This window comes from Rhipicephalus microplus, chromosome 4 (genome assembly GCF_043290135.1).
Source record: "Rhipicephalus microplus isolate Deutch F79 chromosome 4, USDA_Rmic, whole genome shotgun sequence".
Classification (NCBI taxonomy): Eukaryota; Metazoa; Arthropoda; class Arachnida; order Ixodida; family Ixodidae; genus Rhipicephalus; species Rhipicephalus microplus.
Window position 1 is genome coordinate 151,150,637 of NC_134703.1, and position 144,179 is coordinate 151,294,815.

The 144,179-nt window shown below is 44.2% G+C and overlaps 4 protein-coding genes and 1 pseudogene across 10 annotated transcripts in view; 3 read left to right on the plus strand and 2 right to left on the minus strand.

Annotated features, from left to right (window-relative positions):
* Positions 1-1,937: 1,937 nt before the first annotated feature.
* LOC119172409 (hormone-sensitive lipase) lies at positions 1,938-35,623 on the minus strand. Of its 2 annotated transcripts, XM_037423491.2 has the most exons (8): positions 34,823-35,617; positions 32,538-32,774; positions 31,507-31,692; positions 29,615-29,731; positions 24,160-24,304; positions 18,724-18,942; positions 17,852-18,411; positions 1,938-12,868 (listed from the first exon to the last, which is right to left on the minus strand). In XM_037423491.2, exons 1-8 carry the CDS (start codon positions 35,426-35,428, stop codon positions 12,656-12,658), a joined length of 2,283 nt encoding a protein of 760 aa, XP_037279388.2. In that variant the 5' UTR covers positions 35,429-35,617; the 3' UTR covers positions 1,938-12,655. The 2 variants fall into 2 exon arrangements, with proteins under 2 accessions (XP_037279388.2, XP_075749864.1); XM_075893749.1 differs by lacking the exon at positions 32,538-32,774 and having other exon boundaries at positions 34,823-35,623.
* Positions 35,624-39,475: 3,852 nt separating this feature from the next.
* Hsl (hormone-sensitive lipase) lies at positions 39,476-70,593 on the minus strand. 2 transcript variants are annotated; one of them, XM_037423492.2, is made up of 8 exons: positions 69,823-70,593; positions 69,061-69,297; positions 62,059-62,241; positions 61,511-61,621; positions 55,668-55,812; positions 45,795-46,013; positions 43,346-44,016; positions 39,476-40,329 (listed from the first exon to the last, which is right to left on the minus strand). In XM_037423492.2, the coding sequence occupies exons 1-8, from the start codon at positions 70,327-70,329 to the stop codon at positions 40,126-40,128; spliced, it is 2,277 nt and encodes a 758-aa protein (XP_037279389.2). In that variant the 5' UTR covers positions 70,330-70,593; the 3' UTR covers positions 39,476-40,125. The 2 variants fall into 2 exon arrangements, with proteins under 2 accessions (XP_037279389.2, XP_075749865.1); XM_075893750.1 differs by having other exon boundaries at positions 69,769-70,593.
* Positions 70,594-71,986: 1,393 nt separating this feature from the next.
* LOC119172411 (DDB1- and CUL4-associated factor 8) lies at positions 71,987-120,557 on the plus strand. Of its 4 annotated transcripts, none has more exons than XM_037423494.2 (14): positions 71,987-72,123; positions 73,440-73,790; positions 75,912-76,138; positions 78,456-78,809; positions 87,790-87,930; positions 92,702-92,796; positions 99,781-99,888; positions 100,034-100,100; positions 101,747-101,804; positions 102,831-102,938; positions 109,170-109,300; positions 110,711-110,830; positions 116,843-116,962; positions 119,863-120,557. In XM_037423494.2, the coding sequence occupies exons 2-14, from the start codon at positions 73,484-73,486 to the stop codon at positions 119,968-119,970; spliced, it is 1,944 nt and encodes a 647-aa protein (XP_037279391.2). In that variant the 5' UTR covers positions 71,987-72,123; positions 73,440-73,483; the 3' UTR covers positions 119,971-120,557. The 4 variants fall into 4 exon arrangements, with proteins under 4 accessions (XP_037279391.2, XP_075749866.1, XP_037279390.2 ...); XM_075893751.1 differs by having other exon boundaries at positions 119,831-120,104; XM_037423493.2 differs by having other exon boundaries at positions 72,083-72,221.
* A 4,955-nt stretch (positions 120,558-125,512) lies between these two features.
* On the plus strand, positions 125,513-127,852 carry LOC142814434 (uncharacterized; annotated as a pseudogene).
* A 715-nt stretch (positions 127,853-128,567) lies between these two features.
* The window catches only part of LOC119172412 (BOS complex subunit TMEM147), a 19,492-nt gene continuing 3,880 nt past the window's right edge, over positions 128,568-144,179 (plus strand). The window contains exons 1-5 of one of the 2 annotated variants that reach the window (XM_075893752.1): positions 128,568-128,812; positions 129,755-129,893; positions 132,065-132,085; positions 136,418-136,639; positions 139,133-139,254. In XM_075893752.1, coding sequence (XP_075749867.1) covers positions 128,736-128,812; positions 129,755-129,893; positions 132,065-132,085; positions 136,418-136,639; positions 139,133-139,254 — 581 coding nt within the window. In that variant the 5' untranslated portion in view covers positions 128,568-128,735. The remainder of the gene's footprint in view (positions 128,813-129,754; positions 129,894-132,064; positions 132,086-136,417; positions 136,640-139,132; positions 139,255-144,179) is intronic. The other variant, XM_037423497.2, reaches the window with a different exon arrangement.

A 144,179-nucleotide genomic window follows, 5' to 3' on the forward strand; every position in this document is an offset into this window, starting at 1 on the left:
TTGCCGACGGGCACGGGAGTGGTTGCAGCTCTCCCCTTGGAGGTGATGAGGTGATGTCGGAATCTTTTGGCGTTGACAGAGGTTGCGGGAAGCAATGTACCTTGATATGCTGGTGGATAGACCAAGCCAGTACAAGCGACCGTACATTTTTTTTGAAAACCAAAGTCACCAGCAGTTATGTCGTTGTGATAGGCCTTAAGAATATCAGCTCAAAAGGAACGAGGCAATAATCGTTGATTGTCTGGGAGATCGGTGTGACGGTAAAGAAAAAAAATGTGGTTATTGAGCTTGAACTGCATCAACTTTCGAACGCGGGCATTAGACTGCCGGGAACGTTCTTGAATGCAGTCTACACGTTCACAGTAAGAGTACGCGAGTTGATGTGTTATGATGGAGCCATCGTTGTCAGAAATCTGGTCAATCTGTCAAATCTGTCAGAAATATGGTTAAGGGTCACACAGATAAGGAAGGACCATCCCAGCGTTCATTGCTGAAGTTAGAAGCGAGACCAGATGACAGCGCTAAAGGAAGACATCAGACAAACAAGCCAGTATGTCAATGACAGGGCACGTGCTGTCACTCATATGAAACCATCAGCTAAAGGTCACAGGTGATAAGCACATGCACCTTCCGGTGCACTGCACAGAGTGCAAATGTGTGCCTCTGTTGTCTGAAATGAAAGCACTGGCCCGTAGCAGAAATGCCATGGCACGCGAGCTTTCAAAGGCTTTTTACATAAAACAGAAAACCAATTGGGTTAGCTAAACATCGGTGTCACTGCTCTAAGATGCACAGAGCTCACGGACTTCACTGTGAGATCAAAATCTTTAGTTGTAACTCGTACTAGTGTTGGACCCTTTTCACAATCTGCAGATCCACTTGCCTATACTGTATGTTCACCCAACTAATGATGGCACCTGCCTTGCTTCAAGCAGAGAAGAGGTCATAGCTTCGCGTGTTGATGCTTGTCATGACAAGAAAGCAGTATACATTGTCAGCATCACAGTGCAATAAAACTGCACTTGAACACACTGGGTGCGTTAAGTTAAGGAGCCAGAGTGCGCTTTAGCCAGTGGAGTGCACTCTTAACAGTTACAAAGGAACTTCCAATGCGTGAATACGAAGTGTGCTCTACGCACTCCAATCCTGCGATGGTGTATCCAACTCTCTTATCTGATGAAGTGCATTCTCGTTCCCCCCTCGCTCCTATTGTGGAAACAATGCAACACTCGCTCTGTGGCACTTCCATGCCCATGAAAGCAGTTGGCAGAAATCGAAGTTACACTAAGCTCCAAATGACGTTGCACTCAAGCGCATTTGAGCGTATTCCTTCGGAGTATGGACCACGCTAATTTAACGCAGCCACTGTTTACAGATGCGGCTACTTGACATTAGTTGGGCTAAATGCCTCACAGGAAAGCTAGCTTTAGAATTATGGAAAAGGTCTATTACTTGAGATAACTGCATCATATCGCGACGAATGTGGGCACTTAAGGTAATGTTGGCTCTCATGAAAATGCTCCAGTCATAATAATGCTAATGTACTATGAACTGTAGACAGGGCAGACGAAAGTGAAATGTGCGCCACCCAGCCTTGAATTGTTCAGCCCATAAGCACAATGCAATTAGCATGCGAAAGACAAGAGAAGAAGAGCTCCCCTTTTGTCAAAGTCGCGCCAAATTGTAAAAGCCCACTGCAACAAATCACTGCCTTGGTGCCCAAACCAATACAGCTGCAAAGTTTCCCTTTACAAAATGAGCAGTTTGTCTTAATTGTTGCAGCCCCTGCCTCTGCTTCTGACAGTGATGATGTGCTCTTTTTCCAGCATTCTGCGAGGCTCTCTCCTAAGGAATGGCAATGGATTGTGCATACGAAGAAATAAAGTTCTCTTAGAAGTGAATACTGAAACACATCACACAAGAAAAGCACATATGCCTAGGTTTGTGTGAACGGTTTATACACGTCATAAAGTACAAAATGTCTTTGGACACACAAGTATTCTATGCAGTACACCTTGTTCAGAACATGATGATGTCATTGCAGCTTTGCGTAATTACATTAACAACAACCACCAACGATGTGCATACATAAAGAAGGCAGCCTGTAGTGCTTAAAAGTGCGTTGTATTCTTTGAGCACAATTTTGAGCAAAACATAATACTGACTGTTCATTGCTCATTTAAGTAGGACCAACACAAAAGTATAAGCTTACCCACTACAGCATATAGTGACCAGCATGGATGCTATAACAAAAAAATGCACAAGAAAGGAAAAGATAACAAACAGTTTAGGAACTAGTCAATATTCATAGTAGTACAAATGTCACCACACATTATGCAACATTTAATGTAAGCGTTCCGAGGCACAGCAGAAATAATCTGAAACAGATCACAACACTAACAATAATATGTCGCAACTTGTGTGCTCCAATTTTTTTTTTTCTGCGTGAACGTCAGTTTTTGGTACCAAAAGCGAATCAGAGCCCATGATACAATAGGAACGAAACAAGGTTCGACAACCTAAAATGTGAAATTCGTTGAGTAAGCTACAGCTGCACAGTGTGCAGAGATGATAATCATTGTTAGCAATATTACGTGCCCTGTGGCAAGAAGAGTGTTTAACATATAAACTTTTTTTCAAGAAAAGACACACCCACCTCAATAACAATATTTTTTTTTTTAAATCACCGATGTTTCATATTAGTTGAAATGTCTTGTTTTGAAAGTACTTTCATTGTGGTCAGTGTTTCTTCTCCTTTTGTAAGGCCTCCTCCTGACCAGACGAGATTCCGCCAAACACCGGATTTCAAAGACAACTTTTTATACCATGAGTGTTGTGCCATCTTTAAAAGTGTTTTAGCTTTCCCTATAGCAAGTAAGCATTTCACCTTGACTTGGGCTCCCTGCTCTGCAATGCAGCTGCATGCCATTAAAATCATGCATGTAAGTAGGCCACAGAAAATAGCAAAGATTCATAATTGGCAGCGCTGATGTAATATTGCCTGCTGCAAATTTTTTCCAGAATATTTACAGAAGGCCTTGGACACTGGTGAGAAGGTGACACAGTCAGGTAGTCTCAAAAGTATACTCTGTTTCAGTAGTTCCATGCAGCACTGTAGAACCTGCAGTCCTTCTTGACTACTCAAGAGGGCAAGCACGTCTAAACGTATTGTTTGGTGCCCAGTCCACTGAATGTGGCAAGCACTGTTAGCATTGAGCTTGCCCACCGTCGTACTTTCTTTCCTTGAACAGAAATTGTGTGGGACTCTGTGCAAGACACCAAGATGAAAGTCATCCAGCAACTTTTCTCAATCATGGCCCCTACCACCGTGAAATGGCACCATGGGTGACAACTACGTCGGCGAACCGCATCGTCTACATCTGCTGCGGGACGCTTCGAGCTGCTTGCTTCTTGTTTCACATTTTTCCCGCCAGAAGTGCGGATGTCATCCGTGTCGTTGCCAGGCACGATTCCAGCAGTTAACACAGCGACCTAGTCTGCCCGGTATTCAATAAAGCGCAGCGTAAAAACAAATGACGTGCTGGTGGCTAAACAAGTGGCATCAGCAATCCAAGATTAGAAAAAGACTAAGACACGTATTGCATGCCTTCAGAGATTTGGGAGGCGCTTATTGATAAATTGTTTCAGTGTGGCTGTCAAAAACAGAGCCGCAACGCATGAAAACTGCGTTGTCGAAGCTTGAGGACATGAATATAAAGCAAACGGAAGCATCAGTTCACAGCTTACAAGCTACACAGCCCATGGCACCGGACGGAACACTTCCCAATACTGGATCCTCTGCGGCGCTGCTCTGGCTGTGCCAATACACACAAAACTTCAGGCAATGTTAAACCAATTGTTTGTACTTTAGAGATGAAAACTTAATTCGTAAGAGCCCCAGTGGCATTATTTCTTTTGACATTTGCAGGTTATAAACAAGTGAGAACTATACCTGTTGCATCACAGAGCCTCAAAAAATGTTTTATATAAAAAATAGGATAGAATTCCCTGCAAATCACAGTTTCAAAACACAGAGAAACATTCATGTGGAGATATTCCGATCAGATAGCTTGTAAAGGTGATGGGGACACGCAACAGATTCCAAACAGGGGCACTACATCGCACTTCAAAAGACTCTGTGCTAAAAAATCACATAGCCTTCGCTCTTCTGCACAGAATGCATGAAACAGAATGTAGGAAATGACATTGGTGTCGCAAATCGTAGCATGACAAACAAGTGACAAATAAAAGCATGGAAACGAGGTTAACATGCCCTGCCTTAACATTACCACAAAAAGTAAAAGTGCAGTGGGAAGGGCATGGGAAGACATTTTAATTTACTCAACATAACACATATCTCTGACAAAAGCAGCATAGCAGAACGAAAGTTTATTTTACTTTGACTCGTAGGCAAGACTTCCTGACCGAAGTACCAGCCAATAAATCTTCTAAAGTACGGTATGCATCACGTAACGGGAGAATGCCATGTATGTACAAAACGGCTATGCTGACTATTCAGAGAATAAAAATTAATATCGCTAAGAGGAACCAGAAAAAAATATCAATGGTGCCTTCATTTCTAAATGCAACGACACGGCACACACGCAGCATAGACTGAAAACCAAGCACATCAACATGGGTCTCCGGTCAAGAAAGCTTGTGCCATTTGAATGCCTTCACCATTTACACGTATCTGACTCTAGCAAACGGCCGCGACATGACTGCAGTGAATGCCCTGCGCAACGTGAAGTAACGCAACGGTGTCAATGCATATGCAAACAATGAGACAAGCTTCCATAATTTCTGCGAGGGCGTCACAATGAGACGAGGAAGAAGTCAGAGTGAAAACTGCACATGGAGACAAAAACACATTGCCGTTTCACGGCTGATCAGAAAAGCCGGCCTGAATGCACTAGCATGCTTGCACAAGGAGGTTCACCACTCCTTCTCAACCCTCGAACCAGACGGGCGCACGAATACACTCAAAGTTCATTATAACCAAGTCACACTTGCCACAAAGATACTTTGTTATATCCGAAAATTCATTATAAATGTGTTACACTTAAGCCTAGGTATACCGAACTCAGCTACAAATAATTAAATAAAAAATAGTGTTGCAATAGATATAGTGTTACCAATATACCTTTATGACGAATTTTCAGATACAATAAACTTAAAGGAGCCATGGAACACTTTTAAAGTAACCATGGAATGTATTTAATAAAAAAGGTAATTTCCAAACGAATTTAACGGCACAAAAATTTTAACAATTCGTCCAGTGCGAGTGCAGTTACAAAGAATAGTCGCACGCTGCAATCACATTCTCTCTTCTCTCGTCCCAGCGAAAGCACCGGAGGCTAAGCAGAGGGATGGCAGGGGCAAAGAAAATACGTCACACATGCCTCGTGACCTTGAGCACTTTTTTTTTCTTCATATACGCGACTTTTTCCGTGTGATCGTGCGTGTACACGTGGACAGTTCGCGGCCTCCCGCGGTGATCCCTGTAATGACCGAGCGCGCCAACGCTGACTTAGCCAACTGCTGATAGATGGCCTTCTCCTCACGATTTTTGGGCATCTTCCATCATTTCTTGAGAAAAGAGAAAGCAATATTAAGCTGGCTTTGATCATTTATTGTGAGTTACAGGCCGCGTGCTACATTATAATATTTGGCTCATGAGTTCTCGGGAGCTTCTACTACCGATCGGCAGCGTTTTTCTCACCATGCTCAAAAATTGTTGCAGGGCCCCTTTAATTCAATAATTATAAGATTTGAGTTTAGTAGCACTGCAGCTGTGACAAAACGGTTCTTCATTTTCTTCATTAGAAATGATAGGTTGTTATATTAAGGTTTAAGTGTACTTAATAAAAGTGACAACAAAATTATCAAGGCACACTGAAAAACCTACCTTTGGAAGTAACTATACCAGCACTGGTTATTTTCAAAAGTATGCGGACGTTTTGTACCCGTAATTTTTTCAATATGAGCACGCTCTTTGAAAATTCAGAAGCTATTCTCTAATTGTAAAAAAGGGGGCGATCAAAGCTCGGCATGGGCAAGCCTGAGCGACTGCTTTTGTTTTTTCTTTCAATCGCATTGAGTATGGCTCCCTCCTAACTTGAGTGTTTCGTTTTTTTATAGGTAACGGCCGTCCCTGGAACACAGTTCTCAGGCTGAATCGGCCAGGTATTTTTTATATCCTTTCGAGCGTTCATCAGCTCGTAGAATAGCCTCAAGAAAGGACCATCCCACAATCATAAGGGTCAGGAATGCAACTTTCTCGAAGCTAAACTTTTTCTGAAATGTGCAATTCCTAATATGAACTTAACATGTCGTTCAGGAGATAACTTTCAGCCTGCCAACGCTAAATACTCTTTCAATGAAGCACTGATAGCAAGTATACTGCCTCCCAATTGTTCTTTGCAGTGCCAGTGCAATAAATTCATCCACTTTAGATCAGTTCACATTGGGCAAGTATAGACAAGTGGCTGAAGGGTCGGCACGCTAGCTTTCAGACCAGGGGGACCCAGGTTCGAACCCCAGCCTTGGGAAGCAAGGTTATTTAGTTTTATTTAATTTCCTTGGTTCATACCAGCTGTAGGCGAGGAAAGTTTATTTTTTTTTAACATCGCCAGCTTCGAAAGTCAGTCAATACAACACTGATAAATGCGAGTGACGCTGAAAGTCCACCTCACAAGCTGAAAAACCTGAGTGACTGATGTCTTTCAAAAGAGTGAATAAAATTTTCATTTACCATCTGCATTTCTAACATCTGAACTGCTTTTGATAATAAAAAATATTTCAGTTCAATAACTGTACAGACCATTCTTACATTGATATCGCCATGTCTCTTTGGATGCTGATGCTTAAAGGAAGGTGTCTATGACGGGTTTGTGGCTTCTAAAATACTTGCATCAACTTCAGTTAGAAAGACCTAGTTTCTGCTAACCAGAGAGAACTTTCACAGGGGTGAGTACTTCGACAGAACCAAACACATGCTAATGCCCTGCTTACGCCTATATCATGGCTTGCCATTACTATCCTTATTCTTCCAATAGACAAGCTAAGCAAACTCAGATATAAAGAAACTGCATCTTTGCATCATCATCACAATGGGGGCAGCACATGACAGTTTTCACCACATTGCACTAAGACAGAACCAATCACTTTTCAACTTAAAACAAAGGTTTAGCTGCACATTGTAGGTGATGCAAAAAGTTATAACAGAAAAGTTTATATCTTTATACAGTTGAAGCCCTTTATAAGAAATGTGGATCGGGGAGCAATTCTTGTGTTTTGTATGAGGTGCTTTATAAGCAGGGTGCCACGCGTGCATTTTCTTATTGACACTTAATTCAATGTAAACACACTACCATCTCTTATAATCCCCCCGCCGTGGTGATCTAGTGATTAAGCTACGCTGCTGCTGACCTGCAGGTCCCGGGATCAAATCCTCGTTACTCAGAGGCCCGTGGGCTCAGATTTAGGTGCAGGTTAAAAGACCCCAGGTGGTCGAGATTTCCGGAGCCCTCCACTGTGCCGTCCCTCATAATTGTATGGTGGTTTTCCGACGTTAAGCCCACATATCAATCGATCAACAATCTCTTATAATCAATGTCTCTCATAAAGGGATTCGCGTGGAGCATTAAACAAAAGTCCAACAGACACATACATAAATGGAAGGCCATGTGATCAGGTATGCTACAATTGTTTAGTCTTTTGCAGCATCAGGCACTGCATGCCATATTTTACAACTTTTCGTGAAGAAACAAAGTATAGGTTTTCCCTTATTAGGGAAAACATTGCTCTTCTTGGACACTACAAAACACATTTTTCCATAGGCGAGGCTCTTTCGGCTGATACCACCAGCAAGTGTCTGTCCTATTAAGTAGATCTTACAATGGGAATCCAGCTGATCAGAAGACTTATGTAAATGCCAATACAACAACACATTTTGGTCGAATAATTTTGAATCGAATTCGAATAGTTTATTGTGAGCGCGACAACAAATGACTCTTTATTCTCTTTGATATCATCATCACCTGCTCATCTTCTTCATCTGTAGACATCATCACCAGCGTGATTTAGCTCGAGCCTGGCTCAATAAACCGGTTCCTCACAAGTGATGGACTGTGCTTTTCGTTCCCTCAAGTCCTCTCGCCCGTTCTCGCTGGAGCTCCGCTCGGGTCGTCGCATACAACCCCCTGCCATGGCGGCCCAAGAAAACCCTGGCCCATCCAACGTCGCCGTCCTACTGCAGCCACCGCCACCCGCTCCGCCCAACAGCATTCGCCTGCGTGATCCACCTGTGTTTTCCAGTCTCCGAGGCGATGATGTCAAAGACTGGATCAAAAACTACGACCTCGTCAGCGATTTCAACAGGTGGGACAATCCACAGAAGTTGCGCAGCGTCCCATTTTATTTGTCCGATGTTGCGAAAACTTGGTTCTGGAACCACCACCCGGATCTTCCCGACTGGGACACTTTCGAGCAGCAAATTCGTCAGATATTTGGTGCCCCTGCAGTTCGCACTGAGGCAGCAAAGAAGAAACTCGCTGAACGCACGCAGCTGCCGGGTGAATCTTACACCTCTTATATCGGGGATGTACTTGCACTGTGCAAGCGCATTAACACCGGCATGTCTCAGAACGGCCAAATACGCCACATTATTAAAGGCATTAACACTGTCGCCTTTAAGGCCCTCGCCACGCAAAATCCTGCCACCACCCAGGACGTGATAACCATCTGTCAGCGACTTGACAAGCTTCAGCCTCTTCACCTTTGCTACGATTCCACCGACTTTCGTTTGCCTGCACCCCTCGACTTGCGTGCGCTTATTCGGGACATCGTTCGTGAAGAGCTGCATGGGCGCTGCTCTTCCTGTGCTGCGGAAGTTACTTTCCCTTCTGAAAAAGATAGCTTACGAGACCTGATTAAACAAGAGATCGCCTGCGCATCGGGTCCGACGTGTTCCAACAGTCCCTGCGTGCGCCAGACGCGCACGTACGCCGAAGTTGCCGCGCTCTCTGCCGCACCCACCGTTTCTGTGCCTACAACAGCACACCATACGCCTGTGGCTTTGTTATCACCGCCAGCGCGTGAACCACCTTACTACGCACCTCAGCGCCCCCCTCGACCAATCTGTTACTACTGCGGCTATCGAGGACATATCGCTCGGCTTTGTCGAAGGCGCCAACAAGACGAGCAACGCGGCTACGCTCCCAAAGAACATCGAAGCTTCCGTCCGACCATGAACTACCTACGACCACCCTCCCGATCGTCCTATTACCGTTCACCGTCTCTTACTTACCATACGGACATGCCTGGGAATTCCCGTACGTCTCGCCGCAGGTTGCCGTTCAGTGTCGCTTCTGCGGCCCGCCTCCAATTCCACGAACGCCCACGCGGAAAACTCCCCAATGCAGTTTTAGGAGGGGAAACAGCATCCACCGGACAGCTAACAATTCCTCCAGAGCGGCCATCGAATTTGATAGTAGTGTTTGTAGAAGGTGTACGCGTTGAGGCTCTTGTAGACACTGGCGCTGCCGTTTCGATTATTCGTGCCGATTTTTGTCCCCGCCTTCGAAAAGTCACCACACCTTATGGCGGCCCAACTCTACGTGCGGCGACCAACGCTCTCATTCGTCCACTTGTGAGGAACCGGTTTATTGAGCCAGGCTCGAGCTAAATCACGCTGGTGATGATATCTACAGATGAAGAAGATGAGCAGGTGAGGATGATATCAAAGAGAATAAAGAGTCATTCGCTTGTCGCGCTCACAATATATACAACATACAAAGAACAATAGGCATATTTATCATAACCTAACCAACCTGCACAATATGTTTATATTTAAATAAAGCCTCTATGCAAATTTTTTTTTTGTTGTTCAGAGGAAGTTGAAACAACTTTGACTAGTAGCAGAATCTGACCTTTGGTAGGATGCAAGTGACAACCTGTAAAATATGTAACATGCCAAAATTTATTATACTTGGAGCATATAAGTCATCATAACAAGCTTTTAAGCTTTAAAAAAAATGATGAATTGATTTTAGGGTAATGTGTTCATTTAAGCAAGCCCTGCAACACTTTTTCAGGTAGCAATGGAATGGACTCACTTCAGAAGCTTGTTGCCTCACAAATTCACTGCTGCAAACATCTTTAGAATTCGCCCAGTATGAGCGAAGTTGATGAGATTTGTTGCACGCTGCAATTTCATTTTCTTCTCTCGTTTCCACGAAAGCACTAGAAGCTAAGCAGGGAGAGATAGCATGAGGAAAGGAAATATGTCTCGCATAACTCGTAACACTTGGGAACTGTTCCTCTCTTTTTTTTCCCTCGAATACGCAGCTTGTCAGTGGCATCGCGCACGTTTGTGTGGACAAAAGGTGGCCTCCCGCCGTGGCCCCAGTAACGACCGAAGGCACCATGCTCAAATCAGGTAATGGCTGATATAACGGCTGTGACGAATAATTTTTGAGTTGGTGGCGTCATTTGCCCAGAGAAAAAAGCAATTTTTATCTCACAATGAGAATTTATTGTGAATTGCAGGCCACGTGCTGCGTGACAATCTTTCGCTCATGTGTTCTCGATAATCTCGACCATCGATTGCCAGCGTTTTCTGACCACACTTTTGGAATTCAAAAAGTGTTGCAGGGCCCCTTTAAAGGAATACTGACACAAAAGTTTTGGCCTAGCGTTTTCTTGCTGCAATGTGTTCCTGAGGGCCTCTTAGTCATAACATGATACATCGTTTTCTGCAGCACGTGACAGACAATCGATCACTGGCTCGTTATTGCTGACCAGTGCCAGTTTCAGTTTCAAAAAGGACAAGCCACCGAGTGAAACTGTCCCCACCTAGCTGGTGCAACGCTTGACCATGTCAGCAAACGAAACTGGGACGCACTTCCACGTGGTTTGCATCAAGAACTTTTTTGAAGAGAAAAAAGAACAGCAATATCATCAAACACAAAACTTTCAACGCGTGCACCAAGGCCACGGACTCGCGAACAGCTGCCGAGTAAAGGACTGACCACGCGCACCTGTGGCAACACGTTGGTGCATGGCATTTTGACGCGGCGTCGCGCCCTCTTCCTATGGAGAGAGAAAGCGCAGGAACGTGTCGTCAGGCCTTCGTAGTCTGCTGGAGGAAACATGACTGAAGAAAAAATGGCGGCTATGAAGTCCTCATAACTTGCGGCAGCATGGTTACGTGAGAAGAGTTAGCGGTCCCCAAGGGTCCCTTTTGATGGTGTCTATAGCACAGTGGAGTCGACCGCTCACGCAAGCTTCAAAACTGATTTAGGATACCTTCTAGGCAATATTTGCTGTTGATATGCGCATGTTCCCAGTAATCGATTCCGCAGGTTTATCTAGGTCGCGAAATTTTGTGTCAGTGCCCCTTTATATTTAAAGTGAAGCATTGCGGCAGAGCGAAGTTCATCTGTGTAGGTGCTTTCACGGTACAGCACTCTACACTGCAGTGAAACCACTGTTACAGGCGGTTCGATACGGACTAATATATACAAATTCATTCATTGCGAACACTTCGAAATTTTCAATAATTTAAATTTTATTCGAAACGAATTTGAATACTGTACTATTCCTTCAAATATTCCAAACATTTGAATATTCACACAAGCTTAAACAACACAGCTGTCTCGGCTGCTGACCCGCAGGTCGTGGGATCGAATCCCGGCTGCAGAGGCTGCACTTTCAATGAAGGCGAAAATGCTGTAGGCCCGTGTACTCGAATTTGGGTGCACGTTAAAGAACCCCAGGGGTTAGAAATTTCTGTAGCCCTCCACTATGACGTCTCTCATAATCATATGGTGATTTTGGGACGTTAAACCCCATATATCAATAAATCAAAATAACACAGCTGTGACTAACAACACACGCAACAAAAAAAGAGAAACAGGTGAGCTAGAAATATTAATCTCATTGAACCATCATTAATAGACTAAATAGTAGAGAAAACGAAAAAGAGCGCTGATAGTTTTCCTGCTTTGTATTTTCATATCTCCATGATGCTGTCTGTAAAGTGTTTGTAAAAGAATTCGCCATTGAATAAGTGCTCAGTGCTTTCGTGCTTCACGATTTCTTGTTCAATATTATGACCAAGGGCCCTCCTAGTTACAAAATCAGCTCTCTGATTAAGGCATGCACGAATGTGATATGATCGTCCTTCACCGGATCAATAAAATAGCAGTCTTTTCCTCACAAGCAACAATAAACCTGTATGCACTCACAGGCAGGCCTTATTTTGCGTGATAAGGCATTTCACAACACCCTGTAAACATTACTGACTGCTGGCAGCGATATGTAAAGCTCTCATATGTTTAAATACCGAACTACTCATTCCAAAATACACCACAAGTACTGCACTTCGCCACACAAATAATTGCAAACCTCCAACTACTTTGGCCTCTTACGGGAAATGCATAGTTTCATTGTAAATTGTCAACAATGATATATAACGCTTTAGTAAATCTCAATATAATAAAGGACCTCTTACATTCAAAAGCAATGCAAGTGGGTGCTTAAAGGACTTGCCTAGGGTGTTTCCTAGCTTCTTTACAAGTTTCACTCGCAAAAAACTGCCCCTATTATTATTATTCGGCCACTGGATGTAAATCGGGCGTATAAAAAATACTCATTTTCCACCCAGTGTCTCCATATGAAGGGCAGCCCTGAGCATAGTGACACAGCACTGAATGCCATCGAGGGCCTCGTTCCCACGAGGAAAGAGGTTAAGGAACCCGTGCGGCAGGTCATCCAGTACACGCATAGTGACCTGGCAGCCCAGAGTGCGCAACTTCTTGGCGAACATGATCATGTCGTCTAAAGCTGGATCAAAGTGAAGGCACTGCACAGAACAAATGAAGAAGCACTCTGTGTCATAAAAATTGATAAAATTGGTAACTATTGCACCCCCAAAATGCCATATCTTTCACAGTATGACTGGTTGTTTACTTAAAAAACTGCGTGTTATGGCCTTTTTATCATAATCTGTGTTATGCAGTTAAGGGGGGGCGCGGCAAGTAAAGTGCCGATTTTGGTCAAAATATGCGATTTTCTGATTTATTTTTTTTCGTAATCTTCAGACCTTCAACTTCCTTGTTCTAAAATATTACAGCGAAACGTGCGCTACAAATCCCGCAAATAGTGTTTTTGCCGAGGCTAGTCGCCGAAAAGTGCGAAAAAAAAGCCCCTGAAACGGTGTTGTTCACGCAGCACAAACGCGCCAAGTTGTTGACCGTGGGCCGCCATTTTGGTAGCTTTGGAAAGAGGAGAAAGCCGGCTTCCCGATGGTCGCGGTCTCGTATTTCGCCGAGTGAAAATAAAAGCGCGAGGAGCAAGTAAAAAAACGAAAACGAAGAACGGCAATTGGCTGCGCGGGTCACGTGGTAGCAGGCGCGACCTCTTACTGGTCAAAGCTGCGCCGCGCACCTTGGCAACCTTGGAAGCGCGAGCGCATCTGCGGCCGCCGTGTCGAGAATCATCCGGCGTGCGCTTCGTTTTTTGCCAGTTTGCTGTTTTTGTGATAGTTCGCGTGCTTTTTTTACCAAGCTTTGTTTACACCGGTGGTCTCTTCTGAGTGCTTGCTCATACTGCGGTGCTATGTTGCCGCAAAAAAAGTTCCGGAGCGTCCACAAGTACGGCAAGCGTCGGAAAGCTTGGAACAAAGGGCAGACGACTGCGGCTGCCGTCCCAGTCGCAGTTCCGGACGGAGCATGCTCTTCAAGCGTCACGGAGCCTCTACTCAGACCCTTCGCTGATTGTTGTGAGGCCGAGAGTGTGGAAGGTGCCACATCGTCGTATGTCAGACCGCCGGATGCCGTCGACCGTGATGGACGCTCTCGCGAACCCGATTGCGGTGGCACCGCGTCGGCAGCCGTTGCAACTCCGGGCGTGCGCGCGTCGAACATTCTATCGCGAGTTTCGGCCCAGATTCCGAGCAGTGAAGAAATCGCGCAGCGGGCGCAGACAAGGCGGGATGTTTTGGATGCTGTAGCATCGAAGTCCGCTTCAAAGCGGAAGCTCGAGCTTCTGAACGAAGGCTGCGACGAAAATGACGGCGGTAAGGACTCCACATTCTTCATTGTAAATAAGAAGATGCTGAACGGTCTGCTTTCGTCAGTAAAGTGCAACAAGTGCGACGAAGGGTCGATACGCCTCGAGACTACGCACTGCCTTGGACTCGCGGCGAGGATGGAACTTTTTTGTGACAATTGTGGCAGAGTGAACAGTGCGTGGTCGTCCCCGAGGTGCTCCGGGCAACAAAAAACGAACCCCTTTGAGGTAAACGTGCGTGCTTTGAGGGCTGTGCAGTCAGTTGGCAGAAAACAATCTGCCATAAATGACATTTTTTCTGCGATGGACATTTCGCATCGAGCACTGCACCACAAGTCCTACCAGAGACTGCAAAGGAAGTACAGCCACCCTGCCACCACATCAGCTGCCACCCGCATTGAAGCAGAAAGTGCACAGAAGGTGCATGACATTTACAAGGACCTAGGAGGAGTGCCAGGCAACATTGACGTCATTTACGACGGCACGTGGATGACGAGGGGGCACACAAGTCATATTGGCGTGGGCTGTGTAATCGAGCTGTACACAGGCTTGGTCTTGGACCACTGTGTCCTGTCCAACTACTGCCAAGGCTGTGCTGTTGGCCCCAAGCCTGGTGACGACAACTATGAGGAGTGGCTTGAGAAACACAAGCCACAGTGCCAAAAGAACACCGATGCTAATGCAGGCCAAATGGAAGTAGAAGCAGCTAGGATCATGTTTGAAAGATCGTTTACCAAGTACAAGCTTCGATACATCAATGTGCTCTGCGACGGTGACAGCCGTACGTACCTTGCCCTCACGCAAGACAAGGTGTATGGCTACATGGTGATTAAGAAACAGGAGTGTGTGAACCATGTGAAAAAAAGAATGGGCACTTCCTTGCGCAACCTTCTTGATGAGCACAAATCCAAAGGCCGAGGACTGAGCATGGGTGGCAAAGGCCGGCTGACGCAGGGCCTGATAAAGAAGTTGACGAATTATTATGGCTGGGCCATTAAGAGCCACCCCAACGATGTTCCTGGCATGGAGAGGGCCATCATGGCCACTTATTACCATGTAACATCCACAGACCAGGATCCACACCACAACCTGTGCCCAAGTGGGACTGACTCCTGGTGCCCGCACAATCAGGCATTGGCCAAGGGAGAGCCGCTGCCGCCTCACAAACATAAACTGCCCCCTCACGTGCGAGTGGCACTGCTGCCAATCTACAAGCGCCTCTCGAACAAAGAGCTCCTTGAAAGGTGTGCGCAGGGAAAAACCCAGAACGCTGTGGAGAGTATGAACAGCCTCATTTGGTCACTCCAGTCCAAGAGCCAGTTCGCCTCCCTTCGAAGTGTGGAAAGTGCAGTTGCAGATGCAGTCTGCCGTTTCAATGGTGGCTGCAAGAGTGCGCTGCAAGAGATCACTGCTCAACTGGGCTTCAATCCAGGAGACTGCTCTTTGCGGCGAGCAGCCGAAAAGGATGCCAAAAGGGTAAAGAGGGCTCAAAAGGCGCATTGTTCCACGACAAAGAAGCGCAAAACTGGGTTGCGCTCTACAGAGGCCAAGGCCACAGCATCTCAGGATTACTGCCCAGGAGGATTCTGAGTGTTTTAGGCATGTTGTGAACTTCCAAACAAGAGTGAACTTTCAAAGTCAGTTTTCTCAACTCTTGATTTTCGCCTATGTGCCTTCGCTAGAACATCTGTCATTTTCTAACAAAGACTGATAGAGTCGTTCCGTTTTTTGCACTAGGCTCAGGAGGCCTTTAGCAGTGCAATAAAGCTTTATCTCTCTTCTTACTCATCATTTAAAATTTTTAGAACACATTTTATAATTACTGCGATGTGTGCGCAAAACAACATCCATGTTTTGGAAATTTTATTTATGGTTACAAGAACTAGAAAAATCAACTAATAGCTTCTTTGCACAAGTTGATGCTTTGGGAACATAATAATATGAAAAAATAATTTCATTTAGCAATAATTATCTCTTTAAGTGTGAAGAGCATTAATTAGTATAATTATGCTTGTAACTCAAAAAGTACAAGAGGTATTTGAAAACGGTTTTCATATTTGGAATCCTCACAATCATCCACATACACACACCAAATTTCATCACAAACAGTACATTAATAAAAAAATTAGTTTTACTTGCCACGTCCCCCCTTAATCTCTGTGCATTCTCAAATAAGCTGGCAAAATTTTAGTGCATGTGGCCGGGTACTCAATTTAAAATTGATTATTTTTATAAACACAGGAGTGGCCCGAGAGTCACGCAACACAGGCACACTTGCGTGCGTGACGTAACAAGCAACTAGCTACATGGTAGCTGTGCAAGCATCAGCATTACAGCGAATGCTACTCTTCTATTGTCAGCTGCACATGAAATTGATATATTTTAGCTTTCTTCATTCCAGCACTAAAGCTGAATGATATGCAGTGGCAAAAACTTAAGCAAAGACAACAAGATTGCTGCTTGCTGCACGTTACGTCACACGTTACTATGGCAAATGGTGGTCGCCGGCAAAGGGCGTGGTTTACAGCTGGCGGCTTCTAGGGCTCGTTTTGCACCGACATATTCTTTTGCGGCACACTTTTTTCATCTGTGTAGACGTAACAGACTCTCCTACTTCTAGTTTTCACTGAAGGCCACAAATTTTTGGGTGGCTGTGTCACAGCCCTTTTAATGGAAGTTGCAGCAATAACTTAGAAAGCAAGAGAGCTGCAATTGAGACAAGAACTATAACAAGTATCACGACATGCAACTGGGGCCTCTGCGTATATACCAGGCCTTAGAAGACGTGGAATATGCACAGAGCGATTAATCAATACAATGCGTATAAAAATAGCATCACAGAGCACTCAGCACATTATGCAAGCCACCACACAAATTGGTAGCTTTGTCCAAAGCCGAAGTGTTTAAAGTCACAAAAACGTTCACGACGGCACCAAGAGCATTTAAGATTGATAGCATGATAAGGGGATTCCTTACAAGCATGGCATTGGCGCACAAGTAGACATCAAAACTAAGTTTTTCGACACATGTCAGCATATATAAATGCCTGAATAAAAATAATTTGTTGTGATTTAACTCCACACTTTCTCTTTAATCAGCTCATACCATGCATACGATGGCATACACACCTGCTCAGCAGTGAGCAGAACACACAATCCATGGGTGAGTAGAACACACATTGAAACAGTTCTCAATTTATAATAAACAAAGCTTTCCCATTCTATAAACTATGAATGATTGAATGAATGAAATGTGCACTCATGTTGCTGTGATGCAGAAGCTTTCAGGATTCCTCAAAGGTGAAAGTGAAGGTTGCCAAGTCAAAAAATATTTCGGCTTATTCAAATAACAGAAGCAGGACATTTATTGTAAACACATGCTCTGTGAGTGACTCTGAATAATGTGTTTAAATTGTGCGATTAAAGTGATGCAACTGCCGGGCAATTATGCTAAGGCCCTAAGTGATAACATATAAACATGCCAAGTTAATTTAGGAAAACTGAGAAAGAGTTTCTTCCAGAAGACAAACTAGGAGTTCCAAGTTCAACTACCTTCAGCATTGTTCAAAAGAAAGCGTTTAAAGACCAATCGCACTGCAAGAGGTGTTCTTTTTTTTTTCTTGCAGCCCACTTTTACAAATGACCAAATAAATCCTAACACCCTCCCCATACTTTTCATCAGTTATCATTCATGATTTTTTCATAAAATTTTGCTTGACAGATACAGGCCACCAGAATTTCCCTTTGTACTCGTTCGCGCCTACAAATTTACTCACCAAAAAGTAAGCAGGAGGCATGTTCTTCAACAAGTCATCCGAAGCCAAGTACGGCGTCATCAACGGATCCTCCGCTCGAGCCACCAATGCTTCCAACGTCTTCAACCGGGACGGGTTTTCTGGATGAAACCATGGCAGTGCTTCCCGACGAGTCTTGGGAAGTCGTCTTCTCGAAGCCGGCCCCGATACCTTCTCCAAGCTCTGCTTGCTCATTTCTGCCGCTTTGCGCCGCAACGATGCCGACAGGTCAGCGGGAATCTCAAATATGACCTGCTCTTCGCCAGCGTTCACTTCTATGCCATTTGTAGCTGGCAGCGATGCACGATCTGCACAGTCCTGATGTAAATCGTTCAGTCTCTCGTGCTCGTCAATGCGACGAGGGGGCGGCTGTTCTTTCTGGGACTCTTCAGAAGACACGTTTCCTTTTGAATGCAAGCTTTCACTGTCCGGCTCGTGTTCCTTATTCGACACCAGTGACAATGCCTCCACTGCTGTGTGGATGGCTTGTGTGTTTCTGGCGTCCTGCTGCCTAGTGTCATTCGGCTCCACAGTAACATAGGCTGCAAGATAACAGATCAGCAAGCATTCATACACGACCTAACATGTGCATTAAGCTCATGCAACATTCGAAAACAGCCATTACATACAAGACCTTCAATTACGAGACAATCCCTGACAAAACAAGTGTCTTATAGAACAAATGAAGTGGAGGAAAAGGACAACCCATAAGATATCGCATGAAGAAAAACAATCGCCTTTTTCTCTATGTCACTGCACCCTCGATTATCACCCAAATCTATAAAAAAAAACTGCGGCCATTACACGAGTTGTACATACTCCCTCGGGTTATTCTAATCCAGCTGCAAGCTTACCGTGAACACAGGTGAGCAGAAATTCAAGCGGTATGAGTGGGTCCATGCACGTGAGCACTTTGGATGGAGATGGATGAGCGTTGAGCATGACTGGAGTGTAAGCACAGAACATGGCGTCGGGGCGGCGTAACTGCAGCTGAATCATCTTCAGGCTCAGCGCAAGGCACAAGTTACCGCCCGCACTGTCCCCGGCTAGGCAGATGCGCTCACCTGTCCAGCCTGCAAGATTAAAAAACGTGAAAAAACGTCACACAGCTGCACTAGTGCATGCAAAAGCACACACAAGGAGCTATCGTTATGACAAAGTGAGCACGCCGAAATACAACTTAGGTACAAGCTTTAATGTGGTGAAAGCAGGTGTGTCATAAACCTTTAACAATGGAAGTAGTGCAAAATGAAAGAAAAATATGCCCACATTCTTGCGCCTGGACTTATACCATAGTAGCAAATGTAAGAACAGTGCAACAGACAAGGTCTGACGAAAATTACCCGCACAGCGCTGACTCATAACTGCGTTTAATAGCGAAGCAGTATACTTACATAGGTGTCAAATGTAGCCATGTATAGAAGAAGATAAGGTTATCAACCGTGTCGATGGCTATAGAATTGCAAAAACTCTAGTCAGTAGTTGACTGAGAAAAAAGACAGTTGTAGTGAGAGAGAGAAATGTGATATGACGTCGTGAAGGCGGCCGACATAGTTCTCTGCCAATGTCACCACTTTATTCCGAGGGCTCAAGCGGAGCGGCGACGACTGCCAGTGTCCGAACCGCCAAGCGCATGAACTAGTTCTGTGCTTGCGCCTCAAGCTAGGCATGAGCTGCGCAAAAAGCACGGCGCGGTAGTCGGTGAATGATGATGATGCATCGCGATGATGATGAGGCTACAGCAGCAAACAATTTAAAACATATACAATAGCCATCGACGTAACGAAAATCATTCATCAGCCATTCTCTGCCGTTACCGAATGGCGGGAGATCTTTTGTGGCACATAGTGGCGTCAGCGAGTTGAGCGTCGCCGTGAACTTTTACGCGACAAAAGGTAATCTCTTCTTGCATTTACGGCTTTTAGGGGCGAAGCTCCTTGGGGCGTGGGCTGTGCGTCCCCTGTAGCCTGTATGTAGCCACCTCTAGTTTAGTTCTTGCAGTGTTCACTAGATGGCGGTACCGTCTCCTGTATGTAGCCACCTCTCGTTTAGTTCTTGTAGTGTTTACTAGATGGTGGTACCTGTAGCTGATGATGAAAAGATGCAAGATGTTATAAACTAGAAAGCGGTACTTGTAGTTGATGAAAGACACGAGATCTTATAAAATAGGAATGATGTCACATATGGCGCGTGTCATTGGTTGAAGGCAATCGTTCGATTTAGTGCGGCGACGTACGCTAGGGGGAGCGTTGTAATAAAATCCGTTCGCTGTTGGCGCGCGCTCGGAGTCGCCGGATGGATAAGGCTGCACAGCGGAGAGAGCGCAAGGCGGCAGCAGCGCGCGCTCGCAGACAGAATCCCGATGTGCGAGCGCGCGAGGCAAGGGACATCGCAAGCCATCCATCGTCTAAGAACAAATAAAAGTTGATTTGTGTATATACACACACAGCGTTTCTCACGTCTTTACATGATGATCGACTGGGCGAATTACACGGAAGATTCACAGTTTACCGATGAATCCCTCCGGAGCTTCGCCCATTCATCATCATTCACCCCGTGAATATGCCGTAATTTTTTTTGCACTCAATAGCAGTTTGGTTAATCGTTGGCAGCCGTAGATGCAGAGAACAGCATCGGAAAAGTTTACCGTGCAAAGGCTGACCGCAAGTGTCCATGCTGCGTCCTTTTTCTTTTTATCTTCACTGTCATTCATTCAATAAATACCTAAAAAGTGACTGACCTCGCTTGCATCGTCCGAGATCTGCGGACAGAGCTCACCACAGCCTGGTATTTCTTTGCAGCAAGTAAAATGCAATGGGGCACATGCAAGCATGTGCCTCTCACATGCTTTGAAACGCCTGATCTAACTTTTTTTTTTTTTCACTTCATATGCATCATACTTTTACCATGACCATGTCAGAACTTTTCGTTTTAAAAGTAGGAGGCATTGAAAAATGTTCGCTATATGTGGGCAAAGTTTGAATGGGCAGCTTAGGAAGATCATAAATGCACTGAAATATGGTCATTGTAACCGATAGATTGTTATATCTAGGATCGTTATAAGTGGGTTTGACTGTAATGCATTATACAGTGGACTCCCATTAAATGAAACTCAGTTAAACAGAAAAGCCGCAAAAACGAAACCATCCAGGCGCATTTGGTTGGTCTCCTATATGCTTATAGATAAAGAGTTTCGGGTAATCGGAACACTTTTTTTTCTCTTACATCGGTTAAATGGAATCCAGGAACAACAGAAGCGGCCACGGCAGTTTAGCAACCAAAAAACAAATGCCAAAGTTAGCCTAGCCTAGCCTAGCCTAGCCAATCCAGCGATTGCACATGTCCACGCACGCTGAGCAGCAATCGACGTCTCGTCGTGAACTTGAGGACAGCCTTGAGAAACCTATAGCTGAAATTGATGAGGACCTGTACTCAGGCAGTGATGAGATGGTGTGTGATCTTGAGTTCATTTCAGTGGCTGACAGTGCAGCAAGAGATGCTGTCATCCTGTTGCAGCGCTACGTTGAACACAATGGTCGCACAGAGTTCCTGCCCAGCCTTTCAGCAATGCACTCCTACTATGTGAGAAAGTAGTTGAACAAGGCCGAGCAAGTTGTTATCACCTCTTTTTTTCTGAGTCAGCAATATTAGCAACATTTCTCTTTCTAATCACTATAAAGTGTGTATACTTCAAAATATTTTTGTTCAGTCAGCGACAGTTGGCGCTTTTGAAATAAAGTCATAATTCATTCATTTTGTAAGCTTTGTTTAAATAAAACTTTTCATAAATGGAACAAATTTTCTTGTTCCTTCGAGTTTCGTTTAAGAAAAGTCCACTGTATAAGCAAAACGATGGCTTCATTGTAAAAACTTTCTTAAATACCAATAAGTGTTTGATGAAGCCGGCATAGTCACAAAACACGACAACGACATGCACTTTATGCGGAACTATTCCTCTTGCACATCTCTTCAGATAAAATTTCATGTTTCTTGTGTCCTACTCAAACTTCGCCAATTCAAATTTCTGATATACAAATAAACAGTTCATGTCAAGTTTACAAAATCATAGTCAAGAACAGAACTAATAACACCTCATTCCAAAGCAGTAACAATAGGATAATTTACAGAGGCTGAAATGGGTTAATGGAAACAAAAACAGCCAGTAGTAGACATATCACAAGGCTTCCTGGTCGTATACACAGAAAAAAAAAGCCTCATTAAAATACACACTATAGGTGCTTTTGAACCAAATAATCTCTGTAAATACGGACTGCACAAAATTTTTAAATGCAAAACAGTTCTCAGTGAACTTCGGCGACTAAGAGTGTATCTATCTGTCTAGCCGCTTACGTTTGGGTGCTCTCATGGTCACCTCTTTACTTGGCAGGAACCAAAATTAGCATGGGAAAGTAAGATAGTTTGACAAATATGACGAGCTGGTCAAGACATGAATAATGTCACAATCCCATCGCATGCATCATAAAATACTTCCCGCCAGACAGTGCCGCATACTCACAGGCGGGTATGTGCCGCTGGTATGCGGGTATGTGCCACAGGTGATTGACACCTAGTATCTACCTAGGATTGAAAACACACATGGGCAATTTTAACGCGGGAGCGTTAATAAATACCCGACATCGGTAGTGTCGACCCGACGAATGCAAAGAATAAATGCCCAGGTCCCCGCTGGAATCGAACCCGCATTCTGCGTGGCAATGAAGCATTTTACCACAGAGGTATGCCAGTTGTCGGAACTACATTTCAAATATATGCTAATCTTTCTGAAACATCAATAGTGGTTGCAGTGCTGCCTACCCAATTTTATAAACATTACATATGTACTCCTTTGATACAGCTGTTACGTCGGGTTAATGTTAATTGTGGTTAGTTGCCATACACTGAAGCTGATTTAGGTAGCAGTGTGCAGAGCCAGCTTCCTAGCGGGCATCAGCGCTTCATATCAGCTTATAGTGTTGCTAATACGCACGTTCCACTTGGCATCATTGCGCAAGTGCAAACAACTGGTTACATAAACATCTGCAACTCTTCAACATATGTCTGTGCATGCAACATCTGTACTTTTAAATATTTAGCGTAATTTCATGACATGTAACTAAATAAAAATTGCAACACGGTCACTTTCCCTCCGCATGCTTCAAATAATGTCGATTCCCAGGTACGTGGGATCTGCCGAATTTTTTTTATTTCCGCTTTCTCTCCTTGATTATTACTTCAACCATTAAATGTACATTTGCAACAGTCATTTCTATACTGTTGGAGAAACTACTCCCAAATTTACAATGCGTGCCCCTTCATTGCAAATGTTCAGCCTCTAAAATCTTGTGAATAGGTTTCGTGAGACAAAACACAAACCAGCAAATACAAGTAGCATTTTAACATAGCACTCACTATATGACCCTGACCCATATTTTTTTCCACTGAACCTGCTGAGAGCAACGTCCTACTTGTCATTGCCGAGCTATCGCCCGTCTTATCAGCAGACCATGACAATGGAGCTCCTCAACGACATCTTGCCCTGTAAAAGCCAGGCATACTACGTTCACAAACTTACCTGATTACGACTTCTTTATCAATACACAATAGGTACTGCACAATCAGCCACAGACACTGTGGTATCATAACTGCCGCAGACTGCACGCTGGCCCTTTTCTAGAGCACAATCGTAAATGCAAAGGCAGTTTTCCCTCTAAGTAAAAAGCTTAACAGAAGCGCCCACAGTAAAACACATGCATGCAACTATCCTATAAGCACGCAGGCAATGTGAAACTTGCTGCTTCTTCAGCAGTTCCACAAAGATTTGTTAACTGATACATGTTGCCATGTTTGTAATAAATGCAACGTTACCTCAAATGTTTTGGAAACAGAGAGCTAAATCTGCAGAGGATACTCATGGTTATCTTTGGGAGATTTAGCTCTCACCAGAGACTTTTTTTTTTTTTGAACGTCCATGTTCATTTCTATTTGCCTTGTCATTTCTACACTCGCATTATTAGCCAATACTGACACAGTAGGCCCCCAATAAACCAAAATGTCTTAAATGTAGCAGCTGCTTCGATGGAACAACTTCTCTTTTACTGCCTTGTTCATCCCTCAGCAAACGAAGCTCCCGTTAAATGAAACATATTTTCGTGGTCCCTTCAGTTTCCGTTTAATGAGAGTCTACTGTAAATGCCCCTATGTTTGTTTTGTTTGTACGATTATGACTGAGTAAAACTGGGTTCCCTTTGGTACCCCTTCTTTTCATTCACCAACTCAAAAGGTGAGAGTACCTAGCTTGTGGCAGTTGTTGAGGACCCAACCATACACGAAGGTCACTTCTTCCAATGCCCGCGGGTAAGGACTCTCTGGCGATAAGGAATAGTCCACAGAGAGAATCGGTACATTCACCAGGCGGGCCCAGTCCTTTAAGTAGATCTGGAAAAGTTGAAAAACAAGAGAGCGAATGCCATGTGCATAAAGTCTGTGGCAAACCGAGTAATATGTCCACTATCTACGACCAACATCACCAACACACAATTGACAACACTATCTGCTACGACAGGGGTTCTCAAACTTTACAGTCTAGGAAAACCCCAACAGCTCTTCCAGATAGCCTCGCAACCCCTAACTTTTTCTTGATTTAAACACAACTGAAAGCAGAGAGGAGGAGCTGTTCTCTCTCTCTCTCTTTTTTTTTTTTTCATATTGACGGTGATGAACGTTGACGCAGAACTTCTGGTAATACATACACTTGCGATTTCCCCAACCCCGTTTCGTGACCACGCGTCCGTGAATAGTAAATGTTTCATGGCGCGTACTAGACGACGAACCTTTTGAGCTACTACTGCTATGTGGGGATATGCAGTGACCACAGGTTAGTAAGGGTAAAAATAGCGCGCAATTTGAGATCTCAAACTAGATTAGCTATGAAAAGACAACCCAACCTCAATGCAGCAAGAATAAAATCAGAAGCTTTTAAGATTACAATCGAAAACAAATGCGCAGCTTTAAGAAATGATGATAATGCTGACATCAAAGGAATGAACAAAACAGTAGCAAGATTGATCCCCGAAGCAGTTATTGAAGTTGGAGGTCAAACACTAGGCAAAGCATGGAAGGAGAAGAATATTGTTTCTGTTTTGATTCAGGAATCAAGTTTTGTTTCAAAAACGCCAATGGCAAAATCACCGTCACCACACTGATGAACAACGACATAGTGTGGTCGCTATATAACAAGTGGTCGTTCACTCAAAAAAGAAAACGCAGTGCCACTGCCAACCCTCTTCAGCAGCTCTAAGAATGGCACAGAAACGTCTGAGCTCTATGATCAAGCTGCGAATAAGTACAGAATTTTTATCCCAGAGAAAAAATGTTGAGAGCCCTTATTTACCCAAACGATCAAAATGGCCACAGACAATACAAAAAATGACTGCTACTGCTCCGAAGCGTTCAGCAAGCCCTCTGCGTGCTGAGTATTGTCCTTTTGTCACACAATAGCAAGACAGTGACTGAGCCTTGTTGTACCCAGAAGAAGTATCAAAAGATCGTCAGAGTCCATTGTGCTTTCTGTTACCCCCTATCCATACGGTCATTTTCATAAGAAGCTTGGAACACAATTGAGGTCTGCCCCAATACATCGACATGGTGTTGTGAGAAGTGTGAAGTAACACTTTCCATAAAGCACTGGTGCTTCAATAAGTTAGATGGGCCAAAATAATTTTGGTATTAATTTGGCAAGGGCCTAGCGTACGCTCAATATTTGCATCAGACCAGCTTCCCGTTGCGATGTCAATGGCCCAGTGTACTTTCTGAAGTACAGAATCGTAACTTCTGAAAAAATTTATCTATATTTGTGAAAAATTTCATTGCAGTTTATTAAATGTGTGAAACCTCAATAAAACCCAACCAGTGGTTCCTGCACGGGCCTTGATCAGCTAAGGTAAGCCTCAACATGAGCCGAAGGCAAAGACGGTGCTGAATATCCTAGCAAAACAAAGAAATTAAGATCGAAAACCATACACTGAAGTGTATAGCACAAGAATATTATACCTAGGACAACAACTCACGGGAGAACCTAGTCACAAGAAAGGCATTCACGGAACAAATAGAATGGGCTGGAGCAAACACGGCCGGCACTCTCAAATAATGTCGGCAAATATGCCACTATCATTACAGCTAAAAGTATACAACCACTTCGTACTGCCAGTTTTGATGTATGGGGCTGGGACATAGAGAATAACGAAACAACTAGAGCAAAAGCTGAAAATCATGCTACGTACAACATCCCATTCCTGATCCTAATGGTGCAGTGTGCAATGGAACGGGAAATGACAGGAATAACATCAAGACATCAAGAGAAAAAAAAATAGACCTGAGCTCGTCATGTAATGCGTAGAAATTAAGAATTTCGCAGGGATAAAATAGAATCAGCTTGCACAGGACAGGGTAAACTGGTGATCACAGGGAGGGGCATCCACCGTGCAGTGTACAGGCTGAGAATGATCTTGATCGTGAAAATAGTGACCACATAGGCCTCTCGCTACCAGCAAACATCTGATGTGCGATTGCAGTGTGTGATAGCTTCATTAGGTGAGAAATGCAATGCAAATTCGCTTATCCAAATTAATAAGTTCTAATGAAGGTGAAATAGGAACAGGTTGCATTTATTCTGGACACGCATGGAATCTTAAGATGTCTTTCACGGAATTCCTAGATTCTGTGAAACCCAGTTTGAGAACCTTCCTAATACGAGATCTGGCTGAAAAGCAAGGTAGATCTAACAGAAGACAAAAGAAAAATACTAACACAAGTAAATAACTTTAAACATGCAGAAATGTGATCACCAGTATTTATCTTACAACTCAATGTTCTTCACAGCCAATCTTTCTATGTGCAAACATTACAATTCATGGAGTTGCAGCCTATAGTAATTATAACATACATTATCGATTTTATTCATCACGAAGAGCTGAGCTTTTGAACAACTGTTTCAAACAAGCGGTCACAAATATAAAAGATGGCAGAAGGTTATGACAATGTCTTTGCATGATGTCCATGTAATATGGGCTGTTGAGCAACCTGTCATATCAGGCAATGAAGCCACGCATTTCTCCAAGCCTAGCAGAGCTCGCCCTGTGACAATAGATAATTAGAAAAACTACATAAACGAACTATTTAAAAAGAAATAAAACATTTACAAAGTGAATATAATTTTAAAATGCTTTGAAACACTATATTTACTTGAATGTAATGCACATTTTGCCCTGCTTTTTGCTATCTGAAGTCAACTCTCACATTCCTTTCGAATAGCTAAATTCAAGTAGCCTAAAAAGTACAATGATGAACACAAGAGTTTTTTATTTTTCCTTCATGAAAGTCGCCCCTCGCATTACAACCGTGGTCGCGTTATAATTGAGTGAATACGGCATTAATTTAGACAGAAAACATATAGCAAAAACATCTAGTTGCAGCATGCATGATAATTAAGCAGTCTGAATGCTGCATTTTTTTGTTTTCTTTTCTAAGAACGTTTCACTCCAAAATTCCTCTATTCTTTCGTAACTGCCCTTTTTGACAGACATCCTGCTTTGATAGTTCATGTCAAGTATGCAACAAATAAACACAATTCCTGCTGGAAAAAAAAGTTTTAATTGAGTTCTGTCCTTTTTTTTGTACAATAGCCACAATAGAATTACGAAACATGCTGTACAGTTGAATCCCTTCACAAGAGACGTGCAAGGGGGAGCAATTTTAATCCCTAACATGAGGATACTCTCATAAGCAGGGTAGCACTTTCTCATTTTGTTGTAATTCTCAAGTTCTGCATAGGCCCACAGGTGTCCCTTATGTGCCATTGTCTCTCAATCAGCCCCTCTTATTAAAAGGTTCAACTTATTTTGTGGCCCTGGAGTAATTTTAATGAGTAATTTTGTCTTCTCGAGGTTCCTCAGCACATACTTAAATTTATAAGCGCATCACCCTTGAACCAATGCTTTGAGATGCAGCCACCTGGAGAGCGATGTTCGATGGGTCCACCTAGTGAACATGTCAACTCAGGCGCAGTGCGTTTAGGTAGTTATTTTAAAAAGCGGCGAGACTTGATGTCATCACACTTTTTACCACATCAACACACCGAACCGCCCCAGCACATTCACAGCTTAAAAAGTGGACGAAATATCGCTACGTAGCCGACATATCAACAGGACACCTAAACAAACTTAACAAAGTTAAACAAACACCCAGGTTGGTTTACACCAAATTGGTGCCGATTATCCAGGTATGTTAGATGGACGGCCGCGTTAAACCTAATTCGAGGGTTAACGTGATTATAGTTCATACGCAGCCTCCAAGATGTGTGTCCCAGAGCGGATCTCTGGGGGCAGCATTCGTTGCAGTGAAATGCACTCCATCCGTCTCACTTGTGTCGAGAGTTGTGAAAGCTTTGCGACATTAAAGTGACGTTGCAAAAGAAGGACTGGAAACGGGGGGCGTGCTGCTCACCAAGATCCAGCATATCAGTGAAGGCTGAAGTGGACTGTCCAGATCATAGATTTTCATATAATACCTAGAGAGAAATCTGGCGCTGCGATTGTGCACCTCCATGGGAATAATGGGAAGTACAGGCTGCAGATTGGATAGAGTTAGCTAGCGAGCTGTCTAAAAACTTTTTTTCTACACTATCAGTTTCGTTGTCGTGTAGCCCGAATAGTGGAGTGCGGTGAAAAAGGCTGAAGCAGTGCCTGTGTTGTTCAAAGAGGTTGACGACCACTAGATCTCCTAATGTGCTGCGACGTGGAAGCATTACGAGTTGTATTTGACAGTTTAAACGAAGCATCATCCACTCACTGCTGCGCATAGATGTAGCATCTCATGCCAGTGCTGAACATTGAAATGTACTTTGTCCCTACTGTCCTTCTTTTCCCCGTGTTTTTGCGCTGCCCTTCTTTCTAAGTGAGCAGAATATTGCCCTCAGTTATTGTTTTTCACGAGCACTTCTTGCCTAAACTTGTTTTAAATCACCTGCAAAGCTATGACGAAGCTAAGTAGACACACCGTCACAGTCCGCTGACTCGCCTTCACAACAAAACCAGAGGTGCGTTGGGGATAGACCACTGGGACCGCTGGATCAGACGCACCTAGCATTGCAGGGGACGAAAGGATAAATGTTTCTCACTTAATACTGTACTGTTATTCCCATAAATAGATAACATATACTCTCAAAAAAAAAACAAGCAGGTTTGTTTTCAAGTGCTAAAAATAATTCATTAAATCTTTATGCCAAATCTGGAACGCAACGGAAGAGCGATGAATACCCTGACGGTTGAATTTGCCCAGGTTTCACTTCTGCCGTCTGGTCACAAAAAACTTTTGCAATAAAGTTTGCGTACAACTAATTGAAGCAAGTTTCAATTAAATATAACTTCATATCACTTTGTTCTACACTCGGAAAAGAAGCACCGCGAATCTCAAGAACGTAATACATCCGAAGCAGATCCGAAGCCTGTACTTCCCATAATTTCCATGGGAATACAAGCACTGCTGAAGCAGCCCGCGTAGACACTAGCACCAGATTCACTTCTAGGTATTATTGTATGAAACTCTATGGTCCAGATGGTGGACACATCGAGAATCGCACTCGAGGATCGCACCACACCCTCATGCTCAGCAATGCAACGTCACGTCTTAGCAACCAATCGACCACAGTGGATAATTCCCCACTGGAGCTCCTTTCTTCTCCGTACACACCTCGTGCGACTCTGCAGACTGCGCAATGAATCCACCCCCATGAAAGTGCAATATGAGACCATGGGAAGGTGGCAGGACGTCAGATGAGTTGACCAGGTTGCTCGGCAACAGTGATTGCTGAACGCAAGAGAGAAAGAAATCAAGTTGTGAGAATAACCTTCAACTTGAACCTAGCAAGCACTGTGTACTGTTCTAAGCAAAAAGAGACTATGAATAAAAGCTCTTTTATGCACTTGAACCAGAAACCCTTTAAATTCAACGAATATTAGAAGCCTGCCATTGCAATTTTGGATTAAATAGCACCACCTTCTTGTATGCTTATGTCTCTTTTCAAAAGCTAGGAGTCTGTGAAAAAAAATGAATAGTTAGGTTCACAATTAACTACAATAAGGTATTCTTATACAGCCCCTAAGCAGCGACAACCCCAAATTTGGGTTACGCTTCTTGATTACACTTTGGCTTCTTTATAACAATTATGGTTGCATTTCGGCTGTAAAGCACTGCCCAGAAAACGCTTTAGTTATACAATCTTCCAAATCAATTTCATCAGAAGAGTTATATAAAGACATTTAAAGGGGCTATGAAATACTTTTTCAAGTAACCATGGAACAGATTCACTAAAAGAGCTTATTGCGTCACGAATTGAACGCCGCAAAAATTTTAAGAATCCGTCCATTACGCGCAGAGTTACGAAGATTTGTTGCATGCTGCAATCGCACTCGCTCTTTTCTCGTCCCAATGAAAGCACTAGAAGCTAAGCACGAAGGGATGGCATGGGCAAAAAATACGTGACGCGTGCTTTGTGACTTTGAGCATATTTTCCTTTTTTTTCCGAATAAGCGCCTTTTTCAGTGTGATAGCGCACGCATGCATGGACAAGTCGCGGCCTCCCACAGAGTGCGCTATGTTCAAGTTAGCCAATAGCCAATGACGAGTAGAAGGTCTTCTACAAGTCATTTATGAGCTTCTTCTGTCATTTGTTGAGAGAAGAGAAAGCAATCTTTAGCTGAGTTTGATAACTTATTGTGAATTCCAGGTCACGTCCTGCACTATAATATTTGGCTCACGTGTTCTCGGGAACATCCACTACCGATTGGCAGTGTTTCCTGACCATGCTCAAAAAGTGTAGCAGAGCCCCTTTAACTTCCAGCTACCACTCTTCTAGGATGGGACACATAGTGCTGACAGACACGCAAGACTTTTACCTTGGCTAGTGTGCGTGAGCCGAGTGCGTGTTCTATGTACTCCCATATGCCAGAGCCAAGGCAGCATGTCAGATTCCAATATGAACTCTTTTTTTCTTTTTCCTTTCGTTCTAATTCGTATTTGCACACATTTCCAGTAGCGGCATTGCAGGTTGCTAACAAACTGTCCCCAACTACAGTGGGTGCAATTTTAAGCAATGAAAGTTTATGCAATTAATGCAGGGCATGTCCCTGTGCGCATGTGCGTCACTCAAAGGGCAGCTTTAATTAAAATAATATGCACACTTATGTTTAAAATTTCAAATGACTTCACACTGTAGAGCCGTTTCATGCTCTGAAGATACTATTGCCACCACTTGATCTACACGCTACACTCGTTAGCTTTCAATGCCTGTGAGAGCCTCTGTATGCATATTTAAAGAGAAAGACGTTGAAAAGTAAAACTGGTTCCGCTTGGCTCCGCAGCACCAGAAGTGACTCTCACGAAGCATTTTCCTGCGAAATAAATGACTTACATACCGTTAAGAAGCTTCACACAATTTGCAGTAAGTTGCAACTGAGCGAGATGACACGTAAAAAGAGTAAATGGTTACACCCTGTGCACAGTGGGAATGAATGTGTTGCAAAGCATTTCACACAAGGCTGACAATTTATTACGCTACGGAATATTAAGCAACAGCAGCTTACCATTCCATCTCTGACTGCTGACGACAGCAGGCGGCATCGTACGGGTGCAGGGAGACCGTGAGATGAAGGAAATGGTATCTCTACAAGTGTGGACGGCTCGTCGACTTTTGGCAGGCCCAAACGTTCGAGAGGAACCACCACATCGCAGCAGACTAGCAGTGATGAAGAAATAAACTTGTTCACTTTCTGAAAAGCCAGAAATCAGAGGCAGGCATCACATGGGGTCAAGCTTCATTATTCCCTCAATCAAGAAAAAATATTCGAGCCAGAGCACACCGAACAAGGCAGACAGCATCGCAAAGTTTATTCTGTGCCACCAACATGTGCAGGTTCAGTGATACAAGCGACAAAAATGTTTCTGTACTTCATATTGCGGGACCCACAGTTATGGCACTCGTATAACAGAGACAACAAAAAAGAACCGAGTGAGTTCGGGTATTGCACAGTCCCTGTAGAGGTGACATTTTGATCTAAAAAGTTTTGCAGAATTTGAACACAGCTTTACGGTGAATTCCAGAAAACGAATGGAAGTTTTACCACATTGGTATATCATTTAGTCCCACAGCACAGATAAATACACTAGGCCAATACAGCAGACCCTCATTAAACATAACATGAAGGAACAGGAAAACTCCGTTTACAGAAAGACAAACAGGAGTGCAGAATTAAAGTACGAAACCTATCACATTAGAGGCAGTTCCATTGGGCAGCAATCTGATTCAAGAGAGTTTAATTTACTTAGGATACTGTATAGTGCTTTCTCCACATCTTTTATGCTATTTATGAGTAACCATCTACATTGCAAGCTTGAATTCCAGTGATTCATACAAAAGAAATTAGTTCTCATCAAGAGATGATAATTAATGTTTCAATGATTCATCAGAAGTCCATGAACACATTTAGTTTTCTAGTCTGTGATCAATAATCAAAGTAGGGTTTGTCTCACTCAATATTTTGCTACATAGAACTATCACAGATGACAGACTTAAATGTGTGTCGCTGATCTAGAGGAGTGATGAAGTAACACATACCTTAAGGAGAACTTGTTCATTGAGCGACCACATCGATTTGAGAAAATCGATGTGGACATTTTTCCGCATTTCCACCATCTGCTTGGCCCTCAATTCTGTATCTATGCTGTATTTTCCGAACCTCCAGATGAGCGTTGAGGTACTTCCAAAGTTACTGCCGGTCTGGTAATAGTGGTCCCGATAGGCCGACAAAACAGCATGGCCTTTGCGTAACGTTCGCCTGATAGCATCACAAAACTGAAGGGGGGGGGGAGAGAAATCAAACAGTTCAAATGCTGCCATCTGCGTAAGTAAGGTTCACACAGGATAAGTGAATGACAAGGTGACTCACAATGATGGTCATTACGTCGAAAAAAGCAAATTCCTAGTTCCAAACCATTTTTTTTTGCTACAACGGAGTGTGCGCACCAGCAGAATTTTGTCTTGGAGGGTGCAAAGCCATGTTGCACCGCGGTGGAAAGGGGGGGAGCACTGGTGCAGCTTAGGTGCTGGTGTAGCTTGTGTATCTTTTGCAGCCCCCTGCCAATTAAGTTATTATCGAAAGTATATATGAGCTTAGCCGTTGTTTTCAAAACTGTCCGTCTGCCTGCGGTGTGTTCCCATTGGTGCAGAAATGTGTGCGTCCCCTTTGAGGAGGAAATAACGCAGACTTCTAAAGCTGTACTGGGCTAGAGTGCCAAAACTATTATAATGCGAGTTTTGACAGCTTCAAAGCCTCCGCAAAATGTATAAGCGTTCTCTCTGATGTTGGCCACTGTATTACCACATTGGCAACTTCATTAGTAAAACGCATGGCACAGTCGCGCTCAATACGAGTTGCAACACCCAGTCTGGGCTCAAAATGGTTCCAACACTACATATGGGCACCTACATAAAAAAAGTTGGTAAATAAAACTACCTCAGCGGTATTTTCTGAACCAATCTAACGTTTGTTGGTGGGATTTTTCAGGCTTGTAGTAACTGTAACCAAATCCAACGTGTTGCAACTCGTATTGAACGCGACTGTACATCATGCCAAACATACCGTAAAATGTCAAACCAGCATCGCCCCCCCCCCCCCCCCATACCTTTTTTGGGAGATCTGAAATAAGTGCCAATGACCAGTCTGGGACCGAGCAAGTGCCCGCCTCGCAAATCTGGCTGGATTATCCTTCAACGTAACGGGGGCGGGGCACTCGCTCAGCATTTTGCAGTACAAGGCAGTGACCCCTCACAACACTCATGCATGCACACAAAAGACATGACATAGCTGACGATGATAGATTGAAGGCAGAAATGAAATACCCCCATGCTCTCAAGAGCTCACGGAAACAAAGATGTATGGCATGCATACATCCTCTGAAAATGTACCTCTCTTGCAGTAAATCGAAATATCCGATAGCCAATGACATTGTAAAGACAATGCCCGCAGATATGCAGTAATGGTGCATGCTCAGAGAACACAGGATGAATTTTATCATGCATACACACAGCAGATGATACAGCTGACTATACGATCACTGCACAAACAATTACAATGAGCAGCCATTCATCATTCAGCTTGTACCTATACATTTTATCTTGCATAAACAACGGACACGAGGAAAAAGGAAAGTCACTTAAGGAAAACTCTGCTTAAGCATAGCAATGATGCAAGTCCCTACAATTGACACACCTTTTTGTGTGTTTGTGTGCTTTCAAAATGTGTCCACTACAGATAATTTTAATTGGGATGCACACTACATTAAAATTCACTTTTATCTCTGTGACACATGCACTACAGCCGCACGTCCATTACTTCATAGACATACGCACAGATATTTTGCTGCACTTCCAGCCACTAATAGTCAGTTTCCATTCAAGGATGACGAATGAAAACTACAAGCTGCCCACATTAGTACATGAATAATTACGCAGTCGCTAACGGATGCAATTATATGTGCCTGTGTGGCGCGTACCTCGCCATGTAACTGTACGCGCACACAGAGAAAGCAAATGAAATAGAAACTGCTGCGCTGTCACCACAAAGTTGCGCTATGAATGAACTGCTTTCGAGCGGCCAATTCGTTAAGTACGACTTGACATACGGCGGCATCGGTGCAAAATAGTTTCTTGATCGTGATTGGCTTATTCACGCAAGGTACCGGAAGGAGCCAATCGCGGTCGAGCAGTTCGATCCCGTGTGGGGCTCAATCGCGGTAGAAAGTACCCGCGCGACGGCAAGTTGCACAGTATCAAATCTATGCGCCCAACGAGCAGTAACTTCTTATGAGACTTGCAGAGGATAGTTTACGTGCATCACTCACATAAAATCCCATGCAGCGCCCGTAGAAGCTCGTGGGCTCGAAGTTGTCAAACTCCTTGAACAAGTCGTTGAACTTCATGTTTTCGTCCACGAACAGGCTCCCCTTATCCGTGTGCTCCATCATCTGTTCCAGTATGGACAAGGCAGATTTCAGGCCGCGCAAGACGCCGACGTGGTCACCCAATTCTTTAGCGAAACTCTCGCCTCGGAAAAACGGCGAACCGCGCTTCATTTGCAGCGCCCTGCACAGTTTTGCAGCCAAAGGGACGAACCTATCTGTGACCGAAACGATGCTTCGAAAGCCGTTCGCGGGAGTTTCCGAGTCGAAGTCAAACAGGTGCGCAGAGCTGATGATTCTGTTGGCCGAGGCTTCGACCGTAGGCAGTAGTTCATGCATCGAGTTTAGGTGCGCGAGTATCTTACTTCCCGTCTCCGTCTGCACTTCTCTGAAGTACTCGACGTTGGCGCGGACCATCGTCGTCAGCATTTCGTACAGTCCCGAGCGTGGCCTCCCAATGCGCGACATGTTCACCAGACTGCAGCTGGCCGAGGCCGCGTCGGGCCGGCAGTCCTCAAGGTTTTCCGAATCGCTGCCGCAGCACAACATTTGCTTGACATGACCGAGTTGCGCGCACCTCGAAAATCCTGTTTCCTCCGACCGCGAGGGGAGAATGAAGCGTATCGCAAGAAAACGTGAGAAGCGTAGAGGGTAAGGACGAGGGATACAAGATAGGGCGAGAGAAACAGGCAAGGATGAGGAGCGCGGTGCGCTCAACCTTACGGCAATTTGCGAAACTAATTTCCCGAGCGCATCGATCTCGAGCAGAAATAGCCCGCGTTGATGAGATGTGGGAGGGAAAAAAAAGTAGAGAGAGCCTATTTCGCCGCCCACGCTTACAGTGACTCCACGCTTACAGCTCAACCGTGATTTGCAGTGACAGCCTAGCTGTCTAAAGCTTTGGGTCTATCAAGCATCCAAAATAGTATATATAAGAACAGCTAAAGTGAGCGCGATTTGAACACAAGCGTGGTACAAACTTGGTCACCCTTAGACATACATCTTTCTTACACTTAATGTTTGTAAGACAGGGACACTTACTTAATGATGACAATTAAACAAACGACAATTGATTGCTATATATATGTACAACTACAGGCAAATGATACGAAACTTGAAAAAAGGTTTGCAGCAGGGAATAAGATGTATTGTCACAAGTCGACTACACACATGACACATACATATAACATGCATAACTGCTGTTCTAGAGCAATATGTAACTTGACCCGAAATGCTACTGCTTTTATTTAATGTTTTACACTGTCCCTATGCACATAACATGGTGCGGAGATTTCAGAACATTTATTGGAAGAGTTGAAGAAGTGGAGTCCACCTGAAGTGATGTGAAAAATGATGCAGGAGGTCAGCTACATGGTGCTGCAGCATATCTGGCGATAATTTGTTCCATCACACAAACCAGGCAAAACCCTATGTGAAGGTCGCTACATCATAATGAAGCAGCCCCTTGGACCATATGGCGATAATGAAAGGGTAAAGTGATCGTTGCCCCAACATTGGTGAAGCAATAGCATAGCGACCCTAACACGAAGTGTCTAGAGTAGAAGCATAGCCAGAAATATTTTCCAATCGTATTGTATGTTCGTGCATGCATTTGTATTTGTACGTCCATACATAAACATGCAAAATTGAAAAACTTCAGATAGGATTGAACTTTATAATCCCCTGGTTATGCCAGTAATTAAGAGTTTGTCTTTCTGAACATTTGCTTCTATAAGACTTCTGGATCTCTTGTGTTATACCCTATACTTCCTCTTTAAGTTTAAGTACACTCACTGCTGGGTTGCTTCTTGTGTCTTATCAACGAAAAGCCAACACAATGCATGAAACTGTTTAATTACAAAGCTGCCGGAAAGCATACCTGGTTTTAAGTAATTATTTACATGCATGTACTTAGTTACAAACATCCAATAATCAGTTATGTATCTCCATACATTATTGTACAAGTTCAATTTCCCAAGAGGTATCAACATTTCTTGCTGACAATCTATGTTGTGGCATCGAGATGACTGTCAGCAGCGAGAATTTCTGGCTTCTTTGCAGCATTATCTGAGTGCCCGTAATATCTATTACAAGCACTCAGATAATGCTCATGGGCCACTTGGGTGAAGGGGCCAGTCAAGCTGTGAAATGCAGCTTTTTTTCCCTTCGTACCAAACCATGTATACAGTGTATTTTCATGTACTTGTCACGTGGTTGAATAAACTCAAACTCAAATCTATGAGATGTCTGTAATCTCCACTGCTATTTTTTTACTAAGGACAGCGACTGGACAATGCCTTATGAATTCTGAAGTAGAATATAACATTGGAAACAATTTGTCAAGGGTTCTTTTAATGGCACTGCATTTTCAATGACTGCTGAAATATTCGCACTCAAAACTCTTCTAAGTGCTTGCACACAGGGCCATACCTAGTGGGAAGTTGCGGGGGGTTCCGGCACCCCTCTAAATGTTTTTGTACTTTTAACTTTTTGGGTGATACTAAAGCACTTACACGCTTTTACATCGACCACCAGTTGCCAAAGCTGGCAGTTCTAGACATAAAGAACCCACCGAAAAAAAGAAATCCTGGGTATGGCCCTGCTTGCAGACAAAGCACTGCAATGAGTAGCGCACGAACATTTGTCTAACCTAGATTTGTCTCACCCAACAGTCAACTTTTTAGAAGTTCATTTGTCTAACCCTTGCACATATTGGTTAAAGTGTTCATGTCACATTAATTATTTGTTAACAAAAAACAGTAGATAATGAAGCCAAGAAAGGTATAAGGAATGCTAATTTTACTGTTTTAAGAGCATTATAGGAATTGTGATGCTATATCAAACCTCAATACAATGAATTTGGATAGAACAAAATATTGGTTATAACAAAGTAAATATAGAATAGTCTTGCAATGGATACAGTGTTAGGAATATACCTTTATAACAAATTTTTGGGTATAACACACTCATTTTCCTGCAAGATGCAACTTTGTAATACTGGGGTTTGAGTGTAATGAGGTTTGTGGACGAAAAGACAACTTGCAGTTTGCAGGGGCTGAACATGCAACCTTTGCATTATGTTTTTTCATATCTATATGACAATTTCTACAATATGCTTAAAACAGTAAAACTGTCATTTCTTATACCTTCCTTGGCTTCATTATCTGCTGGTTCCTGTGAAGGTTGTATCTAAAAAAGAAAGACCTGAAAATTACTTTCCAGCGATTATTATTTATTACCCATTTCTATAAACTCGCTATCACCTGTATTTTACTAAACACACAAAAGCCAATATGTATTGCCCGCATGCATTATCATGAAAAGTTCTTACATTTATAATAAAATATGTAGCAGAAAAGCACCTGGTTTCGAAGAGGTGAAGGTATTCAAAGCCATAAAGACGAAGATAAAAACAAGCTCATGCACAGCCCACTCCTCCAGAGCTTGCATAATAGGACACTGATTGATACAGGGGGGTTTCACGTTTCAAAACCACCATATGATTATGAGAGACCCCGTAGTGGAGGGCTCCGGATATTTCAACCACCTGGGGTTCTTTAACATGCACCCAAATCTGAGCACATGGGCCTACAACATTTTCACCTCCATTGAAAATGCAGCCGCCATAGCCAGGATTCGATCCCGTGACCTGCGGGTCAGCAGCCGAGTACCTTAGCCACTAGATTGCCGCGGCGGGGCGCATAATGAGGACACCGAAGGCAAATACAGAGTCGTCGCAGATCGTGGACACAGCATTTCAGAAATTGCGTATTGTTTCTTTTGTGTCAAGGAAATGCTTAGCTTGAAAGAAAATCATGTTTTAGTTTTCTGAACACCATTATCACCATTCAGAGGGCCCCAGAGGGGGGCCTTCCGACATGGCATTCGCCATGCTCACGCTGCCTGATAGCGAACTCTGAGTAGCAAGGAACTTGAACGAAGCAGAGCCCAGTCGAGACAAAACTTGCATTGTTCTCAAGTAAAGTTAGTTTTTTGCAGGAGCTGGACAGTGCTACCTTTATTTTATTCATTCTTGCAGTAAACCGAATCAATCTTTTCTGTCATGGTTTGTTCGAGTACTACTTGTGATCTAAAGCACCGAGGCTCTACTATGTCATTTGGTTTGTTTTCCAGAATGTCCCACTGATAGTGCGAGTCATGCCCTACATTTACCTTAATTTATCGATTACTAAAGCGCCGCTGTGTATAATACTGATGCCTTAAATGTTCCCAAGCATCAACTTTTCACAGTAACACAATATGTCATTGGTTTGCAATATGCCTTTAACTTCCTCATGGGCAACTCCTTTGAACGAAAACACAAGTTTTCTCCAACAATTTTCGAAGAACAATATGTGGTCCTGCACACTTAACTACAAGCACTGTTAGCATCACACTTTTTTCTACAGCACAAACACAGCATTTGCGACTTCACTCAAGCTTCACATGTAGTAACTCAAGCATCACATGCCTGACTCGGCAGTGGCTCCAGAGCTGCGTCTCAGTGGCAACGAGAGAGTGCAAAAACGTGACACCATGTGAAGAAATGGCGTTGGAATCGCAGAGCATAAGAAAGAAAACACTACAAACAGAAAACACTTTAATAAAAGATCTTTTATTTTTGAACCGCTTAAAAAATAAAGGTAGCCGTGCCATCGTAGCTACTGAGGTAGACAATAGGTGGCAGTAGTGCTTCCGCTGCGCTCACCGGTCAATGTAAAAAAAAAACGGTAATTGTATGCTTATATATACATCCATATGTTTTTCCTTTTTTTTTTCAAATATGAAAGTATATTTTTCTAAAAATCCGACTAACCTCTCATAAATATTAAATGTATTTTACAGCTGTCGCAGCAACTCAACGGTTTCTACCTCTGAATAACAAGCTCCCACCACTGCTCAAGTGAGCGAATTATTATTTGGGTTGTTCGCTTAAAACTCTACGTGATGTATACAAAGGTATGCGAGTGTACCAAGAGCCAGCCTGGTACATCTGTACCTGTTCTCACTATTAACATTTACTACAATAGTTGATACCATAAATTAAAGAAACAGCTGCAGTGCATTGGGGTAAAAAGAAAAATTACAATAAAACCTATACAAAAACTCAAGTCACGAAATAGCTAAAGCAATGCTGCTCATAGAGAAGCCATAGATTCACCTTCAGCACAGGGATGCACAAAGCATCTGCAATGCACGCAACTCTACACCGTTTTACACGATGAGCTTGAGTTAATCACTGTACATCATGGCACTTGAATACGGAGTGCCTGCTTGATCATCTCCACACACCTCTTCGAACCTTCGTGGGCTTCTTTGCAGAAGGGCAGAAAATTGAGAAAAGCATGCGGGAGGTTGTCCAATATTACAAGCTGCACGTAGCGGTTTGCTGCCTTCAACCGCTTTGACAGCATGACGAGGTCATCCAAGGTGGGGTCCAGGTGAAGGCCCTATGAGAGACAATGGAGCACATTCATATACTACAGATGCATACAGTAAGAGATTGTTAATACAACACTCGTTAACTCAGAAAATTGGATAATTCAAACGTGTTCTCTGGTCTTGGGCAGCATGTGCATTGTTTATTGGCACAAAACCTTCCTCAATTTAATCATATTTGGCCACAACCCAGCCAATCCAGATGATCCTCGGAGTGCGCTGAACGCGAAACGCCGCAAACGTGGGACACAAAGGAACGGAAACCGCATTTGTGAATGCCCGAAACCTCCGAGGGCTTTCAGAAAGGTGGTTCACACCCATAACCGCATAGTTGGTACATATAAGGTATGAGTCCAGAGCACATTTCGTATTAACACACGATAGTTTGAGCTTTGTTCCCATTGCGAAATAATTCCCATAATTCCCAAATGACAAAAATTGTGGCTTTGGCGCTGCTCTAGTGCAAAATAATTACTGGATTTACATATGCTTCACTAATATTAAAGCGTATTAACATAATAGAATTTTATTTTTGACACTTTCGATAAACGGCATTCGGTTATTTTAACCAGCTTTTCGGTCCCTGAAATCTGAATTATCAAGCTTTTACTACGTATCATGCATTTGCAGTGCCGCGCAATTTCAAGGAAGTGCCCCCTCCAAATGCATGGCTAGTTTCAAGTTCTGCGCTCTTTCGGGAAAGTCCCCCTCCTCCAAGTGCTCTTGGCACATTGATTATGCACCTCATCCTGCAACACTGACCGGCTTGAATCCAATCCAATCCTGCGTAGCATTCTGACTTAAACTGAAATTTGTTGTCGAAATTTGTTTTTTTTTTTCGTAATGATCGCACCATGAACTTAATGGTTACCCGTGACTTTTTTGAGGTTCCCGTTAGAACAAGCATGACCTTTGAGATCTGCATTTTCAATTCAGTGATGCCTAGTGCTTCATGCAATAACCTAGAGAGAAAACTGGTGCTGTGATCGTTGTACCGCCATTGGAATGATGAGAAACACAGGCCTCAAATTGGATAGCGTTAGCTAGTGAACTGTCTATGGATCTTTTTCTGCACACTCATTTTCATCTTTTGCGCAGCGTGGGTAGTAGGGTTCTGTGCAAAGCACACAAGCAGTGTTGTTCTTCAAAGAGGCTGAAGACCACCAGGTATCTTCGTTTTCTGCGATACAGTTTCTGCGATACAGCTTTACAGACTGTATTTAACAGTTTTAGCGAAGCGTTGTACACTCACCATTGCAAATGGATGTAGCGTCCCATGCGAGTGCAGCACATCACACATAGTTCACGTTTTCGTATAAGCGCGGCTAGCTAAAACTTGTTCAAATTGTGTGCAAAATGATAGCGAAGCTAAGTAGAGGCACCGGCACGCTACTCTGGCTCATCTTTACAACAAAATGAGAGATGTATGAGGGGGGGGGGGGGGGGGGGCAGGCCACTGGGACAGACATATCTGGCATAATGGCAGATGATACATTGTGTTTCTCACTCAATACAGCACTGTTATTTCTTTAAATAAAGAAATTGTGTTTTCAAGAAAAAACCAAGATCACTTGTTTTCAAGTGCTCGAAAAAAAGTTCATTATAGTATTGGCCAAATCTGGAATAAAATTTCAGAGCAATGCATGCCCTGGTGGTTGAATTTGTCCAGGTTTCACTTTCACCTCACGGTCATGTAAAGTTTTTACAATAAGTTTTACGTACAAAGTATGAAGCAAGTTTTATTAGAAAATAACTTCGTGTCACTTTTGTTTTACACTCGGCAAACAAGCGTTGTAAATCTCAAGAACGTAATCCATGACAGATTCGAAGCTTGCACTTCCCATCATTCCCATGGTGCGATGCTGAAGGAGCCCGCATAGACATTAAAAAAAGATTCCCTCCCCTCTAGGTATTTCAGTGAGAAACTCATACAATGATGCGACAGTTAGCAAAATTAAGGTCTTCAATTTATGTGTTTGCTGAAAAACAACCTCATGTTTAGCAGCACCACACATTAGCCACAAAGCCACTAAAGCAGCTGGAAAGCAGGTACAGAGAAAGGCAGACACGCAACAGGGTTTATGGCAAAAATTCAAGGGTTTTCAAGAACTTCAAGGCTGTGTGTGTAAGTTTTCAAGGACTACTATGTCAGTTGGAGGACCCAGTTAGCATATGTTCAGGGGACCACGGAGGCTTAGAATAACTGAAATTCATAAAATAAAGGTGCCATCGCTAGAGCAGACGTCGAAAGTATGGCTCCAATGACATTTTCTTTCTAAATAGTTTTCAATCATAGTGTCTTAGAGTTGCATAGATAATCACTTTCAGTATGACATAAGAGGCAAACTTTTATTCAGATAGGAAAGAGTGAAGAAGAGTTATGATGCAATACCTCGTTGCATATTTTCAATTTTCCTATCAGTGTCCACTATCACCTGCTGCTCGGTATTGGCTGCCTTCTAAGGCTGTTTGACTTGATGATGCACATCAGATTGCCAGTTGCCTCTGTGATTCTGCATGTGAGTCTGCTGCAGTGGTTAATTCCTGAACAGTGGCTTCTAGTTCTTTTCTTGTTTTGTTTTTCAAGCATTTCAACCTGCTCTGCAATGCAACATTTCTTTTCCTGTGTCTCATCCTCCTGCTCTTGCTTTTTACGAGTTCCCAAAAATGCATAGTCTTGGTTCCTCACAGAACCTATTGACGTTCTCAATTCTTTTGTGATGGGCACATAATATGTGCCACTTGTTGTATTTTAGGCATTACGAATAATGTGGTGTAAATAAAATGTGCAACAATGTTTATTAAAAAAAAAAAACTAAAGAATTTTCAAGGATTTGCCAAAATTTAGCACTTTGAAGGACTCAAAAACGAACTTTTCATAGTCAAGGCTTTTCAAGGGTTTCAAGAACCCGCATGAGCCCTGGCTGCTAGCAAGACTTATAACCTAGTAGGGCAACCCTTCACGAGAGAAAGAAAAGACAGACATAGAAAAACCTACAAAATTGGAGCGCATCTACAGAGACCTACCACAAAGTAGCAAGGTGGCATTTTCTGGAGCATCCAGCCAGGGGCGAGGTAGGGTGAGATGAACGGGTTGCTTGCCAGAATCTTCATAGTCTGGAACTTTCGGTCGAAGCGCGAGGCCCTCCGAAACCATGGAACGGCCAAACCTTTCCTTTTCTTACCACTCTGGCCACAGAGCAGCTCCCAGTTGGCAAGCACGTGCCTCTGGTACAAGTGGCTGGCGCTAAGAACACTCACCAGCGCCCGCACCCAGTATGTGGCCGCCCGACAGCACCGATTGCGCACCGGGAATGTCAGATCCACAGGCATCTCTAGCACCACGTGTTCGTCCTCGTGCTGGTCGGCTTGGCACGAGGCGTCCGCCTCATCGCACTGAGACGCAAAGCGACAAAGATACTGGCTGGGCAGTTCTCCGGCCACTTCTAGCTGCACAACATTCTTCGTGCGCGTCAGGGGCATCTTGGCCTTTGTGGGTGGGGAAGTGCGCTCAGAATTTCCTGTATCCAAGTCACTCTTTGGCACAGGATGCATGCTGGAAATGCAATTAGTCTCAGCGGAGCTGTGGCTGGAACTGAATGCACTGTTTTCCGTTACACCTTTACGACGGGCCGGCGTCTCTGGAGGAGCCTTGGGGCACAGTTTGATGTTCGGTTCACTGGCACAGCCAATGTACGCTGCAAGAAGACGGGCTTCGTTACAAAGTGCACACATCTAGGCCCCGTTCCTCAGCAATTTAACTCGTCTAAAGCAACTAGCGATTTTGCGCAGCTGCAGCAGAAATATTCTTCATCATGATTTGCTATGCATTAGCACTTGTTTTGAGACATGCCCATGCAGAGGGTTACGCCAGGTCTTGGGCTTGTGGTGATACATAATTAAACATTTTATTATGAATGAAGCCCACTTTAACAATTATAAACAGGAGAAGATAACAAGAATAATTGGTGGGATTTACCGTCCCGAAACCATGATATGCTTATGAGGGACGCCGTAGCCGAGGGGTCTGAAAATTTCGACCACCTGGGGTTCCTTAACGTGCACCGAAATCCAAGTACACGAGCCTATAGCAGTTTTGTCTCATTTTAAAATACATTGAAAATACAGTTTCCGTGACCGGGATTTAATTTTACAACCTCTGGATCAGTGGCCGAGTGCCTTAACCACTAGACCGCAGTGGTGGGAAATGGGAGAGGATGGTACCATCACTGGAAGTGGTACCACACTACTACCATTTCAATGCCACTTCTTTCCAATGATTCCATCGTCTTTCTTTTTGTCCCTTTCTTGAGAGACACTTATTTTTGAAATCGAATACAGCTATTTCTGCTAGCTATTCATGACGTCTACACTCATGTTTCAGACGTAAAATTTTGCATGAAAGTTTCTCTACAGCTATGCTACCTGAAATTAAGCTTTCAGTACAGCACAAAATTTCTTGGAATCGACCTATTAACCCAGTTAGTGTCTCATTTTTGGGAAATTTTTCCAACTAAAAGAGCGTCTTTTTTTTTTATTGATCATCTCGAATCATACTATACCAATTACGCGAAGTTGAAAAAAATATTTGCACCACATTACTAAGTCGAACCAACACAATGCAGTATGTGTTAGAATGCTACTTAGGAAATCAGCTGCTGGCTGCTATTAATAAAATATATAAAACACATGAAGAAAAGAAAACAGCTCATCACTGAAGTACTCGGGAAAGTCACCTGGCAATATAAAATTAACTCTTGTTAGCATTAGCCACGAAATTTAGAGGACGCTTGAGTGTCGCCTTCAGTAGTGGAATGCGACAGCGAAATCGGGCCCCATGCGCATCACCTTCTCGACTGCTAGCCTGGCTTCTGTTCTCGATGGATGCATGCATCAACCACAACAAATCAAACGTCTGTGCATATAACTCTGGCTGTTTCAAATTTTGTTAGAAGGCCTACCGCAAGTACAGCAGCGAAGTGCCTATTACCCCATATTTTTCCCTTTTGTGAATCAGCAAAGGGCTGCGAACCTATGCAGCTACAAACCTACGGAGCTGCCGACTTTGCAGATGCTTTAACTGATAATGATCATTAAATACAACTCAGCTTGATGATGACAGAAAGCTTAGTGCCTCTACTCTCTTTCCTTTTCGCAGTTCTGAGCCCATTCTTTTTTGAATGTGCCAAATGCACTCCAGCATGCAAACTGTCACCTCTCTATATAACAATGATGCTTGAACTGCAAGGAATCCTTTGCTATGTAAGAAGGGGGGCACATCAGGTTGCCACAAATGTTTTGAAATATGTCATTTTTAGAGAGAAAAGAACCCCACTGAGATTAACAAATGACTGATTCTGGTTTTAAAAAGGTCACAGATTTCAAATAACACAAAATGAAAAAATATTTATTTCTTCATTTTTGCTTACGCTGCCTGCTTAAAGTGTTAACAGGTGCGCAAATGCCCAGGACCTACCGTGAAGACAGGTCAGCATGAAGCCAAGGGGGAGCAGAGGATCCACAGCACAGAGAATTCTTGAGGGTGACGGTGCCATGCTTAGCATAACAGGTGTGTACGCCGCAAACACTCCACTGGGGCGTCGGATTTTGAGCTCTATGGTTTTAAGGCAGAGAGCCAGCATCAGGTTCCCTCCGGCACTGTCGCCAGCGACACAAATATTCTCACCAGTCCAGCCTGCAGAAAGACAAATGAAGAAGTCAAATACAGTTCACTAGAACCAACGATGCTATAAAAGAAGGCATGCTAACAGCTTTTTTTTTCGGGGGTGCAGATAAAAAAAAACATTACTGTATAAATTAAAATCTGGATATACGATACCTAAATACAGTTAAACATCCATATAAGAAACCTCCATACAACAAATTCCTCGATATTACGAAGTCTTTCTATTCCCTACTGTCACTCCATAGATGCACATGTATCTGTGACCACTATTTAACAAAATAACGGCGGCAGACATCCTGGAGATAACAAATTTTAGCCATGAACAATCTACAAATCTTGCCTTGGATTTTGTCATTTTGGCACGAGCATGCATCTCCTGCGGTTGCCCTGCCATCACCAAAGTGCGAAGCGGGCAGGTGGGCCTGCTCCCCACGAATTGGTGTTGCCGCTGTTCTTGCCACTGTGGGCGCATGCGTGAACATGCCCTCCCCCGCCGTCCTAACAAAAAAAAGAATACTACTTGTGCGCTGGCAGTGCCATTCTTAAATTGCTGCATGAGTCTTTGAACTGTACTTTAAGCGACACAGGTGATGCTACTTTGCGTTGTTACCCTTTTAGTTGGCGTCACACATGTGGGGCCGCACTGCATCTGGAGAGTGCTTTACCGAATAATTTTCTGCGGTATCCATGTCGTTCGCTTTTCTTTTTCAATGCTGTGTGCGCTTGCATGGTATCACTGCGTGCGCATACAGTGACCCCTGACGACATTCAACCTTGCTCCTTTTTTTTTTCCTTTCCTTTCTTATGCGGACAACCGAGTCGTTACTACCGAGATGTCAGATTGGGCGCTGATGGAAACTCTCTCTGACCAGAGCGACAATGACACATCTATGAAGGTCAACTAGTCAGGCGCTATGCCATCTTACACTGTGCCGCGAGACCATAGCCTTCGTGATTAGCTCAGGCAACACGATGGCCCATTAGATACAATGCAATGAATGTGATAGCAACGAATTGTATTGTTATATTAAGTAAGGCTGGCAGTCAACTCCTTTGGATCCGATATCGCCGAACTCCTACAAAACACTGGTATACAGTGCAATTCACTTATAACGATACCACATATAACGATATATCAATTATAACGGCGGGTGAACAGCGCTTATCCGGCCTTGTCAATGACCACGCAAGGTGAACTGGTGCCGATTGAGGCGCTAGTAGACTTCATGTGGGCCAGAGAAATGCCGCCAGAGTATTCGGAACAGCTTGAAGGTATGTGAACCACGTTTGTTAAGCTGAAGCTTCCGCGGAAGAAACTGCGGGTATCAGACTTCTTCATCGTGCCGAAGTCATAAATGCTGTTCGAAGCATAAAATAAAGTTTTTTTTTAAAGCCTTTATTTTACATTATCTGTTCATTGGTGGAAAAAGCCAATTAGAGACCGAAGCTACGAAAGGTATACATCCGGTGACGTTTTTTTACGACAGTCCAGATATAACGAGCATCGGTTATAATGATATTTTCAGGTTTCCTCAACATCGTTATAAGTGGACTTTACTGTAATCAAATATGGTTGCTCCAGGAAAAAGTGCACTTTTCATACAGTCTCTTCACAGTGAAAACAAACTGACACTTGACGAGATAGCACGCGCGCCAGTGATCGCGATCGCGTCCTTCAAATCAGTTCACTGTTGCTACTCTAGCGACACCCCACCCTGAGTTTTTTCATGCATGACTAAGTGATGCATGTGTCGCGACACACTTCGATAGTGATCAAGCCCAGCCAGGACCAGAATTTTTTCACTGGCTCATCTGCGCAAGTTGCGGAAAGGAGCCAATTGGGCTCGAGAGCTTCAGCCTCGAACAAAATATGCAGCTTATATTTTGGGGTAATACTTTACAGCAGCTGCTTCTTTTGCAGCCTGCAGGTACACATTCAGTGCCTCAACACATGGGAGCCATTCGGTCAGGTGTGAAAGCATGGTGATAATGTCAAATTTAGATGTCTATGCAGCATGCCCATTCGGTCTCAAAGGTTGAAATCTCGCAGTGACCATTCGGTCACTGCGAGATTTCAAAGCACATACATTAAATATTTGTGGTTAAAAAATCACCAGAGGGTCAAAATTGTAGGAGCCCATCACTATAGCATCCCTAATAATGATATTGTGGTTTTGGGATGTGAAACCCTATATATTTCATCATTATTATAGTGAGTGTTCAGTGCCTGAAAAACGCTGAGAGCACTAAGGTAACACTGCCCACTTTGTTGTGCAGATGGGCTATGCAGCACCGCGCCTGTGCATAAATTAATCCTCGCAATGTGCATGACTAGGAAACGCACAGGCACACTTCGTATAGCGATCAAGCCCAGTCCCGACTGAATTTTGTCGCTGGCTCATCTGCCCAAGTCGCGGAAAGGAGCTCGTTGAGGTCGGGGGGCGCACATTCAAACAAAATATACAGCTTATAAACTCTGGGTTAATACTTCACGGCAGCCTCTTTCTTTTTGATATAGTAGCGCCCCAGCACATACTCTTTTGCAGCGTGGGCACAAATTTAGTGCGTCACCGCACGCCACCAATACTGTCACTAGTGAAAGCACGGAAGTAGTGTAAGATTTAAACGTCTTTCCAACAAGCTCATGCACACTAACACTCACTGACATATCTTCAGCAACGATGACTCTTTTTTCAATCACTAGTGCGCACTCTTCAGCCTTTATTGTGCGAAAGGCCACAAAACTATCGTTTTCGTCAGAGCTTTCAATGCTGTGCCAACTTGCAGACAACAAATGAACACTTTCAATGTCAAAGTGAGTGCACCACTCGCCGTGTCCGCGCAGTTTTCCAGCTCACACAGTGATTTAACACACTTCAAACATTTCTTTTGACCATCCTCACTTGATCTGGAATCTATTTTTCGGCTTCGAAGATACCACGGGAGGTAAGGAAAAATTTAGGCACACTTTCCTGCACAAGAGCCCACTTCATTACCACGAGCGTTTTCGACATTTTTTTCTATCGACAGTGCGGCTGTGGATTTTCAAGGCATCCTCGGCATGAAATGCACATCGACAACTCACGATTTATTCGACAGCAATTTATAAAGATGGGGAATAGTGAGATCCACACGCAGCACGCAGAGCTGGATCTGGGAGCCGAGAAGTCTCTTGGGCACTTGTTAGCACTACAAACGCTTGTGCATACAAGCACGCAAGTCAGCATTGCAAGACGAACAAACATCTGCGCTACATAAAACACAACAGCACACAAAATATCTTCAGTATGTGTACTACAACACAGGGACATAGCTCAACCACAGCCAAACAGATACGATTTTGCAGACGGGCTGAAGCCTGTTGCGACAACGACAGCCACAACTTGCAGCGGCACCACGCAACAAAGCCGAGTTTTCAAAGTGAACCAGTGCTATATAGGTTGATGCCAGCCATGATGATACGTGCCAAAGTGGGTGATGCTTATGCTGATACGAATAGTGCCAATAGCGCATTTGTATAGAAGTGTGAGAAGCCAAAGATGAAATCCTGCTTTAACCTTTAGTCAACTAGTGTATGAACACTAATAGAAAAGTTGAAATATTTATCCCAGTTCACGAACATCTTAACTCGAAGAAAATAAAAATATATCTAGTGATGATGATGATGATGATGATGATGGTTGCGTTCTCTCGCGTCATCTATCGACTACTTCTAGAAGCTCTCCGGCACGCGCTGATTTTGAATATGCATTGGTTGAAAAAAGTGTGGGTGGGGCCCTTAGAGATTGTTTTCTTTAGATTATGTACTTTAAAAAATGGGGTGTGGCCCTTACATGCATTTATACAGTACTCACTTAAGAGCAATTAAACTTGAGCTGTTTATAGAACTTTGCATACTGATTTCAAATATATAATTGGTTTTATTGCAAGTTGCATACATTTAGTTCTGCAACATGACTAAGTGAAAACCTCAAGCCTTTTGCCCCTCCCCACCTCTTTCCATCACTAAGCTTGCACAACTTTTTTTTGTCACTGATAGTTTATAATTTTTTAAATAAAGTGTAGAATGCAGAAAACTAATTAGGAAGTGAATCCAAATTATGTCATAGACATGAAAAATTCGAATTTGGGGAGTCCATATTTCTTCTACCCTGGTAAACGTTTACATCCTTTATATCTCATCCCCTTCTCACGTGGTAAGTGCTATATCGGACAAACCGAGAGGTGTTCAAATAACTATCAAATGAATCACATGGCATCGCTGAAGGCCCACTCTTCGTCGAATCTGTGACTACATTGCAGAGATTGCGAGTGTCGCCCTTTTCTTCACGAAACAAAGGTATTGTCCCAGCACAGAGATAGGCGAGCAAGAGAAGTTGCTGAGGCTTTTTATATCCACAAGTACCTATACGTTATGGGAGAGGCGGCCGCGAGCGCGCCGACCGTAGGAGGAAGGAAGAGGAGGACGACAATTGGGTGCGCGCTTGGTGGCACGTGGCAGCGGCTGGCAGCGGACAGCTGCAGCCCGGGTTGCGGTCAATAAAGAAGGTTTCTGGTCGGGCTCCACGTCTTCCCTGCGGGGTTCTGGGCTGAGCTGTCTCGAAACCCCCCTAAATTTGGCGCTAAACGGGCTAAATAGGAAGAACCTTGCCCCTGGGTCCCGGACATCGAGGTACCTGGCAGTCCACAACCACAGCCCTGAGGCCGCCGCTGACAGTGCCCACTTTTTCCGGTCAAAACGCGAGAAAATCTGTCCTCGACTTCATTGACGATCTTTTCGTGTACTTGACTGTTAGCGGCTTCTCAGAGTCCGATGTGCTCCGGTGGGTCCTCCCAGTTGCTCTGCATGGTACAAAGAGTTTGTTTGTCCCTCTGCAGTTGCTCTGCAGAGGGACAAAGATGCCGTTGAACAGCATGCAAAGGCTTCCACTCAAAAGGCGGCGCGAGGAAGAACAGCGGAAGCTACGCAGAAGTCTTGAGACCGAGCACAACTTGGTGGCTAACTCGCAGAAGGCACAATTTGGGCTGGCACTGGAGGCCCTGAAGAAGACACCCAAAGCGCAGATTGAGAAGATGAAGGAACAGCATGCAAGTGTCGTGGAACAACTGGCCAAGGAAAGAGCGCAGCTCGAACAGCACATGGCTGAGGAAAAGGCGTCTGCCAACCAGGTTATGAAAAGCAGACTGGAGATTGTAGACACCGCCAGGGTAGAGTGTGCCGCAGGAGTCAAGCGGCTGCATGATGAATTGGCAAAGGCGGAGCAGCCGCTGCGCTTTTTACGTCAACGGCACGAGAAGGACCCACCAAGGGAGGAGGAAGTGGTTGCTGCGACAACCAGTCTGTCTACGGCAGAAAAGCCTGTGATGACTGTGTCGCTCAATAGTTTGGATGGGAAGCTTTCTGTAAGAAAAGCCGAGAAAAGAACCGCTCAGCAAGCAGTTGAGTCAAAATATTACGCCACGGCTTCTGTTGCAAAAAATAGAGAGTCCTCGGCAGACTGGTTGGACATTTCCGTGGAGGACATCCTGTACAAGCGGTCTTAACTGATGAAGCAGCTGAGGAGCCTCAGCGCCATTGTGGACAAACTGCAGGCAGAAAAAGAAGGCTTGCAGGAGTCCTTATAGAGAGCGACAAAAAGGGTGGACACGTTTAAGAAGGAACCTGCGGCTAACACAAATAATTGCACAGGTGTGTGTGCCCTGGAGTGCAAAGTGGCTGTCCTCGAGGTCCGAAACAACGTCGAGAATGGCGATGAAAAGCAATCTGGCATTAACACCAGCGAGGATGGAGATGTGAGTGCCAAAGGCATAAGCAGTCAGAGCCTCTGCACGAACGTTACGCTTCCATTGCTGCTGAGCTCGCTAGCGTTCAATGACTACTACGTGGAGGAGTGGCCACCACCAAGACGTCAGAGATCCGGGCGGCTACAACGGCAAAAGATACAGCGAGATGCTTACTGCAACCACAGCACCGTGCAACAATGTCAGCACCAGGAGGTCTACTTTGATTACTTTAGGCCTGCTAGCTAGGTGGTACCGCATCTGCACCAGGAGCAATGGCTTTCCGTCATGTTGACACGGACGATAGCAGTCACTAACCTGAGTGAGACCGGTGCGCCTCCATCTTCGGGCGGCAGCGGAGATGGTACCCCTGCGCGAGTCAGGGACTACGACGTCTGGCAGCCAATGAGGTATCTCGAAGTGTCGCTTGACTGCCCAGGCATGTGGTTGTGTGCACCACGTGCGGTCCGCCGTGGCCACGGATAGCCCCTCCATTTATGCGGCGTCTCCTCTTCACTTTTTCAGAGGGGAGGGAGCAGTATGGAAGAGGCGGCCGCGAGCACACCGACCGTAGGAGGAAGGAAGAGGAGGACGACAATCGGGAGTGCGCTTGGTGGCATGTGGCAGCGGCTGGCAGTGGACAGTTCTGGCCCGGATACCGGTCAATAAAGAAGGTTCCTGGTCGGGCCCTGCCTCATCACTGCGGGGTTCTGGGCCGAGCAGCCTCAAAACCCCCCTATAACGTGCGTCGCGAGGCCTTCGGTCGCATTGTACCAACTAGAGATAGATTATCTAACTGCCAACCTCTAATCTTTTATGTGATTTCTTGCTATTTACTTTTGTGTTTTATTCAATAAAGTTTCAATTACTAGTCTGCTCTTGTGCGTGTGCCTTCTGTGTTCTTGTCTCTTTTTTGCAGTTTTTGTAGTTGAGTACAACAGGACTTGTCGAGGAACATGACAGTACCAATGCTATTGTGGCCGCGTTTGTGCCACGTACTGTCGTACGTAACGGAAATGACGTTCTTGTCAACTTCGCACACTGTGAGCTTCGACCTCGCAAGATTGGCGCAGATGGCATCCCTTACTGCATAACTGACTTTATGGCTGATTGCAGTGAATGACTTTTGGTGCAGATACATTGGCTTTTGCTAGCCAAGAATTGCCGCAAATCGGACCAGCTGCTCGTAGCCAATTCCTAGAGAGTGCGCCCCCACAACAGCCCTCACACTGACAGTCTAGCTGTCGCGTGAGCTATGACTTTCTTCATTCATAATAGAGGTAAACACATGAGAAAAGCATTGCTTGGCTACGCTGCTTGACAAGGCACAGTCCTTGCAAGTAGGCTTCACAGCACACACAGGCGCACAGCGCCCCATGGCGGTCCCCGACCATTACCACATTATTTAAAAGCCAGTCGCGGCACTCGAAACACACGGTCAAGCCGTGCCTCTTTTTATTACTTTTTGCGCTACAGAATTGCAGGAAATCATCATTACTTGAAGAGTGAGGCTCGGCTCTTCACCTCATGCGAATGACAAATAAGCCTAAATACTAGCTTTAGAGCATAGTTTTTATTAAGCTGAGCCAAATAAATGCTTTTTCTTGTTCTTTTCTTCACCGTCATAAGTGTACTTCATTAAGTGTTCTCAAGCAACATATTTGGGCGTACTTGGCATGTTAACATTTGGTTTTTGGGGGCACTTCTGATAAGACGAACTCCTGATAAGACAAACAAATGATTGTGGTACCTTCGAGTTCGTCTTGTGTATGTGAAGGTAGCGAAACCCCCGCAAGCGCGCTATGAGCATAGCATATAGTTATATTCTTACATGACACGCATGTCATGTTTATCATGTTTGCACCAGTCATATACCTCCGTCATGTATTCACGTCACGTACTACCAAATTTGGGATATGTGAAGCCAGCAAAATGACCGCGAGCACACCATGAGCGTGGCGTGTAGTCATGACTTACATGACATACACTCAAACCTCGTTATAGTGTAACGGGATATAACTAAGTAATGGGTATAACAAAGTAAATGAAATTCCCCTTGAAAGCTCCATTGAGAACCATGCGTTTTAAACCTCATTGTAACAAGTGAAATTGATCGGTAAATGGATATAGCAAACTAAATTAGTCTATAAAAAAACGACCGTAGTGTCTTAAGTATATCGTTTTCTGCGGAGTTCGACGCTCATTCGGCGCAACTCTTTCAAAACTCCCGCACCGACCTTACAGCCACGCCCCGCGCGGCCGAGAGAGCTGTCCTTCTCCCACAGCCAGCAAAGAGGATTGAGAAAGCGCTCAGCCGGTCATGTGACCGGCTGAGCGCTTCCTCAATCAATTTCCCTCTAATGAGGGCAACGACTGCGTCTCCGCTGCTACCATGGCTGCTACCCTCTGCACCAAGAAAGACCTCTCTCGACAGCTTTTTTTTTTCCCTCTCTCTCTCTGCGCGCAGCCTTGACAGGAGAAGGGTCTCTACGCACAGAGACAGAAAAGGGTTCTCATGGCACAGGCGCGTCGCAGATCGGCATTTGAGAGAGAGCAAACAATCCTCCACAGTCTTCTCTTTCCTTTTCTTCTTTTTCTTCTTCGCGCACAGCTTTGAGAGGTGCCGCCCTGGGATTGAGCATGGTGCTGAGAGCATTTTCGGAGAGCGGGATGTTCGAATTAACCATTGCAAGTGCTTGCGTGTTCGAATTACAGGGCGTTTTTGCCCATCGGAATACACATGGCTTTGACAGGACGTCAGCGTGAGTTCGAATTACCTGAAAATTCGAATTATTGAGATTCTACTAAGTTTATTTTCTGTGGCACGCGTGGTCGCGTAGCGGTACATCGGGCCATGAGGCGGTTTCCTTCTTTACATGCTTATAGGTGTGCGCCCCTCTGAGCATTGCCACAAGCTGTTATAATCGATATAACGAAATAATTGTGGCTCCCCTTCAACTTCATTATAACAGGGCTTGAGTGTACATGTCATAATTTTCATGTTATGACTAGTCACTTATGCTCGTCATACATTCATGTTATGCCATATCAATTTTGGTATAGATCACATTATCGAAACGGCCAGGACAGCTAAAGGTCATAGGCGGCTAGATAGATAGCTACGGTCAAAGTAGCCGAAGTTCACTAAGAAATGCTTTGCATTTAACAATGCTAATGACTTACTGTCATGGTGTGCGTGGTGCTTTCATCTGGTGTGCAGATTTGGTGCTTTGTGATGTGCAGTGCGCCGGCAAAGACGGCAGCACAAGAAAAAGGCAGAATCATCTTGTCGAAGTAAACCCGAGCGGTGGGCAGAAGGCGAAAGAGGAAGAGGACAAGGGGAGCATTCGAGAACAGAATCTCGAACGAAGAAGTTGCCTGTTGAAGCGCTCATCAGGTTCAGGTCGCGAAGCCGCTACCTACCAACTGCGGGCCTCCCTTCATTCTACTGGGTGCTCCAGCTGCTGGAGCCGGTGCATTGTACTCAGATCCAAGCACGTACCAGACCCGGTCTACTACTGACTGTCCTGGACGTGCCGTTTGCTGTTCTACCTTGCTGTTGGCTTCGCTACAACCTTTCACTCTGTGACTCGTCTTTGCCATCGACGTGAGATGTGACGCACCGAGCCATCAACGCATCATCCTTCAAGTGTCACAAAGTGAAGTGGCTGAAACCTTGTTTAGTGGAGTGGGGGAACTACGTTAAGTGACTTGAGAATGGTGTTTGTTATCGTAATCCCTTTTGTATCGCTTCTTTATCGCTAACCTTAACATCATCCGTTGTATTCTAAACATATTTTCACCCATGTGCAAATGCCCTCGTCAATCTCAGCAACAAACCTTTGAGTCGCCGTAATTACTTGAACCTGCCCTCACACTTACCAAGCTTTTCATGGTTGAGTAGAGCCCAGGCATAGACGTGTAACACTTCCTCAAGGGCCCGAGGGAAAGGTGCCTCCGGAGAGAGCGAGTAGTCAACGGTCAGGATGGGTACATCAAGGTCCTTTGCCCAGTCCCTCAGGTAGATCTGGCATGGTCGATGCAAAATGATGAAACAAAGTAGCACACATCATAAACGTTGTTCACTGTTATATCCGTACTTGTAACAATTATCTGAGAGAAAAGCAAAAAATAACACGCACTTTAATTTAAGCTAAAAAGACATAGCCAGTGAAGTCTTTCTTGCACATACTGTATTTTCGACCGTATGAGCAGCACCTCTGTACAGGGCAAACTATTTAGGACTTTCCCGGGGAAAAGCATACAACATGCAGCTCTGTACAATTTAATTCGTATAGTCAATCATGTAAATAAAACAGCTACTCCAACCAAACAAAAGAAGAGAGCGCTAGTGCTCAGACCTCTTTCCTTTAATCCAGCCGGTTTGCCCTTTCTTCACCTGTGTGATTGCTATACCAGCTCAGGTACAACATACTAACTCGCCCAATTATCAAACTTGTCCACCTCTGTATACGACACACCTAGTTTTAATTCAGTCAGCATGATAAAACATAATTATGACTTAGTTCGTCATCGTGAAATGTTTTACGCACTGAGGGCACCACATCCTCCAGTGTAGTGCCAAAAAGTTCTTGTGCTGCATTCGGCAACAACACTGTGTTGCCATTGATGGCTTCTAAGTAACTCTTACACGTTGCTGTAAACACCTTGCCTTGAAGAGCATAGTTTGCGTTTTCTCTGCAGCACTGTGAAGCATGGCAGAAACACGTAAATAACACTGCACCTCATGGTAAACACGTATACAGAGGCATGCTGGTGAATAAAAGCCAGAAGCTGCGACTACAAATGAACTGTGAAGAGATGCATCGTCACTATCTCTTAGCGAATTCAAGGCATAACACATCAGCAAAATAAACAGTTGTTAGGCGAAGATGGTTCTATTTTTATACAGTGTAGCCCGGTTATAACAATGTTGGGGAGAATCAGACATTACTTCGCTACAACTACTTTTTCACTATTTCCGAACTAAAAAACAAAAAAAGTTGAGACATCAAGCAGACCAAGTCGAAAAATTTATTTATACCCTCTGGAAAAACTGGTCGAGGGTCCCCTGCATGCGTATCACAAGCGGGCATTTCAGAACCCTGGCCTCAACCCTGTCCATCAGAGCGCAATCGTCCGGTTCAGACTCAGATACATACGCAATGTGTCGACCGCTCCAACAGTTTCTCCAGAGGTCATTGACTGAGGTTCGGCAATGTCGTCACCTTCGGAGCTCGAGAAACTGCTATCAGTGATTGTTTCCTTCTCTGAGACATTAGTGGCGAGTTCATCAGTGGTGAGCTCCTCAGTTGTGACGAGTCCTTTATCCACGAGTGCAAAGTTCATATAATCCAACCTGCTTGGGACAAGGCTTGCATTGCCAGTGGCCTCCCAAAGCTGCCCTAAGCTCGTCACAGCCGTGGCACCAGCTGCTGCTGTTTCTTCTTCGGCAGCACTGCTTCCCCACGAGAAAGCAGATTTTTGGAAGCAATGAAGGATCACTAAGACTTCACATAACTCCAGCCTCCACTTGCGAAAAATATTGCCTTCACCAGTGGCACCTTCAAGTCAGCCAAGTTATCAGCTGTATGATGTTGATGAGAAGACGCTCAATGACACTGCGGCGATAATGGACTTACATGTTTGCAATCACTCTCTAGTCCATCGGCTGCATCTTGGCGATTGTGTTGGGAGGCAGAAAAAGGACCTCGACAACACTATGTGCATCGACATGGTGTGCACTGGAGTTGTCAAGCAGAAGCAGCACTTTGTGCTTCTCCGAGCTCATTTTCTAGTCAAAGTCAGTGAGCCACTTACGGAAGATGTCCCCCATCATCCATGCCATGGTGTTGTGTATGTACGCTACTGACATTGACGGCAACTTGGCAAAGTCCCGCGGCTTCTTATGCTTGCCATTGGCCAAAAAGGACTGCTTGTCTGTGCCATCCATGTTGATTCATATGTGGGGTTTAATGTCCCAAAACCACCATATGATTTTGAGAGACGCTGTAGTGGAGGGCTCCGGAAATTTTGACCACCTGGGGTTCTTTAACGTGCACCCAAATCTGAGCACACGGGCCTACATTTCGGCCTCCATCGGAAATGCAGCCGCCGCAGCCGGTATTTGAACCCGCGACCTGCGGGTCAGCAGCCGAGTACCTTAGCCACTAGACCACCTCGGCGGGGCTGTGCCATCCATGTTCAGGCACACCAACATTGCCATAGGATTTTCGCTGCTTTTTTCTCCCATGCATTTATCATTCTTTGCCGCAAAAGTTCTTGCTGGCAGTAACTGAAAAAACAGCGCCGTTTCATCGGCATTGTAGACATCTCTCTTGTCGTATGTGTCAAAAATTCAGCACCTGTGCTTTTCCATCCAAAGCTGAAGACTATCCTCGTCAACAGAAGCAGCTTTACTGACAATTTTTTTGTATGTGATGCCACGGTGGTCATTGAATAGCTACAACCATTCGTTGCCTGGATTAAAGTTCTCGTGGCTGAGAACGAACCCCAGACATTCAGCCTGCACCAGCAGATTGGACCACTGAGAGGGACAATCTTTGCACGAGCACCTAGAAACAATTTGTAGAGCGCCACTTCAGCATCACTGTAAGTGGCAGTGCGAATCCGCTTCCGCCCACCGCTGCCGACGTGGTCGTCCAAAACATCATAGATTTTGCTGGCATGCTTTAAGTTTATATAATGGTAGCCAAAGTGAACTGGGCTATGCTATACTTCTGTGCAATGTCGGTCTTCTTGAATTTCTGGCGAACTTCATCCAAAATGGTGTGTTTCACATTGAGGGAGAGCACCTTTCATATGGCCGTGGATGAGCTCGACGTTCCATGTATCGCTGGACTTGAAATTGTCAAAGAGTTCGTCGGAGCACAGGGAAGGCCAAGCTGTTACCGCGGGGAAATCCAAGTGTGCTGCGATGACCCGCTTTTCACCAGTGAACAGAGTTGAACGAGTGTACGAGTGCTTCTGCTGTTCAAACTGTACTGCTTTGTTTTCATACATGAATCACGCCATCTCTGTGAACAAGCATGACATGAACAAGCATGACAAGCTTAGGCAGGCATCACTGGTGGCGCCACGCCATGGAAAAAAGAGCAATACAGGAGCGCATCTACTTCGCTTTTTCATTATGAGGTGGCAACACAAGTGCAATAGGGCTGACGTGGACCAATGGGTGGCCCAAAGGTCCAAAGCATGGGGCAGCGTTCTTATGAAGCAAGCCAGGCGATGTAGTACGCAGTGTGACGAGATAAGATACCAGCAACCTTTCACCCGGCAGTCGGCCAGCCTGGCACTGGACAAAAGAATAGTTCGCTTGTTTAGGGGACGGTAACCGTGTGATGCGGTGAAGCAAGCTTTCGCAAGAAGCCGAGCGAAAGAGCAATTGATGCTGGAAGGGCGCTGCCAGAAACCAAAAATTAGTGGTTTTTTAACCGTTTTGATTCTTGTGAAAGCTAAACAGAATGTTTGATGACATTTTTTTTTCTTTTCATTTTCTCGAAAAAATGCTTCGCTTAGCCCACTGAGGTGGGTTTATATACTTCGTTGAAACTGGACTTAAAAGGCAGTGAAAAGAGAGAAATTAGAATAGGAACTCAATATCACTTCATTATAATCACTACTTTGCTGTAAATGGGTTCGTTAAAAATGGGCTAATCTGTACTTATAACCCTGTGGCAACCAATTTGATATCTGGGGTTTAGTGGAAACCGAATTGATATCTGGGGTATCCCAAAACCACCATATGATTATGAGAGACGCTGTAGTGGAGGGCTCCAGAAATTCCAACCACCTGAGGTTTTTTAACGTGCACCAAATCTGAGCACACAGGCCTACAGCATTTTCGCCTCCGTTGCGTGGCAACCGCCTGGCAACCGAAGTGATTTTTCAGCATATTAGCCTTTTGTGGGCGTGTGTGTAGCGCACAGAGGCTCCATAGCTCAGTGGTACGGCATCCACCGTATTTCAGTGGTAGAGCAGCACGTGTGATTCGGAGGTCGCAGGTCTGCAAAGAAAATGAGCCCTTAAATGTGGTAGCAGTATATTGATGAACATTCTATTTTGAATCCACGAAATCTGGTGATCGTTAGGTTTGTGTAAATAATATACTTGATGACATAGTTTTTATCACATCAAAGGCACCTTGCACAAAAACACGGACAAGAAGGAAGAGAGCACAGACAGGCATAGTCTTTTTTTTTTTTGCGGAAAATGCCATCCACAATGGAATACCAACTCACCCAACCCTCGCTTTTTTAAAGTTATCTTGTAGACCCAAATATATACTTTTCTTGACATTTCCTGACCATTGTGAGTCCACTTCATTTAAAGTTTTCAAGTGACATATATATGGATGTACTTGGCATGTTAGCATGACTTTTTTTTTTTTTGGGGGGGGGGGGGGGGTAGCGGGGGGGAGGATTTTGATACTCCGAACTCCTGATAAGATGAACAAATGACTGCAACCCCTTCGAGTTTGTCTTAACAGGAGTCTGCTCTACAACAAAGTTTCATTTCTGCAATAAAAGAAAACTGAAGCAATAAATTTCAACTTATGCTGTGCCAGTGACTGAGTATTTCTGTTACACACGTTTTTTTTTTTTGTGAAGCGTTTTTTCAAAACATGTGCTATGCTCAGGTGACCAGCCACCAAAGTACAGCAGCGCCTATTTCTATCACTGGCCGAGGAGAAAAAGTAAACTGTGTGCTTTCCTCCTTGCCACTGCAGTAGAAAAGGTAAGCACGTGGGAACCCCAGTGGATCATGTTATCAGTCTTGCCCATTCTACACAGCAGTAGAGTTTCGTATTCGCCTCTTAAAGACATGAAATAAAGACGTTGTCTCCCGAGTATGTGCCCATCAAAATGAAATAAGAAATGGTGTTCCATGTCTGCTGCCATCTTTACAGCTGAAGGTATCAAAGGCATTTTACAGTAACCGGAAAATCGTAATTTTTGCAGCGACATGCCAGGACTTCCACAGCATAAGGACACATGCATCCAACCAGAGGCACTGACATCAATTTCCCATGCTTACTTTCAACTATGCCACACAGATATCTGTGTGGCATGCAGATAATCATGCAGGTGCAGATAATATAGATATTAATTTAAATACAGATAATATGTTTTGTCTTGACATTAAAATCAGTTCTTGCATGGCACATCTATTGACACTGACGCTACTGTGACATCAGGTTACAGTATCAGTTCTGGCAACAGTATGGCTAGATAGAATCACTTCAGGCACCAAAATGTTCCAAACGGCCGCTTGTGCGTCACCGACGAAGCCGCGGACTGCAGCAACCGTCAAAACGTCACGATATCTTGCGCAAGCACTTGACGAGAAACTTGTATGATGTCCAGACGTTATGAAACAGTGGGAACTAAATCTTGTTTTCAAAATTCTGTCAATGTTTCAAGGTGATTCGATGCCTGATAAAGCATTTTAGAGGCTTTTAAAGGTTCTGGCCTTTCTATTGGTACAAAAAACTACTATTGAAAACTTTTGTGTTGGTACCACCCTTTTATAGGTGTACTATACGCAAAACCAGATACAAAAGGTTGTCTTTAAACTGGTACCCTCACAAGAGACAAATGGTTATTGAAGATAATTTTCTTCGCTCAAGTCCTGTAACCGTGATTCTCCATCATGAGATACTACTTAGTCAATGTGGTGAAAGGCATAATGTAAGAAGCACCCACCTCATGCGAGTCTGGAGTTTGGGAAACAAACCCGCCCCCATGGCAGTGAAGCAGCAGACCCTTGGATGGTGGAGATGGACTAGAAAACCATCGGCTGCCTGTAACTGCCTCCTGTAAGAAAAACCATAATATGTCCACATCAGAACAGAAAGCTGGCGTACGCAAAAGCTTTGGCTCCAAGAGAAGGGTGTGATAGCATAATTAATGTTCTTTGGCATTGCGTTCGCAAATGCTAGCCTAGCTTCGTGTCTCGATGGATATCTTAACCATGCAGCAAGGAAAGAACGTCTGTGCGCATAATTTTTGCCGCTTGAAAGCGTACTAGTGTGCCTGTTGCAAGTACAGTTGCGAAGTGCCCACTATGCATTAAATTCTTCATTTTCCTCAAGCTTCTGGCCGAAAATGAAAACTGTCCTAAAATGAAAGGTGTGTCTATTGATACCAGCACCCAATCTCTCAGCTTGGCTGACAATCTTGGCAGCAAAACTTTTTTTCAGTATCTCTTGAAGAAGAATGCAATCAAAACAAGGCAGCAGTTTCGAACTCACCTGTCCTTTCCTCCACCGATAAGAAAGTAGTCGACAGCGGACAGGAGCCCTTGGCAGGTGAGACGAAGGCACAGGGATGTCCACTAAAGCTAGCCCATTTTCAGTTGGCAACCTCTGCATTGTTGCGGGCACCGTCACTACTTCGCACACCTCCAGTGAGGGACAGATCCACTGGGGCACACGCTGCAATGAGACAAATGTGCAATGACTCAAAAGAGATACTCTTTCCTCAAGATGGTCGCTGACAACAGCATCAATGCATGCCAGAAACACTACAACAGCTGCAAAAAGGCAAATCTTAGTTCAGCAATTTTTCTGTTCCTAAACTTCCCTGTTATAATCGTAGCAGGTTCTAGAGTGGACACAGCCTGCTTCTTGATGGGGCCTGGCAACACTCTTTTAACACGCTCAAAAATGCTGCCGATTGGTAGTCGAGGCTGTTGAAAACAGCAGAGTCAAACATTTATACCACAGCACGTGACACAACACAATTGCTACTCAAGGTGAGCTAGAAATTGCTCCCTCTTCCCTTTATAAATAATGCTATATATCCAATTACTGTGCCATAGACCCAAAGTCCATGGCCGTTAGCTGATTTGACCATTGTGAGCTGCACTTTTACCACCACTGCCAGAAAATGCCACCACCTGTCCACGCGTGTGCTCGTATTCACACTAAGAAAAAGCTGTGCGTTTGCAAAAAAAATGGCTCAAAGCTATGACCTACTGATGAAGGAATGCATCTTCTTGCCCTTTTCCATCATCCTGCATAGCTTTCAGTGTGCTAAGTGGTACGAATAAAGAGAGAAAGCGTATAGTGTTTACTACGTAACAAAACAGATCCACGCGCGTGAAACTGCGTCGACTTTCGGTCGCACCACGTGCCAGCGGAGCCTTTGTCACTCGCTACCAGCCCTATGCAACAGCCCTATCGGTTAGAGCTGGACGCCAAACTCGTGGTTCCCGTTGAGTCGCGACGGCGGATGGTTTCAGGCCAGTGGGAATAGAGATGGGTTCTTTGCCTGGCACTGTTTCTTAGTGCCAAAGCGCTACCGACAGACAACACAATGCACAGCTAATGACAAAGCTATATTATATGACAGCTTTGGAAAATACTTCTTTTTACATCTAACTGTATATCACAGCATGTACCTCATCCTCTATGGAAATATTAGTGCATTTTTATTTTTTTCAATGAAACCAGAAAGGGATTTAGTAACTCCTACAAGTACTTTAGAATAAACGTGATGATTAACCTAATATATAATGTGAACACTGATACTGATTACATGATTAACAGTGCTAATCACATACCCTAAAATCTCAACTAATGAGCCTAGATATAAAGAAATATTGGCAACTATGAAGTAAATTTTAAGAATAGTCTTGAAATATAGCATTGGGAATTGTCTTTATGAAGAGTTTTTGGATATAACAAACTTATTTTGCTGTAAGAGGCAACTTTGCTATAATGAGATTTAGGTGCACTTGGACTCCTGAACTGTTAGCTCTATATTGTCACAAGTAAACTACTACAAGACAGTTGTTTACCACAAAACTTCAGAGCACTTTAGCTATCTGGGACATTCACACAATCATTTAATTTAATGCAATGAATTAGTGTTTGAACTCATTGTTCATATGTTATGTTATTCCCATTACAAAAATTACTCTTAATCTACACAAACTCTCACCCTCGGCAAATGTGCATGACGTAAATGTGCAATGTGCGTCACACTTTCTGAAGGGACAAACGCACCCTGTTGACTTCTTTTGCGCACAAAAATGATGTGATACGTAACAATTGAATCACAAGTGATAAATCTAATGATTTCAAGATATTTTTAAGGTACATTCGATCATCATTAGACCATTATGCACTTCAACAATCAATCAACTGAATTAGCACAGAGAATGTGCTCTCATTGTTACAGAGCTTGTCATCGCCAGCTTTGGCATGTGATAGCTTACTGCAATTAAAGAGACAATTAAGTCACACATCGGGCCCCGCCGCGGTGGTCTAGTGGCTAAGGTACTCGGCTGCAGACCCGCAGGTCGCGGGTTCAAATCCCGGCTGCGGCGGCTGCATTTTCGATGGAGGCGGAAATGTCGTAGGCCCGTGTGCTCAGATTTGGGTGCACGTTAAGAACCCCAGGTGGTCAAAATTTCCGGAGCCCTCCACTACGGCGTCTCCCATAATCATATGGTGGTTTTGGGACGTTAAACCCCGCAAATCAATCAAGTCACACATTGGAACGCTTGTCTATCAGTATGCTTATCTAGTGTACGTCCTGTTCACGCTTCTCCAGTCAAAAAGTGGCTTTAGCCCAGCACACTCACCGCTACGTATAACTATGTGCCAGTTATTGCGTGTGCCAGCTAATCTGAGTTTTCACTGCCAAGTGCGCGTGCAGCGCTTGTGAGTTAGCATGCACAACACCTGGCAAGCAGTCAGGACGGCTATGAAATTTGTAAGCAGAAGAGCAAAGGTAAACTGTGCCATCTCGTGTCAAAGTTCTGCACTCACTGCGAATGATTTCATCGGTTTCGACAATGGCCACGACGATCGCATTTCAAAGATGCAAAATACTAGAGGCTTGTGTACTGTACGATGTCAGTACGCATCAAAGAATACCACATGGTCAAAATTTCCGGAGACCTCCACTACGTGCACAACATACATATCACAATTTTGGCGCATAAAACCCCAGATATTATTACTATCGCTGCAAACAACTGTTGCCAAGAGATAAGCACTGTAAGTTCTTCATCCGTTGAGCGATATTACTCGCAATAAAAATATTCACTAGAACAGTTGCAATGCTCAAAGTGCACCAAGATATTTACACACTATTGCCTTGTACAATGCTTGCTTTGGGAAATTTAAAAGATATTTTACAACAGGAAATTGCAAAAAAAGACATAGAAAGTCAGAAAAAGAAGACTGCAAGAAATAACTTCACAAGAATGCCAGAATGCTGACGAGTTAGTCGACGTAGTTCTCGTTTTGTACAATGCAATGAGAATTTGTCACAGGTTACCAGACAGTGTCGTCGTTTTTGTTTTGCGCGAAAATAAAAAAGCTCAGTAGAACTGCCTTCTGCTCGTCGACTGATGACAAGATCTACCAGTACAGTTCAATTATCTTTTGAAGTTTTGCACGCAATACCAGACCTGCCAAGTACTGGGACACAGAATTAGGAAGACCCTGCCTGGGGGGGCAGGGTCTTCCTTCAGAATCAGAATCCTGCAGAATCAGAATCTTCCACTTCAGAATCCTGCAGCAGAGGTTCCCAGAAACCCAACTTATGAGAGTCTTTAGACATGCGCACAACTTCTTGATAATTTTACCGTGCAGTGCCACAGAGATGCATTCTGAGTTGTCACGAATGGTCGGTACGTTGGAAGAACGCCTTCACCGATTGTCGTAACGCATGAAATTTCCCACGAGGATTCCCTCCAGTTCAGTAAAAACAATAAATGCATGCATATTCAATAAAGCCTTTCATTTCAAGCACAGATGTGAATTTTTCTCTGAAACTCTTCTGCCTCCATCTTGAATTTCAGTCTGGACTGAGCAAGCCCTTCTTTCCCCACTCCCCTTTATAAATATTGTCCAATTATCTTCCACCACAGGAAAAGGGGGGAGGGGCACCTGCTCTGGATCTCACAGTACTTTAAAAGATGGGAGATTAATAGACATCTGCAGTTTCATCACCTTATTGATTCGATCATGGTCTATGGATGCCATCTTCAGTCGTCATGTACTTCCCGCACCTCTTAGTACGTTTCTATTACATAAATTGATCATTTGATACGTAATCAATCACTTATTCAATGTGATAAAGGAAAAGTAACAAGGTTACTTTTTCACGGTAACTACAACTGTAACACGATTACTTTTATTGGCTTAGGTAACTGTAACCCTAACGCTGTTAATGGTAACTTTTATTGGTAACATGCCTATGACTGGATAGAACTCAAGCACTGGTATACTGTGTTCTGTGTTTCCTCCTCTGACATTCTTCCTCACAACACAACAGCTAGCTTTGAATGAAGGAAAGAAGCGTTAACTTTACCAGCTTATTTCCTTTGTCAAACACAATATTAATGAGAAGTAACAGATAATGACACCATTGTCTGTTAGTTCTCATTAACAGCTAGCATTGCATTTTATGTTGCTCTTTTATCCCGTCCGAGTTCCCTTCTTTGCAGTCTTGTCGCTATAAGCCTGGGAAAATGTCCATGACAAGACCGATCTTGAAGCTTTTACCCTCTGTGGCTTTGGAAGATTGACATGGCCCTCCTAGACACAGCACCGTCAAATGTCTGGTGTTACGCGATGTAGAGGCTGTGAAACCTGTGGCATAATAATGTCTGATGGTACTGCATGACGCAGAGGCTTTGAAACTTTTGAAAGAGCCCCAGGCTGTTGTTTTTTCTACTTTTTCGTGCTTTTTCAAGATTTTTCTTTTCAGTTTGCAAATATAGATATGTTGAAGAGGGTGTTATAAACATGTCCAGGAAGGTAACGAAATGATATTGGAAAACCACTGCACCTCTGAATGCAGTTGGTATCGGATGGACAACAGTGAGCAGACACACGAGGTCTCGCTTGTTTTCGTATGGGTGACAGAGCTGTGGTTTAACAAGCATAACATACGAGGCTGCCGATAAAGTTCACAACCTACGTGATGACAGTGGCACGCGACATAAGTTTGCTGAGGTGATAAGAAGAAACGGGTTCTGCGGCTTATCAGCGGAAAAGCACATCTCCAACTTTACAATAAGCACGAGATAGAGCGATAAGAGGCTCGTGATACAGAGCAAAGGCCTCCCCAGACCAAACAAGAAATAAAATTGCATAAAGATCTTGGCATTTCACACGAAGATGTGATGTGTTTCACACGAGTGTAAAATTTTATAGCAGAAATAATCAATAGCGCCCTACAAAAAAAAAACATAGAACTGAACCAGTTATGAGCAAATGGCAAAGGCCGCGAACATGCATAATACTTTCTCCTGATTACTCGTGCAAATACACAGCTTCCTCTTATCTTTCCTACTCTTTCTTCATGTTCTGATTACGTTCCACAGCAGGTTTCAGCCAGCCTGTGTTGAAATCGAAAGTGTAAAAAGCCTATCTCAAGCCAGGAAGCTGTGGGCTTGGAGCACCATGTGATATGCATGGCTTTGTCTGCATCACAGGTCAGAGAAGTGTTTGTATGTGTGTGTGAAGCTTCACATTGGTAAAAGGCAATGACTCTAACAAAGGGCAGTCAAACATGGAAGTAAAAGATTACCAAGATTTTCCAAGTAAAAGATTACCAGGCATTTCTTATTCATTTCTTCTCACTTGTGATATCTTGCACATTAACCATAAAATACGTTATTATAAAAACTGTGCTGGGAATGAGACACCAAAGTAGAAGTAGACAGGACAAATGCAGAGAAAATGATTTACTCTGGTGTTTCATCCCCAGTACAGGTTAAGTTCTCATCAAAATCACTCACCAACTAGCCCCACAAAGCATGGTCCATATCGATAAAAGCCTGTCATCCTAATCTTAAAATGATTGTTAAACATAACAATGAGCTAACAGCTGGGTAGACCAGCCACATCACCTGACTGAGAAAACTAGTATAAGCCAGTATGCTGACGTTTGTATTCACATACAGCAATTAACTGGCAAGACCTCAGGGCTTACAAAAGGATTGATTGATATGTGGGGTTTAACGTCCCAAAACCACCATATGATTATGAGAGACGCCGTAGTGGGGGGCTCCGGAAATTTCGATCACCCGGGGTTCTTTAACGTGCGCCCAAATCTGAGTATACGGGCCTACAACATTTCCGCCTCCATCAGAAATGCAGCCGCCGCAGCCGGGATTTGAACCCGCGACCTGCGGGTCAGCAGCCGAGTACCTTAGCCACTAGACCACCGCGGCGGGGCCATCTTACAAAAGGAGACTTCACTTTTATAGCTATATCTGTCAAGGTTCTCGGTTTTGTTTTTCTTTCCTTTATGTTTTCAAGTTTTCAGAGAAACTTTTCACCTTTACTAAAGACTGCTAAGAATTGTAAATTTGCTTCAAAAAGTGTCATTCCTCAATGTGCAAGCTGAATTACGCTCTATATCTTCATTTTTTTTATACGACTTTCATTGTTGCACTGTTTAAATTCAATGGGCTTTTTGTCACATAATGCAAAAACAGCTTCATACAAACAATACACAAGTCATACAAATGCAGTAGCATCAAATCATCGAGAATCGTAACACCCACGCTAAATTTACATTTACATCACTTAAGAAGTCTTTGTTTAAGAGTGCCTTAAGCAACTGCTTCCGTTAAAACATTAACGTGTCCCCCATTAGTCTTGCTCAAAAACAGAGATATCCGAGACTGGGTGACAGCACATACATATATGTACCATGACAAAAAAGTGGTCCCAAGTAAGGCTTATCTGCACTGGAAACTTCTAAGGGTTGCACAATGGTTTATGACAGACAAACAACAAATGACTCAAAGCGATTCACTCTTTGCCACAGCGAAAGTCCTTACTGTCAGGACGCCATCCGCAACTGCTTGCTTTAGCCGACACATCACGCAACAAGAAAACATCCCATTTCTGCATGTCCCATTGGCTGGCTGATTCTGTGACTGCAGTCGCCTGACTGAAAAATTGAGCGGCAAGCAACTAAGCCAAAGCATTTGGTCTCCGACCAAAGCAATCATTTGCGACTGCTTTCTATGCGACCAACTTATCCGCGTGACCACTTATAGTGAGGAACACTACGAATGATTTAGAAAATTAACAAACCAAACCTTGAAAGATGCGCACACACGAATAGAAAATTTTGATGAACACACACACACACAGAAAAAATTTCTCTCCTCATGTATGCATCTTCAAGGAATTGTTTGTCAATTTGCCAAACTATGTACCTACAGGCCCTTTTACAGTATGAATGAGTGCTATAAAGAGAGAACTGTGGCATACCTTCAGTAGTTCCCCTTCGTTCAGGCTCCAGAAAGCCTTGAGGAAGTCCAGGGACGCGTTCTGAGTGACATCTACAATGTGATTGGCCCTTGCCTCTGGGTTCAAGGTGTACTTGCCGCAGTTGATGAGCGAGGCGGCAGCGTGGGCAAGCGCCCCTCCCGACTGGCGGTACTGGTCGCTAAACGAAGCCATGACTATGTTGAGCCCGGTGATGATGCGGCGCATGGACTCGCAGAACTGAAAGGAATCAACATGCACCATTTCATAAAACTGCACAATGTAGTTAGCATTCATAATGAGCGGCTGATGCGATGTGTAAGCATTGATATGAGTTCTGTTCCAATGGCATTTTTCGAGTATTAAGGCTCATAATAAAGATGTCCTTCTGCTCATTTTTCTCGATCTCACTTTGTATTCAAGTTTGGACAGCAACCAATCATACGTGTTTCATATGTTGTATTTATGACTTGATTGTTGAAGAAAATAGAACAGTGCAAGAGACATCACGAAACACAATATGAATGTGTTGTTTCTATCAAGTGTGATGAAAAAAAGTAACTTGAGAAGTAAACTTGCAGGGACATTGTAGAAGCATTGTAGCAACATGCTTCCGCGAATTGCAGTAGTATAAACGACTAGCACTGCATGTTTCGTGGGTTCGCATTTTTGAACAGGCAGGAAAAAAAAAACATTTCTTCTGAAACCTACCGGCGCACACACTGTGAGAAAAGATGTTATCAGTAACGAAAGCAATTGTCTCACATAAAAGCCGGCCAGTCTTCCATAGAAGCCGACTTGAGGAAGAGAACCGTACTCTTCTAACAGTTCCTTGATGCTCAGTTTTTCGCCGACAAACAAATCGCCCACCGTTCCAACGTCGAGCATTCGGCGTAAAAACTGGGCGCTCACTTGCATTCCAGCAACCACGCTGAGGTGGGCCTCGAGTTCTTTCTGGTAAAACTCCGACCTGAAGAACATTGAGTCCCTGCTGGCCACAACATGCCGGCAGAGCTTGATGCATATGGGGAGAAATCTGTTCACTATGATCAGACACGTCCTGTATCCGTTGCCGGGCGTCTCGGCGTCGAAATCGTAGAGGTGGGCCTGGCGGGCGATGAGCGCGCAGTCGTCACGAAGTTGCATGACCGCGTCGTGAAGATCGCCGAACTGGTTGGAGAAGCGTTGCCCGAGGTCGGACTGCGCGCTCTCGAAGAAATCCACATTGTCTTCGATGAGCGAAAGCAGCTCCGAGCATTTTCCTTCGTCCATTGTCGTCAATGCGAACGAGCGTTCGCTCGGCGGCTGATCATTTGCGCGTCGTATTGCGAAACTCGAGAACTCCGGTGCGTGTTATCGGGGCCGAACGTCAGAACAGCTGAGCAAGCTTTTCTTTCGGAATCTTCAAAGTTGAGAAAGCGGATCTGATGATGAAGGCCAGACTTTCAGACATCCCAGTCACCGATGACGCATACGAGTGAGAAAAAAAAATAAGAAAAACTTCACTTTGAACTTTGAGGGAACTAATGCATTAGGCGGTCACCAGCACTGTTTACATTCTCACGCATTCCGAGACATTAGCAGGTTTGGCCACGGCATCATGAACCTCCGCAGATCGAACTTCAACATCCGCCTGCACGAGAAAAACAAAGGCAACTGAACGCCTCTCTCCGGCCACCGGTAACGCAAGGAGGCAAGCGGATAACGAAACAGAACAAAAATAAGAAAAACAAAGAGCACGAGTGGCCTAAACTTACAAGCAAAAAGGAATAAACTACACAAACAAAAGCAGCTAACACCGCGTGCCCTCTGGCGTTAATGATCAACATATCCTGATGGATTGCCCGCGACTCGGAGCGAGGGACCTACCCAAGATAAACCTGGCGGAATATCTGGGTCTCCCAGATGATCCCGTCGACACCCGAGTCGAACACACCGAGAGTGCCAAGCGACGTCTAAAACTCTGGGACAGACTGTGCTGGCAGGTGGACAAACACCCCGACAGTGTCCAGCGCAACGAAGGGCCGACAGAAAATATCTAAACGACGCCGACGCCACTGGATAGACTTGGCCGAGGGCATGACCTACTACACTCCTGACCTGCCCAGAGAGCACCTCTTCCAGCGCCCACGTTCTAGTTCATACCTTCTGCCGCTAGGGCCGTAACTTAGGAGCACTGTGGCGCTAGTCAGCACCTGTTCGCTGACGTCAGCTTGAGTGTTCGTGGTCATATTTCGGCCAACAGAGCACTCATATTGCGTAATTATTATGCACTAATGAAAAATAATTTTGAAACAAATATTTCAAAAGTCATTCACAAATTCTTTGCAATTAAATGGACGCAACATCACATATGCTGTCCTACACTATGTAAGTCTACGGATTCTCGCATTTGTCCACCAGTGTGCAATAAATTTTTCGTCACACTGAACAGCTTACTTGACCAGTCATCTAAGTGAAAAAATAGTCACATATATGCCGGCTGTTCATCACGGAATGCAGCCGTTCTTACTCTAGCGCCGTCCAAACAGCCGTAAAGTAGCAGACGAACAGGTTATAGGTAGCGCCACCTACGGCGAGCGATTGAACGAGAGCGGGGACACGCGCTCCCATAGGAACCCCGCTATCTGAACAGGTCAGGAGTGTAGTAGGTCATGGCCGAGGGCACGTTTCCCCTGGTGGCGAAACGGGCAATTTACTACCAGACCTTTCTTTCTTCGAACAGTAAAGTGGAAAACGTGTGAGTGCGTGTTCGCGTGAAGTGCGTGTAAAACACAAAATGTTTTTTTTTTTTTTGACGGTGGCGCGGCAAGCGCCTGACTGGTGATGTGTGTGTGCGTGTGTATGGATGTGCGTTGAAGCGCACAACTTTGTCCTGTGGCGCTGCTGGCGCCTGCCCTGTGCCAAAAGGGATTAGGAGCACCTACTTACTTACTAGGCGTATTTTACTCGCTGGTAGCTTTCGCACGACATTCGCGCTATGTGAACGCGTATACGCTTTTTATAATACACCCAAAAAGTATAATAATCTCGGAGTGGTTTACTCGCGACTGCGCATATAAAGCGGTATGTATCACGTTTACGTCAGAACAACAACAAACGTCAGCTGTGTCGGTTCTAAACACTGCGCGAAGCGCAACGCGAGGTGGAAAGATATCGGAAAGGTTGGTAGTGGCGTGCTTTATAGCTAGCACTTTGTTACCGTAGCGGCAGCGGCAGGAGCCGAAACGTTGCGAGAGCGAAGCGTATTTGAGTGGTTAAGTTCATCCGTACCCGCGGACATATAGTGCGTTTGATTTAAAATAGTGCTTGGCTCCTCGTATCTGTAGGCTTAACCTTGCGAAAAATGGCAGTCGTGTGTGGGGGGAGCCTCTTATTTTCATCTGACGAGTTATGCGCGTGTGCCATCTAGCATACGCAGAAGAGCCGGTAATCATTTTGTTTGTGCTGGTAACTATCTCGGACTTGACTGGTCTACGCAGTAGGTGTGTTGTGTTCGGGTCCCTTGCTGGCGTTACGTAGATTTGCTCGCATGTTTAATACAAAACATGTTCGTCAGAAACCTACAGATAAGTGCAGTGCGATTAACGCAAGGACGCACGCGGGTGGTAAAGGCGTCTCTGCACAAATAAAAGTGTTGTTATATATAAAGTTCACAATATCGGCGTGCCACTTCTTCCGATCTTCCATATGTCATAGATTAAGGTATCAATAAAATACTCTCGACGGGCGAGTTGTGTCGTTCTTAGCTGTTATTACGTAGGTTTACGAAGCTTACTTCGAGAGCATTTACGTGGTGTTTGGCGTGCATAATAGATGAATACTAATTGCTGCATTCATCGTGTTTTTTGCGATAGCAGTGGGCTTGCACTTAAGCAGTGCGATGCATCAGTGAGCTTTTCAGTGTACGTACTCGTAGTAAATTGCCACTTCTTAAGCGGTCACCTTGTGAGAGTACCCTGAACTCTGGATGGCTTGTCCAAAGGCTACTGGAGTCACAGAGCCTGCTTCCAGAAAAACAAAAACAAAAAAATATATTGAGCATCACTCAACAGTTTATTACCTACAGCCCATTTTCTTCTTAACTTAACCATCTCACCTTCTTCGTGTAAACAGCTGTGTCAGTCGTGGCTTTCTATCAATTGAGAAAGTTTGCACTAGTGCACCCGTTCTGTTAAATGTTTCCTTTGTTTCCTGACCATGGCGGCCGCATTTCTATGGAAGTAAAATGCCGACATCTGTAGACTGGATTCCTAGTTCTAAGTGGGCGTTCAAAAAAAAAAAAAAAACAGGTGGTCAAAACTAATTTCAAGTGTCACCTGCAACAGCTGGGCTCGTAATCATACCTCAGAGTTTAATTTTGAAATGTTTTGTTCCCCTAGATGAAACATATTGGCGGAACTGCTAAGAAGAACTCGCTGTGAAGATGAGTGCTGACAGTGGTGCAAGTGGTGATGTGGCTCTCGGCTCGGAGGCTGACGCCGACGAACGGCCTAAGGATAGCAAGAGCCCAGGGGATGTGGACGGGAAATTGATGAGGAAAGATGACAGCGGCATCGGTAGTGAGCCAGCTGATGACCGGCCTGAAGGGCCTGCCCGTGTGTCTAACGGAGGGCAGGAGAGCCCAGACTCGGGAAACCAGGACTGTGCTGAGGCAGGGGCCTCGGAGCCTCAGGAGGCTGCTGGCACAGCCGAGAAAAGGCCTACAACAGAAACGGAGGACGACAGCGACGGTAAGCATCAAGCTTGCGGGAACGAATGGGCCGCTGTGAATTGCTGGGCTATATATATGGTACTTGTGCGATTCTGCTGCACCATTTTACCATATTCAGTGTCTGTGTGCTTTGAGTCATCGATTCTCCCTTTATCTATGTCTCTCTCTCTCTCGAGTCATCGACCAATTTGTCCTCACACTGCATTTCATTGGCCTCCTGCTTAGCTCGCTGGGTAGGTGACCATCAAGGTGTCAGTCTCGGCTTATAGATGGCTTTCACTGATGTCGCTGAAGCAGTATATTCGGAGCACCAACATTGTCGGATGCTGTGAACTTTGTGATGCATGTTAGTGTTAACAGTACATCACATGCTGCTTCCTTTGCTATTCATGCTCAGAGGCCCAGTAACAGTCCAGTGACGTCGTCACACTGAAGCAGGTTAATTGCTGCAATATTATACTGCCTCCAGCTGCCAAATTGAAGCCATGTTGTGTGTCCGTGACGTCGCATGCAAGCTATCAATACTGAAGTCACATCGCCACTTTTAATTGTAGTTGGGCCTGACCGGGACTGAATTTCTTAATTATGAGTAGCTCTTTTACGTTGCGTACAAAAAAAAAAGCCAATCGCTGTTAAGCAGCTTGGGCCTGATCAGGCTTTATTGTGATCAGCAGTACATCTTGAGGCACCGCTGTTATAATCCCAGTCCGAGACAAATTTTTCATCAGCTTCGAAGCTTTTTGTGTGTGAAATCCATCTGTATTTTTTTGTAGCTACGTATATTTTCTCTATATGCATGCCTTAGTGTGTGTATGTATGCAAGCATATGGACCAGTCACTTGCACTCGTTAGTGTTTTCTGCGTCTTTGGCTAGTTTGCATGCAACCATTTTTTTTTTGCAAGTTGAAGTTAGATATATCGAATTTGAACAGGATAACTACAGATTTTCATACTCAGGTAATTCAGCATGGAAAATATTTTATATATGGAAGGTATGTTCGAGAATATTTTACAATTGCTCTACATAGGCGATTCAACATATCTAGGTCTGATATATGTGTTTGACTATACAGGCTCGTCCACTCCCGTGTGCTCAGATTTGGGCGCACGTTAAAGAATTCCAGGTGGTCGAAATTTCCGGAGCCCTCCACTACGGCGTCTCTCATAATCATATGGTGGTTTTGGGACGTTAAACCCCACATATCAATCAATCAAGGCTCGTCCACTCTTAGGATGAATATGGCTTAGCATGGCTGTGCTCTGCAAAGTGCCAGTTGCAAAGAAGAATGCTACTCTTGATGTATTACACCAAAGCAAGAGCAGTGCTGTTGCAGACGACACAAAGTATCTGCTGTTGGACTGCATGCGACTCCGCCACATCGTTTTGATGTGCAGCCATACTACATGGACTGGCACTCTGCGGAGCTCAGCTACACTGAGCCGTGCTCGCCCTCTAAGTGTGCGGCACTGTGCATCGAAACAGAAAGTTGAAAGACTGAGGCATTGAGATTAAAACCTCTGGGCTCTCCTCCTTCCCATCTATCAAGACTACGTGTATGAGCAAACACAGCAGTGCTTGCAGAATACTGAACCACCAGATACTCATAGTAGCGTCCCTTAAGGACGCTTTGTTTAGCCGCATATACAGACACCTTATGTGTTTTACACATGCTGAACAAGGGTTCTTGCTGAAAGGTGTCAAGAGGCACAATGCCCACAAATATACTGCTATCAAAAATTTATGCTCGCAATGAAGCAGTGTAAATTTAGTCACTGCAGTATATACTAGCTCACCATTGCTCGAGCTTAGTTGTAATTTAGCAATGCTGCTGTGGCCACTGACATTCATACCTCTGGCTTGTAGTCCCCAAACGCCCAGAAGATTGTGGACAATCCAAAGCTCTCCTTTGTAACCCAAAACCGTTTGAGCGCTGCATGTGCATCTTCGTTTCTTTTGTCTTTGTGCGAAGTTTGCGCTAAAACCAGGGGCTTCTAATGATAAACTACAAGCCCACTGGGCCACCTCTGCCACCTTTCAGCCTGGCAGCAATGTGCAGATTGTTCTCGTGCATTTGTCATTCCTCCTGAGCTTGGTTATTTTGATCACTTTGCTCAAGCTGGTGTCTTCTTATTTTTCTAGGCTTTCCAGAGGAGAAGAAGCAAAAAACCGAGGAGAAGAAAACGCGCAGGCTACTCAATCTGCTTGGCCGAACGCGACGGTCGGGTTCGGCATCCGAGGACACCACCACCAGTGGTGACACGACCAGAGAAGGTGGAAGCAGCAGTTTCTTCACCGAGGACTCCGATGACAACATCTCCGTAAACAGTGATGACACCTTCCACATGGTGCAAGATGACCGAGAGGAGGTACGATTGCGGGGTTTTATCATCATTTGCGCATGTGCAGAAGTGGAATCTTTAAGCAGTCATCGAGTTAACTGTAAAATAATACAGGTCATCATAATGTATTATTATCCTAAGTAAGCTCTAAAATGTAGGTGCATTCGGTTGCAAGTCGATGGCTCATTAATTGAGCTAACGCACTTATACTCAGCAATGATACAGTAGCTTGTCGGTTCACCCTGAATGATCTTCCTTGCAATGTTGGCAAAATGAAGCTCTGTGAGATTAAAAGGACATCTACAGTTGTCTCACTCAACTGCATTAGTAATGAACCCCGGTGAGTGGCAAACTGCCCTTTTTGCTCCTGCCGAATCTGAATGGCTGCAGGCATGTAGCTCATGGTTTGTGGGTTGTTGGAGCAGTATTTAAGCTGGCAAATAGGTCTGTAGAAGTATGTGTCCTATAAATACTAGTGAAAGCCCATTTCTGAATTCATGTTATCGACTTTGTTCAAAAACATACTCCTTTGTGGCCCGAAATCATTTACCCACTTTCCATTCATTCCGTTCACAATTAAAAAAAAAAAAAAAGCCAAGTTTCAGTGAACTAATTTTGCTTACTCTTTTGGGAATGGCATATAAGACAGTGAAAAAACATGCACGAGTCAACCTCTGAAGAGCTTGTCCACAGTGCCCAATAATGGACTGTCGTGGCCATGTTGCATTATTGATAGGGGTCCAACAATGTGTCAAAAGTATGAGTGTGTTGGTCCTATTTCATATGAGCCTCAAAATGAAGTCAGTTATCTTGAGAAACTCATTAACAGTCATATCAACAAGACATTGCTATATCTGCCCACAACTCTTCTGTTCATATTTTGTATAGTTGGCCAATAAATTTAGCACAATAGATGTAATACAGCTTGTACTTTGTAATGGCACTATATTTTACCATTAAGTACTAATTGCTATTTGTTAAAAGTGGCTTACGAATGACAGACGATTAGATGAGCAGTTCGAGTGATACATGTAAAAATAGAAGTCAGGTGAATGTTAGGGATCATTGCAGATAAATCTTCATTGCGGCATTTTTTTTTTGTATTTTCTGATAAACTTCCTAAATAATGAGACTTCATAATTTCGCTTGTATGAGTCATGATTTCGTTACATCACTTATGCGCCCTGCCGCTGTGGTCTAGGGGCTAAGGTACTCGGCTGCTGACCCGCAGGTCGCGGGTTCGAATCCCGGCTGCGGCAGCTGCATTTCCGATGGAGGCGGAAATGTTGTAGGCCCGTGTGCTCAGATTTGGGTGCACGTTAAAGAACCTCAGGTGGTCGAAATTTCCGGAGCCCTCCACTACGGCATCTCTCATAATCATATGGAAGTTTTGGGACGTTAAACCCCACATATCATCAATCATCACTTATGCTACTTTAGGTTCAGAAAGCCTACTTCACGTGTACTTTATGTGGATTCACGTTTCCATTGTAACAATAAAGTAACGTAAAGTGAAGTTCCATTGCATTCGCCTGTATACCAAGAAGCATGCAGATGCTTTGAGAAAATGCTGTAAAAGATGTCCCCGCACATTTATTACAGTGTGCCATTGTCAAGCACATACTGCCAACACTTTTTTTAAGGGCAGAGCTTCTTATGGCTGGCTTGTGAGTCCCCCATTGTTGTAGTGTATAACCTGTGGCACATACCCGCATACCAGTAGCACATATCCGCATGTCCACATGTTACGAAAAACGTAGCACCTGCATACCAGTAGCACATATCTGCACGTCCACATGTTACGAAAAACGTAGCACGACGTCGTTATCACGCTCTCAGTGTTAACAAAGCTCTGACAGCAGAAATGTGGTACATGCTCTCGTTTAGTCCTTGGATTGTCCGCTGGATGGCAAAGCTTGTGTATGATGAATATATGATAAAAAGAAGCGAGATGGCGGTACTTGAAGTGTTCACTAGATGGACGGATACCCTGGCGGACAGGCAGACAGACAGACACACGGACGGACGAATGGATGCACGCACAGGTGGATGACAAAGGGGCATGTACAGGCGGATGTAAGCACGGACGGATCGACGGACGCTTCGCCGCTCTCATCATCATTCATTCCGTGGATATGCTGTGATTTTTTCCTTTGATGAGTAGTAGTTTACTTGACTTAGCTGGAGCAGCTACCCCATGTCCTTTGTGCTAAACATTGCTTCCAAGGGCATCGACTGCTTCAACAACTTCTCATTACTTGAAGCCTCCATCTTCTCCTTTTTTGTGCATTTTAGTAATCCTCCAAGCTCACATCAACTTTTTTGTTCTTTTTTGTACACGTAGGATGACGCTGAGAGCTTACAGGGCAACTACGACCCAACGCCCAACACCCCTGCGCCCGCGTACAAGTGGCTGGTCTGGGAAGCTCTTACTCGGCGCGAGTACGGTCGGAAGGGGGCCGCTTCGCACGTGGATAAGTTTCGCTTGGACTGTTATGGCAGCCGGCGCATAGTGGAGCGGCTGGAGCTCATGTACAAGATGCACGCCCACGACGGTTGCGTCAATGCACTGCACTTCAACTCGACGGGCACCCGGCTGGCCAGTGGATCGGACGACCTGAGCGTCGTCATCTGGGACTGGGCCACGGGCGAGCCCGTGCTCAAGTACGACAGTGGTCACCGGAGCAATGTGTTTCAGGTGCGCGAAGAGGGTGTGTTTGCTGTGGTGAAATCTTTCCTCTCTCTCTGTCTGTTTTTTTTTGGTCTGTGTGTGTGAGTGTGAAAGACATGGCAGTGCAACCTTATCTACCATTGCTTCTCTGTCTTTCATGCACGATACCCAATAACATTCCAGCGACGATGTTGTCATGCATAAATTGGTTAATCACCGCATGATTACATCTAAGCTGTCATGTTGAAGCCATGTTATGTGTGCGTGACGTGCGAGCTATCAATATTACTCCGAGGAACAGGTGTCCCACAGGTGCAATATAGCGGTGTAAGAGGTTTGTTACACCATCCTACACTAAAACGGCATTTTGTGGCAAGAATTTCTGGCATGGAGAAAACCTCAAGTATGTTTCCATAGTAAAGCAGTAAGCAAAATTCAGCACATTCAGGCGGCCCAGCACCTAAATGTGCTGGGCCGCCGATGTTGTACGGGACCATGTTTGAGCACACACCGCTTTGCAGAAATGCAAGCAGCTCACTGTTGGAAGTTTAGCATTGCGGGTCGCAGACACCGGGAATCCCCTGTCGTATTTATGCTAACATGCGCACGGTACAGAAAACGCAGCGCTGTTCTAGCCATACTGCACACTTTTAAGAGAAAGCTCCTCATCGCCGCGTTAATCCTATCGGCTACTAGCTGTATCTATGCATTGTGTGGAGCGAAGTTGGCGTATTATACAGCAAGTGGATCGGCAGTCACGGTGTGCGCAGAGTAAGCTTAGCGCTGCGTGGAATTAGCCAGTATATGATTTGGCTCTCTGCGATGCTGCCTCGTTTCAAAACAACTGGGTCAGTCTTCGCTTAGAAGCTGACCGCGGAACAGGTGTATCACGGACATCCCATTATGCCTGTTTTGTGTGTTGAACTGGTGGTTCATGCATAGTCGATTTAGTGCGTAGTTATGCTGCTATTCCCGGCAGGTACGTATTAATGAGGTTTCACTGTATCTGGTAATGTATCTTGTTATGTACAGCATAGACTGCTTATAGTGTAAGTTGCTAGAGTAGCCAATATAGTTACTGTAAGCAGTAGTACACTATAAACAGAGCAAAGTTTTGCAACTGCTGCACTTGTGCTAAACATGGCGGAATAGGCCGCGACACAATTCCGACCAACTAGGTATTCGACTTGGGGGTTGATTTGCATCCACTTAAACTAATGCATGGTTAAGGGTTAACATCTGCAGACCTGCACCACCGGCTTACAGGGAAAAAAAAACTATACAATCGATCCCGGATATATCGAAATCGAAGGAGATTGCGAAATAGTTCGATATATCGAGAATTCGAAATACAAAATATGCATATTTAAGGCCTATATTGAAGAATTTCTGGCTTCTGAAATCTTACAAGAGGTAAGATAACGATTCGCTCAAAAACAAGGTGCAAACTGCAGGTTACCACACTTTATTTAGTTCGTAAACTTGTCTTGCATCTTGCGCACTGTCAAGTTCCAGTCATCCTTAATATCATTGAAGCTTTTCAAATGAGCGAACTTAGCTCCTTTGGCCACAACCTTGGTTGACGCAGAACGCCGATGCAAGCTTTGTAGCGCGGCAAAAGCTTGGTTAGCGGCGGCAGTGAAGGCGTTTGCATATTCATCGTACACGCATGAGTACACCTCCGCGGCACCAGCAGCCAAAATCTCAGCATCGATGCAGTCCGAAACAGCAACATCGTCATCTGTACCGCTGAAGTTGCTACTGTCCGAGATGGTGCCTAGAAATACTGATAAGCCGCAGAGTTCACTGAGGCATCGTACACCGTTGTTAGCGGTCATGAAGCACTCGAAGTCATCACCTCGCCTGCAAGGAACATTCACAACATCGTTTTACTTGACGTTGCTCCAAGCGCCAGTCATAATTTTTATCCCTATGTGCAAGTCAGCGTTCAGTTAGTCTCGAATGAGGATTTATTAGGAACGAGGCGAGAACTGCACAAGATCACAAGGCGCAAAAGATGCAACGCCGAGTTCGTTCGAGTTCTCACCATTGACATGTTGGCGATATCGATGTCACTATGGCTTTGTAGCTGGCAGAAGCTGCTTTTAGCGGCTTTGATGCGAAAATATTTTTTAAAAAAGCGTAGCCTCCGAGACACGTGTTTTGAAACCGAAAACACTAAAAATACGTAACAAGTAGCACATCTCAAGGGCCATGCTTTTCAGGCTTACATGCCATTGCGTGCTAACAACGAGGAAGGGAATGCGAACCACATGCGAACATTGCACTGAGATCACCGAGTCACTTCTCATTCTCATTTCGGTGCCCTCGGCAATCGAGACCTGCCGATCGGGCATCAAATGTCCAGATGTAGCAAGTGCCGCGCAATGAACCAGATCAGGGCGATGTAATAACACCCCTTTTTTTTGTTGTTGTTGCCTGCGCGCGAAAAAGGATTAGAACTTGTTAAAACGAGGCCTAAAATTCATCAATATTTGCTAAGAAAAATGCACTTTCTGGACTTCGGTGCGGCACAGCGTTGGATATAGCGGATGTCCCGCTGTGCAAGAGGTCGATATACGTGTGCACTGGTCCCATACTTTTGCATGGGAAGTTCAAGGGGATTTTTCAACTGTTTGATATAGCCAATAATTCAATATATCTGAGTTTGATATATCTGGGATTGACTGTAGCTGAAAGTCACTAACGTTTGAGGCCCTCCTCATTTATGTAGACTTCGCCTTGGTACCACACTCCACACATACTAAATGCTAAGCAGCGATTAAACTCCACGACGTGCTGTCGTGTGTGCAGCGTCAAAAACAGCGGCGATCGTGAACTCAAGTATTCAATGTGCACGCCTTTGTTTTTGTTGATGTAAGTCCTAATGCAGCTACAGTCAAACCCACTTATAACGATCCCAGATGTTACGACCTATCGGTTTTAATGATCATATTTTGGTGCACTTACGATCTTCTGTGCTACTTATTGAAACTGTGTCCACACACAGTGAACATTTTTCAAAGCCTGCTACTTTTACAATGAACACTTCTGACATGTTCGTGGTAAATATAGGGCTCATACGAAGCAGAAAAAAAATTCAAACAGGCAATCTAAAGCATGTGAGAGGTGCGCGTTTGTGAAGCCCGCTGCATTTTACTTACAATGAAGATATTGTAGACCATGGGGAGCACCGCATACAGATTTCCGACGCCGCATACGAGATCACTCACTTTTTATGCATTTTTTCACTGTCAGAATGGCAGTAAGGGAACAAGAAATTTTTTAAATGAGAATGATCAATCAATGATAAGACTTCCATGCAATTGCGGCGGTGCCTTAACCGATAATTATCAGAAAATAGCAAAGGCGAGGCAGTTGGTTGGTTCATTGCGAAACTTTATTGTGGTACTGCAAGGCGGGCTACTCCCACATCAGTTCTGTTAGGCCAGCCAAGTGGGCTGCTCTGCAGACCTGCTGTACGGCCCAAAGTTGGTCAGCCAGGAGGGAGCTGCATAGGGCCATTTTCACTCATTGCCGACAACCCTATCATAGTCATCTGCAGGCATCTGCTCGGCTGAGCTTGTTTACATTGCGTAGAGTGTCGGCGACACAAGCACGCGAGGCCGTTTTCGCATAGCTTGCAAAATGCATGTCTTCATCGTTTTGAACTAAAAGACTTCTCGCCGCAGCTGAACACTATGCGGAGTGAAGCATGTACGAAGATCGCACAAACACGCACCTACATTAAACTGTAAACAGCCTGAAATGAGATGAGTAAGTGATATGCTGTACGCAACAAGCCAGGGATAATTGGTTTCACGTGGTGGTTTCGAGCTTCAAGGGAAACATCATTATGCACGTGGCTTAATTCACTCGTGAGCACACAGTGGACGTCGCTTAACGCACACAAAGGCCTAACTTGTCATCGGATGGGTTTGTTAGCACTTTTTATATAAAAATACAAAAAAAGAGAAATGGCTTGATTGATTTTATTTAAGGGAGATTCCATATACAATGAACTACTCATATGAACGATCCTAAAAAGAAAAAACATTCGTGGACACATTCAGTGGCTTCTTAGCGGATAGTTCGCAAGTCAGCCCATTCATATGCATAGCTCAAAGACACTGGGAAGCTGATACATATAAGACCACATTTCACAGCACTTTCGAAAAGTACATTATAAATGGGTTTGAATGTTGTGGAAAATAATTCGTTGGTTGTCATCAAACGGCCGCTAGCGGCGCAGTAACCTTGCCCGACTCTGAGATCGTGTGCAGAGGAGGTCGCCATCATGAGCTAAACCAAGAGCAGTATGCGTAAAATGAAGTTTCAATTTGCGGCAACTATCTTGCAAGGGTAAACCAAGCTCATCAATCTGGTGGCGCAGGGCAGAGCGCGATTGTGTTCTAAAGCATTATAATATGTGTTGGAATCAAGGTATCACATGCAATAGCTGCATGCTGTGACTGTGCAGCTATTTTTTTAGCAGAAAACCAAAAAGTCATGGTGATAATGTGCACTTGAAAGTGCATAGCTCGTACTTTTATAGCGTGCATGAAATAAGTGGCTGGAGTAAAGTGCATAAAAGTTTTCTGGGTTGCCTAGGTATCTGCTCCCCCTTGTAATACCACACCAGTGTTGTACAGAACGGCATTCCAGGGAATAATGTTCCACGGTCTAGTTTTTTCTGGGAGAAATGAAGGACTGCCACTGTTATATTCAGGATAGGTGGAACTGTAACGGAAACTTGTTACGATTACGCAGGAATGGCTGCAGGAACAGCATTCCTTCTAAAAACGTTTCACTGCATTGAACAGGCGCACGCACGCAATTCATGTGGCTCCGACTTCAGGACTACTTCGCCTGAAATTGCATGCAGAGACTTCATGTGATCGATTCACCTCCTTTTAACAAGGGGATATGCAGAAAACGAAAATTTGAAGTGCCGACCTTGCAGCAATACCACTTCTCCGACTGCGCGTCAACCCACTATGCCACCACAAACGCACGATGGTGCCGTCTAAAACGAATACCGATTAACGGCAACGGACCCCCTAATTTTTACCATTACACTACAGTTACCATTACACTACAGTTAACATTACACTACAGTTACGGACCCCCTACTGTTGTCATAGCTCTGCAGTGACAAGCCCCCTCACTTTGACAGTAGTACTGTGCTGACGAGCTCGTCACCGTAGTCGCAGCCTTTTCGTTTTTTCTTTCTTGGTATTTATTCAATATAGGCATGGCACTTTTAAGAAATTCAGTACAAACAGAAAACTATCATGTTCGTACTGCTTCTCTCGCAACCTAACGGCGAACACATGCACTAAACGATTCGCAATATTCTCTAGTACGAATGCATCAAGTGACGGGCATTTCCAATTATACACTAAAACGGTAATATGGATAAACACCATTCTGGCCGACTTTCCATTCACTCATATGCATCTTTTAGGTGAGAGATTATCGTAATTAAGTGGGATGTTGAAGAAATCATTGGCGATGCGCTTTTTTGCAACATGCGCACATGCTAGAAGAGCATAACATAACCTTGTGTAGTGTAGAAGTTGAGAAAGGGAAGGGGGGTATGGACAAGGGTAAATGTGAAGGGGAGAACAAGTAGAGACAGACAGAGAGTATGAAATGGTTGAAAAGAACAGAAAGTGAAAACAAAAGAGAGAAGGCAGAAGGTGAAATGAGGACTACAGACTGTGAGATATAGGGAAGGCAAAATGTATGAAGAAAGAAAAGTAGAATGATAGGGAAGAAGGAGAGAAAACAAAGTATACAGAGAAAGAAATGTACAGAAATATGTTCCCTGACTGCCAGCAGGGCACTATGCTAAATTTCCTATGTGTATCATTCTGTACATTATTTTCTACTGAGAATGAATCGGCACTCTTCAAATGCCTAAGTGCTGTCCCTTTTGATGTGCTTTCTTGCACAAGAAATTTAATTTTAATGGTGCATTGGTCAAGATTTGTATTTAAATATCTGGAGGCTGGAGCGCAGAATCTTGAGTGAAGTTCATGAAAAATCGAAATGTGACAGCACAATCTGCATTCCACTCGTCGTAATGGTGTATCGCATAGTAATGACAGGAAAACCAGAATGGATTGTGCCTAATTCGGTTTACCATCGCGTGTGACCCCTGTTAGTCATGGGCAGGAGGGGGTTCTAACGAGGTGATAGATGTTGGCCACTAATGCTTCAGCTTCACATGTTCCGGCTTACATGTGCTGCTATGGAGCAACAGTGGGGAATAGAACAACTTCATAACATCGAGGAATTCGTTGTACGAAAGGTTTGTTACAGGCAGGTTCAACTGTAATTCCAATGCAAATCTTGTAATTATTGTACAGTCAATTGTGATATATTTCTCCATGCTGTTTTCATGCAATAGTTAACTGCAGCAAGCATTCCTTAAAAAGTACAAAAATTTTTTTTTTCTATATTCCTGCCAAAATGCCCCACATTCATTGTATCGTAGAGAATGGTGCTCGCTTCACCTAAGCGAACATTTTCAGGAAAATATTTTATGAACTTTGCCACTGCCTCACTGCTCCGTGTAGTGCTGAGCAAAGGAGAAGGTGCACGCTTTGCCAGTAACCATGTCCCCCAAACCCTCCCTCTCATCTGCCATGCCCACCTCTTGCCCGGCATGCTAGCAAGTTCTCTGTCAATCCGTGTACTAAGACGTGCCTTCTCTCTACTCCAAATCGTACCACCCATGGGCCTCGCTTTGATCTTATCTCATTTCAACCTTGTACGGTCCTGCATACATGTGGACTATATCGTTTACATTACTGGTTTATTGTTCAGCTACTTACACTACAGAACCATGTAGAAACTGGAGCTTGTTGATGCATTATCTTCATCGTGAGTGATATCGTGGTACAGAGTACAGTTATCCGAACTGGAAGCTTGAGTGGCATTGTGCTGGATAGCTGCGGCATTGTTTTGATAGCTACCCACATTATTGACCATGATATACGCATGGGGCAGTGCCAGTCAAGTCACAGGGTAATGGGTCGTCGGTGGCCTCTCATTGATATTGCATCTGTGAAACAATGCGGGAGGTACGGATTGCTGTGCGCTGCTGCAGTAGTACCAATTGTACAGTCCAGGCAAATAACCATTGCTGTTGTCGTAATCTTTTGTACAATGTTGGTGCATTGAGGCATCCCGCATAGTGAATACTTCTGGTACGAGTGCAAGACGCAGTTGATGTGTTGTTGAGATTACATGATGGCAAACATTTTAGCTCTTGCAGAAAGTGAATTTTTTCATTCAGCCAGGGGTTGAACCCAGACTGAGATAGTAGAGGGGCAAATGTTAACCCTGATACAATGTATTGGTGCATCTCCATCTGCACGTGTATACTTGTGTATACTTGCTTACTGTATTTTTTACCTCCTATGAGACTAAATTTTACTTCATGCAATTGTATAATTGTTTGGCACTCTTTACCTTTCAGTTTAGACTTGTGGCGTTTTCGGCTTTCTTGCAGCTTGAAGTGCAGCTTGAAGCACAGTGGTCACAGAGGCACATGCAGACTCTGCTTTTCAGCATGATGTGTGTTCTGGCTGACAAATTTTTTTTTTCTGACTCCTGTTTGATGGAAATTCTGCTCTACTGCTGGTGCACCAGAAGAATCCAGCAGCTGTCACTTCACATAGGGGGGAATCTATCTGCAGTAAGCAGTGATGCTCTAGCGCGGTATGTGTAATGGTACTAGTGTCACTGTACAAATTAACTTAATGAAAAAATATTGGTGCATTTTATTTTAATCGTAGACTCCCTATCACATGCTTCTAGCATCTAAAGGAAATAAAAGCTTCGTGTTCACAAACACCAAAACACAGCAGGCCACCACACATACACACATAGGCTTTGACAGCACATACAGTTGTCATCTACTTTGTGTCCGACAAATCAGATGAAAGCCGAGATTATGTTTAAAGACTGGTGGCATATCCACAAAGTTATAGGTTTGATCCTGATTAGTGATGAGCACATTCCATCTATAGTCCGTCTCAACACTACCATTCAGCACTGCAGAGGCTATAGGATGTAAGCAGACCACATGCTTGAGCAGCAAAACATAGTTGCAGGTATAATTAGCTTACAGTTTGCAGAGTTGAGACATTTGCGCTTGTTTGGCACGTGCAACGTCACATTGATGTTCGATATTTTTATTCTTTCTATTCATGCCATGTGCCTTTAATTGCTGTATCAGTAGCTGCTGATGACTGGTTGCAAATCAAGATGGCAGTGCCCATGCAGGCATGACTGCCCGCTTCGATCTGAATTTGCACTCACTATTCGCTCGCTACGCTGGCAGCAAAAAGTAAATGGTGAAATGAGGCATTATGTACAGTTTGTCATTTGCGAGATCAGCTGTTTGTTTAGCCATGCCTGGTAAGACTAATATGCCTGCTATTCGATGATGGTTCTTGGAATTAGATCAATATAGTCATCAATACATCGCTGTTAAAGCATCAGCACATTCATCTAAGGCAAATACAAGCATGAACTTGTAACTTTCGGGTTACACAGTGCATGATGATGACTTAATTAATTTGATGTACGAGAGCACCAGCGGCGATAAGGGCAGACCCCCTTTTTTTGTTTTTTTTCTCTTTATGGCGATGCTATCTGCTCGCCCGCCTAGCATGTGCGCAGATGCTAGGCAGACGCTGAGCAGATAATGTGATATGAATGAATACATGTGGAGGGGCTAATCGTTCCTCCCACTAGCTTAGAAGCCCTGTAGCCTTTGTAGTGCTGAAGGGAACTTTGGAGATGAAGTATAGATGAAATTCAGAAATGGTTGTCTATGTGTATTGAGTTTGTATAAGAGAACTTCAGGGGACCCAAACTATTTCAGTATACTTTGTTAATGTATTTCTCTTATTTGCATAATGATTTTGATTCATAACATTTTTGAACTTTGTGCTGCAAAAACTCTGCTGCATGCTTTTCACTCCTACAGGCCAAGTTTGTACCTATGACCGGTGACTGCTACATAGTGAGCTGCGCTCGTGATGGTCTGGTTCGGTTGGCGGAACTTTCCTCAACGGGCGTCTGCAAGACGACCAGGAGACTCGCTCAGCATCGTGCCACTGCCCACAAGGTAAGTGCACGCTGCAGAATGTGCCAGGCTGCAGGAAGTCTCATCACGTGGAAGTCTTTTGGGGCTAACCCTTCAATGGCAGTATTCTGTTCTAACAGCTTGGCAAAACCCATTGGGTATTAACAGAAAACTATCATCCTCATCATGAACAGCCTCTACCTTCAAGGTTTCAATGTCTCGCATTGCCTAGAAATGCTTTCGAGGAAGGAAATTAGGATAAGATGAGGAGTGAAGTGGAGGGGAGGGGGAGAAGAAATAAAACAAAACAAAATTTCTTGGCAAGGTGGGATTCGAATTAGCATACCCACGATCCAAAGGTGGGCATCATCATTCAACTATCCAGGCACTCCAGCAGAATAAGCATTTATGGGAACCATATGGTTGCATTGCTATGGGCAATAGAACATGACTGATTGACAAAGAAACGCAGAAAAAGGACTAGAGACGAACAAAAAAAAAAGAAGCAGAGAGGGAAAAGAAGCCTAGTGAAACAATGTATGGTGCTTATAGTACAATAAGAAAGTGAGAAAGGGAAGTTATGGACAGGAGGAAAGAAAAAGTAAGTCATAGCAAAGCTATATACACTATAGTATCACAAAGTGCTGGGACCAGAGGGTGAGGGGGGGACAGGCTATCGGCTCCGCTGTGTTCTTCAATGTTTGCACCAAAGTGTGTACTTTGATGCAGACAAAATGCAACAAAACTCGTGTATGTTAAGATTTAGGTGCACGTTGTGCACCACGTTGGATCAGTGATTACAGAGCTCGACTACTGATCTAAGACCCGCAGGGCGCGGGTTCAAATCCCGGCTGTGCCGGCTGCATTTCCGATGGAGGCGGAAATGTTGTAGGCCCGTGTGCTCAGATTTGGGTGCACGTTAAAGAACCCCAGGTGGTCTAAATTTCCGGAGCCCTCCACTACGGCGTCTCTCATAATCATAGAGTGGTTTTGGGACATTAAACCCCACATATCAATCAATCAATCAATCTACTGATCTAAAGGTCATGGAGTCAATCCCGGCCGTGTCGATTACATTTTGATGAAGGCAGAATGGTAGAGGCTCATGTAGTGTGTGATATAAAGAACACCAGGAGGTCGAAATTTCTAGAGTCCTCTATTTCTGTGTCTCTCATAATCTGATAGAGGTTTTGAATTATTATTATTATTAATATTTAGGTGCATATTGACAGACTTAGTTCTAGGTGAAATTCATGGGCATGGTTCATGAATGCGTTGAAGTCTCGGTATGTAAAATGTAGAAATTTACTTAATTTTTATCAGTAGTATAAATTGGAAGGACACAAAAGCATGCCAGTTTTCTATCTGTTTGCCTGTCATCAGTCTGCAGCAGCTTAAAAACACTTGAGGCAGAGTGATGCACCGTGTCCTGGTTTCGTCAGATGTGTTATCAGTCCATGCCTTTTGTTAGGCTGTGACATAATCAAGCTTTTGTGACGTTTGGCCATTATCAGCCTCACCTATTGCAGTCGGCACGTGTCGCGAAGCTGCACACTTCCGCTTCAGTGTCGCTATAGATAAAACTTTCAAAAGTGGCTCTGCCAAGAAGAATTAGCAAAATGTCTTTGTCCGAAAATGGCATTTTCCTTTAACGGTATCTGCTAATGCTTCGGCTAGAAAAGATTTTTGCAACACTAAACTGTGCCTCTCTTCGGCCTTCTGTCATTCAGTACTTCGTTTTCTAAGAAAAATCTCTCACACCTTTTCCTTCCAAGTGTTGAATACTTTGAAATCTGGCTTCGTTAGCATTAAATTGGGGGAAAGCTGCTTCAGCATACCTCATTTCATTGATGATCTCTATCCTAGGACCCTGTCAGGGCCCAAACATTTTCATGTGATGAAGCTTTCGTTACTTCAATCCTGAAACCGACTCTTGCTGGATAATTCGAACTTCAGCAATCAGTATAATTGTGAGGATTTTACGTTTCAAAACTACCGCATGATTATAAAGGCCACTGTAGTGGAGGTCTCCAAAAATTATGACTGTCTGGTCTCCTTAACGTGCACCTGAAGCTTAAGTCTATGGGGCTCTAGTAATATGCCTTCATAAAAATGTAACCACAACAGCATGGAATTCGATCCCGGGACCATTGGGTCAGCAATTAAGCAGCATAACTGCTAGCCCGCCAGGGCAAATTGACTTCAGCAGTCAATCACACGAATTGACCCACTTTGTAAGTATAGTAATGGTTCTAAAAGCAGCAGAGTTGGAGATTTATACTATGTAGAGTACTTGACGAGCAGTGCATGCATTGGAATCCCTCTCTTTTCCTGCCACAATTGCTTATTTTCCACCAGTGCTGACAAAATAGTGGCTTGCAAAATTTGATTCTAACCTGTCTGTGAAGAAATTCATGAAATAGTTTCTTGAGCAATGCAGTGTGATACGAAGCCAAAACCGAGTTTGCAATAGCAAAGTCAGAGCCGGCGTGGCCAGCATTGTTGTTATTACTAGATTGAGACCAGTTATAAAGGGGGCAGTTTTAGATCAGCATCACCCGCGTGGGTGGCAAGTTATTTTACTTGTTTAGCTATACCCGCCACGGTGGTGTAGTGGTTATGGGGCTCAGCTGCTGACTCAAAGGTCGCAGGTTCAATCCCGGCTGCGGCAGTCACATTTAGAGTGAGGCAAATCGAGGTTTCTAATGTGATAGGCCCACGTGCTGTGCCAAGTCAGTGCAGGTTAAAGATCTTCCAGGTGGTCAAAATTTCCAAAGCCCTCTACTACGACGGCCCTCATAATCATATCCTGGTTCCAGAACTTTAAACCTCAATAGTCATGAGGAGTACTTGAGCTGTTGGCAGCAAGTTGCATCATGTGTACCACGATTCTGGAGATTTGCATGCATTGTAATAATGACTACCAAAAAGTGGTTGGTTAATCTGGATGCTTGTGATTGTTGGCTGCTGTTTGTGATTGTGGATGAATTGGTTCATTAAGACAGGATGTTATATGCACTATCGATCATAAAGAGGAAAACGTATTTGGTTCTTTTATGATGACGAAGTGCTGCCCGAGAGCAGTATTTTTTATTTCGTATACACAAAGTTAGCTCTTTTCATCATGTTTTTGCTGCCAGAATCAAGAATATTGCTACGTAACGCAATTAAATTCAACATGGATATATACCTACCAGCCCAGTACTCTACGTTACTTCAGTTCAAGAATATGCTGGTTTTTGTCCTTTCACACATGAAGGGCTTATGCAATTTTGAAGTAGTTTATACATTCTACGGGCACTTTAAAGCAAAGTCTTTACCTGAACGTAGTTTTTAAGGGGTCCTGCAACGCGCAACCAAGTAACCATGAAATGGCTTCTTATAAGGGCCATGACACAATCAACAAAAGATTAATAGTTTTTATCGAAGGGTTTGTTATTCTAATACATACATGAAAAACTTAATGTAGAAGACTACTTCATACAGAATGAGCTGTAGATGTTGCTGTCTATCAACCGCGCCCACTACTGGGGACTGCCATTTTGCCATGGCATGTGTGACGTCTTGTACGGCATGGTGAAGAACAGTCTTTTTATCAAAGTTACAGCTGTCGCAAATCGTTGAATTTCAAAGTTAAACAAATCTGAAATAGCTCTACGATTGCATGCACTGCTGAACACAGGGCAAAATTCAAAGCTGTTCACAGGAATGGAGACATTCGCACAGAAAGCACATCATAATCTAATGGCTCGAGAAAGTGCCAGTGTTTCTCTACTCTCATACCCCACGCATTTTTTTGCTGTAAATGCTCAACCAAATGCACTATAACATCGCCAGCTTATTTGTGAATGCATGAGGATAAAACCATTGAAAATTGGGTATTATGGCCCCCTTAAGTTAGCAGTTTGCCTCATGAATCGACTGCAGCAAAAAAATTTTTAAATCGATCAAGTGGTAGGGAAGTAAGAGGTATTTCTGCACACTGAAAGCTAAGCAAGGAGGGGGGTTGACACTGGTGCAAAAAGCTATGTCTGTTTGTCAGTGTGTGTCACGACCTTGAGCACTTTATTTTCTTTAGCTCTGCAAGTCAGCTACGCTGCTACATACCTGCCCAACTCGGTCACAGCAAACAGGAACTGAAACTTGTCTGTATCAAAAAGGCGACAAATTATATAGTTAGACTAAATGAATCTTTGTGCGTGTATCGTGTTTATTAGATCTGTAATTAAAGATTGCAGCAAAGAGCGCGCAATCCACAAATATTGTGGCACGACCCCTTTAAGGCCCGACTACAAATGCGCGTTGAAGCCCATCAGGCCATAACTTCCCGGCATGGCATCGTGCCCTCTCCCTATGGAGAGTGTGGGAGATGGTGAAAGAAGTTATTAAGACTACGCTTTTTTTTTGTAATTGCGATATTCATATATTCATTGTAAGTGCAATAATATTGGTCATTTTTGAAATTTCAGAGGGAAAAATTCCAACTTAGCATGCCGCTTTGAGTCCTTGAAAAACTTGCAACAGGTCTTGGAAGGTCCTTGTTTATCCTTGAATTTTCGTTTTAGAAACCTGTAGGAACCCTGCTCAGGAGCCTTGACGGCTGTTTAGCCGTGTTTTCTGACCATGCTGAAAGAGTGTTTAGGGGCCCCTTTTGAGTGAGGACGCTGATAACTCGGCGAGAATGCCTTCACACTTCATTAGAAAGTCCGCCAGCGGAAATTTATATATTGAATTCAGTGCATCTCCATTTCATTGTTTCTTGTTTAGTAAAACATGTATTCATTGTCGTTGTCATCCTCATTCTCTACTGCAGCTTGCCATTGAGAACGACTCACCGCACACGGTTCTCAGCTGCGGCGAAGACGCTTACGTTTTTGGCATTGATCTGCGGAAAAGCTCACCCGACAAGTAAGTTTCGGGAGTCGACATTAGGCAGCCATGTAGTTTTGTGGCTTGGCCAATGAGCTTCTTGTAACAGATTTCAAGTTAGCCTTGTCTAGCCTTGTCTGTTCCAGTGATTATTGTAGAAGCCTTAATATAATGACGAGTTTCTAACACGTTGAAGAACACTTACGGCTAGCTTGTGAAGCCAGAAGGCCAGTGACTCGTTGCATAAGTTATGCAAACTTATTGCATATATGATTGGCTCTGTCTTGAGTTCTGAAACCAAATATAATAAATTCACACATTCCTACAAGCTGAGAGAAGGCATCCTAGCCGTAGCATCAGAGCCTGCCATGTAAGCTTGGTAAATTATTGTATTGGGGCATAAAAACATTGTTATACAGTCAAATACGGAAAGGGGATCGCAAATAAGTTACGAAAATAATCAATATAAAAAAATAGAGGCCTGAGAGCTTACTTGTAGCAGATCATTACCTACAATAGGCGCATTCAAAAGTGACAGCTGATTCCGCACACACGTCGCAACAGAATGTGAATTCGCGTGAAAAAAATCGCTTATGTTGGCCTACTTCTTCATTTTTGAAATTTTGAAGATGCTAGTCTCGATCTTATCGAGGCTATCCGGGTGCAACAGCCCAGTTCCCTCCGTGTGGCCAATAAACGACAAGTGATGTTGAACGCTGCGGCCACTTCAGCGGGGAAGTACACGCATGTAGCCAGCGTCTCATCCGGACGTTCCTCCTCGTCACATGAGCTGTCGGCCTGAGCATCCTGGCTTCCTGCGACCGCAGCTGCTTTGTCCTTAACAGTGAAGCTCGCAACGGCCCGGACATTGCAGTTCGCTTCCACGAAGTCGTCGGCAGACACTTTGTGTGGAACTGATGCCGGGAAGGGGGACAACTCACGAAATACATCGTTAATGCACTTGTTGTCATCGTCTTCATGGGTTTCCGCAAGTTCTGCCGTCTCAAAGCCTGCCTTGCGGAGCAGTTGACCACTGTGTCCGTCTTCACGTCTCACCAGGCATTGAAGATCTTTGCGGGAGAAAAGTTCACGAAAATTTCTGTCCACTCCTTCATCATCCACTGCTGGATGTCCTGGCCGCTGACTGCTTCGCTTTTGCCAGAAACGGTTTTGTCAACGATGTTGTAGTGCTGCTTAAATCGGTGAAGGCAACCGATGTTGTTGGCGAAGTTGATTGCTGAGTGCAGGGGCAAAGCATTTGGCCTTGGCGGTCAGCGTCAGGCTATCCACCATAATGTTCTTTGCGCGCATTTCTAAAAACTAGGCAGAGACTACCTTTTCTACATTCCCCTTTGGCAGGAGCACGCACATGACAGGCTCCCGACGTTCGCTGCCTTTGCCATGATATTTGTTTTGTTCTTCAACAAAAGACTCGGAGTGCTCCGTGGTATCCCGAAGTCGTCAGCGAAGGTGGTACATTTCTCACTCGCCTCAACACGCTGAATAGCCTTAAACTTCGTCGCAAAGTCAAGGGTCTTGCACTTCTTGACACTGGCCATAGGTACACAAGAAGTCAACAATTAAAGGAGTTTGCAGTAGCTTTGCTCACCACGCACGCATAAGAAAAATACTGCACATGGGGCGGTACGTAGGTGGTGCGACAATGGAAGCAACAAATTGCTCGCAAGGCGATGGTCACCTGCGAGAGCAGCAGCAAAAGAAACAAAAAATAAAAGGCAAAAGGAGGAGAACGTCGGTTTCTTCGTTCTTGGTCTCCAAGCCGACAGGTACGCGGAAAAAGCATGAGAGAGAAAAACGAAAAAAAAAAAAAAATGCTATTCCGCAAGTGAGAGATTGTGCAGTCTCGCCCTTACCATTTTTTTAGCGTTTCGGGTTTTGGCGGACGCAGGGTGCCAGTCGGAGGTCGCCGGGCACTGCAAGTGCCAAAGGGCGCCCTCCTACTCACACGCGAAGCCGTGGAGATCGTGAGGTGCTGCGAGTGCTGAAGTGCACCTTCCAGCTTTCGTGGTGTTCAATATATTCGAAAGCCGGTAAAAATACCATTCAATATAAACGTGGGAATTTCTATACTTTTACGAAGTAATTTCCGGGGGATAACGTACGAGTTCGATCTACCTGAAAATTCTATACATGTAGGTTTGATATAACCGTGTTCGACTGTAATAGCTCAGTATTTCTATCATGGGTAGTATATGATAAATGGGCTCCATGAGCTTCTCACATGATACCCACTTTGTGAGAGATGGCTCTCACTTATGAAAACTTTTTACCTTCTTTATATATTTCTCTCTAGTATCTGTAGGTTAGCATTTTGATGAGTTTATTTTTGCAAGTAAGTGTTTTTGTGTGTTTTCCTTTATTCAGTTAAGTTGCATGGAATACAGTTAAAGGTCAAAGAATAAACGCACATAAAATTAGTGCATAAATCTGAAATGTTTTTTGGTACTATTACCGTAAAAACCGGAATATAGGTCGAATTTTTTTTCAAAGAGACGCGATGAAAAGTCGACCCCCGTCTTATATACCGGTCATTGGCAGAAAACTTATGGAAGTCTTGCAACAATGGGTTGACAAAAGTCGGTAGGCTCCATTGCCATCGTGAGCATCAGCAACAGCATCGTTGGGCGGCCGCGACGCCCATTTTGCGTTTTGTTTGTCCCGATTGCGAAGCAAGGGTGGCTGCGGTGGTTTTGCGCTGTTTCATTATCCCCATCTGAGGCTATCTCCTTCAATATGAGTGGCAGCCGACGTCAGTTCACGATGTGCTTCAAGAAAAAAGTCATCGAATATGCGGAAGCCCACGGCAACCTGGCGGCACAACGAGAATTCGGCCCGACGGAGAAGAGCATCCGATACTGGAGGAGCCAGAAACAGCGCATCATAAGTTGCAGCAACCAGAAGAAAACGTCGTTTCGTGGACGGACTGCAGTTCACCCCGAACTGGAAACGGCACTCGTCGAGTTCGTACGGGAGCTGCGCGCAAGGTCGCTACCCGTGACAACGGAGTGCATCCGCGTGAAAGCGCTCGAGATTGCGCGCGACTCGGGGCTCACGAGGGCGCAATTCAAGGGCTCGCCATCGTGGGTGCGCCGATTCATGAAGCGGAAGGGCCTTGTTCTGCGGCGGCGTACTTCAGTGTGCCAAAAACTACCCGCAGAGTTCGAGCACAAGCTTGTGGAGTATCAGCGCTTCGTCATCGAGCTTCGTCGACAGCGTTGCTACATGATGGGCCACATGGGCAACGCTGACGAAACTCCGGTCTGGTTCGATATGCCATCGAACACGACTGTGACCGAGAAAGCAGCGAAGCAAGTGAAGCTATTGACAACGGGCAACGAGCATTCGCGGTTTACCGTGATGCTCGCATGTACAGCAGACGGAAAGAAGCTGCCTCCTTATATTATTTTTAAAAGGAAAACGCTACCGAAGGAGGACTTCCCTCGGGATGTGATCGTGAGGGCAAGCGAGAAGGGGTTCATGAACGAATCCCTCATGCTTGAATGGATCCGGCTCGTGTGGAACCGGCGACCCGGTGCCCTTTTTCAACGACCGAGCATGCTGGTGCTCGACTCTTATCGCGGTCACCTCACGGCCGATGTGAAGCGATCGCTGTCCGATGGCAAGACGGATCTTGTTGTCATCCCCGGGGGACTGACATCTATACTCCAGCCACTGGACGTTGTGCTGAACAAGCCGTTTAAAGGTCGCGTGCGCGAGCTCTACAGTGAGTGGATGCTGGGAGACAATCCCAAGACCCCCGCTGGCCGCCTACGGCGTCCACCGCTCGCAACCGTTTGTGGCTGGGTGTCGTCAGCCTGGAAATCCCTCCCGGAAGAGATGGTTCGCAAATCCTTCCGCAAATGCTGCATCAGCAACGCGTTAGACGGCACAGAGGACGATGCACTCTGGGACATCGCTAGTGAAAAACAAACATCATCCGACTCGAGTTCGGATGAGTCCGAGTAACTTCGTGACCTCCTAGCATTGAACAGTGTCTAAATAAAAATGAATGTTACCACAGTGCAGCTAGTTGCGTTGCGTTTTTATCAAGGTAAGGGTGTGCCGCGATACTTTGCGATTTTTTTAAATTTCTTTTTTTACGATTCGAAGTTTTGGGGGGTCGTCCTATATTGCGGTCCGACCTATAGTCCGGTTTTTACGGTATATTTCACCCAATTGTGTCCTATTTAATTGAGCCGAAAACTTTCTAGGTTTCATGCGAAGGTCAATTTTAATGACATGGGAACATAACACTACAAAAGATGTCATGTAGCCTTTGAAGCATGGCTCAACACGTGCGAGTGGTGCTTTCTGTTGTTCATGGCAGTCGTATCGCTTTGCTGGAACAATGCGGAATGGGCATGTGAAGGAAGACGCTGAGCTGAAGCCTAATGGATAGTGTGTTAGGCTGAAGAAGTGTGCAGGGCCACAGGTAGCTCAGCAAGCGTGAAAAGAGATGCGGCTAGCGAAAAGGCTGCTCAGATTATGGCATGACGTTTCAATCTTTAAATTTCCACATGAGCTTTCGCTTACAAGTGATTTTAATGATAAAAGTGCAAGTAAGAGGCTGACGTAATATTTAGGGCTATTCGATATAACAAACATATTGTGGTCAAAACATATTGTGGACGACGTTGGAAAAGACAGGGTGTGTAAACACGGACGCAAGGGAAAAGTTGAGACACCACAAATGCTGTAGTGTTTCTCTTGTCCTCTCGTGACTTCTGTCTTGTTTCCGTGTTTGCATGTTTTGTCTTTTTAACATAATTACCCACCTAGTAGCTCGGCTCTCGGTTATTCCAAATACACCTTAGCCCGCTTATAACGAACCTGAGCCTGATGCGGTATTCGTTCGCTGTATCCTGAAGTTCGTACTAAATGAAACAAAGATTTTAAAAAATTTGCAAGTGAAAACACAAAATTTTTGCCCAAAAATTTTTTTGATGCACGTGTTTCAAAGAGCAGAAGCAATAAAGGCAGTCTCGAGTTTGTTTCAAACGGCAGCGTGCTCTTTGTCGAGGCCCGTGGCATAAGCTGCAGGAGGCACTGGCTCCAAAGTTTTGTCGTTCCCGCAAACCGATTCCTCCAAAAACGCTCTTTCGCGTACTTCATTTACAATGTCCTAATCCGTGCACGGTACCGCGATGTTAGCATCATCATCGGCCATAATGAAACCATCGCAACAGATGTCCCACTTGCTATCCCATGTCAAAGTTGACGATGCACTGGCACAAATCGCCGCTGCAGTGGTCCTGTTCGGTAGCTTCAAGCTCGGCATCGGGCCCGACGTCGACAAAGTTGGCCTCCTACTAGTTTCGCGCGCATGTAGCCGTCACCGCCGCCTTCAAAATATTCACCATCTCCACAGCTGAATACCCGGACACCCGAAGCGGCAAGTTGGCTGCCAGGGGGTCAACAGCTCTAAGCAAGCGCTCTGCGACATGGCACCTTACGCGCGGATTAGGCCTAGGCCAAGCAGTTACACTTTCTTTTTTTTTTTTTTTTTGAGCGGCAGGAAAAAGCGTGCAAGGCCTCCCGTCCGCCATCTGACCACACACGCAGACCGAGAGTAAGCAAGACACGCACACGCGGCACACATGCCAGAGCGTGTAGTACAGCTCTGGGCCTGTTTCTAGTCAGAAAAGAAAACTTCTGAATTCAAGCCAGCGTGGCTGGCATCGTGGAGCAGTGTAGACGAGCAAAGAAGTTGTGATCAAGAGAGGAGAGCAGATTTGTGAGAGAAGGGCAAGGAGTCGCGAAAGAGTGATGAGAGGGGAGGACACGGCGGGAAAGCGACCTTGAAAACCAAAACACGCAGGAAGGAGGCAGGTCGGTTAGCTTGCTTGAAAGGTCCGCGAAACGCGCAACTTTTACATAGAAAAACTTGAAGGAGGGTCTGCGCGCACAGAGGCATAAGCACGGTCATCCGGATCGGCGGCCGCGGCGCTGTTCAAAGAATCATCGGACGTGGTTCAAGTTTTGCTGCGCCGGCAATTTTGCGTGGCCTCACCGACTTCAATATTTCGCGATTCGCTCCACGCAAATTAACAGCTGTTTTTACGCTTTCGCACGCGTGTGGAGGGCATGTTGAGCTGAATGCAAAGTGAGCGAAAACATGTCCTAAGCACGAAACGAATCGCGAATTATCAGAGTGGGTGGAGTAGCGTACGCGCGTGCACTAGAACGATACGGTAAGACAAGACGCAGACGATCGGCTACAGACGATGTTGGAAAATGGTCAGGTCACTCCAGGCCGGCGACACCGACAGTATTAGCGATTAAAAACTGGGGAGATGGCTGACCGGTCTTCGAAAGATTGGTGGTAGTGCGAAAACAAAGGCCGCCTCTGGCGATGCGGGGTGCTCAGAGTAGCGGAGGGGACAAAGGATGAGGGGGGCATAACAAAAAGCGGTTGGGGAGAGCGACAACTAGAGGGGCGCGGAGGCAGGGTCGGTGTTCAACAATAAGAAGCTATGGGCGCCTCGCCAATGCCTGATCATTGGTCGAAAGTGGTTTCCCTGGAAGTCGGCAGAGTGCCGACTCGGTTCGCTGAAACCGATCAGCAGCGCTCGGAGACGTTCATTGTAAGTGTGATTTTGTGTCGTTGAAACAATGTATATTTTCATGGTCACGCGTATATTGTTTGTTTTAAGCGAAAGTTCGTCTTAATTGGGGCCGTTATATGTGGGCTCGATTGTACACTTATACCTCATTAGTACAAAGTTGCATCTTCAATTAAGTTCATTATATCCGAAAATTTATTGTAAGGGTTTTTTCTAACCATTGTAAGGCTATTTTTCATTTACTTTGTTAAAACTGACATTTCATTATGAATGAGGTTTAAGTGTATTTTTGTCTTGAGTAGAACTTCATTGTAGCAAAGTTTGACTTTGAAAGCAAGATTTTGGCCAGAAAAGGTTGAAATAAAATACCATTCCATGCAGCATTATACACCATAACAGCTCATTAACTAATTATTGCATTGCCTGTTTTGTCTTTCAGACTAGTCCTAGTGAAGGAAAACGACAAGAAGGTTCCCCTTTACACAATATTTATTAACCCAACCAATCCAAATGAGTATGCCGTCGGAGGTCGAGACCACTACGTCAGGTACGCATGTTGTGTCATGTGTCGACAGACCACTTGACGCTATGTCTCTTGTTTCTTTTGGTTTTGTGTTTTATTCTTACCAATGGAAGTTTGAGCTTTCTGATTGTTCATGACGTGTTGATGAATCAACGCTTTATCCTTTCAGAGTTTACGATCGGAGACTCACGAGAGAAGATTCTAATCCAATGAAGAAATTTTGTCCTCACCATTTGGTCAGTGGTCTTTAAGCATATGCTTGCAGCTTGCTCATCATCATCATCCCGATTTTCTTGTTTGTGATGAAAAAATTCATTTCACTGAGAGTGTGTCCGAATCCTGTTACAGCTTCTTCCACCCACCCTTCTTCAGAAAACTGGAAAGCTAATCGAAGCGAACTGTGGGTGCAATTGAAAAGAAGTTTGTTATTTCAGCGTGCTGCACAAGCAGTACAAGCGAGCGTCACACAAGCCAAACCGTCCGTCGTTTGTTCTCCAGTGCCTAAATTTAATGCATAACAAAAAAGCAATGAAGTGCATACATGATCGATTTAGTTACCCCTTTATCTTCCATTCAGTGGTTCAAAGTTCGCTTTCTCTGGTGAAAACGGCACAAATCGGTTTACACATTTTCACTTGCATTGTCCCTTCAGCTCTCACTTCCTGTGTGTTGGGCTGTTTCATCTCGAATGATCTGTCGATGGTTGTTTTCCTTTTGTATTTACCGCAAATGGGGATTCACGTGTGTCTGCTTTCGTGGGGTACAGCTGAAGGCCTAAGAAATCTAAATGTATGCATGTGATTCACTTGCCCAGTCAATATTCTTCGATTTACATGTACACACACGTATTAGCATATGATAGTTTGATCCTTCAAAACATAGATGCATGATGCTGCATGGTAACGACTGATCTTGATTATCGAAGGTCGCGATGTGTGTGATGCTTATCGTGCGTATCTTGAGCCTGCCTCTAGTACTCGCTCTTTACCCACCACGGTCAGAGGCTCTGCTGAGCTTCATTATCAAGGTTACCTCAGTTCTTCATCAGGGCTACTCAAAACAATAACAGCAGAGCCACATTGAGGGTAGAGAATGGGAGTAATTCACTAGCCCAGATTGTAAAACGGCTACACAACAGCCATGGAAATCAGTGAAACTGAACATTGTTGTTCAGTTTTTCACGTCCGTGGCAATTCACAGTGCAACAGCATAGCATCGAATGCAGCATTGCATTGTACTGCGCATAGCTTTCGCATTTGTTGTTTTTTCTGTGGTTCATGTGAGCGATCCAACTGGCACTTTACGACAGTTCCGTGGTGCATCCGACTAGCATAAAGAAATTCATAGCTCGTTTTCGGAATGTTGAATGCACAAACGTGTGCAATATTAAGTTGAGACCTCGTTTTTGCACCCTGTAGTTGCACCTGGTTCCTCTGCGAACTTTTCAGGGGGGAGTTGAACTCTGCACTGCTTAGTTCTTTCCATCTCACTTCGACAGAGGGTGCTGCACAACTTGTGAAACTCCAGTCTCTCGCGTCTGTGTACTTTGGGGGGGCCCTTCAGTACATGGCACTGATATAGCATAGGCTAGCAAGTGGGGCTCTACTCTGAGGAGTCTGGACATACAGTCATAACTTTGGGATGCCCAGAGGGACGGCCGTGTGCTGGAGCACACACCTTTGAACATTTAATAATGAAGTTTTTGCAAACCAAACCAAGCTCCGTTATATACAGATTGGCAGCACATTTTTTGTGTATTTGAAATGTGCTTCATTACACTGGGTACATTTAATTATAGGTTCTTTTCTGACCTGAGCTCCTGAAGCTGAGCATAAATATTTCATACTATTTTTATCTCATGATGTTTGTTTTGTTTTTGCAGATGAATTGTGATGTGCGAGCCAGTGTTTCCTGTTTGGTTTACAACTACGATGGCTCTGGTATGGCTTCCCTATTCATGTTTTCTGTTTCGCTTCGACAATTAAATTATGCATGTGTGTGAATTTACAAATAAAGAGGATAGAACAATGTGAAAACTTTTACACAGATATAGCACTTATTGAAGGATATCTCAATCAGGTATGTATATAATGTGTTAAGAAAGGTGGTTTGATAATGTTAAAAAAAAAAATCAGTTTACACTACTGAAAAACTTTAGGCTGTCCATAAAACAAGAGAATTTCGTTAATAACTGTATTATAAGTAGAGATTTTCAGTCACAAAATTTTGAGTCGTAATATTTTAGTGCAAATTGAATTTAATTGTAAATGCCATTAGAATGTTGTTTAAAATTTTCAATATTTGTATGCCCCTAATTATAAGCAAGCATGTATGCATGCATATATATTCGATGTCTTTGGTAAGCTTGGCACTAGTGCTCTAGCTAAATTGAAATGTGCATTTAAACATTCACATGTTTGCATGTGCAACTCCTTCTGAAATTTGATTTTCTGCCAAACTGAAATTTTAGCTACTCTTTAAGAGCAGCCTGGGCACACCAGTGTCAACACTGCGACTCCAGGCAGTGGCTAGTTGGACCTGAAGAGATTTGGGAAGGTTGGGACTGTGCTTTACACAAGTCTGTGATGTGGTGAAATGTTTTAATTTGCGTGCACATATCTCAGGGGAGAGCAGTAATAGTCTTTTATGGACAAAATACCAAGAAATTTTTCTTGAGTGAGATTGTCATACAAGGCAACTATGTTGTGCTAAAATGTTGGGCCAGCATTTAGTGTTCTTGCAGATTTGGGCGGAGAAACACAGCTTCAAAAAGGAAAAGAGTTGTTAGAAAAAGAAAAAATGCCCAAGGGATTTGAGCATTCCCACGTGAAGTTGTGTGTTAAGGATAATGTGTGGAAGCGAGAATGTAAACGGCAGAAGTTTTCTTTTTTTTTTTCTGTAGTCATGTGTACATTTCTATGCACCAGGTAAAATATATTGACCTTACGTTTGTTTTTCTGTGACAGAAATACTGGCTTCCTACAATGATGAGGACATTTACATTTTCAACTCTAAGCATTCTGATGGAGCTGAATTTGTGCACAGATACAAAGGCCACAGAAACAGCCAGACAGGTAAGTTTTCGATGCTCTGTTTGCCTATTCAGGAGCTTAAAATGGTGCACCCGAGCACCTTTCACTATCCGAAGCCCCAGGCCCTGCCTGAATTTCTTTTTACAGTGAAATGCTTACACCTTGAACGAACGTCAATTACCGTATTTACTCGATTCTACCGCGCCCTCGATTGTAACGCGCACCCGATTTCCACCGTGAAAAAAAAAAAAACTTAAGACATCGATCGCAACGCGCACCCATTTCTCTCGCTGGCCCGCACGATCACATTACTCGAAAAAACGACTCCTTTCGGGAGCGTCTTCCATTTAAATATGAGGTACGGGCGAAGCTTGTGCCCATCTGACGTGTAACAGAGCATTGATGTCACTGTAGTTTTACCGTGGACCAATGTCAGCACGCGAACTTGCTTCGCCCCCTTCTCGACGGTTGTGGTGCCAGGCATGTCGAAGTAAAGAGGCGTCTGATCGGCATTCCCGATTTGCCCAAGCAGGTAGCCGTTGTTGCGCCGCAAGTTTAGGACGAACCTCTGAAAACTGTGAAGCTTTTCATCGTACTCCTCCGCTAAACTTTTCGCATATGCATGTTCCCCTTCGGAGGGAAAAGCGTTTCTTCTTGATAAAGTTAGTTAGCCAGCACCTGCTCGCTTTAAACTGGCTCCACATTAGACCTTTTTCTAAGACTAATTGCATAGGCCGCACTTCGAGCAGTTCTGTCGTCACGGGCCGCTGTGCCGCTCGCTGCTCAAGCACATACTCGCCGAGCAGCTCTTTAATTTGTGGAAACCGACCCTGCTGTGGTCCACTGAAGCCTTTGCGTGAAGCTTTGCTGTCGACAACCTTCTGCTTTTGTTTCCGCCGATCCCGCACGCACGTTTCGGGAACTCCGAACGACCGCGATGCGGCCCGATTTCTGTCCGTTTCCGCACACGCGATGGCTTTTCTTTTAAAAGCGGCATCGTGGTGCACTCGAGTTTTTGGAGTCGGCCCTTCCACGCCGTCGATGCTAATGCACTACTAGATGACGAACTCCTCAGCACACGTACGAAGTGCCGCACATGGGAAACGCATAAGCAGAAATGGCCGACGCGCCATGCCTACGCACGTAGGGGGCGGCCATTTTGGATTTGCCGATGGCAATAGATTGAACGTATTTTTTTTTTTGTTCGTACTCGATTCTAACGCGTATGCGATTTATGAACTCGCTTAACCGGAAAAAAGGTGCGCGTTAGATTGGAGTAATTACGGTAGGTGTACTATTCAGTCGTACAAACTTTCTTTAAATCCCCGTCGAAACATCATTGGCCCCAGTGGGAAGGAATTGCAGTTTCATGAGGTTTGTGCAGCGTGCATTTCGGTTGTATGCGTATATTTTGTAACGCCACCAAATGCCACTCGCGGGATATTGACCAGAAATACTCTGAGAGACTGGTTACAAAGCAGCGCTTTGCGTTGTGTGGGCCGTGTCGCCCGTGACTCTCGTGTTGAGACATGTGGCACTCTGTCTAGAGAAGTTATTGCAGCTAGCGTCCTGCCTCAGGTAGAAGAGGAAGAATGAGTGGCCCTGGAAGCGTCAGGAATTTCAGCTAAAGAAGCTCTGACATACTTCATATAAGTGAAGTCTTCCGCTGCCCAGCAGAGTGTAGCGCTAGAGAAGGTTCGTGAGAGCTTGGACACAAGTGACTACAGTAAAAGATTGTTAATTTGACACCCGTTAATTAGGAAATTCGCATAATTCGGACGACTCTATTGGTCCCGGCCAAAGTGCATGTTAATCTATGGGACCAAACCTTCGTTATTTTGTCGGAATTCGGCTCCGCACCGCTTAATTCGGACAAATGCTGATGGCTGCTGCTACACAAAAGTGTGATAAAGCAGCGCTGGCACCACTGGAGTGAAACCGAAACCTGAGTGGCATCGCCATCATCATCAACTAGTGGGGGCGATCGCAGCGTCACCGAACGTCGGCGTCTTCTTTCTTCTCCACTCAGCGCCTCCGACGCCATTTTCCCTTGGGTTGTCGTGTCAGAACCATCTCTTCTTGCGGAGTTCTCTTTTTCTTCCATTGTGACCGTATTTGCATGCCACCACCATCGTGCGCTACAGGGATGGCAAGGTCGAAAAAGCGGCAGAACTACGACGCGAAGAACTTGGCGACTAAAGTGGAAATTTCGGGAGCACTGAAGAACGGCGAATCGCGACAGCAGGTTATGACCAAGTACAATGTGAAGCGGAGCACGTTGGGAACGTACGTAAAAAATGAACAACAGATTCGACAAGCCTTCGAAAGCGAGAAGTTTCATATGCCTCTAGAAAGCGGTTGCGAACCGCAGCTCATCCCCAGCTCGAAGAAGCTTTGCTTCGGTGAATTACTGACTGTCGCAATGCGCATCTGCCTTTGAGCGGACCTCTCATCATGGCGCAAGGTGAGAAGTATGCTGAAATGATGAACATTGAATCGTTGAAAGCGTCAAGAAGGTTGGTTGAGACACGAACTTGTCTTCAGGGGTGTGTGCGCCGAAAAGGCCAGTGTTGACAAAAGCGTGACCACCAAGTGGAGAAATGTGAAGCTGCTGGAGCACATCGCCGCATATGAACCACGTGACGTGTTCAATGGAGATGAAACTGCTCTATTTTTCAGAGCTCTGCCCGACAAGGCGGTGACTTTCAAAGGGGACGCGTGCATTGGTGGCAAGAAGTGCAAGCAAAGGATAACTGTGCTTCTTGCTGCCAATATGAATGGCACGGAGCGCTTGCCATTACTTGTCGTCGGGAAGGCGCTTAAGCCACGTTGTTTTAAGAACGTCAAAAGCCTTCCTGTCGAGTACACAGCGAACAGGAAGGCATGGATGACATCGGACATTTTTCGCGGCTGGCTGCAGCAGTTGGACTGGCACTTCACGTCGAAGGACCGCAAGATAATTATGGTTGTTGACAACTGCAGTGCCCATAACTGTACAGTCGAACTGAAGAGCATCAAAGTAGTTTTTTTGCCGCCCAACACTACGTCTGCTCTTCAGCCGATGGACCAGGGTATCATTCACTACGTGAAGTCGAAGTACCGCAAGCACCTGCTAAAGCGAATGATCCTATGCTCAGAAGCTGGAAAGTCGTTGTATCAAGTGGACTTACTCGGCGTAGTGCACATCATCGCCCACGTGTGGAAAAACACTCCGCTGCAAGTCATCGCCAACTGTTTTCGGCACAGCGGTTTTGTGAGGCCCTAGCATGCAGCAGTAGCTGACGATGGCATCGAGGAGGTGTCAGCAGAGTCCACCGACGATGACTGCCCGAATTTCGATGCTGTCCTACCCACAGATATGACCTTTCAGGACTACATCGCGATTGATCATGGTGTCGCCACGAGTGGTCTCCTGACCGATCAAGAGGTTATAATGATGTCACGGGCGCCCATGAAGACCACGATTCCGACGAAGAATCATGCGAGGAGATACAGCCGCGACCTCATCGCACATCACGGGAAGTCTCGGAGGCGCTGTTAATATTAAAGGATGCTTGCCTGAACACTCCCGACAGCTTGCGTGCTGTTGGCCATTTGGAACAGTTAAAAAAAAATTGTAATGTCAGCCGGAATCTGCGCGAAAACGCAGACGACAATTACAAAATACTTTAACTAATAAAGGTATGCTTTTGCAGCTTGATTTTAAATGTTGTTTTCTCTGTTCATTCGTTAATTTGGCATTCGGTTAATTCGGACAGTTTTTCCGGTCCCGTGAAATCCGAATTAACGAGCTTTTACTGTATATTCATGACCACTGCAGTCACATAAATTAACAAGTGCAGCAAAACTTTACTGAACACCAAAAAAAGCATAAATTTACACTTAAATGAGTAGCATTGCACTTTTGCCATGTCAAAATGAGGCATACACTTTTGCCATGTCAAAACAGACAAAGGAAAAAAAAACTATGGACCATATTCAAAAGTGAATTCCTTGCATCTCTGTATGCTACACTATGTGTTCTGCTCAGTTTATGTCAATGTGCAGATTAGATTTAAATCCTGCATTGTAGCAATATACGAGTGGCAGCTTCAGCTTGTTCTGAATAAGGTGTCGAAACGGGATAATGGAAATGGATTCATCCTCAACCCAGAAAAAAGTACCTGTCTACTTTTTTATAGGAGGAGAAACCTACACTTCGATGCAGAAATTTATCTGCAGGGCCACCTGCTGCATGTAAAAACAGAACAAAAGTTTTTATATGTAATTCTAGACTCGGAATGGTCCATCATGGGGAAGTGATTCCAAATGTCTCATGAATGTCTACAAAAGTTTCATACTCGCACGCCTAGACTATGGCGCTATTGTTTATCAACCTGCGACACCGGCCTCATTGGTGAAGCTGGACCCTGTTTACTATGTTTACTATCTAGACATTTGTATTTTGACGGACGCTTTTAGGACAAGCCTTGTTGAAAGCCTTTGTGCCGAATCAAACGAGTAGACCCTTTATTTTCAGAGATGCTACACTTTCATCGTATATTTTCCCAAGTGATTGCAGACAATGAACATCTCACATACAGTATTCTAAATGACTTGTTTAGTTCCCAGTTATTTTATAATCGTCCTGGATTGAGAGCACCGTACTCAACACGTGTGCGACGTCTTGCTGAAAAAAATGGAAGCCCCACTGTTTGAACACTACGTGATGTCACCCGCTGTACAGCTGCCGCCGTGGCAGTGGCAGCTCATAGACTGTGATTTATCTTTCGAAGAAGTGTCAAGACACGCGCCTATTGCAGATACTTACTTTCTGGAACTCCAAGACAAATATAACAGCCTCGAATTCTATAAAGGTGCGTCCCACACCGGTGTATACTATGCAGCTGTCGATCCGTCCTTTTTAAATGCTGATACCCTCCACCCGACTTCGAGCATTTTTACAGTGGAGGCATATTTTACAGTGGAGGCTAAACACATTTAGGAAGCAAGCTTACACCATGCTGTTAATTACGCAGGCTCCTCAAGCATTGTAAAAGCTTTGAAAAATTCTAAGCCACATAAAAACCTTACAATCTTCTCACTTTACTCACTACTATGCACACTTTATGCATCTAAACAGCATGTTGTTATATTCTGGGTGCCAGGGCATCAACAGATTGAAGGAAACTTGTTGGCAGATCACATAGCTGTAACAATCTTCGAAAACGCTGCTCAAGCATTCATAGCTGTCTCGGCGCTAGACTTGAAATCCTCCCTAAAGGAAAAGCTAAGGGCTTATTGGCAGAGCACATGGGACACGTAAACACAGAATAAGCGACATGTTATCAAAACCAAATCTTGGAAAATGTTTGCCAGTATCGTGGGACCACCGTACACAATCGACAATTATAGGCTAAAAATAGGACACACATATGCTACACACTCTTACCTATTGTCCGGTAGTGATCCACCTATGTGCGAGAAATATGGTGAACCCCTTTCGCTTCATATCCTCATTCAGTATGACAGGGCATCAGATTTTATTAGAAAAAAGGCTCTTCCGATTACACTGCTGAGAACAAATGCTTCTTCATCCTGCGATGTTCATCAGTAGGGATCCGTTTTTCAAACTTGATTCACTTCCCGCCTTTCTTAAAGATGTTCCTTGTTTTCATGTGATTTACCCTTGTAACCTGCAGCACGGTCTGTGAACGGAGGTCACTGCTGTGGTAGTTACATCACAGAAAGCACTCATCTCAGGGCGGTTCACGATACATCCGTGCTTATACCATGTCTCTGGATATTTATTATCAGTACCGCTTGCCACTCATTTCGCTACACTCATAATTTTAATACTTACATGTTTTATCTGCCTTTAGGGCAAGGAAAGTTAGGCTTCCATACAGCCACTTAATACAACCATAGTTGACACATGTCACCATGTATTGGCACTTTTAGGCTGTCAAATGGCCCTTGCGCCAATAAACAACATATGCCATCATCAGACTATTCCTGCAGCCACTGTAGGCACTACATGCTTGTGCAAACACACATATTCACAAAACTTTGAGGAATGCCTTTATTCCTAGCCTCATTTCTCTATGACGTCTGTGAATTTCGCTGTCTAAAAAAGTTGCTATAATGTGGGTGATGCCAAGTCCGGCATTTTTAAACCAAGTATACTCTTAAAACAAAACCAGACTTTACAGTGTGAATGTTGTTGTGTGCAAGAGGCATGTGGTAAGGTTTCTATGAATTGATAAGTATTAAAAGTGTTGTTCCTGCCAACAGTGAAAGGCGTCAACTACATGGGTCTACGGAGCGAATACGTCGTCAGTGGAAGCGACTGTGGCTACATCTACCTTTGGGACAAAGAGAGCGAGCACATTATTCACTCCATGCATGGCGATGAAGAAGGCGTGGTGAGTGCATTTAACCTAGCATGTGCATTGTGGCGTGCAATATCTTGTGAAAGGGCATCTGCCATCATTGTCTCTTCGGTGGAGAACCAACCACAGGCTTCACGGAAGATTAGAGATTAGGGGAAAGTGGAAGGGTTGGCACGTTGTAGTTATACATTGTGATACTGTTTGAGTTGTGTATCCTACTCTGTGAAGCAACCAAGTCATGTGAGCACTGTCAACTATAATGTCATGGGGTAGTCATTTGGTGTTTGGACATGCGTTATTGAAAAGTGGCAAAATAAACTTGTGGCACTGTTAGTACAGCAAGCACCATAATCTGTCAAGCTCAACAGGGAACGATGGTGCATTGACCAAGAGGTCAAATTCACAAGATAGCAAAGTAAGTGAAGTGCATAATTCAAAAGAATAACTTTTTTTTGTTGTGGATGTTGTCACCAATCTTCTGATATGCTGCATTTTCGGTATTTTGTGGGTGCACTGGTAGTGCTGAAGGGTATAAAACAACGAAGGTGTCAAAGCTAACAGTCATTACATTTAGCAGAATGGTTGTGTGAGAAGATCATCAACAGGTCCTAGCAGAGTTAAGGGTCATATAATCGATGTTACACATTGATAATGAGTGTTGGCAGAGTTGTCAGAAGAGGTGGTGAGCTGTTTTTGAAAGGCCACCCAAATTATGATTTTTGCCTCAGTGATGAAATATGTAAAACAATAAACTCGGCAATATTTTATCACCAGTGGTCAAGCACAGTTTACCATTCGAATAAGTTGTAATGTCATGCACACTCTGGCATGCTTCACTTTAGCAGTGGCTTAATCAGTTTGTTTTTTTATAATTATTATTATTATTTTATCGCTTTCTTTTTCAGTAGAAAAGATGCTTTCTGCATCTTGAAACATTATCTGGGCATAATCTTTGACTTCGTCCGCTGTTTGTCGTTCAAGATAGGATCACCCCTTCCTCAAAGTCATTATCATTAAAGGGGAACTAAAAAGCAAAATGATGTTCCTCGCATTTTTAAATTGCTCTTTCACGGTACCAAAAATGCTACGCTTGGTGCGAGAAAAGGCATGGTAAGCAAGAAAATGCAGGTGGTGACGCCACCTTGAAGTTTCGGGGATGTCACACACGGACATTTTGGTGCAACATTGAAAAATCAAATTTTGGACTTGAGTTTCACTTCTATTACTAGTCCTATGACAGGAAAATTAAAGACATTAGAGTTCTCAGTGTATAGCTTATCAATCTAAAATTATTCATTGCTTAGGTACTTGTTTCTTTTTGGGTCCCTATAAAGCATGCTACAAATTCTTTCCAAAACATATTCCAAAGACTGTCCCTATCATTGGATGAGCATTCTTTTGGCTACACTAATGCTTCAGTGTGCAACCTTGTTAACCTTGTAGGTCAACTGCTTGGAACCCCATCCTAGCTGCCCTATACTGGCCACGAGCGGGCTTGATGAAGATGTCAAGATATGGGTGCCTTCCTGCGAGAACCCTCCAGACATGTCGGACCTGAAAATGGTGAGCACCCGGGTTGTTATTGCCGCACGAGTTTCAATCACAGTGTTGATCAGTTGCTTTCGGTGTGTAGACCAGCCATCGGGTGTGTCTGATTTGCACATCTCTGATTCTTATCATTATGTTGTTATCTCATACCTCTGTTTCAAACATTTCAATTGGAACAAAATATGAAATCTTTTTACTGCAGCATCTCTCATAATCCCTCTGCTGCATCAGGGCAGGTATGCACCAATCAGTCATCTGTCGGACCTTCATGCAACTTGCATGCCCCACATGCAATTGAATATGCTATGTAATGAAGCTATGTCTTCACCTTACGTTCCAGTATAGGTTTTCATTATGCCAGCGCATTTCTCACAAAACATTATAGACACAGTGAAAATATGGGAGCGAAATTGTCCTGTACTTGATATTCGAGGGCATAGAACTTTGGAATTCCTTTGTTATCAGTAATAAAAAAAGCCATGCTTAGCATTTTGCAGACTTCCTTTGTTATCACTAATAAAAAAAAAAGCCATGCTTAGCATCTCGCGAACTTGGGCCGTTGAACTGTAATCGGGGACAACTTTTGTGGCAATGAAGGGAAATCTACGAACCAAAGTGGGCATGTGCCACCTCTGAAGATTGTAGTCCCACAAATATGTCTGTTTTTTACACGAGAATCATAAAAAGACATTACGTTGTTTTTCACAGAATGCTGTTTATAAAGAGATGCTGCATGAACCGAAAAGATATAATTATTTGTTTTTCTTTATGAAGTGTATATTTTCACATTTTCATGTCTAAAAATGTTGTGTGTTTACGTGAGCGCACTTTGCCCTCCAGCTATTCTGACGACTCGCCGAAGGAGCTTGTGTCGAATTTCATTCTCAAATAGCTGTGTAAGCAGACAGCAATTTTTATCCTATGGTATTATTTGAACACATTTGTCATTTGAGAACAGAGTCCAGCTGGACTACTTTGCAGAGGAGTACTTTTGCAGTAGCTCCGCCCCTGTAGCTTTCTCTTCATTGCCACAGAAAGTTGTCCTCGAGTATAGTGGACTACCGTATTTATTCGCGTAATAGACGCACCCCCAACTTCAGTCGTCAAAATTTGAATTTTTTCTCCCCCGCGTAATAACCCCCCCTCACATTTATCCGCTGCAGTCCCGCTAACCGACACCTGGCATCTCCTTGCTCATTGGATCTCTTCCATTTTTTTTATTATCATTCCGACCCCCCCTCGGCTACCTCACCTCGCTCCCTCCCCCTTTGCCCGCTGCCGCACACTGTATAGTTTTTCTTTGTATTTCTGCGCGGCATGTACCCAGTCTCTTTATAGTATCTATGCACCACAGCGGGGTTCAGGAACGGTGCAAGTGTAGAGACATAGCAGTTAAATAAATAGCACACAGCGAGCGAAGTTCACGAAACTGCCCGTGCCAACAGACAGTTGCTTCCTGCAAATACTAAAAACTAAGGCCCAAGGAAGTGCATGTGATTTTCGAGCCACGACGACAGAATTTGCTGTCGCAAAGGGTCATTTGTTGCTAGTGCGTCGCAGGTATCTGGTAAATTAGCGGTTGTATTTTGTTGTTAATCTTGTTATCGATGGTTTGCTTATCGATGGTTTGCTGGTAGTTTGCTTCAATGTTGGTTATTTGCTACAATGTCAACTGCATGTTGGTTACTTGCTACAATGTCAACTGCGTCGTCACGATTGTTGTGCGAGGTTGCCGGGAAGTTGCCAAAGTGCGTTGTAGTGTCATAGCGCACACTTCTAGGTGCCCCTTGAGGTCACAGCAAATAACCACTGTTGCGGTTAAACAATTGCAGGAAACCCTAGTTGCAAAACGCTTGTATGGCGTGCGCAGGCGATGCGGGGACAGCTTGCGCAAAATAGCACCATCAAACACTAAAGATGAGTCAAGTGCTACAACGAAGCCGTTTCCAAACAGTGTACGCGTATGTCGATTGCAAAAGTCTAAGCGACATAGATTTTTTTTTGCGTTACTGCATTTTTTACTCATTCCGAAAAAGTTTTCATAAAATTTGCCCCACATAACAAATGCACCCCCAACTTTGTTCCGATATTTCGAAACAAAAAAGGTCACAGCTTTGCCGCAAAGGCGAAGTAATTCAGGCACAACGACATAGCAAATGAGACGCAAAGGCGTCTCATTTGCTATGTCGTTGTGCCTGAAAAGCGAGCACTTTTTGCAAACGAAGACTGCAATGATTGCAGTGACCTTTGTGCACCCGGTAACTACAGCAGAATCGTTCCAGGTAAAGCCAGAGGCCAGCCAATGTGTACGGTCCTCCCCTCCTCGCCACCACGAGATAAGGGTGCCCGAGGAAGCATTGCTTGCCTTCTTTAAGCCGTGCAAAGTACACGTAGGAGATAGCGCCGAGCGATGCAGCGACGTGCGCTCATTGTGCCATCTTGCTGGTAATGCTGAAAACACAATGCCCCCGGAGGTGCTCGTGAGCAGCAGTAAGTGGTAGATATGCCGTTTGAATGGTGAAGAACATGCTCCGGGGTGGCTTAGTGGTTAACGCCTAGCTTTCATGATGCAAAGGTCCCATGTTCGATTCCGTGCGCCGGAGTGTTTTTTTTCTAGATTTTTTATTGTTTGTTTTTTTTATATATACAGTCAAGCCCACATATAACAGCCCCACTTAAAACGAACTTTCGCTTAAAACGAACAATATAAGCGTGACCGTGAAAATATACATTGGTTCAATGGCACAAAATCGCACTTACAACGAACGTCTCCGAGCGCCGCTGATCGGTTCCAGCGAACGGAGTCAGCTCTCGGCCGACTTTCCGGAAAACCAATTTCAACCACCGATCAGGCATCGGCGAGGTCCCCATACATTCTTATTGTTAAACGTCGACCCTGCCTCCGCGACCCTGTAGTTGCCGCTCTCCCCATGCCCCGACTGCTTTTTGTTACGCATCCCTCCGTCCTTTGTCCCCCCGCTACTCTGAGCACCCCGCATCACCAGACGAGGCCCATGTTTTCACACTGCCACCGATCTTTCGAAGACCGGTCGGCCGTCTACCTTGTTTTTGATCGCTGGTACTGTCGTTAGCGGCGCCGACCTGGAGTGACCAGACCATTCGCCAACATCGTCGGCCACCGACTTTATTAGTCTGCGTCTAATGCACGCGCGTACGCTACCCCACCAACTCTGATAATTTGCGATTCGTTTCTTGTTTAGGACTTGTTCTCGCTCACTTCGCACTCAACTCAGCATGCCTTCTGTGCGCGTGAAGCGCGAAGACGGCTGTTAATTTGCGCGGAACGGACCGTGAAATATCGAAGTTCGTGAGGCCACGCAAACCCACCGGCGCAACAAAACAATTTTTTCACCACGGCTGCCGATTCTTCGAACACCGCAGCGCGCATCAATCCAGGCGGCCATGATTTGACTTATGCGCGCAGGCACTCTTTCCAAGTTTTTCTACATGCGAGTTTCGCGGACCTTTCAAGCAAGCTACCCAACCTGCTTCCTTCTCGTGTGTTTTGGTTTTCAAGGGCGCCCTCCTGCCGTGTCCTCCCCTCTCTTTATCGCAACTCCTTGCCCTTCTCTCGCAAATCTGCTTTCCTCTCTTGATCGCAATCCCTTCACCCGTCTCCACCACTCCGCGACGCCTGCCACGCTGGCTCGAGTTAGTTTCATTTTCTAACAAGAAACGGGCCCACAGCTGTTCCACGCGTTCTGGCATGTGTGTCACGTGTGCGCGTCGTGCTCGCTCTTGGTGTGCGTGTGTGGTCATGATGGCCGACGGAAGGACTAGCACGCTTTTTTCTGCCGCTCAACAAAACGTCGAAAGTGTGACCGCTTGGCTTGAGCGTAATCCGCGCGTTAGGTGCCGCGATGCGGAGCGCTCGCTCCTAGCTGTTGACCACCTAGCATCCAACTTGCCGCTTCGGGTGTCCCGGTATTCAGCTGTGGAGATGGTGAATATTTCGTTGGCGACGGTGCGCGAAACATGCGTGCGAAACTGTTTTCGCGAGGCCGACTTGGTCGACGTCAGGCCCGATGCCGAGCCTGAAGCTTTCGAACTGCGGTGGCGATTTGTGGCAGCGCGTCGTCGACTCCAATTTGGGAGAGCGGGTGGGACATCTGTTGCGATGGTTTAATTACGGCCGATGATGATGCCGACACTGCGGAACTGTGCATGGATTGGGGCATCGTGAATGAAGTACGTGGCGAGAGCGATTTGGAGGAATCGGATTGCGAGAACGACGAAACTTTGGAGCCAGTGCCTCGTGCAGCTTACGCCACGGACCTCAGTGAACGAGCACACTGCCGTTTTAAATTAACTCGAGACCGCCGTTATCCCTTCTGCTCTTCAAAACGCGTGCATCACGGACATTTGGGGCAAAAAAGTTTGTGTTTTCACTCGCAACTTTTTTAAAAGCTGTGGTTTCATTTACTACAAACTTCGGGATGCAGCGAACGGATGCCGCGTCACGCTCAGGTTCGTTATAAGCGGGCTCAACTGTATATAGATACGTATACATATACGGTGCATGACATCGATGCCGACGCTGGCGGCAAAATCCAGCCGTGAGTGTTGATATAGTTGCTATCGCAATAAAAAAAGGGTTTTCATTACGCAAGTAAATACGGTATGTATGCAACTCCATAAATTTCCAGATGCATATGCATAGCCTTTATACACTTTTCGACCGTGATTTCTGTCCTTAGCCATACTTGCAACCTGTGTTGACTCTGAGATTTATAAGAGTACATGTTGCTAAAGAAGGCAGGTAAAAATAAGAGGTATTCATGTAACAACAGTACTCATAAAATTGAAGCTTAAGGGAACCAGGAAAATATGTTCCATTTTAAGTTCCATTTACTGGGAGATCGGCAAGGGTGGAGAATACAAGTAGTACAAAACCGATCTTGTCAAAAGCACTGTATCATTTGAACAGCAGTTCTACCTAGAACATGTCTATTTACTGTGAGTATATTGTGTTCTGTTCATGAAACTTGCTTTACCTTGTGGATCTTTATGTAACTCATTTGACAAACATTAATCTTCACATAAAAGTGGAGTATGAAATTAAAGCTAGATTAGTGGGGTTGGCAACAGCCTAACATCAGAGGTGAAGTGCAACGTCACCGCCATTAAAATAATACCTACAGAGTACATCTTGTTATGCGTTCATAAATGTTCATTCTGTGCCCTCTGCGACCTGTTCCGAATGAAGCACTAACGGTGTTACACTGCTATAGTGTAAAAGGAAAGTTATTTTGCATGCTTGACATGGCAATCTGCCACTTTTTTTTTTTTTTTCCTATTCCTGAGACCTCCGTTCATCGTGCACCCGAACAAATGAGTTTTTCAGCTGCATTTCGACCAAGGAAATTTCCACGGGCTGAAAAAGTAGAGACTGTCTGGACCTCTAAAACAAGCTTGCAGACTTTTTAAAATTATTTCACGTAGCTTGAGCTTCATGAAGTCTCGACCTTTGAATAGGCACACAATAGAGCTGAATCGCAGGCAAAAAGGGGGGGGGGGGGGGGGAGTGAACTGCACGAACACACATTTTCTGTCCTGTACAGGCAAATTGTTTATCTCTGCCTCTCTCTTCTTTGTTCTCTCTCTCTTTCCTTTTCTCTCTCCTAATTGTCAACATAAGGTCATGCCACATTCCTAAAAATCAAGTAGCAATATATTTAGGGGCTGTTCTTTTTTTCTTTTCTTTCTCTGTCTCTATTTTTGAACTTGCAAAAATTATGCACTCATTATATTACATTTGGGAATTCTCAGATTCATGCAGTAAATACATGCATATGCAGGAAGAACTTGCAGTAAGCTTTTTATGTTCATATTTATGTCCTAGGCTTTCAATCTGTGCATTTCATTGCGATGCACATTTTAGTTGTGATGGAATTGTATGCCTTGATTGTACATAACCCTCGTAACACTTGACTAGCCGCTTTGGTCTGTAGTTATCATATGCTTTTGACAGTTTTGAGAATGCCTCCTTGTGCATGTCATTTCCAGAGGGTGTGCAAGAACATGAAAGAGCGAGAAGAGGAGAGGAAGCGGGAAGGGCATGAAGCGATCGACAGTCAAATGTTGTGGTACCTGATGCAGCAACTGCATCGATCGGCTCAGAGTCGAGTAAGGCATTGTTTCATCATTATTATTATTATTACATTATTATTATTATCATTATTAAGGGGGAGATGTAGTGATTTGCATAGTTAGCTTGAAATTTATGAGTTTTTGATGAGGATCGTTGTTGACGCGACTGTCTAGGCGACCTCTTTTTATCGCTAGCGGATCATTAAATCATGATCATGTGTGAATATTCGGGTACTTCAAATATTTTGCGGTATATGAATTCTTGTCAGCATTAGTTTATGTTATTTGAAATCTCAAGGTACTCACATGTACAAATAGGCAAATATTAGACCGGATGTAATAGCCCTGCAAAGGTAGTTTCGCTGCAGTGTAGGGGCGCTATGCCATGAAAATGCTTGATCAGCGAAAACTTGCACTGTTGTGCATGCCCACACCAAGGTTAAGTGAACATGTTGCCTTCACATTGAATAATCATTATTTTATGCCAAAACATAGGTTTATATGTTCTAAGTATAATAAATTTTTGAACAAAGTTTTTCGCCGGTTACAATCTTCATGCTTCTGAAACTCAAGTCTTGCTACATTCAAAGTTCCTTCCACTTCACTTGGAACTGGAAAAAAAAAAAAAAAACTGTCCCATATGCCTCGTCCAGAATTTAAAAACTGTTGTGCTGGTTAGTTGAGTCATTACGAATGTGCTCATTTTTCTTCATAATATGTAATATATCATATTTGAACTACCGTAATTACTCGAGTCTAACGCGCACCATTTTTCTGGTTAAGCGAGTTCATAAATCGCATGCGCGTTAGAATCGAGTACGAAAAAAAAATGAATACGGTCATTCTATTGCCATCGGCATTCCAAAATGGCCGCCCCCTACGTGCGTCTGCATGGCGTGTCGCCCATTTCTGCCTATGTTTTTCCCATGTGCGGCACTTCGTACGTCTGCTGAGGAGTTCGTCATCTTGGTGTGCATTAGCATCGACGGCATGGAAGGGCCGACTCCCAAAACTCGACGAGTGCACCACGATGCCGCTTTTTAAAAAAAAAGTCATCGCGAGTGCCGAAACGGACGTAAATTGGGCTGCATCGCGGTCGTTCGGAGTTCCCGAAACGTGCGTGCGGGACTGGCGGAAACAAAAGCAGAATATTGTTGACAGCAAAGATTCTCGCAAAGGCTTCAGCTGACCACAGCAGGGTCGGTTTCCGCAAATTGAAGAGCTGCTCGGCGAGTATGTGATTAAGCAGTGAGCGGCACAGCGGCCCGTGACGACAGAACTGCTCCAAGTGCAGGCTGTGCAGTTAGCCTTAAAAAAAGGGCTAATGCGGAGCCAGTTTAAAGCGAGCAGGTGCTGGCTAACTAACTTTATGAACAGGAAAGGCTTTTCCCTCTGAAGGCGAACGGGCATATGCCAAAAGTTGCCGGAGGAGTACGAAGAAAAGCTTCAGCTTTTGAGAGGTTCGTCCTAAACTTGTAGCACAACAACGACTTCCTGCTTGAGCAAATCGGGAATGCCGATGAGACGCCTCTTTACTTCGACATGCCTGGCACCACAACCGTCGAGAAGAAGGGGGCGAAGCAAGTTCGCGTGCTGACATCGGGCCACGGTAAAACTAGAGTGACGGCAATGCTCTGTTGCACGTCAGATAGGCACAAGCTTCCCCCGTACCTCATATTTAATCGGAAGACGCTCCCGAAAGGAGTCTTTTTCCTGAGTGGTGTGATCGTGTAGGCGAACGAGAAAAATGGGTGCGCGTTACAATCCAAGGCGCGGTAGAATCGAGTAAATACGGTACTCCATTCAAAATTACTTGACCAAGTCACCATTCGCCTCAAATCTAAAATTTACTATTCACACATTCGTACTGAATTCTAAAACTAAGGAGAACTTCATTGTTGTTAATATTACACTCATAGGTTCACTCTTGAAAGGGAAATGAAACTCAGGTTGAATATTGAACTTCATTCCCACACTTCAGCAATTGAATGCGATTGTGATATCACAGATATAGAAGGCTTTCTGTGTGGGCATGATGGCTCAATAAAATTTCTGTAAACTCGTACTTCATACGTATCTGCCTCCCTTAGATCATTGTAAGTAATTTTTATCACTAAAATATTGTGTAAAATATAGCGTATGCTTCAAAATGTGACATTACAAAAAAATTGGCACTTGAACCTCAAGCACGACGACTGCCTGTGCTTTCGTTTCGTGTGTCTTTTCGTTTGCCAAGTGTCTTCTTGCAGTAGGAGTGGTGTGTTTGGTATTGTGAACAAGTAATTTACGAACACAGAAAGATTTTGTCTTTTTCATTCCCCATTAGTGTGTGAAGTGATTTAGTGCACATTTTCGCTGGATGGGAAAAGACTAAAGAACACACGCAAGCACTAACTTTCAATAAAGTCGGAATGTTTTTGTTGAGAGTTAGCACCAGTGCGTGTCCCTCCATCTTGTCCTGTCAAGCAAAAATCTGTTCTAAATCATTTCAGATATGTACTACCAACAAGGCCAGAAGTCGGCCCTCCCTATCAATGATCAGGAAGTGAAAGTGTTTTACCAGTGTTAAATACAGGCACGTTATTATGCAATGAGGCCCCATGTGGGTGGAATTTATCAATTGCGATCAACAGTAGTCACTGTTGCAGTGTCCAAACAAATGCTGATCAAGTTTAACGCTCACATCAGCCAAATCACGACATGCGAGTGAGATAGTGAATGTCTTGATTTCGATTGGACCCAATCATGATCGAAATGGGCAGCAACGGATCCGGCCAGATTGAGATTAATGCTAATGGGCCCTGATCGCGATCGAAAGTGCCTGCATGAATGCACTGGTATTATGGAAGATGGGTACTCAACCTTAGGTGGTTACATACAACACACTTACTGTTTCTCTTTCAGCGACATAACATTCTCTTTTTGAACCTTTGAAGGCGCGCAGCGACAGAGGCGGCGGCGCCGACAGCAGCACCGACAGTGACAACACTGATGACGACGACGACATGGACACTCAGCACTCAGTGCAGTGCGTGCAGTCGTGATGTGCGCGAAGGGTGCCGCCCCAGCCTACGACGACGAAGATTGTTTTTCGTGTGATGAAAAAGACTGTGTGCAATGAACACTTGATCCTGCAAGCGTTGTTTGCTTTGTCGTTGATTAAACGATTAGTACTGTGTGTTTTCCCTGTGCTTACAAAGAGGAAGCGATTGTTTCATCGAAGGGTCGCACAGCTGTACCCTTTTCTTTTGTACTAGCATAGGAGAGGAGCGCTGCACAAAATGTGAATACTTATATATACAAAAGAAGCATGTCTCTGTACAAAACAACAGCTCACATTCAATGATAACAAGCGCCCATTCACACGTCACTTACAATTCACTGGTGTTTGTCAGTAAAACATTTGTTCTTTTGATTCTATTTACAAAAACAAGAAACTTTTATTGTACCAAATACAGGTGGACATTTGTTGCAAGGAGTACTAAAGTTGATGCATTGCAACGCTGAACATACATTGTTGGCTTCTGTCATGATAGTGCAAAAAGCCGAGTTATCAGCCCTTGAGAGTACCCTAAGTGCAGTTCTTTCTGTAAAGGAGTGTTAGTTAAATAAAGTCTTTCTTGAGGTTGTTTCTGATTGAATGAGTCTGGTTATTCAGTAACTTTATTTTTCTTCTTGTCTGTGCTTTGATATATATATACTTCTGATAAGGTAGCCCTGGTGATTCACAGTTCAAACAAGTGCTTTAGCTTAGATTTAGAAAGCCATATGTTTGACAGATATCGTTATTTAGAAGGTCAGTATCTATGGTTCAACAATACTTCATAACCATTCACTCAAAAGCCCTGCTGGCTGTCTTACTGCGAAGCTAGCATATTGAGAAAGGTGGCTTACACAGCATTTATACAGTGTTGACTGTCTGCTGTTCACTTCAAGGAACCACAACATTTATACAATGTTCATTGTCTGCTGTTCACTTCAAGGACCCAAAGGTTGCAGGTTTTATCCTGGTCGTGGCGGTCTCATTTTGATGGAGCGGAGATGCTTGGGGCCTGTGCACTTCGCGATTTCACTGGATACTAAAGAATACCAGATGGTCGAAATTTCCGGCGCCCTCCACTACAATGTACCTCATAATCATATCGTGGTTTCGGAACATAAACCATAGCAATGATTATTCATTTCCAGAACTGTTTTTTTGTGTGTGCACTAGTGAAAGATCATGTGGCCACTTTTAAAGCGAAAGCTGGTATGAGATCACAACAAGGGTTGCATGCGTCGTAGTTGTCTGCCGTTACTGCCACCGGAGTCCGTAACCACTATCAGACGAATTAAAGAAAAAGCTTTACACCAATGACAGTGGGATTCGAACCCGGGTGCCCTGCATGCCAGCCCAGTAGTCTACCTCTGAGCCACGTCGGTGCTTAGAACTTCATTGCAAACTGGCCCTAGGCAGGCTTCTTTTATCAGAAAAGAAATCTAGATAATATATGTAATTAAGTATTTTAGAACTGCAAAAGAACGAGGCGACGGCGTCATACAATGTGAATTGGGTAAAGAGTGGTTCATCGAATGCTCTAACCCACTCAGAAGTCGGAGCCATAATTCTTCATCATTGTCAGTCACAGCATCAAAAAATTGCACGAAATCGTTGCACGAAAACAAGGTATGTCTCAAAAAGATGTAAAATTATTTGAGTAGACTCCAGGTAAAATAAACCTGAAGGGACCAAGAAAATGTGGTCCGTTTAACAGGAGTTTCATTTACTGAGAGATAAGCAGAATTCAAATACAAAATGAATAATATTAGTGGCAGTTGTTCCTTTAAAGCACCAATTTCATTAGGTTTTCCTTTAATGTCTACTTACGTCCGGAAGTGTGTCTTTTGCCCTCTTTTGAGGCATACCTTGCCTTGCTTGCATTTCTTACCTTAAAAAAAAATTCGGCCTCCTCTTTGCTGTCAAGAATGGCTGTTAGAAATGATACATCACACTGGAGAAAAAATTGTGTTGTTTGACGGGCCAAAACAACATAATTATGAGGGGCCCTGGAACGCAGGACTCCACATAGTTTTGATCAAGTAGGGTTATTGATACAAGTACGCTGTTAATGGTTTGCGTCCCCTTCCAAATGCGACTGTTGTAGCTGCAGGTCAAACGCATCCCTGAGCTTATAGCAGTGCAGCACCTGGGCTGATAAGCTATGATGGCATGTCGCCGTACTTGCGAGGGGTGCTTTTTTGTGATATGGAATAAATGGGCTTGCAGTACTGAAAAAAAACAAAAAATAACATGCAACACTGATCATAGTCATTGTTTGAGAATAATTCAAGCCTCAAAACAATTTTGTGGGTGCTGCTTGAGTGCATTTGGATAATTGTCCAGACTGTTGACTCAAGTTGGTTGAAATTTTGCACTACCATTAGTATGTCCCTGAATTGCATGTGCACAGTGATTTGAGAATTGCCTAAAGCTTTGCGCAGCATGCGTAAATACATGTACTAGAAATATGCGCTCTCTCCATCTGAGTACAGAAATGGTGATGTAGGTTATGTCGGTCAACCACAAGGAGGTTAAAATAATATTTAAGATTTATTTAAACCTCATAGGCCAACCAGTATGAATAACCATCTAGTACTAGTATGCATTCGGCCACCTTACTAGGTCATCAAGAAGCTAGAACGACTGGATATTCTTGGACATACTGTCAATTGCCTTGTACAAAAACTGGTTGAGCTTACTGTACTCGTGGGTCCAAGCGTGACATCGGACCGTTTAGCATGACGACGGGGATTAGCACTTCATTAAAATAACAGCATCATGTCAGAATGGATGTCGTCTCTAAAGATAACGTTGGTGCTGATCAATGTGTTTAAGTCAAAACGATATTCTAATACGAATCCACGTACTGAAGACATTGGAAACGGAAATAGGTGCTTTACTTAACCCTAAATTTTCCTGTTTCAAGTACAAGTCCGGCTTGGAAGACGTATTTTTATTTGTGTATAGAGCACAAGCCTTCCGTGCTGTAAAACAAGCAATGACCATCTCCAATCATTTTTTCTCAAAATATCTCAATCGTAGGGTGAAAGCAACCCTCGTCAGCGGCAAACTCGGACCGCGTCACACCGCAAAATTAATTGCGTATGACACGATTGAAGGCTCCCTGTAAGCATTGAATTTAATTTGCAGCATGATATGGGGCCACAGCTGTAACCAGGATTGCGTTCCGTGCGCGTTTATGTATTTTTAAACCTACTCAAGACATTCATGTGTAACGTCACCCAGCATCTTTTTTGTAAAATCGAGAATTTCGATAAATCAGTTTGACTGTAAATATGTGGTGCGCATGCATACATGCGCGTTCGCTATATTTTTCGATTCTTTTTTAACCATGCATTGCTTCAAGAAATATCTAAACAATAAAGGAACGCAGTGTCTGGGGTGTTCTTCGTCGAAATAAACCTAAACGTGAGTCAGCATGAGACAACCCAGCGCCTCCTCTATTTGCGCTGGTCAACCCAACTAGAGTGCCTAGAATATTCTCCTAGTGTCATGAACAGGCGCCTTCCCCATCGGCGACTGGGAAATTGATTTGGATTCAGCGTTAGGAGGCGCTACTTGCAACTGGCGCGTCAGTTTGCATGCCGGCCGGGCCTTTCAACGTTGTGTCGGGTGGCGACTTGTCTGTGTGGTGAAGCGTGTTCTCGCTACGTTTCGAATATGTGCCGTGAATTCTCGTGCAGCGATTGTGTGTTACTATGCCTGAAAAAAAAAAGGAAGAACGTGCTTTTTGCCTTTGTGCAAAGGCGGGTACAAGTCTTTCGAGGAGAAGGTGTCTCTGTTCAGGGCTCCGGCAGACCCTGTTCGTCTTCAACAATGGGCGCGAAACATCAAAAGAGGTGACAAAGTTCTAGACGAAACTTGTGTAGTGTGTTCTCGTCATTTTGATGATCGCTACATCCAAAGAACTTTCAAGCATGTCATCAACGACGAGGACGTCGAATTCGACCGTGAACGACCATCGCTAACGCCGGACGCCGTTCCTACCATTTTCCCGGATGGCCCCGCTTACCTGACTAAACCAGTGCCTCGAAAAAGAAAAGAGAGGAATATTACTGACTGCGCCTGCTAAGCGTAAAGCGCCGAATGAACCCACGACTTCCCAGGCCTGTGACGATGCTGCCGCTGGCGAGGAAACAGCACAGGCGCCGCACCCGTTTCACAGCATAACGCCGCCGTCGGCATTTTGCAGCAAGATTTGCTTGCCCAGTAACCCAGAAGCATTGTGCTTTGCATGGCACTACAATACAGTGCCGGGTGACGTGTGCGTGTTGACCACGTAGTGTTTTCGTCAAGCAAGGAAGTAGGTGCTGCAGATGGGTACCTTTGCAGTACTTACTGCCGCGGCATAAATGTGGAAGAGCACTATGTCAGCATCGAAACTGACGCACTGACGAAACTGACGCACGAAACTGAGGCCTGCCACCGAGTGCAGGGAAAGTAAGTGTCCATAATACATTGTATATATAAAAAGTTGCGAGAAGAGGGTTTGTACAGTGCCTGCGATTCTGCACATGACAACAAAGTCGCGACAGCAGCCTACGGGAGGGAATGGTGGTCGCGGATGAGGAGAGAAATATGTGATTTTTTGTGTTGAACAGTCGTACCGCTGGGAGCTCCCGGTTGGCCACCCCTTAATTACCGCAATTTAAAAAAGTAGCATTGGTAACGCGCGAGCGGCCAATCTATGAAGAGGCGGCACGGCAGGAGGACACAAAATCTCAACAAGGCAGAGAGCTCGCATACATTTCGTTTAAATTCACACGCTTTATTTACAGTCTGCATGAAAAACGCAGGATAACAAGGCAATCGCGTGCTAATCCATGAAACCACCACTGCAATTTCAACGCAAAGCGTCTGCTCCGGCTTGCTGCCTCCCCAGCTTGCCGAAAAAGCAGCGCGCCAGAGAGCGGTACTGCCACCTGGCGGCTGTATCGCATACCATTTCTCCTCGGCCGGCCCGTTCACGACACTAGGAGAAATATTCTAGGCACTCTAACCCAACGTTACGTTGGGTCAGTGCCTCCTGTATAAAAATCTGTGCCGGGCACACCGCCATCGGGGGGCCGTCGAACGCCACTTTTCTCTGCTCCCGCTAGGGGCGCTAGGTGAACAGGGTGCCGCTGTTGCCATTCTGTTCGGGTGTTGCGTGCAGCCCGTTCAGTGGTGCGCAACTTCGTTTGTGGGACAGTTTTCGGCTGGCCTACTGCTGTGTTCCGCTGTGCAAATCGGACGAGAAAAAGAAACCGGCAGGGCTTTCCTTTCATGAACTACCCGCTGACGCAGACGCTCGAGCGCGCTGGCTTGCCGCAATACGACGAGACAAGTGGTCGCCGAACGCCACCTCATGCTACACCAAAGTATGCAGTTGCCACTTCAAAGAAGAGGACTTCATCGAAGGCAAGCGGCGACGCCTAAAGAAAGGCGCTGTGCCGTCAGTTTTTGAAGAATACCCGCCCCATCTCCAGCCGAAGTCAACTCCCGCGAGAAATACAGCAAGCATTGATAAACGAGTGAGTGCTACAATGGCACGCAGCGACTCCGCGAGCGGCAACGTTGCTTCAGCAGTGGCGGATATGTCGGATTGTTGCGCGATAGACTCATCGTCGGAGGCCAACTTGCGTGATCAAGGCGTCCAGGTAGACAACAGGTCAACTTCAAGTGTGCTTGCCGCTGAGAAAGCGAAGTGGAAAAGAAAAGGAGTTGAGGAGCCAGATGCTTCGACTGCAACAGACCGTCGACAAGTACAAAATGGAATTGAAAAAGCTGCACGAGGACGTCCTGGTTGCAGATGTTTCTTACATGAAGGAAAGGGCGAAAGAAAAGGAACCTGCAGCTTTATTCTTAATTGATCGGATTGAGAACTTCAAGAAGAAGAGGCCGAGCCGGTCTGAGGAGACAACCCGAGATTGTGTACTTTTAAGGCATTTGTCGACAAGGGCGTACGAGCACATTCACGGTGAAATGCTTTTGAAGCTTCCTTGCAGAAAGACTTTGAGCAACTACTTGGGAACCACCAGTGGAGAAACAGGCTTCAGCAAACTCGCCGAAGCTCGCCTCAGAGTAGAAGCCGAAAGCTTGACTGTACCACAGTCAAGGGTGTACGCGTGTTCACTCATAGTCGACGAAATGAAGATCAGGGAAAAGCTGCAGTACAACAAACAGCAGGACTGCTTTGTGGGGCACGCCGATGTCTCTTTGGAACAACATGGTGGGGACCTCATTTTAACAAACTCTCTTCTCTGTTTCCTAATTAAAGGACTCTCGACGTCATATCGCATTCCAGTGGCCTACTATTTTACCAAGGGGTTAACAGGCCCACAGCTTCACAAGTTGTTGATTTTTGTGCTTGAAAAAGTAGAAGCCTGTGGTTTCAGGGTAGTTCGCTTAGTGAGTGATAACCACAGAGTGAACGTCAATGCCATGACACTTTTGGGCGATGGTCTTCTTACGTACCGGATAGAACATCCCTGTGACTGCGACAGGCTCCTCTTTTTTAAGTTTTGATACATGCCACGTTTTAAAAAACGTGCGCTCGCAGTTTCTGGCCCACGACATTGGTCCGAAAGGAGAGGTCTCATCCTGCTACATCAAGAAGCTCTACGACCTACAGAAGGACGTGGTTGTAAAGCCTGTCCGCTACCTCAGCCGAAAACATGTCTATCCGAATAACATAGAAAAAATTAATGTCGCAAGGGCAATTCAGGTCTTCTCGCCTGATGTTAATTCAGCCCTGGAGCATCTCAGAGACCAAGCTGGGCATACATCGAGTGTATCATTCGCAGCAGCAGGCCAGACCATCATTTTCATGCAAAACATCTATCGATGGTTCGTGCTGCATGATACAAGCAATACGACCGAGCACATCCATAAAAAATATTCTGACACTTGGCAGTTTGACGATGCTGAAGATGTATGACTGGAGTGGCTCGAGGTCACGCTGCCCATGTACTTGGATGAACTGGAAAAAAAAGCTGTCGAAGTCAAAAAGAATTTTTGACGAAGAAACGTATGAAGCATTCCTCCTGACCACAGATTCCACAGTTGCCTGTATCAAGTACCTGCTCACAGAGGAGAAGTTCTTGTTTGTGCTCACGCGTAAGTATAATAGTGACCCCATCGAGTCGCTGTTTGTAACACTGTGGATGTCCTCTGGCTGCAATGAAAAGCTGAATGTTCGTTCTGTTTTGCAAGGGCTGGAGAAGGTTTTAAAAACTGGACTTGCCGCATCCAGCATGGCATCAAACGTAGCGCACAGAGAATGTGCCCAAATGTCAACAGGCACACTGCTCACTGAAGCTTCTCCTTCGCTAACACAGCAGCCGCCTCAGCTACAGAGAGCTGCATGTGTTTTGCAACGGCTTAATGCAACAGTCTTGCCTCAGCACTTGCCGTCATTTGAGATTTCTGCAACTGTTTATGTTGGGGGCTATATTGCCCGCGTTATAAACGAGCACATGTGTTGTGGAAGTTGCACTGCTGTTTACACAAAGCCAGTGAGCAATCATCCTATCTTGCAGTTCACCCGCAGCCAGGACCGAGGTGGGCTACTTTACCCGTCAGACCAGTTGTTGTTTGCCGTTGACGTGCTAAGGGCATTTGCGGATCGTGCTCTGAAGGACAATCCGACTCTAAAAAATCCATTGTCTACCCTGGTTAAGTATGCTGTGCCAGCACTGTGTGCTTCAAACCTGCTCAAGTGCAAGGAGATGGATGACACTGACAGAGCTAAGCTCATGGAGCTGATATCTGTTCGGGTTTCGCGGCCCCTGCTGGTGAACTATGCATTCACTGTCAGTGACAAGCATGATGCTTTCAAGTACTTCGCGAAAAAGTCCCTGTCAAGAAAATATGCAAAACTGTGAGGCTGCCGAAATTAGAGGTACTTACAAATAATTGTTCCTTCTTTTTTCAAAATATATTCGTATCGCATCAATTTGGTTCATTTTGCAGAATATAGAGCTGCTACGCATGGCAAGTCAACGTTGGAAATTCATGTATATCATGTCCACGCATGTAGGTGCGTGCATACACGGCATGTTTTTGGTATTCATTTAGCGTGGCGTTCTTCGCTTGCAGCTAGTGCATGAAAGCTGGCAACCAGATCTCTGAAACACTCGGTAACATAATTCAGCGATTACAGCCGCGATATATTGAGGTTTGAGAGCAGAACATTAGGAATTTAATATGTTTACGTCTGAGCGCGGAGCCAGAACCACGGCGGCTGCGGCACGTAGCGAACTCCGGCGCCCTGTTTAGGCAGCGTCATCTGGTGTCGAGGCGCCACACTCAAGCCGACGGAGTAGTCCTATTGTTCTCTTCTGCTTTTACTGGGCACTGAAAGTTATAAAGGAGGCACAAAGGAGGCACTGGTTGGGTCAACCAATCGCATCCATGGTCGCGAGTTTCGGTTATTTTGCGCTGATACGAGAATTCATCGTGCTTAGCGTAGTCTCATTGGAAAAGTAGATTATTAATATTAAACTTTTTATTTTAGTCTTTTGCTTGTCTCTTGTCTTCACTAACGTTATTTATTTCATTTTTATACTGGTACGCGGAACTGACTTTGTGCGGGATAACAACATGGCACCTCCCACTCTATTGAGGAAAAAAAGCCGACTTTAATTTGTTTCTCAAATTTCCGTGTCAGCGCTGCGAATAATCACGAAGAAGATCTCGTGAAGTTTAGTGGGTGGCATAAGGAAATAAGACAGTTTGTATCGCGAAGTGCTCGCATCATAACTTGCTATGACATTATTTCACTTCGGAAACTGCGTCGCCCTGGCATACGTGCCCTACCTCCTCACGTACAAGTACTCCGGATTGTGAGTATTGAAGACATTCATTGGGGACCGAATTTTGTCGAGCTTGTTTGTTTCACGCCACCAGCGATCGAAGACTCTCTAGCGTTTGAGAATTATTGCCGCGCCCATGTCGTTTGCCGAAGTGCCGCTTTCGGCAGTTTCGGGGTAGAAGCGCAGCTGTTTTCGGGGAGTAATAAGACCTACTACACCAAGAACTGCTGCGTTTTCCTCTATTTTCCCAGTTTTATGCCTGTTTGCAGGACATGCCGAAAAACATCGGTTGTTCTTTCGTGTAAATGCAACATCGCTTTCAAAGTAGTTGGTACTAAGTGCATGATTTCAGCATAACTGAGCGGACGCATTGATCTTAGTAACAGCATGACTGCGTACGCTAGACTGAAAGGGCGTACTATCTGTGCTAACGTATAAGCTTGTGCAGGTAGTCCGTTATTGCATGTTTTATCTTAACCCGCGTTCATGTCTTTTAACCAATGCCGTCTGAACTGATGAATCGTCTTAGTTATACAATTTTCATGAGTATGTGATGTATACGCCTGTTCTTCGTGTATCTAGTGTAATCAAAGTATATTTTTTGTTCTAGCGTCACCCCTCACACGATGCCTCATCCTAGGCATGTAAGGGTATTTTTAAACGAATCAGTGAATATGGTTTGTAAATCCGCTTCGTACAAAAGAAACAATAAAGAGCCAATCGGAAAAGCATGTGTCGTAAGTTTGAAAAGACCACGCACGAGGTCACCATAGTAACAAGCTATTTGGTAACTGGCAGCAAAGAAAAGCCACCGCAGAAGTTGAGAATGGACACTGTGATCACTGGCACATTTTTTTTTCATTTTTGTTGTTTGTTTTAACATTCTAACTTAACTGCATGTAGTACATATATCGATACATCGCCCATTTTGTTTGTGATTCTGAAATTTGTTTGTTGCCTGCCTTGTTTCAGATCTGAATATGGAGCATTCTGGAAGTGTGTACAGGCTGCAGCTATGTATATCATTATGCAGCTCTGCAAAATGCTGATCCTGGCAACATTTTTTCCCCCCGGTGATGTTTCTTCGGTTGGCGGCTTCGATGTTCTTGGGGTAAGTTAAGCAGCAGTGCGAGATATAGCTATTCTCTTTTCGAGGCCTGTCAAAAGTAGAGATTAAGGAATAGCAGAGTGCATAGGTGATACCATCAGACTCCTTAAAGGGCTGCATGTTCTGTGTACCTATTGCTGCTTACGATGAGGAAAGTACTTATACCTGTAGCTGCAGTGTGTTTATTTTTTTCTTTCTTTTTAGTACACTGTATTGCTGCTGTACCTTAGTCCTTGTTGAGTCGGGTTCCGGTGGCCATGTTAATAAGCTGGAGTAATTTCTAATTAAAATATTGTTGTCAAACTTCTGTGACATTATGTACATGCTCTTTGCCTTTATTTGGAGTATTGCTGTTTGCAGAATGTGTTCATTATACAATTCGTTCTTTCAGGTTGGCTGTTTGATACTTCAGCAATACATTATGATCACTGTCTTCTAATATAATGAAATACAGACAGTAAAAGTTTCTCCATTGCTGGAAAATTGCTGCTACAGAATGGCTTTAAATTTATAAATTTGTGCTGGAAATTGTTCACAAGCAGGGGTGGAAAGTTTTGTTTCATTGCCCCCTTGGACAATGAGGACCAAGGCAAAATGCCAGCTGTTGTATCAAAACGATGTTTACTCAAGTACAGTTAATGCATATCGTGGTCCCATGGTGCAAAATAAACTTTGTTCTTGCTCGTATTATTTATGTAAAAAGGAAGAAATGAATCTGCTAAATAGTAGATTAACAAAGCAAAATGTCAAGATGTTTGTTCTTGTTTATTCTTGCAAAGTTTGATGCAGATAATGAAAAAAAAAAGAAAGGAGCAAGGAAGAAGTTGTTGATTCAGTACTGTAAATTGTATAAGTAAAAACATACACATTTATGTTTGCATATTGCCATCTGAAATTTAGATACATATCTGAAGACAGAAAGTAAAAATTTATTTTAAAATTATCGCGAAAGAGTTTTTCTTTTTAAAGGGCGACCGTGGCATCTTGTCGACTAATGAAGGCTGCTGGGCCAGTTTGCTCACGATAACAAAAAAAAAAAAGAACCAGTGGAAGGAACACTGCATACAGAAGAGAAACTGCGCATGTGTTTTGTGAATTGGTAAAATTATGCTCTCAATATCAAAAGACTTTTCGAGACTCGCTATGCTTCAGGTAAGCGTAGCGTGTATTTTGATTTATCTATGTATTGAAGTATGTTGTGCTCCCCATCAAGAATAATATATTGTGGTCAAACTGTGCTAACCATTCCTACAAGTAAACTCCCAGTTGAAAGCCAGTGCTTTTGACCTGTAAACTTGTAGCCCTTTAGAATGTGACTGTACCAGTTAGCCTTACTTGCCACTGTTGCAGTGGTAATTGAAAATGATTTGATCAGTGACTGATGAAGTCATCAGATTTACAATCTCAATCTTAGATCTGTAAAATAAATCGGCTAGTGAATGTTCATGAACAGTAATTCATTGACTAAACGGACAATTTGCAAACAAAATAGGATGTGGCATTGGTGGAATGCACGTCAACATCAAGATTGTGAAATTCTTGACCGTAGGCACTGATTGACTTCCACTTGCCATTGTTTGGCTTTTAACACTTGTCATGTTGCTATGTTTGTGTCCTCAATTACTAAGTTTCAGAGGTGGTTTTGTGTTTAGCATACAGTGAGTGAGCAAAGCAAAATAATAGCGTATTTTCTTTTTTTGCATGTAACGCGCCCCTGCATACAAACCTCATCCCCATTTTTAAGCACATTTTTCTGTGTATTGGTGTGAGTTATGTGCAACAAAGTGTGAGGCTTGCCTCAGTGAATAAGGACTGTCCCTGGTGATGCTGCCACTAACTATAAGAATTGATGTACCTTGTGCAATAATTAATATATTTAAAATATGCTTATTGGCTTTTGTTTCAAATTCATAGAAGGACTTTTAAGTTCCTTGTTTTCAAGAACGAAAAAGGTCTCACTGTTACTGCCTAGCAGTAAATAACATGGCCCACCACTTCATACATAGTGAAGAATAATTTGAATGATTAAATTTAATGCTTCATGATAATCTTTTTTTGTATTCTTAGAATCACATTTGTTTATGTGTTGGGGTGCAGAGGTCATTGAAAACAGATTGGGAAGTCACGCTTTTACATTCCGTTTGTAAATACTGCACTGAATTTTTCTCTGCCAGGTGCCCTTCCGAATGGATGTGGTGAGCAAATTTGGTTGAATGGTTGTGCAAAGCATGCTTTCTGGAAGTGGCAGTTGTGTGCATTGCTTTACAGCCAACTTGGAGTTGTGTGCATTGTTCTTGCTTCTTATTCTCTTTTATTAAGAGACAGAAAAACAGCCTGTATCTTCTTGCTTTTCCTGAGTGATGTTTTTTATGCTGCATGGTGACCTTAGTTGATTCTATTCCCTATGTTGTCTTGGTTGCAAATGATGGCAAAGTGAGTTTTGGGCAGAGAAATATATGATCACATTGGCCCATAGTCTTTCTCAGTTGTCTTCTTGCATAATGCTCGCACAAATTTTAGCGTCATGTTCACATCATATCCATACCTACGCACAAAAAAGTGTGAAAATAACCAAAAAGTTCTTGTGCATTGAGTTTTTCATCAGATATACATACCAGTAGGGTTGTTTAATTCAGAGCAAAAAGCATTGTTCTTGGGCTAGTTGTTGCACTAAATTACGATTTTTGATGATTTACAGCACTTCCACATTTAACATTATTATTGAAGGCTGGTCTTTTTCTAAACATGGAAAAAGAAAGTCATAATAACTGATATAGGACAGGGCATTTAACTATTAACGATAGCATAGATGTAAGTTTTCTCAAGATTCAGAGTAGCTGCGAACGGTAGCTGGTCAGCAGAAATACAGTGAAAAAAACCTTATAAAGAGAGCGATAGGCTGCCTCTGAGAAATTATAAATGATTAAAATATTGACCTCAAAATTGAAATTGGTCTGGCAAGCGTCCTGGCCTTTCTAGTGTTAAATTATCGCTGCAAGTTTATTTAGTGAAGTAATGTGAAAAAAAAAATAAAAAATACTACATTGTCTTGAGCTATAGCACTCGTGTAGAGCCTAGTGGAATTAAAAAAAAAAAGCCCGAAGTAAAGGGCACAAAAATTTGAAAAATGCGTTCCAGCTCGCACGTGAAAGCCTTGTCTACAATGATAACAAACGGTTTAGTTCATAGAATCGTTTACACTGCAAGCCAACAGATATTTCATCGTGAAAGAGATCAATCCTCAATTTTTTTTGAAGCACTGGCATTGAGGTAGTGGTCACATCACCAGAGATACTAGTTCAGTGCAGTGTGAGAGAAAACAAGACTGCCCATACATACACAGGTTAGATGCTGTTTTGGAGACCACAGGGGAAAGTGTAAACGAGCTCAAAAAAACTTTGACACAAACTCAATGAAAACCAACTGGTGATGAAGCCAACAAATGTATAAGGGATGTTAACTGTTCTTTATTAATTGTGGTCTAGTAATTGTGATGTAGATGCAAAAAACAAATGAAAAGGAAACTTGCCATCAGAAGGGACCAAACCTACAAGCTTCTGATAGTTCTCACTGGCATTCATATAGTCGTTTTGTTCCAGGCCAGTCTATGCTAGTTGACAGTGGGGCAAATAAAGGAAATCGTCGCCACTATACAAAGCACGAGGTCTGTTAGAAAAGTACGTGACCTTATTATTATTATTTTTTTGCGAGCACCTGATAGGTTCAGCCTACCTTGAACCTTCATGCGCATGGGTGAATTTTTTCCCGCCTGCCAATAGCATCAGTCGCTGGGACACAGCGTTTGAGTGAGGTAGCGGGCAGTGTTCTCGTCAGTTTTTTATTGCAAGGAAAATGACGGAGTGATGAGAGCAGGGCTACTCCATCAAGTTTTGCCAGACTGGGCAACAGCCAAGTGGAAATCATTGGAAATATCAAGACGGCTTTCGTTACAACGCTATGAGCCGCACACAGATTAAAGAGTGGTACAACTGATTTAAAGACGGTCGCACATTGTTGGTGAGCGAGCCACGCTCCGGTCGGCTATCAACATGCTGAAATGACCAGGTCATTGCCGAAGTGAACGCTGTGGGGATGCAGGACTGTCATGTGACTATCCGGGAAATTGCGGAAGAGGTGGGCGTCGGAACATTCTCTGGACATTCCATTATGACCAATGATTTTGCCATGACTGCTCACGGTGGAGCAAAAGTAACTTTCTGTTGAAGTCTCACAGGACATGCTGGATTTCACAAGCAGCGACCCTAACTTCATGAACGCCATTATCACTGGTGACCAGTCTTGCGTGTAAGGATACAACCCGGAAACTAAATCCCAGTCGTCCCAGGGAAAGCATTCTAGGTCACCAAGACCAAAGAAGGCCCTCCAAGTGCGCAGCAAAGTCAAAGGGATGCCGAGTGCTTTCTTTGACTCCCGCGGTGTGGTAAACCATGAGTACGCACCACAGAGTGAAACAATCGCCAAAAAGTATTACAAAGATGTCCTCTATCGCGTGCGGCACAAGAGACCTGAGTTGTGATCAACAGGGTACTGGTGCATTCATCACGACAATGCTCCTGCACATTCCTCACACTTGGTTCAGACTTTTGTGGCGAAAAGTCAGACTCCTGTAGTTCAACAGGCTCCTTACTGTCGTGATATGGCTCTCTGGGACTTTTGGCTGTTTCCCAAACTCAAGAGGACATTAAAAGGAGAGTGATTTCAGAAAAGGGAGGACATTATGGCTGCAGTGACATCTGAGCTAAATTCCATTCCGAAAAAGGCCTTCTCAGAATTCTTCCAACAATGGCAGCACCGCTGAGAGAAGTGTGTGTAGTCCCAAGGGGACTACATTGGAGGAGATTAGGTTTCGAATGCTCCAACTATGTTTTTTATTTCTTCTACCAAAGGTCACATACTTTTCTAACAGACTTTGTATACATTAACATGGGGTTCGCATCAATTTCAAATGGTATGTTTTAGTGACCTGATTGTAGTGGCCTGGTGCATTGCCTCTTAATTGTACACTTGGCAGAAGAAAAGGAACAGAAAAATAACTTATTTTATCACTCGTGCTTTTTTTTTCTTAGACACTTCAAAATAGTTAGGCTGTGCTAAGTGTTTGTATCAGTTTATAAGCTTATATACTATTGTTGTTTCTTTTATATTATTTAGAGGTGTAGCATCAGTAATTTTTAATTATGTAGTGTGCTAAAGATTAGCCAATATCAATAAACTTCAAATGGAATTAATAAATGAGAACATTTCTTGTGCCTGATCAATTTATTACTTGAGAAACATTGTTATCACAGACATCCACATATTGTAGTGAACACCCACACAAATTAGTGAAATTGTATTTGTTACTTATTATTTTGCTGGCTGGCCAAACGTGTATTGACTCCGAAAGCAGTTGGATCAGTTTATTTTATTATCTGTTTGAGATGATTTTTTTAGTATACCTTGTTTGTCAACAAATAGATGGTACAGACAAACTGTCACCACATAGGTTTTTATTCAAACATTAGCCGCAGCAGTGACACACGGTGGTGAGCGTGAAAATGCAGAGGTGTGCCATCACTTGCTTTAAACTCGTTTTGTACTCTTTGCATTATTACATGCTTTGCTGACATTTTAGAAAGCATGCCCCTGTGAAGAGTGAGTGGCATGTGCTGAAAGGTCGTCATTCGCGACGTTGATATCGATGTTGAATGGAAACTGTAGGGAGCATTGTTGGCGTAGCATGTATGCGTGTTTGCCTGTCTTCAGCATGTTGTGTTAGGTGTTGTAATTTGTCACCAAAGAGACACAAAAGAGGAACACTGAGTTAATGTGGCTTATGTGATTAGGCTGATAGGCAGATACGAATTTGTGAATGGGTTGACCTCACTGGTGAATTTATCGTTAGTAAAGCAGAAATTATACAAGTATCTAGAACACATGCTAGCAGAAGGAAGGATTCTTTGAAGACTCCTTGATAATTGTGTGGCGGGCACTCATGCTGTAATAGGCTTAGGCAGTGTTTGTTGTGGTAGCTTAATGGCTTTAGTGTTATCCTGCTAAGTTAAGGGGTGGGGATTCGATTCCCAGCCATGTTGGCCACATTTCTGGAAGAGATAACAAAATAACCATGTAACTAGTTTCTTATGCATGTTTAGGAGCCCCAGCTGGTCTAAAATATTCCAGAGTGGTCGACTGAAACATACCTCATGGTCAAGTTGCAGTATGGCTTTGCGACACTTCAGAATTTAGTCGTGAGTGTTTGCCTATAGCTATAGGCAATTGCTTACCTCCAGGAACAAAGAATATTGCACTATACCAACCACCTGTGTTGCAGATCATGGCTGGTTGGACACTGCAAAGAGAGTTCTTATGCTAAAAACGAAGCACATACAGTTTTTGAAGTCTATGTTCTACTATCTAAATAAACTTGCTGTTTCTCTTTTGTGTCCTTATGAGGTAGCACGGATTTCTGCCACCATGTCAGCTAAATAAATCTGCACGTGTACTCCCTTTTCGTCGCATTGTAGGAGTTCCTCAAGGCCACTGTTGATCTTGCCGACCTCGTGGGCCTGCACATAGTGATGACCAAGGTGGCCGGCAAGGGCGAGACCAAGTTCCTGGTTGCTGGTCTGGGATGGGCCAGTGCCGAGCTGCTCATGACTCGCTTCGTGCCTCTGTGGGTTGGCGCTCGCGGCATGGAGTTTGACTGGCGCTACGTGCAGCTCAGCTTTGATTCCAACATTTCTCTGGTGGGTGCTTCTATGGTGTAAGGGTTCATACGTGTGACGTGATTGTTAAATTGTATTAAACGAGTGGTACTTTCTCGTAAAGAGGCCTTGCAACATTTTTCTATGTAACCGTAGAGTGGCTTCATTAGAGGACTTTGTTGACTTATAAATGAGCCGTCACAACAATTTTTTAAGAGGCGATCAAGTAGTTTGTTGCATGCTGTAACTGCTTTCTCTCTGCTTTCATCCAGACGAGTGTGCTGAAACATAAGCAGGGAGAGATGGCACAGGCAAAAGAAGTAATCTGATGCCCACGTCATAACCCAGAGCACTTTTTCTTTTTTTTTTTCTTTAATCGCCTTTGCTTACTTACAACGTGATCACGTGCATGCAGGCGTGCGGCTGCCTTTTGCAGCGATCTCTGCAATTATACTGTTCAGGATGCTAAAATCAAGCAATGGCTGAAAATTTTAGTATACGGTGCAGTCATTTGGGTATATGGTATCATTTGTAGAACGAAGAGGGAGCGATTTCTAGCTGACCTTGAGAATTAATTATATTAGTTACAAGCGGCGTGCTGCACTATAATGCATTGCTCGCAGGTTCCTAGGAGCCTCGACTACATATCAGCAATAGTTTCTTACCGGGCTAAAAAAAGTTTGCAGTGCCTCTTTATGACACTTCAGAATTTAGCCATATACATGATATTTAGAAAATGTAAGCAGCTCTTTCTTTGCATAAGTGTAACAATACCAAATAGAACAAATTAAAAAAATGAGACCTCTATTGATCTATAGCAATTCATAAAGTACAGCTCCCAACATAAATTACTTAAGCACACAATGATAAAAACTTGTTGAACATGGAATGTCGTGGGAGCCAACATTTTAACCAACATATTAGTCTTCATCCTCTTGTTGAAATATTGACTTAAAGGGTTGACTTAAAGGGCAAATAACAATTTATGTCAAAGTGAAAGATCAATATATGACGTCTAAAATGGTAATATTATATACAGCAGTGCGCTACTTACCGAGAAATGAAGCTAAATGTTTCACACAATGTGTGCCACGAGTGAGACATTGTGGAAATTATCCCGATCATGTGCGAGCATCCAACTACAATTAATCACTAGTAATCAAGCTAGCTGCAATGAAAAAAAAAAGAATCTTCCATGCATCAAGAGCACAATAAAATGCTGCTTGTTTGTTTCTATTTGACTTGAGGAAAAAAGAACCACCTAGCATTACTATGTGGAATGACGGAAATGCTTCAAAAATTTCATTTGCCCTTGGTTATGCTGGATAGGTGGTGCCGTCTAGCGGGGCCTTGTTGAACCAAGCAAGCAGAAAATTGTTCAGTGGCTGTTATTGCTGTGGCTCCTGCTACTTTCGCTAAGCTGCTATTAGTGTCAGAGGCCACTCAGTAAAGGCAAGCAACATTGGGCACGACAGCAGGGATGTCAAAAAGACCTCTTTCAGGTGGCTGATTTCAAGTGCGCTAACCCCATGTGGATCTCTAAAATATGATTTTATTTCAAAATAAGCACTTTCTTGGCACAAAAGTATCACTACTAGTTTTCTGTACCGCTATTTCAACAATCAGCATAGACTTAATATTTGTCTTTAGTGTCCCTTTAAGCAAGTATTTCCTGTTAAACAATTGCGCTGCACTTCAAGCCTTTACCTTATTGTAAACATCTGCCTTGTTTGCATTAATGCACACAGTAGTATAATGTTATAACATAAATGTAGCAAACAGCACTGGTCTTCATTGAAAGAGGGAGATGATCAACATTCATTGAGCACTGCAAATGTGAGATAGACTAAGTTAATCAAACTGCTCTGTACTTAAGGTTTACCTTTAAAAATATTTTTTTAATGAACTTATTTATATGCATACATATGCCTTTTTGTTGAGGGTGCTGTCACATAATGTCGATGCTTTCCACTTATTGAGAGCAACTTCTGCTTCTAGTTTAAGTAAAACCATTTCATTCAGTGGTTTACCTTGTCGCCATTGCAAAGGACTGTGAGGACATTGACACGCAGTGTTACATTGTGGGATTCTCTTCCAGCTGCGTGGCTGTGCGTGCATTGAATAGTTAGTATCTTGAGTGCCGCTAGTTAAGTGTGGAAAAAAGAAGTTCAATGCAGGGATAAGTCTCAGTAGTTATTAGCCCAATAACTGAATCTGTTTGCTCAAAACAGAATTAGTTAGGGATAATTGGGAGAGCTCTTTTTCCTGCAGTAGGCATCAGAATATGCTGCTGATGACGATGATGCTTTCTTCATAGTGGTACATTTTTATGAGTCTCTTTACTGGCCTGAAAATTCTTGTTGCATCTCGCGGTCCAGCATTTTCCGGAAGTGCGAAACCTGGGACTGTGCCTCTCACAAAAACTAAGAAGTCGCGGCGATGTGCAGTATGATATTGCAGCAAGCATAAGTATTTCTGTGGGGTTCATTGGTTATCTTTTTAGTGACTCTCTGTTTTTTCAAATTTATTCTGTAGGTTAACCACATCAGCACAGCCACACTGGTTTGGCTGTGGAACCGACACGACCTGCGCAAGGTTCACCTTCCCATGGTGACAGTGCTGCTTGCCATCACCTGCTACCGGTCGCTGCTTGTTGAGTATGTTGGCATGCCTTTGATTCAGCTTGCTTAGCATAGCTCAGGTCCTAGCTTTCTATAGTTCTTTCGATGCCTGCTCAGAAGGGTTATGTAGAGGGACCCTGAAACAGTTTTTTTTATTATTATTCAGTCGGTGTTTAGGCTACTGTGTGATCAAATCAAGCAAAATAAATAAACAGGGGCTGGGCACACAGTGCATACGCAGAATAAACAGAGGTCATTAAGTGTAACTGACTGGATTCCAAGAGGAAACAAACCCGTGAGGGGTAGACAGAAAATTAGGCGGGCCAGTGATATTGACGCACTGGCTTCCGCGGCCATTCCTGCTTTGTATTCTGCCGGAAAATTTTCAAGCCCTCTGGCGGCATGGCTCGGTGCACCTAAACTGCAACAAATGTCATAAAGTAGCAAACTTAATTTTCCTTGACTAACAAAGCTTGACTGCTTCAGGTGCTTCAGTATGATTTTTGTGTGTGAAAAAGTTTAAAGCACACAGGCTTGTGGAGAGCAAGTTCACATTTTTCAAACTCCCATCAGCTCTCAGACTTCTTGTCCAGTGCCTTACTAATGGCATGTATGGCTGGCCACCCTGGCCCTATGGCTCGGAGTCGCCAGATGACGAGGCAGCTCACAATCAGAGTGCGAGAGGCAGTGTACCAACCGAATACGTCGGCAATCTAAGAGCAGCGTGCCTGTAGCGCCACTGTCTAGCCAGCGCTGAAGGCTGCTCGGTAAACGTTCTTGTGCTGCTTTGACAAATGGCGCCAATGAGTTCAGCGGACATCTCTGACACGTCTGGACACAGCGACAGCCTTCTGAGCTCAGCCCATAAAACTGGCGATTGTCATTGTCCAAGCTGCTATCTTCAAGACAAATCACATGGCTGTCTTTGAGCTGCTGTAAAAGTATTGACGTTTCGTCCGCCTTCGCCAGCCGCCTCTACTTTGACATGGTGCATTTATGGCTTTGTAGATGTGAATTCACCTCACACATGCTCGAAAATGCCACTAACAATGCATGTGCATGAAGTATTACATGCCCGGCAATGTCCCCTTCGGTAATTCGTGCTCGCGCTGTTCACCTGATTCACCTGCCGGCAGCCACGTGATTCACCAGAATGTGTCCCGTGATCCTTCCTCTTGGTCAGACCACGCCACGCTCTCACTTCGAAGTCATAGCGGTACGGAGCGTTCTGAGTCAGAGGTTGGCGCTCTGAAAGAGCCAACCGAAGGTAGTCCGAGCGCTTGAATTGTGCCATTCGAAGGCACAGCCACATTTCAGAGGGCTCTAAAGCGCTCGTAAACGCCCAGCCGAATACGACGCCATAAGCAAAGTCTCGATAGATTGTGCTTGACTTTGTTTGCCAGGATGTGGCGAGGAAAGCGAGCCCATTCTGATTCGGTGGCTTGTAGGTGCATTGGTGAGGCCACGACAGGTAGGTTTCTTCGATCATTATAGAGGGGCAGAGTGGCCTCTTCGAAAATGTCCTCAGCAAGATTGACCTTCCAGTCAGTGTAGTGGAGCTGCGTGCCGGTTACTTTTACAAATGAAGCACTGTCAATACTGCCATCTGTCATCAACACTTCCGTCTTCTTCGCAGTGCCAGTTTTCAGTCCTTCTTTTGTTTGGAAATGTCTGCGAAGCACCCGTAGAGGCGTCCGCTGATCACACATTCTCTTTTTCATCACTACCACTTTCATTAGTTTGGAAGTCCCTGTTGTCTAACAAAACATTGTCATCGTCACAAATGTCATTTTCTGGGTCACTGTCAAATACGAGATTTAGAATTTCTTTATCCGTCAAACCACGTTTTTTCTGCAACGCCATGTTTCAAAAAAGCTGGAAGAGTGCACCCTTTGCCATTAAAGAAAAAAAAAGCGCGCTCACAAACAACTAAAAAACATGGTCCCTAATTTATAAATGTTGGCCACTGTAAAGCGGAGATGCAGGTTGAAAAAAGCGAGTTTATTTTAAAAATTACCTATTTTTTGCTTTCACATGTTTTGATAAGAATATTACCTCTACTGTACTGAAAAAAAAATCTATGTTGAACTGGAAATGCTTTAAAATTGCATCTAAATAGCCCAAGGTGGCTGTTAAAAGGCCGGAAATGTGCAGTCTTTGAGGGCCTTGCTACTGATAATGTGCCACCGCTTGCCATTGTCGACCGCATAAGGCGAAGAACTGAGCTTCACTCTTCAAACAACGATGGTTTCCCATGCTGCTGCAGTCAGGAAATAATAATAATTATAAGCATGCATTTGCCGCGTTCTTTGAGCGCCTTGACTGGCTTTTAAATCGTGTTATACGGATCGGGGACCGCAATTGGCCGCTGTGCTGTATGGGCTGTAAAGCCTACTTGCAGGATCCCTGTCTCGTCATGCAGCACAGTTTCATTACGGATGAAGAAAGCCGTAACTGGCGTGATAGCTACGCTGTCAACGTGAAAGCTTTTGTTGCAGTGCACTCTGTAGGAATGGGCTATGAGCAGCTGTGCCGATTTATTCTTAGCTTGCAAAAGTCAATGCATCAAAAGTCATTCACAGCCATCCGCTGGCTAGTTCGTGTTGAGGCAATGGATGCCATCTGCGCTAATCTTGCGAAGTCGAGGAAGCTCATAATGAGAGAAGTCAGCAGGGTCGACATTGCCATTATGTACGACGGCACGTGGCACAAATGGGGCCTCGAGAGCCAGAATGGCATCACAACCGTTTTGTCTCTTGACACTGGACTTTGCCTAGATTTTGAAGCCCTGTTGAACTTCCCCCTAGTTTGCTGCCGGCATAAGGCTCTGCCAGGTGGAGCGGAAGAAGTTTGGCAAGTGTTTCATGGCTCTGTCTGTGAGCGAAACGTCTGTGTAGAGTCAGCTCGTAAGAGCCATAAGGGACAAACTTATGGTGCCGACACATTTTAGTGGTAGTGGCCACTACAAGGAGGATTGTTCTTTTTTGTATCCAAATTTTATCGCATTTAATGGCGTCTTTGATAAATAGAGATTCAGTTTTAACTTTTAAGCTTGTTTTTCTCAAAACACAGATTTTTCCATTGTTTTCAATGTGCCCCTCCTTTTACGGGTACTTCTGGTGCTTGGATCAGCATGGAATTTCGCCTGAATTTATTCCAAAGTATGATAAGTGCAATCAAGTTGTTTAAATTTTAAAATATTTTCATATAATAAAAAAGTTATGTAGTTCTTTACTAGGGTAGGAGGAATGCAAACCTTTTTACATCTATTATTTTTTACATCTATTACGTATTTAATATGCACTTCCTAATTAGTTATCTGCATTCTACATTTTATTTTAAACTTTACGAACTATCAATGGTAAAAAATTATCGAAGTTATGTGATGAAAAAAGGGGGGCAAAAGGCTTAAGGGGGGATGCTACACCTTCCAAAAACTCTTTTATTTTTGCGAGTACCTCAGTCAAATTTGGAGAGCCTATGTAGATTTTACTGCTGATTTCAAAAATCTAATTCTTTTTTTTCTGTGACAATTAGTTTTAAAGATATAATGAACTGCGACATTTTCAATTAAGGCCTAATTAGCTGATTAACTGTAACTTGGATATTGATGTGCAACCTATAGAACCAATTCGGTATGTTCACAGTGTGCAATAAAGCATAAATCATTGTTCTGGGCTATTTCGAAGCAAAGTTGTGGGATGTTGAATATGACATGAAAAATTTCCCCATCTACACTTGAAACAAAAGATCCATTTAGAGAGTTTTCTCCAAAAATTATTACAATAAAACTTACTTTACGACACATCCCCTGCATTTATCTTCGAAACAAAAAAGAAATCGTAATGATAACCCAGATAGAACAAGAGATATTGCTCCGGCATAATGGGAAGCACATGAAAATTGTCGTTTTGAGAAATCGAGAAAAAACGTGGGCACACATTTTTATTGCAGAAGATGCAACAAGACAACCTCAAAACGCACCAGAAGCATAGTCTGAATGCATTCTGTGCTCATGCCTCCTCTTCACTAGCTTCCGGAGTTCCAATGAGGCTGTTCTTTTCTTGTTGGAGACAATGCTGCGACGGTGGTCTTTTTCTCTCGCTCTCCTGGTACCAGTACTTGTCGCATTCATGTCCATTTCACCTAAGATTGCCGTTGCAGAATTCAAATTGCCCGTGTTGAAGCGCAGCACTGCTTCTGCAACAGCTGCTTCAACAGCGAACAGGGACGCATGGTGCTCCTTGGGGGCCAAACTCCAGATTACCGAATGTAGGCTCTCGTTGGAGTTCTGCGTTTTGCCACGTTCGCACCTCTGAAGCAGGGCTCTTTCCGAAAGCCGGGTATAAACCGGTAGTAATGCCTCTGCCACGTCTTTCGGTAGATTGTAGGCATGCCTGGGGTCGGGCTCACCCTTTGCTTTTGCGGCATTGTGCCGACACCATGAAGTTTCACCAGCTGGGCACAGACTGTGGTCCGAGCATTCATCAGTGGAGGTGACGTGGCGGTATGTGGCCATCACAGCCTTTTGCATCTCGCCCACGTCACCTTCATGCGATTCCAGAGCCCGGCCATAATATGTGCTCAGCCTGGTGATCAGCTCACCTGTGAGCCTGCCTTTCCCACCAAGGCCTCTTTTCCCATCGCACTTTTGTTTCTGCACCAGGTTTCTCAATGCGGTGCCCATCCGTTTCTGTACATGATTAATACAGTCTTCCTTCTGCACGTCAATGTAACCATACACCTTGGCGTCTTGTATGGCGCAAAATGTCCTAGAGTCTCCATCAGACAGCATAGTTGTGTAGCGCAGGCCATGGCGTTCAAGCGACCTCTGAAATAGAATTAGAGCCGCCTCCACTTCCATTTGCCCCGCTTTGCTGTTCGTATTTTTTTGGCATTTGTGGTTAGCCTTCCATTCTTGATAGCCCTCACTATTAGGCTTTGGGCCCACCTCGCAGCCT

What these genes read in the sequence shown, in the direction of transcription:
- LOC119172409 (XM_037423491.2), bottom strand. Translation starts at nt 35,428, where the DNA reads ATGTTGTGCTGCGGCAGCGATTCGGAAAACCTTGAGGACTGCCGGCCC. An exon ending in GGCGCTGCATGGGATTTTAT is followed by an intron (nt 32,775 to 34,822) that starts GTGAGTGATGCA and finishes CCCCCCCTTCAG; the next exon opens with TTTTGTGATGCTATCAGGCG. An exon ending in TCTGCTCACCTGTGTTCACG is followed by an intron (nt 18,412 to 18,723) that starts GTAAGCTTGCAG and finishes GTTATCTTGCAG; the next exon opens with CCTATGTTACTGTGGAGCCG.
- LOC119172411 (XM_037423494.2), top strand. Translation starts at nt 73,484, where the DNA reads ATGAGTGCTGACAGTGGTGCAAGTGGTGATGTGGCTCTCGGCTCGGAG. An exon ending in AACGGAGGACGACAGCGACG is followed by an intron (nt 73,791 to 75,911) that starts GTAAGCATCAAG and finishes TTATTTTTCTAG; the next exon opens with GCTTTCCAGAGGAGAAGAAG. An exon ending in ATGGCGATGAAGAAGGCGTG is followed by an intron (nt 109,301 to 110,710) that starts GTGAGTGCATTT and finishes TTAACCTTGTAG; the next exon opens with GTCAACTGCTTGGAACCCCA.
- Hsl (XM_075893750.1), bottom strand. Translation starts at nt 70,329, where the DNA reads ATGGACGAAGGAAAATGCTCGGAGCTGCTTTCGCTCATCGAAGACAAT. An exon ending in ATCGGTGGAGGAAAGGACAG is followed by an intron (nt 61,622 to 62,058) that starts GTGAGTTCGAAA and finishes TTTTTCTTACAG; the next exon opens with GAGGCAGTTACAGGCAGCCG. An exon ending in CATGCTGACCTGTCTTCACG is followed by an intron (nt 44,017 to 45,794) that starts GTAGGTCCTGGG and finishes GTCTTCTTGCAG; the next exon opens with CGTACATTGGCTGTGCCAGT.